The following is a 144179-nucleotide window of genomic DNA, read 5'->3' as shown; positions in this document are numbered from 1 at the left end:
GAGTGCTGAGAAAATAAAAAAGTTATCAAGAGTCAGGTGGATCAGATACTTGAACTCTTACAACACCGAACTAGGAGGGAAAACCATGATAGTGGGATGTGTTTAACTAGATACAGTTGAAGTGGAGAAGAAAGTCCTCACCATTGTGGAACATGAAAGCTTGAGGATTAATTTCCAACTCCAAAGAGAAGCTAGAAAATCTAGTGAAGACATGCACATCATTGAGGAAATTTGTGACTATGTTAAGGTAATTATGAATGAGCTGTTACAGCTCTTGAGAATCATAGAAGAGATTTCTCATCATGAACCAATCAAAGGTAAGTCCTCGCAAAGAGACGTTCAATAAAAGGAAGAGAACTCAACAAAATTTTAGTTTGTGATTCCATCTTGGAGCATCCTTAAAGAGCTGCAAAAGGGACAAAATGAAGTTAGATGTAGGGGTGAGCAAAATTCGATTCGATTCGAAAAAATCGAAAAAAAATTTGAATTTCGAATTATTCGAATCGAGTTAATCGAGTTAATCGAATCAACTCGAATTTTTTTTTCAAATTCTAAGTTCGAGTCGAGTTGAATTTTCGAATTCGAATAACTTGAATAATTCGAATAAACTGAATATAAATTATTTTTTTTATTTTTTTAAAATATTAACCTTTTAATTCTTTAACCATTCCCCTAAGCCCATGCACATCAGCCCAAAATTTTTTCCCCCAAAATCCAAATTAAACCCCCAACCGGTCAACCCCCACCCAAATTCTAAAATTCTGTCGGTATTTTTGAAACCCCAAACCCCACATTCAATTTTTTCTTTCTGTTCTCTCCTCCAAGTCTCCACTCCACTTTCTATTCTCTATTTTTATTTTGAAACCCTAAATCTATCTTTCTCAAAAAGCTTGAAATAAACTCTCTTCTTCTTCTTCTTCTTCTTCTTCTTCTTCTTCTTCTTCTTCTTCTTCTTCTTCTTCACATCAAAATCTTTACCTTCAAAAATTGAGTTGCTATTGTTCTCTTCTATTTTAAACTCCAATTTGTTACATTTTAAGGTAAGATTTATCTTGAAACTTCTTCCTTTGAATTCCTCATCTGCTTGAGTGCTTGACTGCCTCTACTTCTTAGTAATTTATTACACCCATTTTTAGTAATTTTTAAGTTGAATTCTTGTTGTTTATTGGAAGTGTTTAGTAATTTTAATGGAACTATCGTGTTGCTTTGACGATTAATTTGGTACTTTATAACTTGAATATTATAAATTTTAGAATTAGAAAAATCTTAAATATTATAAATTCTGAATTCCAACTTGCTAAACTCTAAAGAACCCAAAGGTTATTCTGCTGCTGCAAGAAATAATCCAATGGTAATAAAAAGTAATTTTAAAGCCTACTGATCCAACATGAAACAGATTTCTAACACCAACATATGCATGCATTTCATAGCTATATCACTTAAGTTGGTAATGCATTTCATAGTAATTTTAAAGATGACTGCCAAGTAGTACTGATTAAGGTCTAGATATTTTATTTTAAGTTTTTCCTGTCGGATGCTTATTTTAACATGGATGCTTATTTTTCATCATTTAACTAACTCATTCAATACTTTTACTAGATGTTTCAAGATTATCAATGCCATTGTCAACGATGTTTGAAGCACAAGAAGAAACTTAAACTATTTTATAATGGTTCTTGAACTGATGTGTTATTGTTATTAGTTTGGTTTGGTTTGTTATTTTTGTTGGTTAATTGGACTTTTGTTGTGTTCGTTTTTTGTTTACTTGTTTGGACTGGTGTAGGTTTCTATTATATTTTGGACTTTTACTTATGTTTTTTTTATTATAATATTGTTGTTTAGTTCGACTCATGTTTTTTACTTGAGTTTTACTTATGTTTTTATTATAATCTTGTTGTATTGTTTTTGTTGTTTATTTGGACTCATGTTGGTTATTTAGGTTGATGTTGTGTTGTTTTTATTTATTCACTTATTTATTTCAATTTCTTGTTGTATGATCATGTTTAGAAATTTTAAAGAAAATTATTTTTTTTGAAAAATTTTAAAGAAAATCATTTTAAAAAAATAACTCGAACAAATATATTCGATTCGATTCTATTCAAATTTCATCTCACTTGACTCGATTCGAGAAAATTTCAAATAAAGTTAGGATGATAAAATTAGATTCGAAAACTCGATTAACTCAAAAAATTTTTATTCGATTCGACTCGATTCGATCGAATGCTCACCCCTAGTTAGATGAAAAAGGGTTTGAAGGGAAAATAGGGAGACAGCACAGGCAAGGCAAGATCAACTTCCAAAGTTGCTGAAAAATGCTCTAATTAACCACTTGATGAACAAATGACGGATTAAGGTTTCCCAAAATTTGTGGAAATTTTATTTCGATGCAATGATGGAGATTCCAAAAATTGGTGGTTTAGACACATGCTTATGAATTTAATTCTCATTTTTTGAATCATCAGTTTTTGGACTCATAACTCACCTTAGTGCTCCTAAACTTTCAAAAAAATCAATACATGAGTCGAAAGATAGTGGAGTCGCAATATCCAAAATAAGATATCGTGATACCACTGATAGTTTAGAAATGGGGGATTTTCAAAACTCTTCTAGGTATCGTGATACCTAATATTAGATTTCACGTTACTCAAGTCGGTTCATGCAAAAAATGGGTCAAGTTTTAGTAACCCGCGTCTTTTTAAAAACTTTTAAAATCCCTTAACCCTCTGAAACCCTAAATCGTCCCACTTAACACTCTATTCACCTATTACATTACCCTTTCAACTCTTTTTCAAAGAGCTTTCAAAGGCTTCTTTCAAACTCAACTTAGGGTTTGAACCTTCCTTTATGATTTCCCTCCTTACTTTAACTCTTTGCTACAGATTTATACTCTAGAATAGCTGAGACAAGAGGTGGCGTTTCCCTTTAAGAGACAACAACAATACATCTCACTACTTCCGGTGTCTCATACTTGCCTATTGCATTGTAAAAGTTCCTATCACACCCTCCTTATTCTACTTTCACAACATAAATTGTTCTCATTTTATATTCAAGAGGGCTAAACATAATGGAATCTTTCGATACATTGATCAGTAGTGATTTGATGTCGCATATTAAACTAGTTTTCACATTTAAGGAGCTTGAATACAAGCATTTTCGTTATGTTTTAATTAAGTTTCTTTAATTTTATTTACATTCAATAAAATGTGCACATTGAGTCTTTTATTAACCTTAAGGGCCGATGAGGCCTAAGGAAGAGCTAATGTACTTCGTGAATGTGCAATAATGGATGTTATGTCACAACATAAGAGATCCGATGTTTCAATATAGAAAGTAGAATTGAGAATGTGAGAAATTACCTTCAATGTCATGACACAGGTTAAGGGTGTCCGACATACCCCTGAAGATGGCTACAGATGAACATACTGGTTGCTACGTCGTGACACAAGTCCTAGTGTGTCGTGACATTGACTCTGTGACGAGAATAAAACACGAAGCAGAGGCGTTCTGGTCTGCACAGTTGAACTTTAAGCTCAGGAACGAAAATTAACCTAGATTTAAGGACGGCGACCACTTAAAGGCTATAAATAGGCCTCTTTAGCACTTGTTAAGGACACCTGAGCTTTAACCTAGTTTCTTTAATTAAATTTAGTCTTGTTTTCTTTCTTTCTTATGTTTTCATAGTTTTAATTATTTGTTTTCTTCAAGAGATTAGATTGTAAAGGAGATTAACTTTTATAGATTCGCATTATTCATCAATATCAGCCAGGCTTTCTTGAACTCTCTATTTCAATCCATTACTTATGATTAATTCTTCCATCCTTTCCGTGTTGTTTATGGAAGCCATAAGGAAATAATCCTTCAATAAGAGATTAGCGAATGGAGGCATGATTTCGTAACTATTTTGTAGGGTTACTCAATGGATCAGCTATTTGAAAAAGGAAGAACGTGAAACAAACCCAAAGCCTGACAACCCTGGGAAGTTATCAAGGTAAGAATTAAACCAAAATTGGTATTGCCCATTCGTGAACACCTTTACCCCAAGCCAGTCTAAACTGTGAGGTCAAAAGATAAGTAGTTCTTGTTTACTATGTTAGTGGAAGATTGGAAGATCCTACAAGGTAGTGACTAGTTGGTTGATAAGGAACATAAAACGACTGTTAATTGGAATTGCCAAAGTAAGCTGATCACCCATCCTCAAATTTGATTCACTTTATTTATATCTATCTCTTGCAGTTTTACTTTCTTTTTATGATATTTTCTTCAATTATTTTACAAACCATAAAAATACTTCTTATTTTACTCTCGTATTATAACTGGCTTAAAGTATTAATTAAATCTTTAATTGTATAGGTTAAGATTGATTTAGTACTCGCCTCTCTTGGGTACAATCTTCGTAGTACTCACCTACTTCGTTATAAAATCTATGTTACAATTCGACTCGTATACTTACGGATACTGCCTCATAACTTTTTATTTTATTACAGTATTTACACTCTGGACGTTAGTATGTCCAGAGGCAGTCAAGCTATTGTCACCGTTGCGGGGGAGGTAATTTCACTAGATTGATTTTAATTTTCACATTCTAAAAGAATAATTAGGAGATTTCTTAACTATAAATACGATTTTATTTTATTTTAGTATTATTAATCTTTTCTTTCTGGGTTTAGTGTATGACTCGTAATAAAAGCATACTTATTGTAGCAGCCACAGATCCAAAAGAATAATCTGAAGGAATCGCTGACAGCAATCGCAGCAAATACAAGATCCACCACTACCAACTGTAGTTAACGTACGCCGTGAAAATCCATTGTTTAGAAACGTTAATGATAACGCTCTAAGTGATCGACTAGCACTATAGTTACCCGCAAACAAGCATATAGCTCGGAATGAGAGAACTTTACAGGACTATGGCCTACCAAGTTTAGATATGGTTTAGAAACGTACAGTGAGACCAACGATATAGCTAATAATTTCGAGATCAAACTGGCACTGATACAAATGATCCAAAATAATCTGTAGTTTAAGGGCACTATGATAGAGGACCGTAATTAACATTTGAAATGGTTTCTTCAACTCTGTGATACTTTTAGCATTCATCTTTGGTTGTTCCCCTTTTCTCAGTTAGACTCGCAGGCTCTAAGATCCATCACGACTTGGGATGAACTTGCTGGAAAATTCTTACAGAAGTTTTTCTCGATTAGTAAAGCAGACCAATTAAGAAGAGAAATTGTTGTCTTTAGACAGATGGAAGGAGAAAGCTTCTATGAGGTGAGGGAACGCTTCAAAATGTTTATTCAAAAATACCCGTAGCATAGATTTCCTAAGTGGATAAGATTGCAGATATTTTGTAATGGATTGGATGCAAACACAAGATTTGGATTAGATAGAGTAGCAACAAGAGCTCTTATGAATAGGATGCTTACGAAATTATTAAAAATATGACACTAAATTCTTGTCAATTTCCAACTAAAAAATTCACATATGGCTAGAAACTCGTTACGGTCAAAGCTATTCAAGAGGATGATAAGTATCAACAACTAGTGGATAGACTTAATCGTATTTAATCTTCTTTTACAGCGTCTATGCATGGAGGAGACAAGCCACTCATTTATTATATCATTAATCTTACTGAGGATATAAATTACATTGGGAATAGGGGTGGAAACCCTTATTTGAGTACATACAATCCCAGCTAGAGGGACCACCTGAACTTGAGATGAGGAGGAAATCAAGGGAGAGGTAACAATTCAAATCTAGTTAAAAATACTAATTATCAACCTCTTTACTTGTAGAAACCCCAAGACAGAGCCAACCCACGTGACCATACTATATGTGGTCAATGTCTAGAAAAAATTAAGGGAGAGATGCATTCAATGAGAATAGATGTCAAGCAAGTGTAGTCTAAGTGCATCAACTCAACAAGAGCATTAACTAAGCTTGAGGATCAAATAAGCCAATTGATGAGCATGATGGGCGACATCAAAAGACAAATTGGTATAGGTATTCTCAGTAACACGGAAAATAATCCACGGAGGGAAGGAAAAGAGCATGTGAAAGCTAAAGCACTCTGATTAGGCAAGGAATTGAGTAGCCCAGAATATGATATGTGAATTGTGCAAGTGTACACGTCGAATCAACTAATAAAATGATAAGTGAGATCGTCTCCACATGGATCGGATTAGGTATAGAAATGATCAATTTATGATAATGATTAATGTTAAGGCAAAACCAAGTTAAGTACACAATGTAAATTAAAATAATAAAGATAAGTGAAAAATGTATACTAACTAATATTGGAAAATGTTAAGGCAAAACAAGAGTAAAAATGCAATGGCAATTATGAGAATAATAATGTGAATAAAATGAGAGCGAATAAATAAATAACTAAGAATGCTATGGCAAAGATAATATGGAAAAGATAAAAGGTTTATGATGTTGATTTGGAAGGTTGGGATTACTAAGAATCTATCTTTACTTTCAGTAAGGCCTCAGCAATATCATACTCAATCTACTGCTTAGAAGAGACCTAAAATAACACGCTTCTTTCGAGAGCAAGATCTCAAGTTACCTGGATTATGTCTATAGGCCTTAGTACGGTACCCTACACTATTTTATCTTCATTATATACAAACACTACTCTATGTCTAGAGTCTACTGTAGGTATTCGGTCAAATACCCACTTGCATCATTCAATTTCAATAAAACTAATCCAACATTTTCAGAATTAGATTCAGTTTATGTGCATACTGCACACTCATCTATGTCTAGGGAATGTACAGATACATTTAGGAAATAAAAGCAATTGAATGAAATAGTTGATTAAATCAAATATACATTTCAACCATTAAAGGAAATAAAAGTTTCATCATGTAATCCTAACCAGATGAGATTTAATTCAAAGGTTGGTGATTTAAATTCAAGTTTAAAATAACAACTAACATTGTTTCGATCAATTCAATTCAAAGGAGAACAAATTAAGAAATAATGGAAGAACTTAGGAAGATGGTTGTCGCCAAACCAATCCGCAATCTAGCAACACTGTATCCTATGGTGGCTGTGAGGGACGACCTTCAACGTCCTTTTTCCATCTTTTACTCAGCCGCTACCCTCTATTGATGCTTCTGGATCTTCACACTTTCTAAGGTTTCCTCCTTTGGCTTTTTATAACAATTTCTTCCTAGGATAGCTCCAATAGCCCACAATATCCTCTTTTATTTTTTAGGCAGATTTTTCTAGTACAAGTAAAGTTGGGCTGAGACTAGTATGCGTTGAGTGTTGACTCGGTCCTCTTCCTAAATTGCCATAGCATACAAGGTGGAAAACTATCCAAACTTTTATCCTGGCAAACCTTCACTCATTTATTTCTTTCTCCACATCCTGCAGCTGCCAAACCACCAAACACAACCCTTCCACACATATTTAAAAGTATCTAACATGTAAACACAGTCCAAACTCCTAATGCAAATGATAAAAATACTAATAAAATTTCCTAGCATGCCACTAAATGTACCCAAGTACAAGCAAGTAGCAAAATCTAAAGGTATGAAATATAACTTTTTTCAAGAGTTGTCATACCCCCAAACCTGAGTTATTTCTTATCCTCAAGCAAAATATGCATAAATGCATGTGTGCAGTAGTATTGTCAGTGCATGTACCTATCTTGTATTGTCAATCTATTTGGAGACCAATATATACATCAGTTCTCAGCCATCTTCTCTCGTTAAAAACTTGTTCGAATTTCAAAGGTTTGATTTAACAAAGGTAGTACTAAAAATTGCTCCCTAAAAACAAGATTTCCTATGTGTCGTGTATATTCTGGCCATAGAAAATATCCCTTAGCTTACTCAGTTCATTTGTTACCTAAACTCAAGTCACTCTTATTCTCATCATACTTTTATAAGCCATTTACATTTAAAAAAATCAAATATAAGTATATTACAGGAATTAGCATGTCACAAAATTTTTTGACTTGATAATCATAATGGAGCATACACTGAATTACCTAGTACTCAATCATGTCACAATTTAAACATAAATCACTCTTGAAGCTAAGGCTTTTAACTTAGAAGATGGATGGAGCAAACAACTACCTCCTTAGCTACTCAATCCGTTACTACAGCGGAGTGCCCCTAATTTATTTACTTTCTATTACACACTTTTACTCAAACTCACCTTTCTAATTAACAACACAATGGAGCAAACAAAGTGGTGCTGTCCTACTTGGAAATTCTAAGCATTGGAGTGCCTATTGTCCTTTATTTAATAATACAAAAGCAAAATGACTAAATTTTTTGCTTCAAAAGTCCCTATGTTCATTAAAAATACCCACTGCAACCCAAAAAAACTGAGTATAGGATATCTCATTTTTAGAAAGTAATTTTCAAGCAACCATTCCTAAGCTAAATTCACCCAATCCATTGTCACATGTTCTAAGTATATGAAGGATCCCAGCTCATCGTCGAACATCATAAGTACAAATTGTACTCCTCATAGGCCAACAGTGCGTAATAGTTGCATTACCATGGCAAAACAGATTTAACTAAACTAGAATGACTATACTAAAATGAGCATACATACTAAATATAACATAAAACCTAAATGTACAAAACACCCCCAAACCTAATAGATACATTGTCCTCAATGCATGATCAGATATATATGAAAACAACCAAAAGAGAAATATTTACAACAAATGTCATAGCAAAAGAAATAAAATGCAAGATGCATGAAAGAAAGAGGAAAAAAAACTTAATTGGCTTAGACTTGCATGTAGATACTTTATTTTGCCTGACGAGTGGATTTTCGGGCGCTGATTTTGTACCGCTATTTTCTCTTTTTAGGGGTCATCTCTTCTCCTTCCTTTTCAGTTTCCATGAGCTCATAAACCAGACAATCGATGTCACGGTCCTGTGCAGATACGGGAGCTGGTCGCGAACGTAGAACAAGGTCTTTCCCTTTGGTGATGGTAGTATCATCATTTTCTCCTTCTTCCTCCTTCTCATCATTTAGGGATGTCGTCTTTTCAAACTCTTCCACATCAGTTTGAGTAGGTGCCTCGGTAGCAGCTTGAGTGGGCTCTTTGGCAGAGTTAGCAAATGGGAGTAAGATGGTTGGGAAGAGAGGAAATTTTGGTATTACTTTTTGAAATTCTTTTGCAGGGATTTCCTTAGAGCCAAATCCCTACTCCTTACATAAGCCCAATATTCAAATTGCTACTGTTAGGCCTATGTCGTCTCCTCAGCCAAGTGAAACTTCTGGATTTCAAGAAGGGTCATCCTCTGCTCTAATTGCTTCAAGGAGTGTGTTATTTTTTGTTCAAGGGAGCTATGAAAAACTCGAGGTGTTGTCGTGGGAGTATGCGCAGTAGAGCAAGTGGTGGCATGGCTATGCTAAGTTGCCCTAGTAGCATCAATGCCTCAGATCTCTGCAAAGATAGTTGGTTTGCCCACCCTTGTTAGGGGTGATATCCTTCTCTGCATTGAAAGGGACTCGAGCGGTTCGACATAGCAGTAATAAGTGAAGGGAAACCCACATTCTTCTCAACACACTAGTGTACTTCTTGAAAAATGATCCTTCCAACATTAATATTTCTCCCTTTTATAATGGAGTGTAGCAAAAGCATTTTTTTTCTTTTGAAACAATTGTATTGTGTGTAGATGACATAAGCCGGCTCCTCAAGAAATGATACCCATGTTTTTCAACTATAGAGGACACAGATTCATTGTATCCTTTATATGGTTCATCTTAAACAAGAACCCTTGCTCGAAACAGAAAGGGAGTTTCATGATGTTGCTATTGTATCTAGTGGTTGCGGCACTGTTAAAGAACATCTTTAGCTGAGTAGCTCTAGCCCTTGATGTTTCAGCAGTTTTAGAGGTAGTTTTGATGCGAGCCATTAGAGAAAACTGGAAAAATCTTGGAGAATGTAGTGGAAGAAAAATAAGAGAGATTGAAGAAAAACAAGTAATAAAAATGAAAACTTTAAAGGAACTTTAGATATTTGAGTAGTTGAGAAGAGAAAAATAAGGGAGATAGTGATAACAGTTAAGCAAAAGTGAAACATGCTATGGAAGTTGTGTGATGTGAAGGAAGAAAGAAGAAAATTAAGAAGATTTTAGGGGGGAAATAAAAAAAATGTGAAGTGCCCTAATCCATAAACAAAAAAAATTTTAACTACTTTACCATAGGCTAGCCAAAAATTGATCTAGCTAACAAAAGAATAAATCTTTCCTTTTAGACTTATCTGCCCGATCATCCTCACATTACCAATTTCCCCGTTTGTTACAATGTTACAGGAAACTTCACTTACTATCGCAACTGCTCAATTCATATTCTTTATTCTGTCTCTGTAAACAACTATTCAAAAATAAAAACAGAAATGGAAACAATATTAAATAGGTATTAAAAATAAAAATAAAGCAATTAAAGAAAAAACAGATAAAAGAAATTGTTAACTCAAACATCCCAAAGATCAATGGAGTGCTTTCTCGATCCACATGGGCACCCTAGTAGGGCTTTAAAGCTACCCATTAACTTTAAATGTGACCCCCGTTTTCAAATCTTTGATATTAACAGCTTTATGAAGATACACAACCAGCAAGACTTTAATTTACCATAAAACAATTTGAGCCTAAAGTTAAATAACAACATCTGTTGTCCTGGTACAAATTGCCGCGGCATGATTCTTTTATCGTGACAGCGCTTGGTCTTTTCCTTGTACAACTTAGCATTCTCATATGCTTTTGCTCAGAACTCCTCCATTTCATTCAATTCTAACAACCTTTTATAGCTAGTAGTGACCCAATCCATGTTCAGCTTTTTAATTGCCCAAAATGTTTTGTGCTCAAACTCAACAGGAAAGTGACATGGCTTACCATAAACAAGCTTAAAAGGTGACATCCCCAATAGATTTTTGTATGCTGTATGATATGCCCACAAAGCTTTATCTAATCTAGTGGACTAATCCTTGCGAGTAGGATTCATCATTTTTTCTAGAATTTTTTTAATTTCTTTGTTAGAAATTTTAGCTTGTCTGTTGGTTTAGGGCTGATATGTTGTGACAATCTTATGTTTCACCCCATAATGGGTGCAATAGTTCATTTGGCTATTGTTGCATAACAAATAGCTCATGAATGCAGTGTTGGAAAATTTGAATTTGAAAAATGCAGCGGAAAATAAGTTTAAAGAAAAAACCAGAGTTTTAAAAACTTTTCCAAATAAAAAAAAAGTACTTGGTTGTTATATCTAAAGTAATAAACAATTAATCAAAATTGTACATTTTCGATTTGTCTATGATGACGCCTTGACCAAGTAGTCTTCTTCGTTATCTTCAAGCTCACGTCTATCAAGTGTGGGCTCATTGCAAATCAGAAAATTTTTCACAAAAAATACCAGCAAGGCAATTTTGCAATTTTTTAAAGCTTTTGGGTCAAGTTGTAAATAAAAAAATATCTCTAGAAATCTTTTGAAATAATTTCTTTAGAGAATTTCCTCTTTACAACTTTCACTTGAATTCAAGTGTGTGTAAAATAATGACCCATAACTTTCTTTATATAAGGAGAGTTTAGAGAGTTCAACTATGATTAAACTCTTTTTCGCAATCCTCTTACAATTTTTTCTACTTGGTTTCTTCCTAGTTTTTGGATTTCACGCTTTATCTAAAGGTTAACTCAGTATTAACTATTTTATGTAAAGTATATAGAAAAAATAGAGTTTTTTTTAAAGAAAAATATGAGGTTAATCAAATATTAACTATTTTGTATATATTGCATCACATATATTTAGGTGAATGTACGACATGTCACTCTATTATAGGGACATGATCAAATTAGTCTATCTACTATTAAACACATAAACTTAGTCCTTGCATTATTAAAAAAAATCAAATAATACCAAATTGGAAAGAGTTAACATTTATTATGTAAAAGATATCATTTACTATTCAACAAAGTTAATATTTTAAAATTTTATAGTTCTGCAAATAAAATATTTTATTTGAAATTGAACTGTAATAAAAATAATAATTTTCAATGCATTTTTTACAATAAATATTAACTTTGTTACAATCTAAATTTATCTTAATTATTTTAATAAAAAACTAAATTAATTCATATAATAATAAAATATTAATTTAAATGCAAACACATACAAAACAGTTTAACCATATATTTGTCATAGGGGTGTGTTTGATTATTAGTATTATTGTCATTATATGAGTTTATGTTTCTAAAAGGTATTTTGAGGAATGTTTCTTAGAAATTATTAATTTATACTTCTTTTAGGCTTACAAAATCTTATTATTACACTAAATTGACATGAATGTTTCCTTGAAAATGTATAGAATAAATAACTTATTATTTTTTTTAATATCCAATTCTTTTATCGATAAAATACTAATTTTGGAAGAAAATTATTTTTCTCGCCCTTATCAACCAGCTTAGCAGGGCACAGCCGCTTTCAACCTCACATGGCCAAAACAAATCATATGCTAAATAGTAATAAATCTGTATTAAGAAATATGGTCAACTACACCTCATTCATCTATTAATATATTTATGTTTTGGTCATTCAACTTTAAAATTTTACAAATTGGTCATCTGACTATTCAAAAGTTTTAATTTATTAAGTCATTGAACTATTAAAATCGTTATTGTTTGGTTTTCCTTGTTTGCATTGCTTACATTGATTGAAATCTCTTTTGCTCCTCTTCCACAGTTCAATTTTTTTTCATGAAATAGTTTTAAATGTTAGAAATTTATGAATCAAAATTTAAACAACTTTCTACTTCGATCTAAAAAATTGACCATTAAATTAGCTTGGATTTATATTATGTTATTTTACTTGTCAATAGATATTGATCCATCATACTAATTGTCAAATCGTTTGAAGCTCATTGGCCATTTAAAAAAATTAACAATTTTTGAATAATTTAATAACTAATTTGTAACTTTCTTTTAAAATTGAATAATTGAATTTGATATAGTTCACTCTAAGAAATAATATTTATTCATTCTTTTCTTAATCAAATCTTTCATTACATCTTTGTTTTCATTAGCCTTTTAAATCAAGGCTTAAATTGTCTCTACCAAAAAAAAAACCCATAAATTATCTTAAGTTATAATGATATGTCATTTATCGTTTATTTTTATGCTACAAATTCATGGTGGTTAGCAATGACAACAAATTTCTATGAAATATTATAATGCATATTATCAATATTAACTACATATATGCCACTTTTACTTTGTTTTTTTTTTTTCCTCTTGTGGTTTCCTCCCTTTTGTCATTGTGTTTTAGGTGAAAGATTCGATTCTCTCGATAAGCATTTATGTTGTTAGATGTATAAAATTATTACATAAACATTATTTGACATTCGCAATTTCGACTTACTAAAATGCCCATTCATTGAATACTGTAAATATCAGATTTGTCTCTATTCAGATCTCGAATTTTTTTAATATTACCAAAGACCCTGCTCCTTTGGTTAGTGCCACGTCCGATCACTGTCCTATTCATCTGGTTGCTAGCTTGTCTTTTCTTGTTTGAAGAACTTGTGGTTTCAAGTTTGAGAATGCTTGGTTGGCAGAGGAAGGTTTTGCTGATGCGATTGCTTCCACTTGGGCTGAGTACCCTTCTATATAAGTGTTCTCTACGAGTTGAGCTATAATTTCTCTCTTGTAGAAGGATGCTACATTATGTACAAGCCATATATTTCATGTAACAACTTTTGATTTCTTATGTATTTATCTTTGGCTTTTAACAAATTAAAGTATACGAAGTCATATATATATATATATATATATATATATATATATATATATATATAATTAAGTCATCTACTTAGGGTTAAAATATGCTACAATATGAATATCACAAGTGAATAAATTTATAAACAGATCTAAAATAAATTTAACTTGAGTCATTTCCAATGTATTGTCTGTCCAAATAATGACATCTTTATCTCTATCTTTTAGAAGTCATTTGTTCCGATACCCAAGACAAGACACTTTTCCAATTTAACATTATTGACGAAATGTCAGTCGATTTACTCATTTTCAATTAGACTACGAATTGTCAAATTATCTACTAATATAAGTTGTCTTCTCATCCAACCACATAATACAACTTAATATTAGTTAAACATTAGATAATCAATGAGATAATATTTACTTAAATTTTACATTGAATACAAAAATCATTGAGAGCAAATATAAATGATATTAATGTATAATGAAATTTTATTCAAACTAATATGTTAGAAAAATTACTAGTACAAAAAGACGAATATACTACACTTAGTGGCACTAAATCCTAACAATCTTCTACTTGCTCTAATAAAATAAATGAGTCATATTTTGCATTCTCATACCCTCGACATGTTTCTCAAAACTCCTAAACATTAGAGGCTTGGCAAATGAATTTACAAGGTTATCTTCATATGCAATTTTGACTACATCAGCTATTCCTTCGGCCATCGCCTCTCAGATAATGTGATATTTTTTTATTAATGTGTTTTGTGCTTTTATGATTCAATGTTTCATTATTATTAGCTACTGTTACTATAATGACTTAGTTTCCAGTGGTGTCAAAAAATGCAATTAGTTTCCAGTGGTGTCAAAAAATGCAATTTCAGTTTCCAGTGGTGTCAAAAAATGCAATTAGTTTCCAGTGGTGTCAAAAAATGCAATTTCAGAACCTTGTTTTCGTAAACTGAGTCTGTAAATATTAAATAAGAATATCTATGTAGTTAGTATATTGATGAATTGAAATTTGGTTAAGCAATTTAGCCAAAAATGTGGTTAATTAAAACTTAGGGACTAATTTGTACAAGTTTAATCGCTATAGAATTTTAATTAGAAAAAAGCTTGGAGACTTGTATAAAAATTATCCAAGGGACTAAAACGGTTAATAAACCAAATTAGAATAACAGTTAGTGGATTTTGATGATGATATCCTTTAAAAAATAAACTATTATTAAATCAAGGTTAATTAAAGGTAGAAACATGTTCAATTAAACTAATTAAGGTTAATTAATGATTAATTGAACTATATAAGTTAAAGGTCAGTGGAAAAACATCATCATCTTCATTTTTCATGTTGTCCTCCATAGAAGAAAGAAAGAAAAGCGTTAAACCCTTGAACATTTGACCAGTAAGTCCCTAAGTCATTTCCTTTGATTATTTTTTTTAGTTACCCCATGTATCAATTTGCTCAATTTTTGAAATGTTAATAAGTTTCCACTATTGAGAAATTGATAAATTAGACTTGAAATTAATAGAAATTAAGCTTAGATTATAAAAAAAGGACTAAATTGTAAGCTTAATAAGCTTAGTCGTTAGCTTTGTTACATAAGGGACAAAATTGAATAAAATGAAAACATTTTATGAAACTATGTTAGGAATAAAAAATATAGAGTCCCTAATGAGAAAATGTGAAATTGGACTTTAGTCCAAAGCTGTATATCAAAAATTATACTTGTCCAAGGTCTAGGAACTAAATTAAATAAATTGAAAAATATGCATGATTTGATATTCGATTGTGAATTGGATGGAAATTGATAGTGTTATATGTTTTGTGATTGTACGTAGCTAACGTCGACGTTGAGCCATCAAGAGGGAAAGGAAAAACGAAAGTTGTCGACGAGTGATGCGAGACTCTGGTTTGTACTCTTATGATTTGAGATTGATTTAATTGTTTGTATATACTCATTAATTGCATAAGTGAATATCGAGGTGAGTATATATTGATCGAATGAATTGAATTGTTGTGATTGATATCGAATATCGGGATTATGAATTGAATTTAATTGTATGATAGTTTTGAATATCGAAACTGTGAATCAGTCTGAGTATGATAAAAATGAGTACGATATGGGATGTTAAATGATATGCAATGTATGAAGTGAATTAGTAAGATATTTTCATTCAAAATAATATCTAAAGAATTATTGGAAAAAATTATATTTTAGCATTATTTAATAGGTTTTGTTCCCATTACAAATATATATATATATATATATATATATGATTTTAATAATATTTGAGATGTTTAGTTATTATTATTTAATTATCCGATAATTTTATTATTATTTGATTTTAATAATATTTAGATAATTATAAATGTTATTTATTACTATATTGTGAAATATTACTTCAAAGATAATGATGTGTACTAGGCCCAAAAATAATAAAAGGGTGAATTAACATTTTAAAATTTTCTACAAACCTTTTAAATGACAAGTTTGGAATGAAAAGTTATTTTAATTTAATATGTTGCTATAGGTTGTTTCTCCCTTTTCTTTTTTTTATTTCCATAACTTTAAAATGTTTTTTTCTCTCTATTATTTTTCAAAATTAATAGAATTTTATTATAAATTCTCATTTAATTAGTAAATATATATTTTAAAAGTAATAAAAATATATTATTTAATAAATTTAAAAACAAACACATAAAGTCATTATTGTTTGAGATAATTAATTATGTCAAAATCATTATTGTTAGTTACTTAAAAATGTATAAAATAAATTTAAAGAATAAGCTTTGGTAAAAAATCTTATTATTTTTATGTAACATATTGAATTTATGGTAAACGTAATTTTTTTTAAGTATAAAAGAGGAATAAAATAAAATTAAAATTTAACTACCAATTTATCGTAGGCATCAGCTTATAGCAATGACTCATCTAAATGCACCACTCTTATACTTAACTCTGATTCTAAGCTCGCTAAGTGATTCACACATTTGTTTTCTCCCCGAAAAATATGTCAAATGCTCACTATCCAGCCTTCAATCATGTCCAACCTATCCTTTATCAGTATGTCCGAAAGGTAATAATGCTGATGAGACCTATTCAAGAATTATACTATCAATAATGCATCAAACGCGAGATGCCAAGAATTTTTGCAAGGTACAAGTCGAGACACAGACACCCCAAAGTTTAGATCAATTTTCATCATAAACCCTCCAATCTAATTAGCATTCTCATTGCACAAAAGACCTCCAGTTGAAGCCATTTTAAAACCCAACTTTACAGCTCCATCCGTATTAAGAATGCGTAACTTAGGAGGTGGTTTGTTCCATTTAACCCATTGGGGCCCTCGAGCTATCCGTGGCTTAGCGAGACTCATACTTTGCTGATATCATTAGTAAATTTTCTAGCATAATCCAAAATTTGCACCTCAAGAGTGGATTGTACTTGGAACACAAATTTGTTCTTGCTCTTCCATGGGTTTTGTTTTTAAAGATCGATAGTAATTTTATCCCTTAACTAAAACAAATAAAGTAAATAGAATAAAAGAGTTTTGTTTTTAAAGAAAACTTGAAACTAAAACTAAGAATTGAAAAAAAAAAAAAACTAAAGTGAAAGTAGCAAAGAAAATAATAATTAAAACTGGGAAAATCAATAAGATGAAACTCTAATCAAAGCAAAATTTTTATTTAATTCAAGGGTTTGATCATTTATTTAAAGATGATTTTCAATGTTAGTTGTCGACGATCGCCTAACAACCTAATTTCTTCTTACTTTTTTGATAATAAAGACAATTGCCATGAATTACTTCCCTTATTGACTAACAAGGCTATAACAATCGCTTAGGATTTAATTGATCAATAGCATTAAGAATGAAAGAGACCCGATTCTAACTAACAAACACACAATTAGAGTTTATTTAAGTTAGATCGCTTACCCACACTACACAAATAAGTATGCAATCGTCACAAATATTAGAACCAATCAATTAATTAAGTTTCTAATTGACCAAGCAATCATTCTAAGCTATTAAATACCGACCGAATATTTAACAAACTTGAACAATTGTAATTAAACTAGAAGACATTAAAATACTAAAGAGAAAAGTAAACATTAAGAATAATTTAATCTCACAAACTTTATAGAATCAAACTTCAAAAATTACTTTGATTAGAAAAGAAATTTAGAAACCCATAAAGAAAATAAAACACAAAATAAAATAAAAAAAACTAAGAGAGGCTATGTCTCCCTCTCTCCCAAGTCTTAACCTAATAATGTATATTTATAGGGTAAATATATTGTAGAAAATAAAAATGTGTCATTAATTAAATAAAGCAAAATTTTTCTAGACTTCTTAGTAATTTTTTGCATCAAACTCCCAAACCGTTTTTGGGCACCTTCCAAGCACTTTTTGAGCTCAAGTCATGAAATAAATGTGGTTGGATTTTTCAATTAACTTTGAATTAATATATTATAGGCTCAAAAAGGAGACTTATAACTCAAGTTAAGGCTAAAATGCTAAACTTGCGCTTATGTTGAAAGTCCAACTCGCAAAAACTTATCAAGACAAACTTTAAGCTTACATTTTTCAAATTATTCCCTAAATCAAATATAAATAAAATATAAGTATAAATAATATAATTAATAAATATAAATAATGTAATTCAAAAAGGAAAATATCACAAATAATTGAAAATTTATGTACTTATCACTCTACAAAGAAGTAATAAAGAGATTCGGCCATGGTAAATTAAAAGTGTATCATATGTGTGACAGCCCAAAATTGACCCTAGTCGGGAAGTGGTTTCGGGACCGCTAAACCGAGTCACCGAAATGTTTGAATGTAATATTTATTGTCTAGAATATGTAATTATGAATGTGTGAAAATTTCAAGTTCCGATTTAGCCGATTGCATGTGAATTCAGTTAGTAGGACTTGTGAGACACTTTTGAAAAGTGAAAGGCTAATCTATAAGGACCTAATAGTGCATGTAGTCAAAGGGGAGGACTTCCATGTCAAATTCCCCCCCCCCCAAGTTGTAGTGGCCGGCCATGACAAGGAATCATGGGCTAAACATGTCATGAAACATGTTTTGTTGGTGCATTAGGGAGAAACAATAAACAAATAAGTATGGGTAATAAAGAAAGAAAAAAAAAATGTGTGTGTGTGAGTGAAACCCCCCCCCATTGCCGTGCATTGTGGAAGAGAAAAGAAAAAAAATTGTTCATCCATCTTTTCATTCTCTCTTGACCGAAAATACTAGAGGAAGGAAGGAATTTTGCTTCATGTTTGTTTTGGAAGAGGATTAGGAAGAGGTTGGCTATACTTGCATCAAGATTAAGCTCAAGAGCAAAGGGGAGCTAAATCCGATAAGGGGAAGGAAAAAGTCGTCGAATAGCGATCGAAATCGTTCGACCACGTTCGAGGTAAGTTCTTGAGTAATAGAGCTTAAATTCTGAATTGATTAGATCATGTTTAAAGCAAATTAAAATCATGCTCTTTGTGTGTGGCTATTGAGCCGAAATTGCAAGTGTAAAAAGTGCCTTGTGTTTGAGTTTTGCTATTGAAAATGAAATACTGAATGTGTCATAATTTATTGATAATTGTGCTCGGTTATTGAATGATGTCGGGCTAAGTCCCGAAGGCTTTGTGCTAAGTGACTATATCCGGACTAGGATCCGAAGGCATTCGTGCGAGTTAATAAATCCGGGCTAAGCCGAAGGCATTGTGCAAGTTACTAAACCCGGGTTAAGTCCCGAAGGCATTCGTGTGAGTCACTATAACCGGGCTTCGTCCCGAAGGCATTTGAGCGAATCGTTATATCCGGTTAAATTCCGAAGGTACGTGATTCTAGAATAAGCGATCTTGCTGTAAAATTTCAGTTAATGCGCTTGAAAAAAATTCTAGCAATGAGGTATGTTCATATGAGCTTGAATTAGTTGATTCCCTTCGAATAATATTCGCTCAGTCGAGTAATGAGTTTCCGGTATTTGACTAAGGTGATCCCTTATGTATGAACATAGGGGTTGGAATGTGAAATGAGTATGATATTGAGAATTTGTGCATATGAAATTATCTGTTAGCTTTATGAATGCTATGCTTTTGTTGTGCTGGAATTTCTTGCTCAAACTTACTAGGCATAAATTGCTTACTCCGTTTTCTCTGTTTCTCTGTTTTATAGATTTTGCTCGTTAGCTATCGGATTCGGGATCATTGAAGTCGAAGTCATCCACACTATCAAAGCCTCCATTTTGGTATAATTTTGGTTGAACTTTGAAATGGCATGTATAGGACTACCCTTTTGTTGAAGGTCATGTACCTTTCGGTTTTGTGTAAACTTGGATAGCCATGCGAAAATGGCTTATATCGTTTTAGTATAGTACTATAATCGTTTGTATGTCGATCATTATGAGGTATGGAATTGTTTTGAAACGATTAGCCATTGGAATGGTTAATCATGATCACACTTTGTGCTATGTATGCAAAAAGGGGCAATTGAATCATGGAAATCATGAAATAGGTAAAGCCTACCTTAAAGACAGATGCTGACTGCAGCAGTGATGTGGATGTGAAAAATCACTAAAAATAGTAGGAATGGTATTAAATAGTGAATAAATTATGTAAATGAACCTTGATGAGTCTACTTTCATATGGAAGAAATGAAATGGTAATAGGAGTTACATGTTAAGAGATATTAAAGTTCTCGTGAAACAGGACCAGAACGGTTTCTGGATCCCCTGTTCCGACTTTGGAAATTCATTGTAAATTAACCAGAGATAATTAGGAGTCATGACATATATGTATAGATTCCTCTCTGAGTCTAGTTTCTATAGAAACAAATGGCATCAGTATTAAAGCCCTGTACAAGGAGATATTCAATTCGTAACGGACAAATGTCAGTGTAGTTGAACCCTGGGATAGGGGAGACTTTAACTAATAAACTGTACCAATTGGATCGACCAAAAATTCTAGAAAAAAATCTGTAAATGGAAATATGAGTCTAGTTTCAGGGAAAAATTACAAAACAAATTTTCGAGCTCTGAAACTCAAGATATGATTTTAAGGCGACAGTGATGCAGTAACCAGCTTGTCTGGAAATTTCTAAATGGATTGTGAAAATAGTTAAGTCATGTGCACCTTGTGTTCGATTCGATAACGGACTCGGTGCAGGGTGTTACAATTTTATTGGTATCAGAGCTATGGTTTAGTCGATTCTAGGACTACCGTAATGCGTTTGGGTCTAGCTATACATGCCATTTTATGTGATTATTTGATAGTGTGGTGATTTACGGCGTTTGAATTTGTGTTTATTATAGTAATGGATCCCGATCCCAACCGAAGCGATAGCTGATGATGTGGAGAGTGTGGCGCTGCTCCTGCACAAGGGACAGTCTTGGCGGACTCTCAACCTGTTGCTAACAATCCGAATGATGAGGCTAGGCAAGCCTTTTATAGCGTGATGAATGATTGGTTCAACCAATACATTCAAACTAATCTGGTGTTCCACAACCTCCATTCCCAACAAACACAGCCCCCATACCTACAATGCCTCCGTGGCCCGACCAAATAAGGTCGAATAAGCCCCAGTTGATAGAATCCGAAAACATGGGCTACTGAATTTAAAGCTACGGATAGCGGCGATGCCGAGCAAGCTGAATTTTCGTTGGACAACACTATCCGGATTTTCGATGAGCTATCTTGTACACCGATGAATGCCTAAAGTGTGCTATCTCCTTGCTACGTGATTACGCCTACTATTGGTGGAGCACTCGACTTCTGTTGTGCCCGAGAGCAAGTAAATTGGGAGTTTTCCAAACCGAGTTTGGAAAAAGTATATCGATCGAGATTTGTTGATCAAAAGCGGAAGGAATTTCTTGAGCTTAAGCAAGATTCTATGTCGATTCACGATTCGAGCGAAGATTTGTTAGACTTAGTAGATACGCTCGGGAATGTGTTTCGTCAGAGGTCATCATGTATAAACGCTTGAGGATGGGCTGAATGAAGACATAAAATGTTCGTTGGCATTCTTGAAATCGAGAGTTCGTAGTACTTGTTGAGCGAGCTTGTAAAGCCAAGAGCTTAGAAAAGAAAAACAAAAAGTTGATGTGGGAACTGGAGAGTTTGAAAAAGATCCTCGGAAAGTCTCTTCAACATGCATCGAAGAAATTTAGAGATGATGTGGGCGGTCTAGAGGCGCTTGGGCCTTTTAGATGAGATCGTGATCGACCCCAATGGGTACGAGGCACTTGATGCCATGGTGTTGGGAATGAGCGTCGAGACGAGCGAGTGTCGACATTGTGGCAAATGGCATTCGGAAGGCTGTGGGTTCCGTGACCGCTCTGTTACAAGTGCGGATCGATCGACCACTTTATTAAAGATTACCCGAGGTTGTGCGAGCAGAATACAAATCGAGTGGGAAGCCGGGTGCTACCAACGCTCGAGGTAGACCATCCGGAAATACGGCAATGCTAGTGGTGGTCGAGAGGATCTAGAGATGTTACGACCAGATCAGAGGCTCGCGCTCCTACTAGGGCTTATGCTATCTGGCGCGTGAGGATGCTTCCTCGCCGGATGTTATTACCGGTACTTTCACTCTCTTTGATACTAATGTGATTGCTTTGATTGACCACGGTTCTACTCATTCTTATATATGCGAAACCTTAGCATCCGATAAGACTTTACCTTTTGAGTCTCTTGAGTTCGTAATTCGAGTGTCAAATCCCTTGGGTGCGTTCGTGTTGGTCGACAAAGTGTGTAAGAAATGTCCCTAGTAATTGAGGTTCTGTTTTCCGGCGGACTTGATGCTTTTGCCATTCGATGAATTTGATGTTATTCTTGGGTTGGATTGGTTGACCGTGCATGATGCGGTTGTGAATTGCAAAAGCAAGACTATTGATTTGAGGTGCGCAAATAACGAGATGATCCGAGTTGAGTCTACGGACTTAAAGGGTTGCCATTGTAATATCATCAATGTTGGCCCAAAATATGTAAGAAAGGGTGCGAAGCATACCTTGCGTGTATGATGATAAGGAGTTAGAAATAAAACCGAATCATGCTTGTGGTTTGTGAATACCGGATGTTTTCCGAAGAATTACGGGTTTGCCACTGTTCGGAGATAAAGTTTGGCATTGAGCTTGTACACAGGACCACACCGATTTCGATAGCTCCGTATCGTATGGCACCAACGGAATTAAAGGAGTTGAAAGCTCGATTGCAAGAGTTGGTGGATAGAGGCTTTGCTCGCCGAGTTTTTCACCTTAGGGTGCACCGGTGTTGTTTGTGAAAAGAAGGACGGAACCATAAGGTTGTGCATCGACTATCGTCGACAATAAAGTGACAATAAAGAACAAGTATCCGTTACCTCGTATCGATGATTTGTTCGATCAAGCTGAAGAACCTCAATGTTCTCAAAAATAGATTTGAGATCGGGCTATTATCGATTCTTGAATCCGAATCGGACATACCCAAAAGCGCCTTGAGCGAGATATGGTCACTACGAGTTCTTAGTGATGCCGTTTGGGCTCACTAATGCCCTGCGGTATTTATGGATTTGATGAATCGGATCTTCGACCATATTTGAATCGGTTCGTAGTTGTGTTCATTGGCGACATCTTGGTCTATTCAAGAGATGAGACCGAACATGCGAGCACACGAGATTAGTGTTGCAAATTTTACGGGATAAGTAGTTATATGCTAAGTTCACAAAGTGTGAGTTACGGTTAAGAGGTTAGCTTCTTGGGTCATGTGGTATCTGCATCGGTATTCGAGTCGACCGAGTAAAATTTCAGCCATACTTAACTGGAAGCCTCAGAAATATTCTTGAGGTTCGAGCTTTTGGGACTTGCTTAGGTTACTCTTGACGGTTTGTAAAAGGATTCTCGATGATAGCCACACCCATGACGAAACCGCTTGAAAGATGTCAAGTTTGAATGGATGGAAAAGTGTCGAAAAAGTTTCGACCAATTGAAAACTCATTTGACGGAAGCTCGATACTAATACTGACCGAATCGGCAAAGAGTTTGTCATCTATAGTGGCGCTTCCCTACTTGGGTTAGGTTGCGTATTGTGCAAGAGGGTCGAGTTGTGGCCTATCGTTGAGACAATTAAAGCCACATGAGAAAAATTATCCGACCCATGATCTCGAATTGGTCGCCATCGTATTCGCCTTAAAGATATGGCGACATTACTTATTTGGTGAGAAGTGCCATGTGTATTCGGATCACAAAAGTCTCAAATATTTGATGACTCAAAGAGACTTAAATCTGCGACAAAGACGTTGGCTCGAGTTGTTAAAAGATTATGAGCTTGTCATTGATTATCACCCGGAAAGGCTAATGTGGTTGCGGACGCCTTAAGCGAAAATCACTGCTTTCTTCTTCTGAGCTATGAATGTACACTTGTCTATTCTACCCGACAATGTGTTAATAGCTGAATTAAAGGCCAACCCATTGTTGACTCATCAAATTCGTGAAGCTCGAAAGGTTGACGATGAGTTGGTTGCAAAAGCGGCTGAGTGTGTTCGAACAAGGAATCGGAGTTTCAAATTGATGATGACGATTGTTTGAGGTTCGAAAGTCGTCTGTGTGTTCCAAAGAATTGAACTTATTTCGATAATTCGAACGAAGCCCATTGTAGCCGGATGGCAATCCACCCGAGTCTGAAGATGTACAACGATTTGAAACGTCGGTTTTGGTGACATGGTATGAAGCGAGACATCTCGACTTTGTTTGAGATGTTTAATATGTCAACAAATGAAAGCGGAACATCAAGTGCCTTCAGGATTACTTCAGCCGATTACGATACCCGAGTGGAAATGGGATCGAGTCACAATGGACTTTGTGTCCGGACTGCCATTGTCAGCAAGTAAGAAGGATGCGATCTGGGTTGTTGTTGATAGGTGACTAAGTCGGCTCACTTTATCCTGTGCGTATGGATTTTTCATTGGATAAACTAGCTGAATTATCGTTTCTCGATTGTGAGATTACACGGGTACCGATTTACATTGTGTCGGATAGAGATCCGAGATTCACTTCAGCGATTTTGGAAGAAATTGCAAGAAGCTTTGGGTACCAAGTTGCATTTCAGCACCGCCTTTCACCCCCAAACCGATGGTCAATCCGGCGGATAATTCAGATACTTGAAGATATGTTGAGATGTTGCATCCTCGAGTTCGATGGTTCATGGGAGCGGTACTTACCTTTGATTGAATTCGCACAACAATAGTTTTCAATCAAGTATTAAGATGGCGCCTTACGAGGCCTTGTGCGGGCGTAAATGCCGTACACCATTGTTTTGGACCGAGCTCGGTGAGAACAAAATTTTGGAGTGGATTTGATTAAAGATCTGAATGAAAGTAAAAGTAATCCGTGAAAATCGAAGATAGCCTCCGATCGTCGAGTAAGTCGCGCGGATCTGAAATGAAAAGACATTGAGTATCAAGTGGGAGATAAAGTGTTTCTTAAAGTTTCGCCTTGGAAAAAGATACTCAGATTTGGCCCTAAAGGCAAATTGAGCCCGAGGTTTATCGGGCCATATGAGATATCCGAACGAGTCGGTCTAGTTGCGTATCGTTTGATTTTACCCCCTGAACTTGAAAAGATTCACGACGTCTTTCATGTTTCGATGCTTCGGCGCTATAGATCTGATCCGTCGCACGTAATTAGTCCATCAGAGGTTGAAATTCAATCCGATATGAGTTATGAAGAAGAACCGATTCGTATCCTAGCTCGTGAAGTGAAGGAGTTGCGAAACAAAAGGGTTCCGTTAGTAAAAGTGTTATGGCTCAAACACGGGATGGAAGAAGCTACTTGGGAACCCGAGAGCTCTATGAAAGAGCGTTACCCAAACCTATTTACGGTAAGATTTTGGGGACGAAAATTTCTTAAGTGGGGAGAGTTGTGACAGCCAAAATTGACCCTAGTCGGAAGTGGTTTCGGACCGCTAAACCGAGTCACCGAAATGTTTGAATGTAATATTTATTGTCTAGAATATGTAATTATGAATGTGTGAAAATTTCAAGTTCGATTTAGCCGATTGCATGTGAATTCAGTTAGTAGGACTTGTGTGACACTTTTGAAAAGTGAAAGGCTAATCTATAAGGACCTAATAGTGCATGTAGTCAAAGGGAAGACTTGCATGTCAAATTCCCCCAAGTTGTAGTGGCCGCCATGACAAGGAATCATGGGCTAAACATGTCATGAAACATGTTTTGTTGGTGCATTAGGGAGAAACAATAAACAAATAAGTATGGGTAATAAAGAAAGAAAAAAAATGTGTGTGTGTGAGTGAAACCCCCCCCCATTGCCGTGCATTGTGGAAGAGAAAAGAAAAAAATTGTTCATCCATCTTTTCATTCTCTCTTGACCGAAAATACTAGAGGAAGGAAGGAATTTTGCTTCATGTTTGTTTTGGAAGAGGATTAGGAAGAGGTTGGCTATACTTGCATCAAGATTAAGCTCAAGAGCAAAGGGGAGCTAAATCCGATAAGGGGAAGGAAAAAGTCGTCGAATAGCCGTCGAAATCGTTCGACCACGTCCGAGGTAAGTTCTTGAGTAATAGAGCTTAAATTCTGAATTGATTAGATCATGTTTAAAGCAAATTAAAATCATGCTCTTTGTGTGTGGCTATTGAGCCGAAATTGCAAGTGTAAAAAGTGCCTTGTGTTTGAGTTTTGCTATTGAAAATGAAATACGAATGTGTCATAATTTATTGATAATTGTGCTCGGTTATTCGAATGATGTCCGGGCTAAGTCCCGAAGGCTTTGTGCTAAGTGACTATATCCGGACTAGGATCCGAAGGCATTCGTGCGAGTTAATAAATCCGGGCTAAGCCCGAAGGCATTGTGCAAGTTACTAAACCCGGGTTAAGTCCCGAAGGCATTCTGCGAAGTCGCTATAACTGGCTTCGTCCGAAGGCATTTGAGCGAGTCGTTATATCCGTTAAATTCAAGGTACGTGATTCTAGAATAAGCGATCTTGCTGTAAAATTTCAGTTAATGCGCTTGAAAAAATTCCAGCAATGAGGTATGTTCATATGAGCTTGAATTAGTTGATTCCTTGAATAATATTCGCTCGATCGAGTAATGAGTTTCCGGTATTTGACTAAGGTGATCCCTTATGTATGAACATAGGGGTTGGAATGTGAAATGAGTATGATATTGAGAATTTGTGCATATGAAATTATCCGTTAGCTTTATGAATGCTATGCTTTTGTTGTGCTGGAATTTCTTGCTCAAACTTACTAGGCATAAATTGCTTACTCCGTTTTCTCTGTTCTCTGTTTTATAGATTTTGCTCGTTAGCTATCGGATTCGGGATCATTGAAGTCGAAGTCATCCACACTATCAAAGCCTCCATTTTGGTATAATTTTGGTTGAACTTTGAAATGGCATGTATAGGACTACCCTTTTGTTGAAGGTCATGTACCTTTCGGTTTTGTGTAAACTTGGATAGCCATGCGAAAATGGCTTATATCGTTTTAGTATAGTACTATAATCGTTTGTATGTCGATCATTATGAGGTATGGAATTGTTTTGAAACGATTAGCCATTGGAATGGTTAATCATGATCACACTTTGTGCTATGTATGCAAAAAGGGGCAATTGAATCATGGAAATCATGAAATAGGTAAAGCCTACCTTAAAGACAGATGCTGACTGCAGCAGTGATGTGGATGTGAAAAATCACTAAAAATAGTAGGAATGGTATTAAATAGTGAATAAATTATGTAAATGAACCTTGATGAGTCTACTTTCATATGGAAGAAACAAAACGGTCATAGGAGTTACATGTTAAGAGATATTAAAGTTCTCGTGAAACAGGGCCAGAACGGTTTCTGGATCCCCTGTTCCGACTTTGTAAATTCATTGTAAATTAACCAGAGATAATTAGGAGCCATGCCATATATTTATAGATTCCTCTCTAAGTCTAGTTTCTATAGAAACAAACGGTATCAGTATTAAAGCCCTGTACAAGGAGATATTCAATTCGTAACGCACAAAGGTCAGTGTAGTCGAACCCTGGGATAGGGGAGACTTTAACTAATAAACTGTACCAATTGGCTCGACCAAAAATTCTAGAAAAAAATCTGTAGATGGACATATGAGTCTAGTTTCAGGGAAAAATTACGAAACAAAATTTTGAGCTCTGAAACTCAAGATATGATTTTTAAGGCGACAGTGATGCAGTAACCAGCTTGTCTGGAAATTTCTAAATGGACTGTGAAAATAGTTAAGTTTGTGTGCACCTTGTGTTCGATTCCGGTAACGGACTCGGGTACGGGGTGTTACAATATGAGTATCCCTGCTAAAAGATAAGGAGAAAAAAAATTGGTTGCCTTTGTATCACACGAAGAGCTAACCATAATTCTTCAATAGCCAAGTATTCTCAGAAGATGTGTCCAATAGGTTCCGAAATAAAATCATAGACTACGCTGGATGCATTATCAGTTATAGACTTTCTCATGCATATCTGAATCATATTCAAGCGATTAAAGCAAGCCAACCAAATGAAGTACCTAATCCGTTTAGGCAAATTTAGGTGTCATATCCATTCTACTCGCATCTCTGCAACTGGTGGTTCCTCAAGACCATTAGCATATTATGGGCCGATCCCATTGAATCTTTGCCACTGCTCTCTAAGCCCCAGTAGCAAGTATCTAGAGTATGCTGGCACTACAACAAATTTCCAAACTAACGCTACTGGACAAGTAATTAAAGATCGAGTCTAAATTCCATTGTCCCTCCCCGCATGTAGTTTGCAACCAAATCATTTCTCCCCACAACAATTTGCATTACACTAGGCTTTCAAGCCCAATTCTCACACACATAACGAAGTTTAACAGTAGAGTGACGACTTCGTAACAAAACGATAACGTAAATGACTAAAATGTAACATTTCAAACATAAGTGACTAAAATGTAATGAAGCAAACAAAAATGACTATTTTTATAGTTTACCCTATATTTTATTGTAATAATTAAAAAAAAGTGTTAATGTTGTTGGTGTTTTGGGACACTTTATCCAGATGAAGTATGGATTTCAGCCTGGAGCTTAAATAACAATGTAATGAATCCGGATGAAGAATGAAGAAAACTTGAAAATTCAAGTGATGTGATTTGAGCTTAAACAGCAGAACAAAATTGAAAGCAAGAAATATTTTTTTGGAGCATATGGAAAGAAAATCTGATGAATTTCATTCAAAAAGAAACTATGGCATAAAGTCATTACATATAAGAGACATAGGTTGATCATTACAAGTCAATTTTACCTAAACATCTACTTAACTCCACTAAAAATATATTGAAACTTGTTAAACTAACTTGTTCATATAAACAAAGCTGATTTTCAACTCAATCACTACCTAAACACATCAAATACATCAACAACAAGTTGAAATCAAACCAAATTACACAACTACTTAGAGTAACAAAATAAATAAAATGAAATAGTTTCTTCAGCTGCATCTGCTAGGCTCGAGTTGGATGGTCTGCTGCTTGCTAGTCTTGGTGCCACATGCTGGCCAACTTCAACAAATGCTATGGTCTACACACTTGTATGTGCTCTAAACAGCAATTCCTAATTACCTTCCCAAGAAATTACATGGCTATTGCTAGTCTAGTCTCCATGGATTGTCTTGGTTAAAACTGCATTTCCTAATCACCTTTCTAAGTCAATTTCATGGCTATTGCTAGTCCAGTCCTCATGAAATTATTGAAAGATCAAATGATAGCAATGCAGGAGCAGACCTGGAAACTTTGATGCATGGAATATAAATACCTATAAGAACGCAGTTTCATTTGAAATTTTACAAACTAAACCTACACTTGAAAGCATGTCAACAATCTTTCCAAATCCCTGTCTTGTTCTTCTCTTTAATGTTGTTTTACTTTCTTTACTTCCATTGAAGACCACATCTTCAACATGAACACCAGCAGAAGTATTCTTCCAATGGAATAGCAGCTTGTCTTTTTCGCTACCTTTTCTCGATTCTTGGTCCTTCTCCAATCTCAACAATCTTTGCAATTGGACTTCCATTACCTGTGATGGTGCCACTAGAGCAGTCTCCCAAATTGACCTCTCCTATGGAAACCTATCTGGTTCCATTGCTTGCTTCAACTTCACTCCATTTACCAATCTCACTCTCTTTAACTTCAACAGCAACAACATTGATGGGTCAATTCCAGTTGCTATTGGTACTCTGTTGAAGCTTGTTGTCTTGGATTTGAGCAACAATTTTTTTAAGGAAAGATGCCGGGGGAGATAGGGAATCTGACTGAGCTTCAATACCTAAGTCTATTCAAAAATAGCCTCAATGGTACCATTCCTCCTCAAGTTAGCAATCTTCAAAAGTTAAGGTACCTTGACCTTGGATTCAACTACTTTGTTGATCCTGATTCATTTGATTTCTAGGCCATACCTTTATTGATACACCTTGGCTTAGCTTATAATGAATTTGAATTGGAATTCCCTCGATTTATACTCAACTGCCATAACCTTACTTTCCTGGACTTGTTAGTGAATAGGTTGAGTGGTTCAATACCAAAATCATTCTACACCAGTCTGAGCCATCTTAGGTATCTCAATGTCTCTGGTAATTTGTTTGAAGGATCATTATCCTCCAACATTTCTAAGCTTTCCAAGTTCATAGTTTTTCAACTAGGAATAATCGGTTCAATGGTTCAATTCCTAATAGTGTAGGAACCATATCTGACCTTGAAACTATTGAATTGCATGAAAATTTGTTGGAAGGGAAAATTCCATCTTCTTTAGGCCAACTAAAAAAGCTCAACAGACTTGATCTTCACTCAAATAGATTAAATTCTACAATCCCACCCGAGCTTGGTTCATGTATTAACCTCACCTTTGTGGCCCTTGCTTTGAATAATCTAAGCGGGGAGTTGCCACTTTCCTTGTCTCAACTAACCAAAATAATTGAATTGGGATTGTCTGATGATTTTTTTTCCGGTGAGATTTCACCATCTCTGATTTCCAATTGGACCAATTTGATCTCTTTACAACTTCAAAGCAATTTCTTCACAAGGAAAATTCCACCCGAAATAAGCTTATTGATTAAGCTGAGGATCCTTTCTCTATGATAATAAACTCTCAGGCTCAATCCCTTCAGAGATTGGAAATTTGAATTCATTGAACACTTTAGACCTTTCAAGAAATCAACTTTTAGGCCCAATTCCTCCAACTATATAGAGTCTTTCAAACTTGGAGGCCTTACAACTTTTCTACAATAATCTCAGCGGTACAATTCCACTAGAGATTGGCAATATGAAATCCCTTAAGTCTCTTGATATCAACACAAATATCTTCCATGGTGAATTTTTCGACACAATCTCTAACCTCACTATCCTGAATGCATTCTCGGCGTTTACCAATAGGTTTTCGGGTAAGATTCCTTAAAATTTTGGTAAGAACAGCCCTCAGTTGGCCACTGTAAGTTTTTCCAACAACAGCTTCTCTGGAGAATTGCCTCCTGAATTGTACAGTGGTTTGGCTCTTGAAAATTTCACTGTAAATGGAAACAACTTCACAGGTTCATTGCCTGCTTGCTTGAAAAATTGCAAACAGCTAAAGAAAGTTCGGTTTGATGGGAATCAATTTACGGGTAACATCACCAATGCATTTGGAGTTCATCCTGTTCTTGACTTCATTTCTCTTACTGGCAATAAATTCATTGGTGAAATCTCACCATATTGGGGACAATGCCGAAATCTCACCAATATACAACTGGAGAGAAACAAAATTTCTAGTAGAATACCTGCTAAGCTTAGTGTAACATCCCGAATTAGGGCCTAGTCGGAACAGTGGTTTCGGGACTACAAATCTGACGAAAGAAAATTTATTTTTATTATATTTTTATGGTCTACAATTTCACGAAATGATTTTGTGAAAATTTCGTTCGAAAATTTTGACTTTTGGGCACTCAATTTGGTCAAAAGGACTAAATTGTAAAAACTACAAAAGTTGCGTTCTACATGTTAGAGGTGTCTAATTGTTATGAAATTTTAAATGGGAGCTCCTTAAATTTTAATTAGACCATTAGTTAATTTTTGGACAAAAATAGACATGAAATGAGTGTAATAAAATATTTTTTAGTTAGGGGCATTTTGGTAAACTAATAATTAAAAGAATTAAAAAGCCAAAATAGCCAAAATTTGGTCATCTTCTCCATGAACCAGCCGAAACCCCCATGGAAGACATGGTTAGGGTTTGGTTCAAGCTTCCAAGCTCATTTGCAAGTGATCCCGAGCCCTGCTTTTAAAGTTCTTTACATTTTTGAAATCCCAGTAACATGTTCTAGCTATTTCTACCATTATTTTGAGCTAATGTTTATGTTTAAAAATTTACTCATGAGTAATATGCATGCATTTTGATGTCTAATGGTAGAAAATGAGTGTTGGGTGTTTAATAAACGACTTTTACTAAGCGGTTTTCAGTGAAAACATCCGAAAGGACCGTTTTGTAAAAGTTATAAAATTGATCATAAATGGGTGATTTAGTGGAAATTGGGGGCTTTCATAGTTATGAAAAATGATCAGCGTGTCATAAAACATAAGAAAATAGGATGAAGTTTAATTTCTGAGCCTTGGGGAAAAAGTGCAAATATGCAAAAGTTTAGGGGTCAAAATGAAAATTTGTAAAATATGATTTTTGGACCCCTATGAATAATGTGACTAATTATTAGGCTAAATTTGATATTATAGATCAAGGAAAACAAAATTCGGACTTAGAACAAGGTTGAATAAGGTTAAACGCAAACTCGAAATAAATAGTCGGACTCGAAACCGAGGTAAGTTCATATGTCAATGATAATGCAATAATATTATTGTTCATACTTGAACTTAAATTGATGTGTTAACATTGTGTAATGGATATTTATTTAGTTTATACGAAGATTATATATTGTAACAAATGCCAAATTATAATTATATGTAATATCATGTTTATTTTATGGACTAATGTCTAAATAAACATGGAAATGTGTTGAATTAGACGTACATGGCATGAGCAACTATGCATAATGAGATACTTGATGAAAAGAGAAAAATCTCGGTTGAATAAATAGAGAACTTCGATGGATAAACCATGGCTTACATGACTTGAGATCTTGCATGTGTTGCAGAAAATGATTTAGCCCGGACGAGTAATTTGTGATCTCAAGTATGAAAAGGATCTAGCCTGGACGGCTGTTTCTTAAGTGATCGAGCCTCCCGAAGAATATGTATACATTAAGGCCTTGTTTGGTTCACATGAATGGCTTAGCCATTCCTCCCTTATTCAACACAACGGTCTTATTCAGGGGTTAGGTTGGCTATAAAGCCTATTCAATGGAATAGCTATTACAGCCTTATTCCTCAAAATTACTGAATAGCAATTCAACGCCATCACTAATGAATAGTTATTCAACGCTTCCAGTAATACACAAAATTATTTTTCTTTCCTTTTCTACCCATCTCATATCTCTTCGAACACCCTACTCCCATCTGAGATTTTTTCAACAAATATAGATTATCGTGCGGTATGAAATTTCTCTATTTTATTTAAACTTGTTCTTCTTACTTTCTCTTTACCCTCACCATTCTCCCAATTAACCTGTATAGAACGTTTGGAGTAAGCAAGAATAGGGGTTTGAAAGAACAATAGCAGCAACCATGGTGAAGAATATTAGCGTAACAAAGAAAGCCTTGATTCCAGGGTTAATCAAACCCTCAAGAATGCCCAAGGGTACCTCTTTCTAATCATTCCAATTTCCCATTACTTTTCTTCCTCTATTTTCTTTCTGGTTTCTCAATGTTGATTTTGGATTGTTCTTTTTCATTGGATTTAGAGAAATACCTTTTGATCTTTCGAATTTCAATTTTGATTCTGAATTCCTGTGGAAGAATTTTTCCTCTTTTAGGAGAAATTTTGATTTCGCAAAAATTTTCAATTAGGTTTATTGGGTTTAATTTGTTGCAGTTTGCACTTAGATTGAAAGTACCTTTTGGGAATTAAAGCCAGATCTCACAAGTTCTACTTAATGGCATAACCTAGTTTTTTTTTTTTCTTTTGGAAGATGATCCTTTCATCTTTGTGCTTAGATCATAGTATTTATCTATTTTTCCCTAAAAAGTCTGATATTTTGGTTTATGTTGTAATTTGATCATAGCATTGTTGTTGAGGAATCATAGGCATCACAGGGGTTCAAAAAGGGTTACTCATTGTCTTTTAGCATGGAGGGAGAGGCCATGGATTTGGCATATTAAATAGTTGTTTCTTCATATTAAGAAGTTAGAGAGGTGGGAGACGGTTAAAGTGGTAAAGGCAAGGAGAAATTTTGTGCTCGTAAGGAAGAATTCGGTAAGCATTCCTTGAAATTTACACACACTTACTCATTTAGTTAATTGTCAAGTCGAATTAAACTAGTTGGTGACTTCAATTAAGTTTTCTGAATTTTATTATTAAATTGTCAATTAGCTGCTGTTGATTTTTGGTTAGGAGCAAATAAATCATGTTGGAAATTTGAAGAAATGGTTGTAAATAAAAAAAAATGGCTGTTGTTGGTTATGGTGTGAGTTGAAGTTATTTCCTGAATGATTTATTGTACTCTAATGATGGTATGTGTGATGAAAATTGAAGGAAAAGTCTTGATGATTGTTAGTTGTTGAGTGAACTGTCGAGGAATGCAAACTCCATGCATGCTGTTAGAATATGACTTTTTGTAATGAAATTAAGGTAACCTACTGCTGGAATTGATTAAATATTAATGTCCTAAGCTGAAATTAGAAGATGTCATAGTTATAATTAAGATTTCCTACTGCTTAATCTTGATTAAAATGTAATTATTTATGCTGTAAGTATTTATGTTGTCTTAAACCATTATCTAAAGTGGATTAATTGTCATAATTTAAACTGTCTTAATAATGAAATTGTGGTATCTTCAAACGACAAATTGGAAGGGGTTATAGTTGTGATTTATAGTGATTTGGTGCTGTGGTTAAAATGTATAACTCTGGAATTGATATTGATGATGTGTCGTTAATGAGTAAATTGTGTTTTATTTGTCGAATGATTTGTTATTTTAGAAGTACAAATTGCGTGTTGCTAATGATGAGTTTTCTTTAAACTCGTTTTGTTATTTTCATGCTTAAAATATATATATTAAATTAGCATTGATGTTTCGGTTTCGATTTAATGGCTAAAAATGTTCTTTAAAATTTCAAGGCTGCTTACTATCTAGCATTAGCTAGATTCGTTTATTGTAAGTTTAAATGCTGCTCGAAAATAGTGTAAAAATTACTGTTATCCAATTTTGTGCCCCTATTATGCTGTCCAAAGTTTGAACAAATTAATGGTTCTATTTTCATGTCGATTGAGGGCTGTAAAGATAGTCCCATTTGTTGCATTATGCTATTCAGTTTTGGGACCAAATAATTGAGTATTACTGGATTAAAAATCATGGATTGTTCTTTGTAATGAACTAATAAATTTTAATACTATTGAGTGTGTTCTTGCGGGATACAAATGCCACGCATGTTGTTTGTCTTGTGCTGTCCAAAATAGGACAAATTGAATGTGCTTGTGAGTGAGTTTTTCAAAGGAAACTTTGCAAAATCTCATGTTTAAATTCTGAAGTTTGCATGCAGGTAAGCAGGGGCGGAGCCAGGGGGCTGGCATGGGCCCCGACCCCCCCTAAAATGTAAAATTATTATTTTAGCCCTTAAACTTTTTTAAAAATTTTAAATTAGTAAAAGTAAAATTGCACTTTGGCCCCCCTAAAATTATAAAAATTCAATTTAATCCTTTACAAATTATAAAGATATAAACTATAAAAAATTAAAATTTCATCTGACCCCCCTAAAAAATTTTCTGGCTTTGCCTCTGCAGGTAAGCTATGGTTGTAGGGGTTTATAAATCGAGTTTAGTAGCTAAAATATTATGTTATTCTTACTAAGATCGGTTGTTAGTAGTGAAGTAAAAATTTGACAATTAAATGCTTAATTGACTACTGGAAACTACAGCTTGAAAGCTCATTATTCCAGCATGTAAATACTTATTTGAATGTGTTGTAATATGTACAGCAATTGGACTGCTGCATGTATGAAATAAAAGAAAAAAATAGTTGTTAAATATTAGTTTTTGTTGCTGATCGAAAGGGTTAAATTCGTTGTTAAAGGGGATGTAAATTGGTGTTAATTAAGCTGTTCAGATAAGGCTAATAAAACAGTTTGAATGTGATGCTATTAAGCTGATTTAATGTAAAGTGAACTTTTTTTTCAGAAACAAGCACATTATGATTGATCTTGGCATCGATAATAACAAGATTAACTGGGCTCTCAAGGACAAACAGGAGTTCATAGATATCATTGGGACTGTATACGTGAGGCAAGGAAAGGTCTTGGTTTGGTAATTGCTCCGAAAGATTACTCGACAAAGTACTGCTATTGAGTATTCTTCCAACATGTAGTTTATCAAAATGTAAATTGTATGTAGATATGTGTGTCATTTGCAATGCTTGGTTGCATGAATGTGGAGGATAATTCAATTTGAGATGAAACTTTGAAATATATATTTTATGTGCTCTTTTGATGCTTGTTTACAGTATAGCACCTTAGCTTGGAGTGACTTTCCTTACAGTTGTTTGATAAGGAACAAGTGTTTTAATTTAACTATATAAAAATATAAATGATATGTTTATAAAGATGATAATATGTTGATTCAGCCATGGTTGTAGATGGATCTTCCAATTAACTCAATTGAAGATTATATAAACTTGATTTTTATTATATAAAAGATAAAAGAAATTTAGTAAAGGAAGAAAAAGAGTGCAAGGAAAAAATAAATGGATAATGGAACATTTATCACATTAAATATGTGTTTAAAAATAACAAATTAGTTATATATTATTTTTATAATATTATATATTATGATTTTATTAATTCATAATTTAAAATATGATTCAATTATTTATTTTTATTTTATTTTATTAAATTATATTTAATAATAATTTTATTAAAATTTAAAAATAATAATCATCTACTAAAAAATTCTACTAAGGGTATTTTAGTCATTTAAGTCTTTTTCCTTATACTGTTACAATATTTATTCCATTCAACCAAACACAAGAATACTACTACAACTCTATTCCATTCCATTCAACCAAACAACTGAATTATTCATTAAAGGTCTATTCTATTACAGCTCTATTCCATTACAGCTCTATTACATTACAGATCTATTCCATTCCCCCCAACCAAACGTGCCCTAAGGATTTAGCCCGGACGGGTAATCCGATTGGGGTCTACATTTAGCCTGGACTGGTAATTCAGATCCGAGCTCATTGAGAGTGCTTGTCGTATAAAGGATTTAGCCTGGACTGGTAATCCCAACATCACTCCATAAGTTTATATTACTGGGGATTTAGCCTGGACTGGTAATCCCGCCGTAAGATGTGAGGTTCGCGGGAGTGCGCATATGAAATGATCACTTGTATGAATTGACGGTGAATGGGATATCCATCGAGATTCTGAGAAATTCAACGAGATTAATATGAGAAATGAAATAAAAGGCTCTTGCCATGATACATAATGTATGTTATATGATAATGTTATGATGCATGTGAGTTGTCATCTTTGGACGAGTGCGGTGCTAAATGATAGCACAGGTAAGTACTCGAAACCCATGAACACGTACTTGACATGAGAAATGAAATGGACTTATGGCAATGGTGCAAATGAATGAATGATATTTATGAGAATAATTTCTACAACAAATTATGATGGTTATTATCTTATTGCACTAGGACAGATTTGGTACAGCAGCATTGGTTACTGAATAAAATATGGAATTAAAGCTTAATAAGTCTAGTTTCACATAAAGGAAACTGCGTAAGAAAAAGAATTTGGTATCATGAGATATTTGAATTCTTGTGAGATAGAGTCGGAGTGATTCCAAACTCACCTGTCTCAAATTTGGAAAATCACTATAAATTGTACGAATATAATTATGAGTTAAAATTCATATGAATGAAATCCTTAATGAGTCTAATTTTAGGATAAAGAGATGGGAACATTATCCGAGTCTCGTACTAGGAGATAAATAAATTTTAGTGAAGAAAGGTCGAAGCTGTTAAACAGCAAAATAGGGGAGACTTTGAATAATAAACTGTACTTATTGGCTAAACCAAAAATTCTAAAAATTTTATGATAAGAAGATATATGAGTCTAGTTTCTAAAAAAATTAATGGATATTAATTTGTAGTTCCGTAGATCAAGTTATAAATAATTTATCGACTATGACTTGAGTAGACAGCTTGACCAGAATATGAATAAAAGCATAATTATAGTTGTTTTACCTAAGGAAACATGTTATTATAATGCTTATTATTTTCATATGGACTTACTAAGCGTAAAGCTTACTCCACCTTTTCCTCTTTTTAGTTTTAACAGGTCAGCTCGGGGTTGGAGATCGTCGGAGGCAGCATCACACTATCGAGCCTTTACCCTTGGAGTATTGACATGTACATGTTAAACGTGTTCAAGTGAGTGACATGTATAGGGACTTAGTTTTTCTATGATCAATGTCGTTGTGATTAGCCAAATGTATTGGCTTATAATGATTTTGGCTTGTAAGCCTATTCATCCATGATATATGTAAATGTCTTGTGATGTGGGCATGTGATTATGCTTGTTCAGTATGTATAAGAAGTATATAACATATGTACATGGTGAATGCCTTAAGACCATTTGAGGTGGTCATGGCTATGGAATAAATGTGTGATATGGTAATAAGTTGATAATACCCCGAACATGGATGTTTAATTTATAAGTTTGTAAACATAGTATAATGGTATAATGAGTAAAAAGAGGTGGCTTAAGGCTTGGAAAATAGCCTATTAAGGTCCACATGGTTGGACACACGGGCATGTGTCTAGGCCGTGTGTGACTCACGGTTCCCTCCCATGGGTGTGTGCCATGGTTGTGTGTCCCCTGCATTTAAAATTTTGAGTTAGTACAGGACACAGGTAGGTCACATGAGAGTGTCCCATAGCCGTGTCCCAAAGTCAGTATTGAACACAGACAGGCAGCATGGGCGTGTGCCATGGCCGTGTTTAAAAGTCAGTTTGCCCACGGGCTAAGGGCATGAGCGTGCCCCAGGCCACACGGGCGTGGGAATCCACACGGCCCACTTACACGGGCGTGTGGCGCTCCAAAGATAGAAATTTATTAAGTCGCCCAAAGTTTACCAAATGTTTTCGATTTTGTCCCGAACCTCCTTAATTAGGTTATAGGCCTCGATAGCCAATTTAAGGGACGATAGCATATGTTCTAAAAGTTTTAATTTTAGGTGAAATTTTGTGACCTGGTTTTATATGTTTATGAATGTTTAAGTCTGGTAATGCCTCGAGCCCTGTCCCGGTGTTGGATACGGGTGAGGGGTGTTACATTTAGTGGTATCAGAGCTATGGTTTAGTCGGTTCTCAGACTAACCTAGCATATGTATAAGAGTTCAGCTATACATGTCACTGATTTGTGATAGTGTGATGTCTCCCGACGTGTATGAGAGCCATTTTGTTTAGACAATGGTGCCCTCCAACCGAGCTATACCGACCATGTTTGATGAAAAGCTAAGACATTCGGGTAAAGTACAGTTATGATGAGCTTAAAATTTGAATAGTATGAATAAAAGTTCATGATATGTACATGATAACATACGATATGAAAGTTTAAACTGTGATGTATTTGTCCATTTTTTTTGGCCTTATTAAAAGGTTATATGACTGATTTGTTAGACAGAATGAATGAGATTAGTAGGCTGTCCAAAATCCATAGAATGCATACCTCAATATACTTGTTTAAATAAGATAACTGAAAAGTTCTTGTCATTTGCCTAAAATGAATGATATGTTTATGAAAATGTTATTTTGATAATGAACTAGTGATATATGTATATGAGTATGAGAAACAAGTTAGGGATCTTACAACCCCACCCCCTTACCAGAGTGGTGTTTTGTGAAGGAATTTCACAAGAATTGTATTGAATAAGTCCACACAAATATGATACCAAAGGGTTCAGCTATTAAATGGTTACGAACACGATCAAAGATCAAATCGGTTGATAAGTAACGACAGGACTAGTAAGGTAAGATGTTGGGAAATGTATTAACTGGAAATTTCTTCAGAATTGAACTTCTTTAATGAGAAGAATAATGTAAGAATTACGATGGAAGAAATAACTGAAGGAATAATGTTGAAAGGTAAGATACCAGATTATTGCAGCCTTTTTCGAGGTATTCTGTATGTTTAACAGTTCTCGGAAATATTTTTTATGGTTACTGCCCTGCTGATAAAATCATTGATTTATGAGAGTGCTTCCTAATCACGATGTATAGATGAAAATACTGATGGTCTGACTGGTACATAATCTGTATTGCTCTATGTCTCTCTGGCATATTATTACATTCCATTTAATGGGACTTTATGAAATAATACGCACGATGACATAAACATGTTTCTCCAAATTGATGCTTTATTCAATATACATATATGGGAAGATAAATTATCCTTATTGCATTTAATCCTAGTGGGTTGGACGGATATAATCTTCTGGACTTCTTTTCTCTGAGGAAGTATTAAGATCTTTCATATCTTTCTTATGAACATTTTTCTGGGTCTTTCATTATGATATGGTATCTTGGATTTCTGTACCTTGGATATATTTATCTTGGATTCCTCAGTAATGGATTTCTTTATTCTGGTTTTCTTGTTATCTTCATCTTATAAAAATTACCAATGATCACTTGTAATCCAAGGTATGTTCTTCAACCTATGATGGTTATGTCAATTATAAACGTGTTCTTAGTTTGATTATAGTAACATGATGATCTCCGTATCTGGATTTCTCTAAATCTTAGTGTAAAGAACTGATATCAATAAAGGCATACATGATGAAAATTTTAGTTTCAGTTTGTATGGTGGGTCCCTTTTCCTCAAGTAAGTTAATCGAAGTTAATGCATTCGATTGAGGCATTTTTGTTATCTTGAACTAATGCAATTGAAATGGACTTTGGTTAGTATGATAAGTGAGTTTGAATAGTTTCATGTCAAACTGTCCTATCAACTGAAAAAGAGGATCTTTTAAAATGTCATATATTGATGATTAATACCGACTCATTGGTTCAAGTGGTATTGATTATTATTGGAAAAGTTAAATAAAGTATCCGTGTCTGGAAACAAGATTTTACCTCTCTTTGGGTAAAGGAGAGATAATCTAAATGAAAGTGTATATATATATCTTAAGAGATCCTGATAGGATTTAAAGCTGTTCTGAATGATAAAGCTTCTGTCTTGTGAAAGTTGAATGGTCTATTACATGTTATTAAAGCTTTGAATGAGCGAGAATGATATTGACCAAAGTCTTTGAACCGATGGGGTAAGTACTAAATAAAAAAAATTCTTGAATTTCAATACTGTGTTATTGAATAAATTGTGATGTGCCCTAAGTCAGTAAAGCAATGGGATGGCTAATGTATCTACTGTCCTAAAGAGAATTGAGTGTGAGATTGTGCAAATGACTTAAGTCTATTATTGCCTAATTTCTGAGAATGGAAGAATATGGTTACAAGTACCTGAAATAAAAATTTCGGGCTTATGCAGAGAGTTTGCAAGAAAAATCACAGGAGTAATATATTAATGATCGAGTTTAGAACTCGACATTTCTAATCTTTGTAATTGACTACATTAAAGGTTATCAGGACTACTGCTGAACATCGGGTGATATCAGAACGATCTTCGTCAGTAGTGATATTAGAATGGAAATGAGGACGAGATGATTATGGATTTCTTGTCAGAATTATTCTTATATTTGAAAAAGAAAAAGGATGTATGGAATTTTTGGTTGACATATGATGAAATATGCAAATCATCTTGGTAAATGTTAAATCTGCCCAACAGGTTAATGGAATCATGTATTGATGAGAGTATCAGATCTCTTGGGAAGCTAGTCCTGGTTAATTAGATTGGGATACAGACATTCATATATCATGAGTTATTAGGAAAGCTAAATAAGACCTTGGATTTTAATAAAGGCTAAAGTAAAAGGTTTTTTAGCACTAATTATTAGATAATAAAGATTATGAGAAACTAAACCACTCTTCTGGTAAGATTTTCGAGGACGAAAATCCTTAAAGGGGGGAGAAATGTAACATCCCACATTAGGGCCTAGTCGGAACAGTAGTTTTGGGACCACAAATCCGACGTAATAAAATTTATTTTTTTTATATTTTTATGGTCTACAATTTCACATAATGATTTCGTGAAAATTTCGTTTGAAAATTTCGACTTTTGGGCACTCAATTTGGTCAAAAGGACTAAATTGTAAAAAGTGAAAAAGTTGAGTTCTACATGTTAGAGGTGTCTAATTGTTATGAAATTTTAAATGGGAGGTCCTTAAATGGTAATTAGACCATTAGTTAATTTCTGGACAAAAATAGACATGAAATGGGTGTAATAAAATATTTTTAAGTAGGGGCATTTTGGTAAACTAATAATTAAAAGAATTAAAAAGCCAAAATAGCCAAAATTTGGTCATCTTCTCCATGTACCAGCCGAAACCCCCATGGAAGCCATGGTTAAGGTTTGGTTCAACCTTCCAAGCTCATTTGTAAGTGATCCCAAGCCCCATTTTTTAAGTTCTTTACATTTTTGAAATCCCGGTAACATGTTCTAGCTATTTCTACCATTATTTTGAGCTAGTGTTTATGTTTAAAAATTTATCCATGAGTAATATGCATGCATTTTGATATATAATGGTAGAAAATGAGTGTTGGGTGTTTAATAAACAACTTTTACTACGCGGTTTTCGGTGAAAACGTCCAAAAGGACCGTTTTGTAAAAGTTGTAAATTTGGCATAAATGGGTGATTTAGTAGAAATTGGGGGCTGTCATAGTTATGAAAAATGATCAGCATGTCAAAAAAACATAAGAAAATAGGATGAAGTTTAATTTCTGAGCCTTGGGGCAAAAGTGCAAATATGCAAAAGTTTAAGGGTCAAAATGAAAATTTGTAAAAAATATGATTTTTGGACCCCTACGAATAATGTGACTAATTAGTAGGCTAAATATGATATTATAGATCAAGGAAAACAAGATTCGGACTTGGAACGAGGTCGAACAAAGTTAAGCGCAAACTCGAAATAAATAGTCGGACTCGAAACCGAGGTAAGTTCATATGTCAATGATAATGCAATAATATTATTGTTCATAGTTGAACTTAAATTGATGTGTTAACATTGTGTGATGGATATTTATTTAGTTTATATGAAGATTATATATTGTAACAAATGCCAAATTATAATTATATGTAATACCATGTTTATCTTATGGACTAATGTCTAAATAAACATGGAAATGTGTTGAATTGGATGTACATGGTATGAGCAGCTATGCATAATGAGATACTTGATGAAAAGAGAAAAATCTTGGTTGAATAAAAAGGGAACTTCGATGGATAAACCATGGCTTACATGACTTGAGATCCTGCATGTGTTACAAAAAATGATTTTGCCCGGACGGGTAATCCGTGATCTCAAGTATGAAAAGGATCTAGCCCAGACGAGTGTTCCTTAAGTGATCAAGCCTCCCAAAGAATATATGTACATTAAGGATTTAGCCCAGACGGGTAATCCGGTTGGGGTCTGAATTTAGCCTGGACTGGTAATTCAGATCCGAGCTCATTGAGAGTGCTTATCGTATAAGGGATTTAGCCTGGACTAGTAATCCCGACATCACTCCATGAGTTTATATTATGGGGGATTTAGCCTGGACTGGTAATCCCGCCGTAAGATGTGAGGTTTGCGAGAGTGCGTATATGAAATTATCACTTGTATGAATTGACGGTGAATGGGATATCCATCGAGATTTCGAGAAATTCAACGAGATTAATATGAGAAATGAAATAAAAGGCTCTTGCCATGATACATAATGTATGTTATATGATAATATTATGATGCATATGAGTTGTCATGTTTGGACGAGTGCGGTGCTAAATGATAGCACAGGTAAGTACTCGAAACCCATGAACACGTACTTGACATGAGAAATGAAATGGACTTATGACAATGGTGCAAATGAATGAATGATATTTATGAGAATAGTTTCTACGACAAATTATGATGGTTATTATCTTGTTGCACTAGGACTGATTTGGTACAGCAGCATTGGTTCGACTTTGAAAATCCACTAAAAATTGTGAAAATTGAATTAGAGACTGAATAAAATATGGAACTAAATATTAATGAGTCTAGTTTCACATAAAGGAAACATCATAAGCAAAAGAATTCTTTATCATGAGATATTTGAATTCTTGTGAGATAGAGTCGGAGTGATTCTATTCTCCCCTGTCTCAAATTTGGAAAATCACTATAAATTATACGAAAATAATTATGAGTTAAAATTCATTGAATGAAATCCTTAATGAGTCTAATTTCAGTAGAAAGAGACGGAACATTATCCGAGTCTCATACTAGGAGATAAATAAATTTTAGTGAAGAAAGGTCGAAGCTGTTAAATAGCAAAACAAGGGAGACTTTGAATAATAAACTGTACTTATTGGCTGGACCAAAAATTCTAAAAATTTTATGTTAAGAAGATATTTGAGTCTAGTTTCTCAGAAAATTAACGGATATTAATTTTTAGTTTCGTAGATCAAGTTATAAATAATTTATTGACTATGACTCGAGTAGATAGCTTGACCAGAATATGAATAAAAGCATAATTATAGTTGTTTTACCTAAGGAAACATGCTATTATAATGCTTATTATTTTCATATGGACTTACTAAGTGTAAAGCTTACTCCCCCTTTTCCTCTTTTTAGTTTTGACAGGTCAGCTCGGGGTTGGAGATCATCGGAGACAGCGTCACACTATCGAGCCTTTACCCTTGGAGTATTGACATGTACATGTTAAACGTGTTCAAGTGAGTGACATGTATAGGGACTTAGTTTTTCTATGATCGATGTCGTTGTGATTATCCAACTGTATTAGCTTATAATGATTTTGGCTTGTATGCCTATTCATCCATGATATATGTAAATGTCTTGTGATGTAGGCATGTGATTATGCTTGTTCACTATGTATAAGAAGTATATAACATATGTACATGGTGAATGCCTTAGGACCATTTGAGGTGGTCATGGCTATGGAATAAATGTGTGATATGGTAATAAGTTGATAATACCCTAAACATGGATGTTTAATTTATAGGTTTGTAAACATAGTATAATGGTATAATGAGTAAAAAGGGGTGACTTAAGGCTTAGAAAATAGCCTATTAAGGTCCACATGGTTGGACACACGGGCATGTGTCTAGGCCGTGTGTGACACACGGTTCCCTCCCATGGGTGTATGCCATGGTCGTGTGTCCCCTGCATTTAAAATTTTGAGTTAGTATAGGACACGGGTAGGTCACACGGGCGTGTCCCATAGCCGTGTCCCAAAGTCAGTATTGAACACGGACAGGCAGCATGGACGTGTGTCATGGCCGTGTTTAAAAGTCAGTTTGCCCACGGGCTAAGGGCATGAGCGTGCCCCAAGCCACACGGGAGTGGGAATCCACACAGCCCACTTACACGAGTGTGTGGCATTCTAAAGATAGAAATTTATTAAGTTTCCCAAAGTTTACCAAATGTTTTCAGTTTTGTCTCGAACCGCCTTAATGTAGGTTATAGGCCTCGATGGTCTGTTTAAGGGACGATAGCATGTAACTTCTCGAAATAGGGCCAAAATGGAATAGTGGTTGCGAAACCACAAATCTGAGATAGAAAAGTTTCTTTCGATTAATTTTTATGACTTACCAAGTGATTAGATGCATGTGTTAGAGTATTGATAAGAAATTTTATAGATTGCATGTTTAATTTGCCTATTAGGGCTTATTTGCAGAAGTTGCTATAACAGCCTGATTTAGGGCCTAAACGGAACGATGGTTTTAGAACCACGTGTTTGAAGTCGAAAAATTTATTCCAATTAAGTTTTAAGGTTTATTTATTGATTAAAATATTGTGTAAAAATGTCGTTAAGTAATTTTACTGATAAAGTGGTTAATTGGACTTTTAGGACTAAATTGCAAAAGTTGCAAAATATGTGTTCTAATTCATAAGTACTTGACTGAAATGGGGGTTTAAAGAGGAGGTCATTAAATGGTAATTAGACAATTATATTTTGTTTGGACAAAAATGGGCATGAATAGGACAATTTTAAAGAAAGGCCTTAAGGGCATTTTAGTCATTTGGTAATTAAAAGAAATAGAAAGGGAAAATAAGTCCAAAATTGACTCATCTTTTTCATGGAGGCCAAAATTAGCACGGGGGAAGCCATGGCTAGGGTTTTCAAGCTTTCCAAGCTTAATAGTAAGTCCGTTCTAGCCCCGTTTTTCAAGTTCTTTACGATTTTGGAATCCCGGTAACTTGATTAAGCTTATTCTAGCAAAAATTTAAGCTAGGGTTCATATTTGGAAAAATACCCATAGGTGAAATGTGTTTATTTTGATTTTTTATGGTAGAATATGAAGGCTGAAATTATGTTAAACAACTTTTGCTAAGCGGTTTTAAGCAAAAATGAGTAAAACGGCTTAATCGGTAAAAGTTGTTATTATTCATAACTATGTGTTAGAGTAAGAATTTGATGTTTCCATAGAGGGGAAAAATGATCAGCATTTCATAAAACATAAGAATAAGGGATGAAGTTTAATTCCCGAGCCTAGGGGCAAAAGTGTAAATATGCAAAAGTTTAGGGGCAAAATTGTAATTTTTCCAAAGTTTGAGTTAAGGACTGTTTTGAATAGTAAATTAATTAAATAAGTAAAATATGATGTTTTAGATCCCAGAAAATGAGATTTGAATCTAGAATTGGAGAAAAATCAAAAATCAGGAAAGTTGGTAAAATGATCGTTTTAGTATCGAGGTAAGTTCATATGTATAATAAGCATTAATTTATGCATGTTTCAATGTCAAATTGATATATTTACTATGATTGCTGAGGTGTTGAAAGTAAGTATAATTATGATGATTTAAATGTTCAATATTAATTCGACATGGAAATGAGAAAGTGTGTAAGTTTGTATGTAAATAATACATTATCTTTATTATGTTTTTGTATTTCAGCATATTTTATGTATTGTAGCTGATTTTTGAATCATAATTGACTATTGGAAGTATGGAATCAAGTATTAGAAAGAGAGCAAAATCCCGGTTGAACCTTGGAAAGATTGGATGATCTGATGGTATGTAGCTAGGTCACATGTATGGTCTTGAGTGCACATCATGTGTACAAAACTACGAGACATTATGATGTAGCTAGGTGCATGGGTGATGCTATGTGTACACCATGTAGACAAGAGAGCTACGGGATATATGTAGCTAGGTCGCATGCGTGGTTCCAGGTGAAGGACACCATGTAGACAAGAGAGCTACTAGATAAACTGGCTAGGTTACATGGATGGTACTAAGTGTTCACCATGTGTACAAAAGAGCCAAAAATATGTGTACAATCGAGCTAGGTCACATGAGTGGTGCTAAGTGAAGGCCACTATGTGTGCAAGAGAGCTTCGATTTTAAAGGTGGGCTGTGTGCGATACCATTGAGTATCTGTTATTATTCCGAAGCGTTCAACTGGGAAATTGATTAAATAAAATTGTGTATGACTTTGTGATGATAAGTGTAAGTATATACGTGTGTAACTTATGAGAAATATGCTCGATATGTGATTGGAAATTGGAAAGATTGTTAAGGGAAAGTGATGAATACAATTGAAGGGTGAAAGATCAAAATTGACAATAAAATTGTTCTAGATAGTTGCAGTGACGTGAATCTAAAAATTTACCAAAAGTAGTAGAAATTGAATTAGAGACTAAATGAGATATCAAATTATAGCTTAATGAGTCTATTTTCATATAAAAAAAACATAGCAAGCAAAGGAATTCTATATTATGAGATATTTAAGTTTTTGAGAGACTGGTTCAGAATGAGTCTAGTTTCAAATGAAATAAACGAGAACATCCTTTTAATTCTGTAGAGGAGAAAATTTATTCGTAGTAAAGAGTGGTCAGAACAGTTGAGTAGTGAAACAGGGGTAACTTCAATGAATAAACTATACTAATTGGCTAGACCAAAAATTTTAAAAATTTTATACCAAAAATTTTAAAAATTTTATGGTAAGAATATATGTGAATATAGTTTCAAGTAAAATTAACGATTTGTAATTTTGAGTTCTGTATCTTCAGAAATAAATAATTTAGTTGCTGGTACTCTGCTAGACAGCTTATTTTGAACTTGTTTATGATTGTAATAGTGAAAGTATGTGTGTTTGTGATGGTAATATTCCGGGAACATGTTGTGACTTTGTTTAAAGTATGATAATGTATTGTTTATTAATATTTACATACTTACTTACTAAGCTATAATGCTTACTCCCTTCCTTTCCTTTTTCCTATAGTGTCATGAGATGTTAGCTCGAGTTGGAGGTCGCTTTGAGGTTAAATCACACTATCAAACTATTGATCGATATATAAAGGTTTTAAAGTATTTTAAGTCTTTGGCATGTATGGAGACTTGTTTAATTGTTATTAAGTTGCTAGGAATTGACTTAAAATACTGACCTATGTTATTTGAAGGTCTCTATTGTATAAAGTCATTTAATGTAGATAGTCTTGATTATGTTATTAATTATGAATCGATTTTTATACGATGATTAGTGATTAAGTCCGGTAATGCCTCGTACCCTGTTCTGGCATCAAACACGGGTAAGGGGTGTTACATAGCATATGTTCTAAAAGTTTTAATTTTGGGCAAAATTTGGTGACCCGGTTTTATATGTTTATGAATGTTTAAGTCTGGTAATGCCTCGAGCTCTGTCCCGGTGTTGGATACGGGTAAGGGGTGTTACATTGGGAAGTTGGCTTAGTTACGTGTTTTAAACCTGGGAGCCAATGAGCTGACTGGAGATATTCCTTTGGAATTGGGGGGTTTGAGCTTGTTGTTCAATCTCAATTTGAGCCAGAACCATCTTAGAGGTCGCATCCCTCAGACTGTGGGCAATTTAGTGATGCTAGAGTATCTTGATCTATCTAGGAACAAATTTATAGGACGAATATTAGAGAAACTCGAGAATTGAAAAAAACTATTGAGCTTGAACTTGAGTCAAAACAAGTTATCTGGTGAAATTCCACGTGAACTAGGTAGCTTATCAGTTTTGCAGTACTCATTGGATCTCAGAAGCAATTCACTCTCTGGCTCAATCCTTCAAGACTTAGAGAAGCTTGTATCACTGAAGATTCTAAACATTTTACATTAACGATCTCTCAGAAAGCCATCTTTATTTTCCTTCATGATCAGTCTTAGTTCATTTGATTTCTCCTACAATGAGTTAACATGCTCGATTTTAAGTAGTGGAGTATTCAATAATGCTACTTGGAATGCTTTTGTTGGAAATTTAGGCTTATGTGGAGATGTTGAAGGATTAACTCCTTGTAATTCAAGTGCTACAAAGAGAAAGTCCAATAGCAAAAAGGTTTTTAATCCAATTATTTTTCCTATCCGTGGTATACTAATTCTAGCAGCAATTGTTGTTAGAGTGTTTCTATATACAAACAAAGAAATATTCTTGATGAACAGAGTAAAAAGTCCAAAATTTAATCCACCATTTAGGGAAGAGATGGAAAATTCACATTTGGTGACATTGAAAAAAGTACAGAAGGGTTTGCCGATAAGTATTGCATTGGTAAAGGAGGATTCAGATGTGTTTACCGAGCAATATTAGCCTTGGGTCAAGTAGTTGCAATTAAGAAACTCAATTTGTCAGGTTCCGATGATATTCAAGAAACAAATCAAAGGAGCTTTGAGAATGAGATTCATATGTTAACCGAAGCTAGGCATCGAAATATCATAAAGTTGTATGGATATTGTTCTAGAGGAGGGCGCATCTACTTGGTTTATGAGTGTGTTGAAAGGGGTAGCTTGGGAAGTGTATTGTATGGAGCACAAAGGGAAACAAAGCTAGGATGGGGTACAAGGGTGAAAATAGTGCAAGGGTTGGCGCATGCAGTTGCTTACTTGCATCATGATTACTCTCCACCTATCATTGAAAAACATTTTACTTGAGGAAGAGTATGAGCCAAGACTTTCAGATTTTGGCACTGCTAGGTTGTTGAATCTGAATTCATCTCACTGGACCAAGGTTGTTGGCTCTTATGGGTACATGGCAGCTGGTTAGTAAACAATTTACTTACTTCTATGTTGCAGAATTAAATGTTGCTTTTATTTTTTTATTACAATGGTTGAGTTGCTTTAACTTCTTGTCCTCCAGAGCTTGCGCTCACAATGCGAGTGACCACGAAATGCGATGTTTTTAGCTTTGGAGTGGTGGCATTAGAGATCATGATGGGAAAGTACCCAGGGGAGCTTTTGAACTCCCTGTCATCAATAACATTGTTATCAAACAACACTGAATTGCTTCTCAAGGATCTACTAGACCAATGACTTCCACCTCCTACTAACCAAGTAGCAGGGGAAGTTGTATATGTTATCACCATAGGCTTATCCTGCATAAGATCCCTGCCGGAGTCACAACCCACCATGTGATTCGTGGCACAAGAACTGTCAACAAGAACACTAGCTTGCTTGGATCAGCCATTGGGAACAATAACCATTGACAAGCTAATTAGTTTCCAAAAATAAAACAAGATTGAAACAGTACGTAAGATTTCAATCCGGTCTAGTCATATAAAAGAATACTTGCATTTGCTTTGTATCATATATGAAATATGTATATTGTATAATAGCCCATACAACCAATAAGAAGATTGGATTTTTGCGGATGCAAAGGTAATTTGCCATTGCGTAGTCCTGGATTGACCTCATTTTGGGGACCAAATGTTCACTGGTTCTACTTTTCTCCTTCCTCAAATATCACTTACCATTGAAAGTGCAATATTCAACGTTTCTGTTCAAAACTCTATTTTTTAGTAAAAGTACATATGTTAGATCAAAGAGCAAAACAAATTTTATCCATTTTTACTGTTTAAAGTTTATTATTGTATGTCAACGTGAGTTATTGGTTATTCTATCAATCACACTAGTTTACTCATTTTTTAAATAGAGGCAAACTACAATTTAATTCTTAATAAAAATATCTCCATGATACTTTTACCTTCTATTCATCACCTTTATTACTATTTGCTTTTCTGTGGTGATAAATTGACTTTTGACTTCCGTTTGAACCTTCTCCTACTACACATAATGTCCACTAGACTTTAATAACTTGTGTTAAACTTTGAATTTGATTGACTGACCAAACTAAGGAAGATGTCAGGATGGTGCAAATATTTTGACCTTTTTTTTCAAAAATGACCTAAAATGTTTGATTAAATATGAAAATGATCCACTTACAAAATCATGTACGAAAATGACTCGTTTTGAACAGTAAAGCTCAATGCTACCATTGTCATTGGCGGCACCACCCTTCATAATGGGCTAATCATTGGTTGGTCTAATAAAAAACAATTTTTTTGGGTGTCGTCGTTATCATTAACGACACCAGTATGTGTATTTGTGCAGTCACTTAAAAATATTGGTATTTTGCGGGAAAAAAACAATATTTTAATAGGTGACGTTATTGTCATTGGCAACACCTATGTTTTCTTTTTTTTAAAAAAGATTTTGTGTCAAAAAATGTGGAGGCAGGTAAAAAAAATTGGTGCTGCCATTACCTTCAATGGCACCCGTCTGATTTTTCTTTTTAAGGCGAAGATGAATTAGAAAAAAATTGGGATCAAGAGATAGGGTTTGTAGTGAATGCAACGATGACAAAGATAATCGTTAATCGAGTGAAACAAAGAAAGGAGACCGGAAAGCAATGGATCAATCAAATCATATGAAGGGACCTTGACTTGCTCGCAAAATGAGATCTATAGTTGGGTTATTAAATCTTTAAAGAAGAAAAAAGAGAAAAAAGGAGAAAAGAATATGAAAGGAAACTATAAAAAAGAGAACGAAATCAGAAAGAAATGAAGGTGAAAAAATTTAATGATAGGGGGATGAGAGAGGGGTAATGATGTTAGAGAAGTGAGGAAGAAGCTAAAAAGTTAGGGAAAAAATTAATTAATAAAAAAATTATAATTACTAACAACTGACAAGTAATTAAGGCATTTACTTCTCCATTTTCTTTTCTTCACAAGGTACATCTATTTTCCTCCCCTTTCTTTAACTTCTTTTCTCTTTACTTTTTCTTCTTCTTCTTCTTTCTGTGTTGCATTCATCCCCTCTTTTTCTCCCTTGTTTCAATTTCCTTTTTTTTTTCGGTTCTAGGTTTTTTTTTTCACTTTTTCTGACTTTTTTTCATTATTTCATGGAAGATCAAGCTAGTTCAAGTTTCAGAGAAGTTACAGTATTCAACGTGTCTTTCACTCTTGGAACCTTCATTCTTCATTCATTGTTTCTGCTTCCCTTCTACTCTTCTCTTCAGTTTTGCTTCTTTCTTGTAATTGAAGCTATATTGGATTTGTAGGCTTTAAACAACTAATTTTTTTTATTAAGTTAACTGATACTGTCAATGAAAACGTAGCAAAAAAAAATTCAAATTATTTTTTAAAAAATATTATTTGAGCAACGATGACACCAAAAATACTACTTAGAAAAAACATTGGCGGCACCTATTAAAAAAATTCTTTCTTTTTTAAGGAATATAAGTATTTTAAATAGGTGGATACGTGTATTTATATTGGTGTCACAAATGTCAACGATGGCACCCAAAGAAATTATTTTTTAATTCCATGGGCTAATCATTGAATGATTGTGATGGATGGTGCCGTCAATGATAACGATAACATCAAAATTTACTGTTCAAAATGGGTCATTTACATACATGATTTTTAAAGTAGGTTATTTTCATAAATAATCAAAAAATTTTGGTCATTTTTATGGAAAATTCAAATATCTTTGTTAACACAATTTTTTTTTTTTTTGTAAAAAAAGTAGCAGTAGAAATAAACTACAACATAGCTCTAAAGAAAACTTTCCATGGTTCCAAGTAGCTGAAGACCAACCAACAATAATGCTCAAATACTCGATAGATGCTCTTTAAAAGTGCAAACCGTATTTAAATCTCCAGTAGTCATCTTAACAAAGTAATTTGCAACATTATTTTGTTCCCTTGGAATATGTCGAAATCTAACTTATCAACCTTGCACAAGTAGAGAATGGATAAGTTCGTATTTCTGAAAAGCTATTATCCATTACATAATTAATAGTTACTAATAATATCAATCAGAATGGCATTATTACTTTACACTTCAATCTGTCTGAAACCTTCCTTTCATGCAATAGTAAGTCGCCCTTGCCTCAGTTTGAAAAACTCCCGATTTGTCAACAATCATTGTAAAGCCAAGTAACTAGGCTTTCGAAACGCCCCTTATTGCAACATAGGATTTATGAGAGAAACTTCCGTCAGTGTTAAGTTTCATCCAACCTACTAATGGTATTTGCTAAACAATTTTGTGCACTTTTTAAAAATTTAAAAAATTATAAACAAAATTTATAAAACATTTAAAATTATAATTTTTTATTAAAAAATAACAATTCCTACCTATCGTGGGCTTGGCAGCAAGCTCTTGGCAATTACCAGATGATCGATGGGATTTGGTTTAGAAATACAAGGGGCGCAGAGAGTTGGCCAATTTCGCCTTTTGACAAATTTGGAAGGTGTAGAAGGGGTATGAGTCGTGTAGCATATGTGGGCACTATGTAAAGTCAATTTCGCATGCTTACATGACTGCTGTGCAACTAAGGCAGTGTGGTTGAGAGTCACTCCTATCCTCACAAAATTATCACAGGTTTTTCTCTACAACGCCTGAGGCTGAGGGGGTGGAAGTTAGACAATTTTCAGAAGGCTTTTAACATTCAGTTTCCTGATTTTGAGTGGCCTTCTCTGTTGGAGAATATGGAAGAAGCGCAATGAAGTTATTTTCCAGCAAAGATCACTCTTCCTGCTTCGATGTAGTCTCATAGCTGGTCTTAGGCAACAACAATCTAAGCTTCTATGGCCAACCTGCCGTCCGTGGGAAGTTCTGTAGTGAAGAATACGGGTTGGCAACCCCCACCACCAGGGTGGGTCAAGGAGAAGTCATGGCACTACCTCGTTGGCATCTGCAGGATGTGCTATCACAGATTGTGAAGGAAGTTGGATAATAGGCTTTTGTCATAACATTGGGATTTGTTCTAGTCTGACAATAGCTTGGAGAAATGGACTGCACTTAGTTATTACGGAATCTTTGGCCACAAAAAAAGAGTTATTGTGGAAACTGAATGCATCAAGGCTATAAAGATTTTGATCTCAGGCAGTAAGGATGCTTACCCGTTGGCTTTACTTGAATTTACACATATTTATCGACAGGGGAACATAGTTGCGTATATCCTTGCAAAGTCGCTACAACTTTGGATAGAACATAAGACACTGTATTTTATTGCCGGCCATTTCTGCTTCTCTATAGATTGAACAGGCAGAGTTTATCGTTCTGAAGTAGCTCTTATTCACCAGGCTTCGATGTTGATTGATTGAAAGTTGGGGAATTTTCTATTAAGCTCTAAATGTCTCTTCTTCCAATGTTCTTTTTTTGGTTTCATCTGTACGCTTATAAAATCCAGTATCTGACCAACTATTAGAAGATAAATATAGATATTTTTACTGATATTTTAAATTGGATTTCTGGAAACAACCGCAAGCAAATACAAAAGCACATGAGGTGGGAAAATGGGTGCATAAAAATTTATTCAGATGAAGTTAAGACATGTAGTAAATGGAATTTGGCAGCTTGAATGTTCTCTTTGCTTCTGGCAAGCCCTTCAAGCTGCTCCATTGATCTCCAACGATTCCCCATATGCGGTACCCTTGATCCATTAATGTTTTCCTCACTTGGGACTTGTATTGTTCCACATGCATGTATTCATCTTCGAAACCCCTTTATTCATTCAATTCAAAAAAAAAAATCAATCAAAGAGAAATGTGCAGAGAAAAAACCCATGAAAACTCAGGTAAGTTGCATTGCATACCTTAAGAAGAGCCTAGACCATCCATGGTATCCAACATTAATGAGGTTATCAACTGTAGGAGATCTAAGGGTTTCTTTCCTTGAAGAGACTAGAAAGATTTTCATCCCTCTATCTTTAATGTCATGGAAGAGCTTGAATGTGTGGTCGAGAGCTGGTGCCTTGCTCTCTTCCATCCATGCCTCCAAAGAAGATGAGTTCACCTTCTCTCCCCTGGTTTTTTAGTTTCAAATCAACCAGATTCATATGTAACCAAAACTTGAAGGAATGGAAAATTTAAGACTTACCCAAAACCATGTTTCTTGAAGTAAGGAATGGTGGAGATGAGTGTATCATCAACATCGAAAATCCATGCATCTTTGCCATCACCTTTCAAAGAGCAACAGCGGCTTAAGTATAGTGTCACTTCCTCGATAGCTCTCTGGCAGTCGGCATCGTACTGTGATGAAGTCATGTACTTCTTGATGTGAGCAACGCATTCTTGGGGCACTACATCGAACTCCCTTATGTTGTTGAGCTCCACATTGATCCTCCAGCTTTCACAGTAGTTTTTCAAGCTATCCTGTCTTGCATTGATATTCCATATTGGGTTCAAGATGTTCCAGTCAGCAGCTGCTAGCCCAATGCAGAGGCATGTCAGTGCCAGAATGAGCACAATTTTCCTTGCCATTTTTGCAGAGAGTAGGCGAGGAATGAAGAGTGATATGAAATTGGAACGTTGATGGTGGGTAATAAAAGGAAAGAGATCACATGGGGAGGTGGGGACTTACTCTAGGCTGGAACCATGATCCTGTCATGTAGTTATGGAATATCACATGGAATGATGATTTATTAAAATGGAAGATAGTAAATTAGTTGAGGGTTAATGGATATAGGGACAAACCCAATGCGATTATGGGAGTCAAATTATGGTGCCTAAGTCACGTTGTTACCACGTCATGCCATTTAATTCTCAGCTGGCATGGATCAGTTTAGAAGGCACATCCATCCTCACTGTTTTCTTGGATGCCCCGTATGATTGCTGGTCTCTCAATTATTTCAGGGCCAGAAGAATAAAAATACGCCGCCCGCAATTCTTGCCATAAAGCACGGTGATGTTTTTAGTAATAATAGTGACACTACACTTTTATGCTTCACGAGGTGGAACTTTTTTGAAACTTTGAATATCAACATCTGATGTCTGGGGGCTAACCCAATATAAGATCAAAGACAATGAACCTTTTTAAAATTTGCGAGGCATGTAAATTTGGATTCTAGCTCAAGCTCCACATATAACAAAAAGTAGAATTATGTCTCGATAAAAAGAGGAAAAGCACGGGATGGTGGAGACGGCCAAATGCCCATCTCTTTTATCCTTTTTGACAGTAAAACAGATGGTTGGCCAGTAAATAATGCATGTTTCTAAACGGCATGTTTTTCCACTTCTTTTTCCCCTTTTCCTATTTTCCTTCTCGTTTAAAATTACAGTTGAGGGGAAAATGTCGGTACATTTTTTGAAGATAATGCCATCACAGATTCTAAAACTAGTTATCACTGTTATATCATAGAAAAATTCAGTGGGAGTGACAGCAGACAACAGTTGAGACCAACAGGAAACCCAATAAACACAATATGGCAAAACCTTTATCTACACATCAAGTTGCCCCTCAAACGACCGAAGATTTATTTGGAGATCAGAACCGAAAGTTCATGGTGCTGAACTCAGTGTATTACACGTTCTCGAGGAAACCCATCATCAAAGTTGAGAGAATAGCTGTGGAAGTCATAGCTGAACTGCATGCTGCCTCTTCGCAACCTCATAGCTTTCCTCCACTGGGACTTGAGCTTCAAAACAAACTGCTTCAATGCATATAATTTTGGGCAGCAACACAAAGTCGGCCTTCTTTCTACCTCGATAAGTTTGACTGCATGCTCATCGTTTGCTATTTTCTTTTCCCACTTCAAGATCTGAATCCTCTTCACGATCTGCATTCTCAGAATTTTCAGTTCTAGGCTTTTAAAGCTAACTTATCACTTTATATCCACTCAAAGTTGAGAGCCTGCAAATCTAAAAGCAACAAGAACAGTAAGATATATAGTTTCAAAGAAAGCATGAACTGAGCCTTTCATGCATCTAATTCCCTACCAAGAGATGTCACCGTCTAAGATGTTAGATGGCACTTAGCCATTTGTCTGACATTAGAACCACTATCACCTAATGTTCTTTCCACTTTGCTTTGCCATCATTCCTAGGTCATCCATTGTCTCAACTTGGAGAAAGAACTAGTGATATGATGTCTGAGATGGGCACTTTCTGGATTAAGTGATTAACCTTCCAAAAAGTTGCTAGCGTTTATCATTTGTGATTTTTCTCTTGGTTTACGCATGAGAACTTGCTGCAAATAATCTAAGAAATTAGAAAACAAGAGAGATTAAGAGTAGGTTGGACATGACTAAAAAGTTTATGCCGTCCATGGCAAAGTCTGACCCTTCTAGTGCTGAAAGGAGGAAACGAGAGAGAAGCAGCGCCCTTCTAGTGCCTAAGTTTGACCCTATTATTTGCCCCACGAAAATACTTTTGACTTTATATGGAGAGTTAGGAAGGCCCACAAAGATGTGACAATATCTTCATTGGGCAGATAATAGATGGTCAGATGCTTGGTGATAATAATTAGTAACAAAAACAGCCACCGATATTACTGTACACGACAATAAGTTTCACCAACATTTCTGCGAAAAAGAGAAAATGATAACTTCCTGCTATGAGAATATAGCGATTTTCAATACCAAGTTTGGTATTTTACATCATTTTTTCAAAAAATTTCTCCCTAGGTGAAATTTCACATCCTTTGTTTCACAGATTAAAATGGACCTTTTCAAAACCTTTAATCTCACATAGTGGACCACTAACATCTATGTATTGTTGATTTTGAAGACTGATTTTTCTTGATTGCACTTTTAAGATCCTAGCTAAGGTCCACATACAGTTAGTGCTGAACATGATCTTTAACAACAAAAATTTAGATCAAAATAGCTCTTACTACAAGTACACAAAATGAAAATGCCACTTTCAGCAATAGATATAGAAAAGAAAACGAACCTTATTGAAGAACAGCACAACAAATTTCAGCTATCAAGCACCACATGCACCATTAATTATTTGAGAGCGACAAACATGAAAGATGTAGAGACACCAAATTCTCTCAGCAAGTTCACCTGGGAATACATCACATTATCTACTTAAATATTTTATACAAATCTTCATTTTTAAAATTAAAGTTCTTTAAATTATCAGAGAAAGAAAAGTTCATCTATTTGATATCCCAGATACAAACAAAGATTAGAGTGAACTATTTCAGTTGACATAAAGCATAGAATCTCAATAGAGAAGAAACAGAGAGCTATAAGTAAAAATCAGGGGTAGGTTCCCTGTTGTCCCCATATGATTGACTAGGCGTCACATGGAAAGCTTGTTTGGATCCAGAATTTCGCTCTATTTAGCTAACATGCCTATGCCAATTGTGGATGTTATACCTATGGCTTTCATCTCATAAACATGATTCAAGTGTGGGTAGCCATAGGTATTAATATCTATTAAAGTGATCTACATAAATGCAACCACATTATGCCAGCAGACAGAAGAGAATGGGTATTAAAGTAGCAAAAGCCAGCCTCCTTTTAAATCAATCAATAAGTGGTCATGTCAAAACTACCAGGTAGGCAGATTCTAAGCAAAAATGGTAATTGCTTATTGTCTTAATTTACACCTGCAGGGTACAAGCAAAGCAATTATAATTGGGAGATCATATTTGACGGTGAGGGCTGATTGACAGCATTGACAAAATTGTATGTAAACCATGCATTTGCTGGGAGTGATTCTATTCTAAGTTTTAGGCTGGTATTTCAACAAGGCTTTCTCAAGCTCCGCCTGGAATAATACCATAAGGCAAATAGTTGACAGCCAAAGTTAATCTTGTGGCATTTCGTATTTAGCCATTTTAAGGTTCCTGACTCAGCAAGGAATGTAAACTTTACATCTATATAAAAGCGTCCATAAGGAGTATATGGATATGAGAACCAATATACTCACAGTCTTTATGCTCATTCCTGTCTTGAATACAACTGCAGCATCTGCAAGACAATATAGAGAGAGAGAGAGACGAATTGAGATGTAAATGCTTTCATTTGATTTACAAATTTGAGACATATTATAATGATCAATTAAAATTTGATTTACAAATGCCAAACCTTATCATAGAAGGCTTTCCCTTGAATTGAATCTCAATTTCACTCAGGTAAAGTCTAAATAAGGTAGGCCTGCAATACCAGTTACAACCATCTTGAACCATGAAGCAGGTAAACTACAAGCACTCTCAGAAATATCCAATTACCCAATGGAAATGGACTCATTCGGTAATGAGGAGACATTCAATGATCCCAATATTCTCAATACCAACAAGCGTTCATACTTACTATATGATTTCTGCCATTAATGTTCAGTAGGTATATACAATAGGCATTATATTTAAAATGATGTAAATTTGTGCGATCTCCAAAATTTTAGACATGCATAAAAGAAGTGTTATTGCTCACAGTGTAACATACAAATTGTCCTAATTATCCGGTCCAACAGAGACAATTCATATTTTCCAAAGCCACACAGATTAATAGTACCAGAATGGAAGCGAAACTGCTGCCAGAGCAGGAGATGATTTCCACAATAGGTGAATTTGACCACCCAACAGTCCCATCAGATAATCAAGAATACCTCCTTCCTAATTTAGACAACCAGAATAAACAATAAATAGTGGCACAAACTAGAAGGTTAGAAGCAAGAAAAAGATGGATTTGGAGCTATAATCGTAAACAACTATAACATGATACTTCCCATATAACTTCAAAACAGATTTGCACTACAATTGAAGATGTAAAATGCACTCTTTGAGGGGCAAAATACATTCATTTGACTCATTCTCAGTGTTTTGTTATAGATATTGCACAAATTGCATAGAAATAGCATATTCAAAATAGCCACTAAAAATGTCCAATACTTGACAGACTACGAACTAAAAAGATTTGATCCTTCCCAGAGCAACAGTTTTTATCCTATAGCTAACTACGACAATTAGGCTAACAGGAGCTTTCTTTTCAGCATCAATCAAACAAATCTTTTTGAAATGTTTTTGTGCATTTATCCAGATGAAAAAATGGCATGAAGAAATGCAGTTAAACTATACATAAAGCTGCAGTATCATTCTAAGGAAAATCAAGGGGAACTCTGGGTATATTGAAGGTCTATTCAGATTCTGAGATCAGTAACTGCAAGCACAGAATCAATGACTTCTGCTTCTGCAGCATCAGGGGCTTAACATAGAACTGTGGCCTGTAAATCATTCAACTCCTTATGATACAATCGTAGAAGAATAAAACCACCTTTACTATTTTAAGGAGAAGCCCACATAAAAAAGAATGCTGAAAAAAGACCAAACCCAAACTAAGTTCCTCCATTACATGTGTGCATAAATAAATAAAAAATACATTAGCACAAAGCTCATAAACACAAGTAAACCAAAATGGTTGTACACAAAGAAAATAGACATATGCAACAATCACTGATGTTAATCCTCAAGAAATACCTTCGATTTTTTTATTTCCTCTATTTGATGACTACTTTGAGATATTTCAAAGACAGAGTTAGCAAGCACATGATATTGCTTTGAGATGGTAACAGAATCATAAGATGCTGACATCAAGTGTTCAATTATGCAATTCCATCTGCTTGCAATGCTTCCTAGTAACAAGAGCTCCTGTTTTTCATGATATAAGGAGGAGAAAACAAGGAATTATAAGTAAATTAATGCTTAAGGAGACAAACACCTCCAAATAGAGGCTCATATAAGATAACAAGTATATCTTGAACAGACACCACATCTACCACTACCAATCTCAGGTAAGCAAAGATAAAGAAATATGAAATTAATTAATCACAATCAGTCCAGAAATGAAAACTGAAACTATGCACTTGTAAGAAAGAAGAAAGAAAATTTCTGTTGCAACCAAATTGCAGTTTGTCTCAAATAATTGACAGTTTTAGAACAAGACCATATTTTTCCCAACAGTTAAACAAGTTTTCAAGTCCCATTACATCTACCATAAACATAAAACAGTAAAAGGAAGAAACAAAGTATCCTTTTCTTATCCTGATAAATCATATACAAAAGTTACCAGAAATGTACATTCAAAGTCCAAATAAACAAAAGGAAAATAATGCAAACCATAGCATACCAAAACTTCATACTTCCCAGACTTTAAAATCTATCATAGCTATATTAGATGGACACATGACATGACGCTGTGGGATGTAAAAATGCATCGGTAGGGGAGCGTTCCGCCTTAGGGGGAAGCACCCGCGTGAGCGGGAGTAGACGAAGCGGAAGCGAGAATGTCGGCTTGAGTAACGCAAACATTGGTGAGAATCAATGCCCGAAAACCAAGGGTTCCTCCGCAAGGTTCGTCCACGAAGGGTGAGCCAGGGCCTAAGATCAGGCCGAAAGGCGTGGTCGATGGACAACAGTGAATATTCCTCTACTACCCCTTGTTGGTCCCAAGGACGGAGGAGGCTAGGTTAGCGAAAGATGGTTATCGGTTCAAAGACGCAAGGTGCCCTGCTTTTCGAGGTAAGAAAGGGTAGAGAAATGCCCCGAGCCAATGTTCAGCGTACAGGTATTGCTGTACTGAAGTAACCCATGCTATACTCCCGGAAAAGCTCGAACGACCTTCAACAAAAGGGTACCTGCACAAAACCGACACAAATGGGTAGGTAGAGAATACCTAGGGGCACGAGACAACTCTCTCTAAGGAACTCGGCAAAATAGCCCGTAACTTAGGGAGAAGAGGTGCCTCCTCACAAAGGGATCGCAGTGACCAGGCCCGGCATTGTTTACAAAAACACAGTCTCCATAAAGTCGTAAGACCATGTATGAAATGGCCTTTGCCAGATCTTAGGAAGGTCAAGGAAGTTGGTGACCTAATGACAGAGAGCCGTGATCGAAGCCCCGTGAACAACGGCCGTAACTTATAACGGTCCTAAGGTAGCGAAATTCCTTGCGGGTAAGTTCAGACCCGCATACGAAAGGCGTAACGATCTGGGCACTATTTCGGAGAGAGGCTCGGTGAAATAGACATGTCTGTGAAGATGCGGACTACCCGCACTGGACGAAAAAGACCTTATGAAGCTTCACTGTTCCTCAGGATTAGCTTTGGGCTTTACCTGCAGCTTAGGTGGAAGGCGAAGAAGGCCTCCTTCCGGGGCCCGAGCCATCGGTGAGATACCACTGGAAGAGCTAGAATTCTAACCTTGTGTCGGGACCTACGGGCCAAGGGACAATCTCGGTAGACAGTTTCTATGGTGCGTAGGCCTCCCAAAAGGTAACGAGGCGTGCAAAGGTTTCCTCGGGCCGGACGGAGATTGGCCTCAAATGCAAAGCGGCGAGGAGCTTGATTGCAAGACCCACCCGTCGGCGAGGGGACGAAAGTCGGCCTTAGTGATCTGACGGTGCCGAGTGGAACGGCCGTCGCTCAGCGGATAAAAGTTACTCTAGGGATAACAGGTGATCTTCCCAAGAGCTCACATCGACGGAAGGTTTGGCACCTCGATGTCGGCTCTTCGCCACCGGGATGTAGTATGTTCCAAGGGTTGGGCTGTTCGCTCATTAAAGCGATGCGTGAGTTGGGTTCGAACGTCGTGAGACGATTCGGTCCATATCCGTGTGGGCGTTAGAGCATTGAGAGGACATTTTCCTAGTACGAGAGGACCGGAAGGACGCACCTCTGGTGTACCGTTATTGTGCCCACAAGATGTATTGGTAGCCAAGTGCGGAGCGGATAATCTTGAAAAGCATCTAAGTAGTAAGCCCACCCCAAGATGAGTGCTCTCCTATTCCGACTTCCCAGAGCCTCCGTGCTTACGTAGGGAGCGGCAGGGGTTCTCTGTCCTCGCGGGATCGAGTGATGAAGTTTTGAGAATTCAAGAGAAGGTCACGGCGAGACGAGCCGTTTATCATTACGATAGGTGTCAAGTGGAAGTGCGATGATGTATGCAAATGAGGCATCCTAACAAACCAAGAGACTTGAACCTTGTTCCTACATGACCCGATCAATTTGATCGGGCACTCGCCATCTATTTTCATTGTTCAACTCTTTGACAACACGAAAAATCCATTGTTCAACTCTTTGACAACATGAAAAACCAAAAGCTCGCCTCCCTCTCGATCTATCCATGGGATGGAAGGCGGAGACCTTTGGTGTCCCCTCGATCAAGAATTGGGGCCTCATAATCACTAGCCAATATGCTTTTCCTTTTCTCACACGCCTTTCTTTGTTCATGGTTCGATATTCTGGTGTCCTAGGCGTAGAGGAACAACACCAATCCATCCCGAACTTGGTGGTTAAACTCTACTGCGGTGACGATACTGTAGGAGAGGTCCTGCGGCAAAATAGCTCGACGCCAGGATGATAAAAAGCTTAACACCTCTCATTCTTATTACTTTGTCAATATGAAAAAGTAATAAGAATGAAAAATGAAAAGGTCAGTCTTATTCAAAACCCCAATTATGAAATCCCCTCTCGGCCAAAAAACATAGAACAAATAAAGAGCAAGAACTAGACAAGTAATTGCCATGAACAACCATGGTACACTCACTGCTAGGATACACATCAACCATGGTAAAGCAAGCTTCCATCATTACTATTTATATCAAGTAGAACGAACTTACAATTGCCTGGTGCAGATCATTTTTGCTACTTTTTTCAGAAATGTGCAGCTGCCCAAACACTTTTTGCCATTGTGCATTGGCGTCTGAAAATATTAAGCTTGCACCAGACACCATCCTAATGGTTCTCTTATCAAGAAAATATGACAAAGCCCTTGATTTCCAACGGTTCCAAGTGACAACATCAACTAATGCATCTGCACTTCTATGTACAGAAACAAAGTACATTGGCTCAGACCTTTATGGAAAGTGATAAAGAGTAAACATTTGATCTGTTGAAGAATCTTGCAGACTGTAAACACAACATCAGAAAATTGCTAGTTGAAATATAAAAAAGGGAGATCCATGAGTTACAAAGAGAACAATAGGATGGCCTTTTTAGACTCTAAAAGGGTAATTTTAAGAACTTAAACAGATTCCATCACCTTTTACAAACTATGATTCGCCATTCATATTTCTCTACTTCCATGATTTCCAACAAGGAATTACTAGCAATAAATATTGTTACCTACCGCAACAAAGCTGGAACTGTTTCATGATTCATTTGCTCCCTAAATAGGCTAGAGACAGAGTCAGTCCGGCTGCTATGTCTCATGGCATTAGAAAGAACATCCAATCCTTCCTCAATAACTGAAACGCATGACACAGAAGATTGTCTCCTGAAGAGTTCATGAAGAGCAATTTTAGTAAAATTATCAGTACCAGACTTTTCGGTTTGAACAGTAGGAGTTAAATCTGGAGATGATGTACTGGTATCCCTCATACAAATCCTGCTTTGCAGTGTCAAATTATTCAAATATGCATTGAGACAGTCATGCTCTGGCTGTGAAAGGTCACTAAGATCCATCTCCACTATTGCTGTAATAACAGCTCTTAGATGTAAATCCCTCAATGGAAAATTATGGAGCAAGTGTTCCGACAAAAAACTTCTTGCCCTTCTAAGAGTAACAGATGACAAATCTGCAAGACCCTGGCACCATTTAAGAAAAAAGAAAGATATTAATAACAATACAATCTCATTGAATTTCAAGTAGTAAATAAGAAAGCAGCATATATAAAGACCAGAACCTGAGGAAAGGACGGATGCGATGTCATTTCGGACAGAGCTGCATCAAGCTCCTGAATAGACTCTTGATAAACATCCAAGCTGCTTAAACGCCTAAAAACCTAAACAATAGGGTAAAAGAAATTTCAATTAATATAGTTTGCATAGCCTACTCCAGATGGAGGGGGGGGAGAGTTCTTTCTTTTCTTTTCTTTTCTTTTTTTTCTAAATGGAAAGATCTCAAATTTCTTGAACAATCACTATCGTACATAGCAAGCCAATCGACGAGCTAGTAGAGAAAAGAGAAAGAGGGTACAGACTACTGACATTTTCAAAGAAAAGGGCCCATTGAAAGGCTCGCTTGATGTTATCAGAGTCCCAGTGAGCGAGAAGACCAGAGGATTGATACCCAGAAGCCAAAACCAGGATATCAACAAACCCTTCTATCAGTTTCATCATTTCTTCCAGCGATATGTCTGGGTGATTCCATCCCATCTTCTGGTTTTCTTCCTTGAAGTCTGTTGTGAACGACGTCGATTTAACAATGAGACAGGAGATAAGGAAGAGGTGTGAACCCAAGCAGGGTTTGGATAGCAAGAGAGCGGGGTGCAGAAGATTGCTACGTTATCAATAGGGGAGTTTTCCCGCCACAGCTTATAGTTTCAAGAAAGGCTAAAAATGAGAAAGAAGATGAAACTAAGTTCTACTTTCCGGTTTGTTGTCACTTTGTTTAATTGAGGTCATTTTATCAAAATGACTCTAAAAAAATAAATAATTATAAAAATATCTAAGTTCAAAAACAATCACTCAAATTATTTGAAATGAAGAGTAAAATAGGATTGGAGTCTTAATGGCTGGTATATGGGTATTTTTTTTCATAATCCCACATCGGTATACATTTATACCAATGTTTGAAAAAAAAATTGGTTGGGGGACAAGTGGTCGGCACCACTTTATAATATTAAATATATATATTTTTTAGTGATGATATATTGATGGCTGGCACCCACTTTATCTATCAGATAAAAAAATTCAAAAAAAAATTGAGTTAGGGGTACTAGATGGAGAAAAAATCTGGTGATCAGCAATGGTTGACAGTAAAACTTGCGGTGGTGGGATAGTTGGGGTTTAAATAGGGGTTTTATAATTGGGGACCATTAGGGGTGAGGAGAAGGAAAAAGGAAAAAAGAAAAAAAATACCTGAGAGCACCGTGACTCATGCCTGTTGGTTACGTCAGTGCAGGCCTGAAGCCGGCCACCAAAAGACTGGAGCCCCATTGACAGGGCTGACGCTGGCCATCTCATGCATGGCTTGACACAGCAAGCCTGCCTAGTCCTTACACCGGCCATCTCAAGGCCACACTAGGCCAGCGTTACATGGCCAGTTGGGCATTTAGTATCCCTAACCGAATTTTTTTTTTTGATAAAGTGGATGTCGGCCATCAATGTACTAGCATCAATTTTTTTAAAAATATTATAAAATGGCGTCAACCATTTATCCCTTCAACCAAATTTTTTTTCAAATACTGATATAAATGTATACCAATATGATATTGTTTAAAAAAAACCCCAAGTGCCAGTCATTAAGACTCCCCAACCTCAAAAATTAAATTTTTTTTTATGCCTGACACAATCATCAAGCAATGGTTGAGTCCAAAATCAAGGTAGTGCTTGCCATTAAATCTCCTCAACCACATTTTACTGTTCATTTTAGGTCATTTCGATAATTATTTTTGAACCTAAGTCATTTTTATAATTATTTATATTATTTGGGTCATTTTGATAAAATAACCTTTAAATTGAGGGCCGCAACATATATGGACTTGCTACTATTACCAGTCGGGTCTTTGTCGCAAGGATCGGGTGTTACGTTTGTCCGCTCCGAGGAGGCCTCACAAAACAAGCCTCTGAGAAGGTTCCTTACTCGACTGCAAGCAAACCCACCTCTCATTTCTAGGTAGCATACCTCAAAACTTCATTTCTCTTAAAAACGGGCTTTATTTTTTCTAATCAAAATCAATTATTACAAACATTAACTCAAATTTTCAAATCCTCAATTTTAACAGCACAATCAAAACCTAAAAAGCATCAGGCGATATTTATATTATATCACAAACTTTTATTGGGTGCCATTTTTTTAAAGAAAATAATAATAATAATAACAACGTGAATAATTGTAATCTTTAATATTGATTTAAATGTATCAATTCATTATTTTATATATGGATGATATTGACAATTTATGAAAATTAAATCAAAAAAATTCAATTTTAAAATTGTACAAATAAAAATTCATAACATTTAACATTAGATCACGTACAATATCAAGATTTATCCTCAGTAACATCCTGATCCAGGATGTTATTAAAGTTATTGTTTCACAGTCGGCAACAATAAGCACATCAATTTGCATGTATTCAAGGTCTGGCTGTTTGGTAGATTCTATTGAATATTTCCCTGGGAATGTGAAGAAGCTGGTAATGTGTTATAACTGAAGTTCGATGAGCTTCCCATAGGGTATCATGCAGTCACAATGGGTGAGTTCTTTTTACCATGGACTGCAACAAGATCAACGTGGCTAGATATCATTGAGAGGGATCAGTCGCCTTGCTTACGCTTAAAAACATAAATAAAGCATGTACAGAAAATAATTAAAAATGAGTTTTTAGACAACTAGATATAAGAAAATAAGTTTACAGGGTCACTACCGTTTCGCCAAAACCTCTCAGAAACATGTTATAAGTAATAGAAAGATGACATTAAAACTACAATGTCAAACAAAAACCGTGAAAATCTTTCAAACAATAGCATTGGCAGCACTTGCAATTCTAGGCCACAGATCAGCACATTCCTTTCCAATGGGGCCAGTGATAGCAGATCCTGAAAACACCAAATCAATGTGCACCAGTAAGTTCCAAATACCAATCCAACAAAGTAACACTTTCTGCCACTTAGCTACAGATGAATAGCGTAACAAGCCAACAAAAGACAACTGATTTTTCTTAAGTATTGCACTAACCTATGTTTCTTCCCACTATCAATATTGGACACATGCCTTTATACATCACTCTCAACCACACCCAGATGTAACATAATTTTTACTAAGGGCAGAAATTAGAATAGCCACAAAGGCGTGTTCGTTTCAGAATTATGGTATTACCAATAACAAAATTTCAGGAATCTTCACTTGATCTCAATTCTAACATGGCAAGAGCAATAGAACCATAGCAAACAGGAAAAGGAACATTTAAAAAGCGATAAGAACAAGATAAACATCTGAAGTTTAGAGCCCCACAAGTACTCGTTGAAAACTTGTAATTTATAACTAGATATAATGAACACGATGAAGTGAGTTGGTTTACCTTTCATTTCCCCTTTGGGGTTGACAATGACACCAGCATTATCTGTAAACAGATAATAAACCCAAATTACATTTTGAAAGGTAAGGCAAATAAATAATAGTAATATGTAATAAGTAATAACTATATCAAATATACCAGCAGACAGGTAACACAATGCAATAGATAAACAACATCATGCTGTTTAGAACTGGCAAATTCCCATAATTCTATGCTTCTCATTAAGAGTAACCAACGATTGAAACCAGCTACCCCATTATCAAACGAAGCAACAAAGATGAAGAAATGTTTGGACCTTCGAAGTACATGTAGACGCCATCCTTTCTACGCCAAGGCTTCCGCTGTCGGACGATGACAGCTGGCAACACCTTCTTCCTCAAATCTGGCTTTCCTTTCTTGACGGTAGCCATGACCATGTCGCCGACACAAGCCGATGGAAGCCTGTTGAGACGACCTTTGATTCCTTTCACAGAAATGATGTAGAGGTTCTTCGCTCCCGTGTTGTCTGCGCAGTTCACCGTCGCTGCCACCGGCAAACCCAGTGACATCCTGAACTTGTTCCCCGCACTACCTCCCCTTCCTGTTGCAAATGAAAAGAAAAATAAACGTCAAGACCAGCGAGGGTGTTGGTTGGAGAATCGGAAAGTGAGAGAAAATGAAGGAAAAATGTTTACCTCGCTTTGACATTCTTGAACGGCTCTGATCCGCTCCGCCGTTTGCAAATATCTGTTTTCTTGAGAAAGGGCTGCTGCTTCATTATATACGCTGGCCTAGGGCTTTACTTGAGATTTTTGGACTATTTGGCTACACTGATTCAGGTTTTCACTTTCTTAAACCAAAACGCAGCGTTTTATTTAAAGGAGATCGAGCCGAGAATGATATCCTCTCCTCCGTTCTTCCTCTAAAAAGATAATTATAAATAAAAATAAAAATAATGAAAACAGTTGCAGAACTTAATAAAGAAACAAAGCAATGAATTGCATTTCGCTGCCCAGCTCTCACCTGCTGTTGCACTCTCCACCCAAAACTACCTTAAAATTGGCATCCCACGTCAGCCCTAGAATGTTCTTCAACGACAGCGCTACTAATAACAACAGCGGTAGCACAAATGGTTTCAGTCTAATAAAAAACGTCTCCCAGCTGCTCTGGGGCGCATCCCTCCCTCCTGGAATTCTAATCTCAACCGTCCGTACAGCATGGACTTCAACGTGGCAGATCATGATGTCCCAACTGGCTCCCTCCGATCCCTCCGGCGCTTACACCAGGCCTCCCTCAAAATTCCGCCTCAACCCAACCGCCGCAACCACCAAACTTCACCTCTACGTGGGCCTCCCCTGTCCATGGGCCCACCGGACCCTAATCGTCCGTGCCCTCAAGGGCCTCGAAGAAGCCGTCCCCGTCTCCGTCGCAGGCCACGGTCTCGACGGCTCTTGGGAATTCAAAGATGTCCCCGACAAGGACAATGATATCCTGGTTCCTACCATGGATAGGGTAAATAGGTGCCGGAATTTGAAGGAAGTTTATAGGCTAAGAAAAGGCGGGTATGATGGGCGGGCCACGGTGCCAATGCTGTGGGATGTAGAGAAGAAAGAAGTAGTTTGCAATGAGAGCTATGATATTATTGAGTTCTTCAATTCGGGTCTAAACGAGTTGGCCCAGCACCCTGGTTTGGATCTCTCCCCTTTGGAGCTGAAAGAGGAGATTGAAGAGTGGAATCGGGTGATTTACCCCAATGTTAACAATGGAGTTTACAGGTAAAAAGAAATTTTGAAAACTTTGCTTGATAAAATTACTTTTAACGTTTAAAACTTCTATGGTTGCATAAATTACCCTAGTTTGTTTGAGTATGATTTGGATGATGTTGTAGATGTGGATTTGCTCAAAGCCAAGAGGCATATGATGTTGCGGTGAGTGGTTTGTTTAGTACATTGGCTAGGATCGATGATCACTTGGGTAGTTCACGCTACTTGTGTGGAGACAGATTGACTCTTGCGGATATTTGCTTGTTTACTACATTGATTAGGTTTGATCTTGTCTATAATGTTTTGTTCAAATGTACGAAGAAAAAGCTGCTCGAGTATACCAACCTTCACGCTTACATGCGCGATGTTTATCAGGTACCGCATGGTTAAATGTTATGAAATTGTTCAGATCATAGCTGTAAACAATCATATGCATATATGTCTAAATTTTCGAACCCACTGCACTTTAACCACTCCAACTAAGCTCAAGCCGCAAGTTAATGTGAAAGAATAAGGTGATTTTAGGTTGCTTGGCAGTTCAAAAAAATCCTCAGTTATGAAATGTAGATCATTTTCATTTCTACTTCTGCTTTAGCTTAACTTGGCCTAGAAGACCTTGTTGTTTCTCCATATTTGGGCAGTGAATTTAGTTGGTAATGCTTGTGTAGAGCATCTTGTATCACTCACTATAAGTCTGTTTAGGGGCGAAGAATAGCATCGATTAGGATTCTGTTTTTGTTAAGGTTTTCTGATTTAAAATCTGCAGTACGTAGAACTGTAATGTTGTGCTTCTTATCAGATTCCGAAGGTAGCCGCCACTTGCAACTTTCTGGAAATTATGGATGGGTATTACCGGATGCTTTTTCCGTTAAACCCCGGCAGCATTCGACCAGTTATGCCCTCAGTGTGTGAGCATGAATTCCTCTGTAGACCCTCCGAGAGGGAAGCAATGTCTTCTGTAGGTAAAAGAGTGCAACATGTTTTGTAAGTACCTCCTTAAGTCTAAACTCTTGTACATCTGTTTAATTTTGGTATATAATGTTAAATTGTTAAAATATATTATTTTATGAAATTATGTTAAATTCTGTCACTGTTCATTTCTTTCTTTTGCATTTTGAAAAGCAGAAAAAAAGGTATAAAAAATGAACTGCTTTTACATGCAAAACTTATTCCTCTTCACATTCCAACTATATATATTTTCATTTACCACCATAAACAATAAGAATACAAACACATGATACATAATACAAATGATGAATAAGACACTATGAATTGATGCTCAGATGTTATGGCCGCAGAATAATCTTAAAAAAGGTGAAAGATAAACTGGCAATAACCACAACACTGGAAGATTTTAAAAATAAATTAAAGATGCATCACTTTGATCAAACTGTTAAAAAATTGTATTGTAGCATTGTTATCATCAAATCAACCTGAGGATGATCTCTAATAAACTAAGAAACCACTTCCAAGAGACCTGCCACATTAATGATACAGAAAAAGTTAAGTTATAGGCCATCTCTAATAAACTGTTCATCATCTCGAATTCCAATCTTACATACACTATCACTGTGTTCTATTATAATAAGGCTCTCTAAGAATGATAAACTGTTATAGAATGAGACTTTTGTAGACAGAAATCATAATATTGTGAATTAAACTTAAAACAAAATAAAATTCAAATAATAATATTAAAGAAATGCAAATATAAAAAAAAAAAAAAGAAGAAGAAGAAAGCACAATATTTTTATTTTTTATGAAATAAAGTGGACACATACTTACATGTATATAGACCACCATTTCTAAGTCAGTCTTGTACATGGAAAGCATAAGCAAATGATACGTACTTAAATATAAACACGTTTATATATTTTTAAAATGCCTTAAGAAACACTAGAATTTATTCACACCGGGAGGATGAAAATATTTTTTATAAAATAATTATATTTAAAATTATATAAAATAATTTCTATTTAAATAATTATTAGTTAAGTTTTTTACAATTTTGATTTATTTTATATCACTTAATGTCACTTTAAAAGAAAAACATAATTTGAAATATTTATTGAAATATTTATTGAAAGAAATTAAAATTGATGAAACTGTGGAGCCATAATGAGGAAAAACTGTACATAACTACTTGTTTTTATTCAAAAAAAATTGAATTGTTATTTAGGCTCCGTTTGTTTGCTAATAAAATATTTTCTGGAGAATGATTTCTGAAAAATGATTTACTTTTCTGGAAATGATTTACTTTTCTAGTGTTTGGATGAATCTGTGTAAAATATTTTCTGTTGTTTGGCAGATTACCTGAAAATATTTTTTGGAAAAGCTATTTTTACATATATTAATAAATTTATATTTTGAATTATTTTATATATATTACAATGATTTATTTATAAATAAATAAATTAAATTAAATATATAATAATACTCAATTATTAAGCTAGAATATACATTAGAAAATAAAAGGAGAAGAACAATGCAAAAGTGAAATATTTAAACCTTTGCTATCAAAGCAACAAAACTATTATCTTGACTTGATGCGTGTCTCAGAAGATGAGCTTTGAAAATTCCATAAACCATAAATTTACAATCTTGGACTAGCTTTAATTTATGAATTCGACAAATAGATCCATAATGTCAAATACATGAAGAGAAAAAAGCATGTATAAATAAGTTTGACATAAGTACGAACTATCCATTCTTCTTTCAAATCTCTTTAATGAAATATTTACAATACTGCTTTCTCAATGTCTGTGCGTCTTAATGCATGTTATTTCAAATGCTTGTCATCAAGAACTCAATGCAAGCATTGCTAGCACCAAATAACTTTAAAACTAAAACCATTGTTGGCTAGTAATCAAATAGCCTATGGCCACCATGTAGAACGTGCAATGTCGAACCTTGAGTGGTCATCAATGCTAAAGGAAGAGCAAATCACATCTGTTGGGGTGTTGACAAGAGAGGAAGGGGGACGATGCTATACTGAACGACCTTATCAACTGTGCTATAAAGATATAGTTATGACGAAGCAAATGGGCCTCCAAAGTTGCATCAACCACCGCTCTAAACTTTCTGCGAAGAGGAACCACAAGTTGTTTATCACAAACACAAGATTTGATTGCATTCGAGAGACCAAATAGCATGGTATGTATGTGTTCATTTAACATTTATGTGGACTCATAAGTGAATTATAGCGAAATCAATGTAATTGCGAAAAAAAAATTATAATTCTCGACATGAAAGTGAATACGCACTATCTTGACAGATCGATCGGCACCGAGATCCGATATACCGGACACATAGCCATATCCGACACTCACAATAGAGTCCAAGTAACATATTATCTACCTAAATCATAGTCTAATATTGTGATTTAACTCTTAATTTTTATAAAATTTTAACTCTTAATATTTATAAAATTTTCTTTCCCTTTTTGCGTACTGATTTGCTTTATTTGAACAATGTCAAGTATCACATTTTCTTTTAAATTACAATGAAAAAGAAAAGGGTGAAAAATTAGAAAACTGATGAAGAAATCCAAGTACCTGAAAGAAAGAGTTCTACAAAATTCGATACCACCAAGAACAAGAAGAAAAGAACTATCAAAACATGTAACTTATTTTTTTTTTCTTTTGTCGTTGTTGTTAGACAAAAAAATTTCAATTTCAACATCTCAAGTTTCCCAACCAGCGTAAATAACAAAGTCCAAAGCTGAATGTGTCTTTGAACGCCATTGCCAAGGTATCAAAAAAAAAAAGTCCTTTTGGGTGTTCTTTTTTTTTTTCTTCCTGGATCTTTCATTTCAATGAAAATATCAATTCCAATTGATGATACCCTTTTTTTCCCCAGCTGTTCTTCAATCATCAAAACAGTTTCATTTGAAAATGGGAGTAACCAAGCATATAATGCGCACTCTAAAGTCTTTTCTACACTAATAAAACAAAGCATATTTTTCAGTAAAGTATTAAAATTGATTTAATTCAAAATTACAATGACTAAAATTGATCAAATTAAAGTATAAAGATTAAATCCACCATTTTCGTAAAATACAGAGACTAATTGCGAATTTAACCTAAAATTTAATATAAATAAAATCCAAAGTAGAATATATTTTGATAACTACATAATACATTTATGAGCAAGGAAAAAGAAGACTTATAAAAGATAAACACAAGAAACCGAAAAAAACTATGGAGATAATTTACATTCCTTCAAAACCATAGCTTTTGGAAGTAAAATTTAATCAAAAGAAGAATGAAAGCTCAGTTTGGGGGTAAATGATAACATACTCTCACCAAAAGTTCAAATAATGATGCTAACAAGTTCCCAGGTCTGTCTTCCTTCCAAGCTCGAGCTAGAACAGTTGATGTCTTTGAAACTCGACCCCGACCTCCCTTAGTAGCATGTTATCGTTTGATAACAGCCGTGACATTGATGATACACCAATATTGGAACCTCCTACGGTGGTAGAAAAGCCGCTAACTGCCCCTTGTAAATCAATTTGCATGGAATTTATTGGCATCATACCTATTGCACTCTCAGTTGCTATTTTCTTGGCAGGTGGTTGCTACTGCATCAAGGTGTCCGTGCTTGCTTTTCGTTTATCTTGATTGATCAGAAAATGGAATATCGTAAAAGGGGAGAAGAGACTTGTGGATTAACTGTAAATATGATGGTTTGAAGAAATCATACTTGTCGCAACTTTGTTGTTGCTTTTCCAGACGGAACGAGTTCGGGGTGCTAGCAAACTAGGGAACATTTTAAGCCGACCATACATGCACAGTCCAGCTACACGCTGTTAGTGGAAATTTTATGCAGTGTTGTTAATTCTACAGCAAATAAATGAACCGATGCTCATAAACTGGTACCAAATTTGATGTTAAACTTACCAGCAGGGCCCGATAAACACACCAGGTCTCGTGTCTTTTTATTTCAGGTTCAAGAAGCTACAAATACGCTTCAAGAATAGATCTAAGTTTATAACTAAAAACTCAAACACTTGAAATTCATAAAATAAAATATGCATGTATAAGTCCAAAAGAAAAGAAATCTTCACCTTTTGCATATTGATGCCACTAGCTTTGCTGCGAAGTTTCTAAGTTCCCAATGATTGTCGGTGAATTTATTTCCTAACCTTTTTGCGATGAGGCAGGTAATAATAGATGGCATCAACTGGTGTAACTGAAGAACATTAAAAAAAATCAGATAGGTGGAAAATAAACCACTAGCATATTTGCATTAGTTCATGTACTTCTAAACAATTGAAATAATAAACTCACATAAGATTCTATGTGTAAGTGTTCATTTTGGAGAAGACTCCGGGCAACACGCATCAAAGCAAACATGAGAGGACAATTATTCAAATTCTGTGCAACCTGAGATAAATGTGGCAAAAATGTAAGCTTGAGATAACCAACCAAAATTTTTTTGCAACACACAGATAATGAGGTATGAAAGATCTTTAAGACAACCTCATCAGCAATGAAACATGCAAAATAAGGAACTAAAGGATGTAATCCCGAGTCTGTTGCCAAACTCAGTAATGCTTGTTTAAAGAGAATCGAGACTGATTTTTTCATGGTAATGTCCACGATCTTGTCAAAGTAAAGCTGCATAACAACCAAATTAGTCTTTTAATATCATTCTAACATAAAAATGTTCCTGAAGATGTACAACATACTTGAAGTTCTCTAGATAATACATGCTTAATAGGTAATTTGACATCAACGGAAAGCCCATCTTCTTTGTATTCACCATTTTTACCATCAGAGGGTGCTGCATGGAAAGAAAAATACCAATTCCATGTAGAAATGAAGATAAGTCGTATTAGATTAAAGAGATGAAACCTGAAAAGAACATGAACTATAAGAGTCTTCAACACAAATAGCTTCCAGATAATATTTAGGTTAGCTAAGATGGTACCTTCAATTGAAGCATTTTCTGGAATTGCTGGTTGAATGCCTTCAATCGCAAGCCAGTGGGATGTAACAGATGTATCAGTGGTGCTTTTGGCAAAAGTGACTCAAGAACCTACATACATAAGGCAACATAGAAGAATTTAAGTAAAGATTTCTTTAATAAGGCAACATACAACAAAACCTCGAATATTGTTGATAAGTTCTTACTTCTTTAAACTCCACATCTTTGTCATCAATATAGAACAAATCTTTATGCCCGGCAGGTTTCTTGAATCGTAGTACATCACAAGAGGCAAATCCACAGATTGGCTGATGCCAGAAAAAACACATAACACAAGCCAATTAACCAAAATGCAAAATCTAAAGCAGGAGGTTAAACTTAATATTCAAACTTCCAAAACTAAGTTTTCAAAATTCCACTTTTGATAAATTTTATGGATTAATACACATGAAGTGAAAATTATCACATTAGTCTAACAAATCAAGATATAGTACATCATTAAAAATTCATAAGATTCTAACAAAATTATACTAACAAATAACATTAATTAGCACTATTTTCAACTAAAAAGGAAAAAAATAATGCCATAATTTACTTTTTCATGTGCAAAATTCCAAAATCAAAGACCTTTAGTTATACCAGAAAAAGAAAAAAAATGAACTTACACAAGCTAGCCAGTGCTGCTAAAAGTATGGAAAATAAATCACCTTTCGTGACCATCGTCCTTTTTCTCTGAACTCCAGAGCCTTAGCTTGTCCACCACCATCAATCTCAATCTCCAGAGCTTTGTTCCAACCCAAATACGTGTCGTTGGCAGTTGACTCGATGAATGCGTTGGAAGAAGAAGAAACGGAGGAAAAAGAAAAAAGCAAAGGAATTAGCCGACAATCTAAAAAGGGATTGTTTTAGAAGCTCTGAGGGAGTTTAAGAAAAAAGGTTCTTGCGAATCAAGTTGGACATGGTTGTGCTGATATTCTTTTTGTAATGATGGATGGAAAATTGGGAGTGTTGAAGGAAGCAGCTTTCATGGCGGAAACTTCGAGATGAGGATTTAAAACAGGGAGAGGTTCATGTAATGGCTTCTTCAACATTGAAAATGGCTTCGGTTCTCCCTTGACCAAACTGATTTGCAACCCAAGGGGAAGGGGAAAGGGAAAGGGGAGAAGAAGCATCAATTTCCGAAAAATGTCTTACTGATTTCAAAAGAGTAAGACATTTTCCTTAAAAAAGCCATCATTTTCCCGTGTTTTGTAAAATATTTTACTCTGGAAAATCATTTTCAACCAACCAAACATCAAAAAAGCCTGAAAAGCTTTTACGGAAAAGCTTTTACAGGTTACCAGACAGACCCTTAAAAGAAAACTTAATGCACACTTTGGGTACTAAAGTATATTATTTTTTTCATTTTGGTTTTTAAAGTTTTATTTTACTCACTTCAGTTTAGGATTAAACTTCATTCTATGGTGTTTATATGAGATTCCTCTTTCTTATTCTTAAACAAGTCCTCGAGAGGACTTAGTTGATCCATAATTTATGTTTCAGTTTTCGTTTCCTTTTCGTTTGTTTCAAGAGATATATCGATCAATTCTGATTTTTTTTTTATCGAGATGTATGGATCCATGAATTTATGTGTCTATATTGATCTTGTTCGTGGATTAACGAAAATGTGCAAAAACTCTATTTGCCTCTGCCATTCTATGAGTATCTTCCTTTTTGCGTATGGCATCTCTGTAGCGACGTAAAAATTTCTCTTTCGGTCACTAATTGAGGCGATTATTTGAAAATTTAAAAATCGACTTTCGATTTTATTAAAAAAGGGAGTCGCCACCGATCTTTTTTCTAGGCGTGACCGGACACCTAATAAATCATCCTTTTTTAGAAAAGAAAACTTATTCTTGCACAAAAATGAAGTCCGAATTTAGGTCTACATCAAAAGCCAGAGTAACGTTGGGTTCGGGAGTCGGTTACGCGCGAGGAAGGTATTAGCACCCTCGCGACGCCCAAAATTGGTATCTTATTAAACACGTGTTGTCTTGATTTTCAAAAATACTAATTCAATTTGACATTTAAGTGTGATCCGATTGAAGGAAATGAGAAGTTGTAAGTTTATGGTTTTTTAGAAGAATATCCCGTTTTTAACACGAGCCGACTAACTTCACCCAACATAACGATGAAATCAATGACTTAATGTTAAAATCGGTACATTGCCTTATTCTTAAAATTAAAATGTAAAAAGTTTCTAAAATGATAGTAAAAAAAATCTAAGAATATTATTGTAAAAAATGCGAATAGTGATGTGAATAATATAAAATATTAAAATATCAAAATATTAGAATAATAATAATTAATATTGACAAATAAAAAATAAAATAGAAATAAAAATGTGTACATAATATATATATTAGAAATAACAATGATGTTTAAAAATAATACTATTAATAATACTACATAAATATGTACATATATAAAAATAAATACGTGATAATATTAAAATATGTACATAATATAGTGTAAAAATACATACATAATATAATTAAAATATATACATAAGATAAAATGTAAATATATATATATATATAAATAATATAGTATTAAAGATATATACATAAAATAGTATAATATATATATACGTAATATAGAATTTAGAATATACCTAATATATTAAAAGAATATATATAATATAATATTAAGAAATATAATAATAACAAAAAAAGAGAGAGGAGAGAGGGTGATTTCGACCACAAGACCCAACCACCGGATCGCTGGTCGGCCTCCATCTACCCCCACAAGACACGGCAAATGGACCTCAAAAAAACTTTTTCGGTAAAATGGATAAGCTTCCTCCTTTTATTTTTACTTTGGATAAAAGAAACAAAATAAGATTGAAAGAAAAATGATAAGCAAACAAAGAACTTAAAACGAGAATAGACGAAGAAACCTCTTTTACTTTGATCTTTGATTAATCTCCAAAAAAACTACTCTCTCCAAAAATTAGCCTTTACAATAACTCTTCTCCTTGATTACTCTCAAAAGACCTCTCAAAAATCCTTTACAATAACTTTCTCCCTCAAAACTTCTTCAAAAAAAATCCCTCCATATACAAAATATGAGAAGGCTTATATAGCCATTTACAAAATATTTTTTTATTGTTTATGTCTTCATTTGTAGGTACAAGTGGTGGTGGAGCAAGTGTGGTTAGTGGAGTAGGTAATAGAGCAAGTGTGGCTAGTGGATTTGGTGGTGGAGAAGGTGTGGCTAATGGAGTTGGTGGTGGAAAAGGAGTGGCTAGTGGAGTTGGTGGTGGAAAAGGTGTGGCTAGTGGAGTTGGTGGTGGAAAAGGTGTGGCTAGTTGAGAAAAGTTTAAGTTGTGGGCTAGATTTTTTTATTTTGATTTGGGCTTAGGGTTTGGGCCATTGGGGTTTTGATGTAAATTGGGCTTTGGGTAGTTAAGATTTTGGGTTTTGGGTTTAATTTTGGTGGGTTAGGTAAGGCTAAATTGGGTTTTGATGTAAATGGGCTAAAATTGGCCTCTAACAATGCCCTCTTTGCTTATTATCGTAACGAGAATAGAGCAAAGATATAAAGAAAGGCCAATTTTGCCTGGTCTTACTAAATATGGACTTCTTTGGTGCTCTTCTCATCCAGGTAGTCTCTTTCCAGTCCATCGCATCTTGTAGCTTTGGTTCAATCCACTGCAAATTCGGAGATATGCCTTGTAGCTTCAATCTGTTCCAATGTAATTCAACATGCTCTTCTATCGCTTCAGTGAGATAAGGTTTTGGGTCTTCTCTTCTGCCACTTTAGAAAGGCAAGATCTGATATCCTCGATCAACTCCATTGCAACTTTAGGGAGACAAAATCTGGTGTCTTCAATCAGCTCTAATATTAATTCTTTACTCGGCATGTGATCCTGAGCTCAACTCATTTCTCGCAATATGAATTGACTCAGTAAAACTAGACATTAAAATAGAAATTGAAAATAGCTCAAAGACGTGAGCCAAGGCTCAACTCACCTCTCGCAAAAGTAGATTTTGAAAATACCTCGATATGTGAACCCAAGGCTCAACTCACATCTCGCAATATGAGTTGATTTTTGAAAAATATAAATTGAAAAAAGCAAAATTGAAAAGCGTAAATTAAAAAATGAATTTGAAAAGACCTCATTGTGTGGTTCGAGACTCAACTCACCTCTCGCAATATGAGTTGATTTTGAAAAGCAGAATTGAAAACGCCTCGGCGTGTGACCCGAGGCTCAACTCACCTCTCGCAATATGAGTTGATTCTTTGAAAAGCAGAATTGAAAATAGCTCAAAGACGTGAGCAAAGGCTCAACTCACCTCTCACAATATGAGTTGATTCTTTTGAAAAACAGAAATTGAAAATAGCTCAGCACGTGAGCAAAGGCTCAACTCACTTCTCGCAATATGAGTTGATTTTTGAAAAACAGAAATTAAAAGGCTCAACTCACCTCTCTCAATATGAGTTGATTTTTGAAAAGTAAAAATTAAAAGCAGAGTTTGAAAGACAGAATTTGAAAATACCTCGGCATGTGACTCGAGGCTCAACTCACCTCTCGCAATATAAGTTGATATTTTGAAAAGCAGAAATTGGAAAAAAACAGAAATTGAAAATACCTCAGCATGTCCTGAGGCTCAATTCACCTCTCGCAATATGAGTTGGTTTTTTTTGAAACATAAATTAAAAAAACGAAAATTGAAAATACCTCAGCGTGCCTTGAGGCTCAACTCACTTCTCGCAATATGAGTTGATTTGAAAAGCAGAATTTGTAAGGCAAAAATTGAAAAACAGAAATTGAAAATACCTCAGCGTGCCTTGAGGCTCAACTCACTTCTCGCAATATGAGTTGATTTTTGAAAAACAGAAATTAAAAGCAGAAATTAAAAAATAGAAATTAAAAATACCTCGGCGTGCCCCAAGGCTCAGCTCACCTCTCGCAATATGAGTTGATTTTTGAAAAGCATAAATTAAAATTACCTCAGCGTGTCCTGAGGCTCAACTCACCTCTCGCAATATGAGTTGATTTTTTGAAAAGCATAAATTGAAAAAACGAAAATTGAAAATACCTCAGCGTGTGACCTGAGGCCCAACTCACCTCTCGCAATATGAGTTGATTTTTTTGAAAGACAGAAATAAAAACATCAAAATACCAAAAGATGTCATCTGGTGGAACTCAGGTGTCATTTCCTTTGATTCAGTACAGCTATCATCGAAACCTCTTGTTCTGCTGAAATACATGTATATGTCATGCATGATGTTATCATGATATGCACATGTTTACCTTAAATGCCTTTATGCCTACATGATCATGCTATGCGCCTTGGGCTTGCTTGTCATATGTCCCTTTCCGTCATGATTTTTTATGATCTGCGTTCATTGCTTTGACTCTTGACTTTCTCTTCAGGCCCTGTACCCGTCCTCTAGCTTCACGACTAATCTGCGTTTCTCAGATATCGCTCTTTTGCCCCTTGTTGAACTTTGTCCTTGCTTTGAGGCTCTTATACTTATCAAATTCTTATCTGGGTAATGCTTAGCACTTCTTTTGTTTAGAGTATGTCATTTCACTATTTATCATGTAAATGAACCACATAATGAGATGCATGAAAATGGTCAGGTAGGGGACAAAAGGATACCTCACATTTATTCATTTCAAATGTAGCAAACAAAGAAAGTTAATCAATGATAGTAAAAAAAAGTGTCATAAAGAGCAAGGGGATCGCATTTCAACAAATACAAATGCTCTAGATATTCAACACATGAACTCTTCCACGTTCCTCAATCAAGAATCTTTTTGAACATGGCTTTCTTGCGTAAGAGATTTCGAGTTTTCAAAAATGCTTCAAATACTGTAATCTCTCTGTTTGACCCACCGTTCAAAACGCCTTGCTTTTTAAGCCAGTGCTTGCTTCATTAGAACGCCCTTTCGGGTTTTCATCCTAATCTTTTGTGTTAATCAAGACGCCTTTTTCGGGTTTTCACCTTGATCCCTCTCTCTTTTTCTTTTTTCTTTTCTTTTCTCTTTTTTTTTAAGATGCCTTTTTTCGGGTTTTCATCTTGATTTTCCTTTTTTTAAGCATAATATTTCTTCACAGCATCTGAATGCACTGAATTTGGTAACTCCTTCCCATCCATCTCAGTGAGAATCAAAGCTCCACCCGAGAATGCTTTCTTTACGGCGTATGGTCCTTCCCAATTTGGGGCCCATTTTCCTCGAAAATCCTTTTGTATTGGGAGAATCTTTCTCAGCACAAGTTCTCCTTCGTGGAATTCTCTTGGCCGTACTTTCTTGTCATGGGCCGCGATCATTCTCTTCTAGTACATCTGCCCGTGACAAATTGCCTTTAGACGTTTTTCTTCGATGAGGTTTAATTGATCATATCGAGCTCGAACCCATTCTGCTTCTTCTAGTTTCGATTCTATTAAGACTTGTAGAGAGGGGATTTCAACCTCGATAGGTAGCACAACTTCTATTCCATATACCAGAGAGAAAAGGGTTGCTCCCGTAGATGTCCGCACAGATGTACGATATGCATACAAAGCAAGTGGTAGCTTCTCGTGCCAATCTTTATATGTCTCAGTCATTTTCCCAATAATCTTCTTAATATTCTTGTTGGCCGCTTCAACAGCTCCATTCATTTTCGGGCGATAGGGTGATGAATTATGATGCTTTATTTGAAATTGTTCACACACCTCCTTCATCATCTTGTTGTTCAGATTCATGGCATTATCTGAAATGATTCTTTCAGGCAAACCATATCGACAAATGATTTCCTTTTTCAAAACTCGCAAACTGCAATCTTCGTCACGTTATAAACGGCGACTTCTATCCATTTTGTGAAATAATCAATGACCACAAAAATGAATCGGTGTCCATTAGAAGCTTTTGGGAAATTAGCCCTATAACATCCATGCCCCACATAGAAAAAGGCCATGGAGAAGTCATGACGTGAAGGGGCGAAGGGGCAGCATGAATTTTATCACTATAAATTTGACATTTGTAGCATTTTCGTGCAAAACTAATGCAGTCACTTTCCATCGTCAGCCAGTAATTACCGAGTCTCATAATCTTCCTGGCCATAGTGAAACCATTAGCATGTGTCCCACAAATTCCCTCAGGGACATCTTCAAGTATTTTTCGGGCTTCAACAAAGATTCACGTATCTCAAGAGGACCTGATCTTTTCCTCTTTTGTACAGGATGTCCCCATCAAGAACGAATCCCGCTGCCATTCTTCTGATTGTTCTTTTATCGTTCTCATTTGCTTGTTCGGGGTACTTTTGATTCTTTACGTATTCTAAGATATCATGGAACCATGGCCGTCCATCTGGCTCTTTCTCAATGCTGAAACAATGTGTAGGGACTTCATATATGCTCATTTGAAGGGGCATTATTTTTGTTTCTCTGTTTGCTTTGAACATTGAAGCCAAAGTGGCCAGAGCATCAGCCAATTGGTTTTCTTCTCGTGGGAAGTAATTAAAAGTTATTTCTTCGAATTCTTTAATCACTCGCCACTAGATCATCAGATTTAACCAATTTCGGATCCCTCACTTCCCAATCTCCACGGATTTGGTAAATCACCAACGCTGAGTCTCCATATACCTCTAAAGTTTTGACGTTTCGTTCAATAGCTGCACGAAGTCCCATGATACAGGCCTCATGTTCTGCTATGTTATTGATACAGAAGAAATTTAGCCTGGCAGTGAACGGATAATGATTCCCATCTGGTGAGACTATTATTGCTCCAATTCCATGCCCCAAGGCATTCGACGCACCATCAAAACTCATCTTCTATGGCTTCTCTTTTGATGACTCGGATTCCTTTTCTGTAATGCAAATTAAGTCTTCATTTGGGAAATCGAATCTCAAGGGCTCATATTCCTCTGTCGTTCGAGTCGCTAAGAAATCAGCTATTGCGCTCTCTTTTATTGACTTCTGACTTACATAGGCAATGTCGTATTCCGATAGGAGGATCTGCCATCGTGTCATTCTTCCTGAGAATTTCAGTGACTCCATCATGTATTTTATTGGGTCCAGCTTTGAAATTTGACATGTTGTATAATACAACATATATTGCTTGAGTCTCCGAGCTACCCAAATTAGAGGGCAACAGTATTTTTCAATGGACGGATACTTTGCTCATATTCAGTGAACTTTTTGCTGAGGTAGTAGATCGCCTTTTCTTTCTTTCCTTACTCGTCGTGTTGCCCCAGTATGCAACCCATTGAATTTTCAAACACAGTCAAATACAATATCAATGGTCTTCCCGGAGTTGGCGGTACTAGCACTGGAGGATTAGACGAATATTGTTTTATCTTATCAAAGGCCACCTGGCATTCCTCATTCCATTCTCCCGGGTTATGTTTTCGAAGAAGCCGAAAAATTGGGTCGCATTGGTTGGTAAGTTGAGCGATGAATCGGGCGATGTAGTTTAATCTCCCTAAAAATCCTCTGACTTCCTTTTGTGTGCGCGGAGGTGGTAACTCTTGAATGGCTTTTATTTTATCTAGATCAACCTCGATACCTCTTTCACTGACAATGAAGCCTAACAACTTTCCCGAGGTAGCCCCAAACGTACATTTGGCTGGATTAAGTTTTAGCTGAAACTTTCTTAGCCTTTCGAACAACTTCTTGAGGTTCACTACATGCTCTTCTTCCCCTTGGGATTTAGCAATCATATCGTCGTCGTAGACCTCTATTTCTTTATGCATCATGTCATAGAATAACGTCACCATAGCCCTTTGATATGTTGCCCCAGCATTCTTTAACCCGAATGGCATCACCTTGTAACAGAATGTTCCCCACATTGTTACGAAGGTAGTTTTCTCCATATCCTCAGGGGTCATCTTAATCTGATTATACCCCGAGAATCCATCCATGAAAGAAAACAATGAATGTTTTGTTGTGTTATCCACCAACGTATCAATGTGTGGTAAGGGAAAATTATCTTTAGGACTTGCTCGATTCAGGTCACGGTAATCTACGCACATTCGTACTTTGCCGTCTTTTTTTGGTACAGGGACTATGTTAGCCACCCATTCTGGGTATTTGGAAGCTTGTAAGAAACCCGCGTCAAATTGCTTTTTGACCTCTTATTTTATCTTTAACAGCATTTCAGGTCTCATCCATCTTAGCTTTTGCTGAATGGGTTTGCATTCTGGTTTCAGTGGGAGTCTATGGACTGCTACATCTCCATCCAATCCTGGCATGTCTTGATATGACCATGCGAATACATTTTTGTACTCGCGGAGCAATGCAATCAAATTATGCCTGGTGTCCTCTGAAATAGAGGTCCCAATTTTTACTTCTTGCTTCTTTTCTTCAGTTCCCAAGTTTATTGTTTCAACAGATTCTTGATGAGGCAAAATCTGTTTATCCTCTTGTTCCACCATTCGTAGCAAGTCAGGAGACGAGACATAGTCTTCAGCATTTTCTTCGGCTTCGAATTCTCCTAAACAAACAGCCTTCTCAAAATCGATTTCAGGACTCGTAATGAGTTTGTTCATGCAATTGATATCTGAGCACCTGAAAGTTGAATGGAAAAGGAAAAGGAAACTATAGAGGGGCATCTAAGTATTGAAACCAACAAACTGAATGTTATGGTATGGCATGAGGCAAATGTAAAGATAGGCTATGAAATGATTATGGAATTAGTGATAATGCAAAAAATTGTGACAAAATGCATCTTCATTGATATTCATTTAAATGATAAAGAGTGAATGCAAGCTCTTACAAAAGAATTCTATTATATCTAAGGACATAACAGAATGTTAACGTTTGAGCATTACTCTGAAGACTTATAAACTACAAGAAGATCATAGGCAGTCCAATTGTTCAACATGAAACCCGGGGGACAAGGGTGTATCTTTGAGACGTCTTTACTCGCGTCAGCTCCTTTGTCAATGACATTTATACTGATATTCTGAAAACCCTCTTCGATCATTAACATTTTGCTTTGTGCACTATACTGCCCTGGGTATATCATTCCCGCAGACGTAAATGTTTTTGCAAATGAGGGTACGTTATAGGCTCCCATTCTAATTCTCGGCCTCAGGCTCTTACAATCCACCTTTCTCAATCTTTCTGTAACTATTTTCTTCTTTATTGCATGTCTAGTTGGAACCCCAAACCGTATCGGGCCTTGTGGTGCACTGGCTTTAGAGCCCTGACTATTCCTTGCAGATACCTTCCCAAACCTTTCCTTACTCGGGCTCCTTTTCCTTTGACCAAAGCAGTCATCATCTCCATCATTTTAGCCATTTGATCCCTTTGTTCGAGCGATTCCTCTCGAGATCTCACCATTAAGTCTCTTGTTTCTTGCTGTGACTTAGCCAGTTATTCTTGTAATTCCCTTTGGACTCTTTCCATTCTTTCGATTCTTTCATTGAACTCAGCCTCAATTGTTCTAGCTTGTCGACGCGTTCTATACGAATGGCGCGATTCCAGATTTGAAGTGTTGTGTCTGCGAATTATATGATTCTAACCTTAGCGAATGATCATGGGATAGATATATGCAATGAATGAATGAGTGCATAAATAAATGTCAATCATGAAAGATATGCAAGAAATAGGTGTTGATTTCAAGATAGCCCCTATTTAGGCATTTCATTCATCAAAAGAGTATTACACAATGCTTCGGTCACTCGTATAATTGACTCCTCCATTAGAAACCCGTTTTTGGCAACCATTCTCTAATCAACACATTCCTAACAAGATGCCTATAATACATGATGAAAATAAAGCAAAGACGAACAACCCTGGTTTGTAGTCAAATATAGGCAAAAAAAATCATGGAAAATTTATCAAATTACGCTACCCAATCTAGTTTATTAAACCAACCCAATCCCCTTGCATACAAAGTGAAAGTGCAAAAGGTAAGAGGCGTTTCTCCCGTGTACTTATTTTGGTGACTATGGAACAAGCGGAGGTTCGGCATGGCTCTAATTAGGGGGCTCGTACGGTTCACTATATGCGGTTTTGGTTCTAGATAGGTATTTCAATTGTTCGTACTATCGCCTACTAAGACTAGTACTAAGTCTCGGTCATGGCCCATCATAGGGTTACGAGATCAATTTGAGGATTACATTTACTTATGCCTATGCGAGGGACAAGTTAACTCACGAAAGCATAAGTCATATGTAACCCGAAAGTATTCACTAGCCTGTGCGGAGGGACGAGTTAACTCACGAAGGCGTAGCGTTTACTTTCACTTAAACGGACGAGGCCTAGGTAGAGAGCTCATGTTATGTAAAGATGCTCGTGCACCGTGTGTGGGGAGGAACTCACAAACCTTTACGTTTTATTTAAAAAACTAAACCAAAACTAAAATCACAAAATTTTAAAGCTGAAAAACAACCGGATAAAACAAATTAGAATATATACAACACGATGCAAATACATGATTTTTTTGAAAACAAAAAATTTGAGGATCACGACTAAATGTTAATTTGAACAAGGAACTTTGAAAATTTTGACAACGTGAGTTTAATTCGACTCGACTCTTAAAAAGGGTCCCCAATGGAGTCGCCAGCTGTAGCGACGTAAAAATTTCTCTTTCGGTCACTAATTGAGGCGATTATTTGAAAATTTAAAAATCGACTTTCGATTTTATTAAAAAAGGGAGTCGCCACCGATCTTTTTTCTAGGCGTGACCGGACACCTAATAAATCATCCTTTTTTAGAAAAGAAAACTTATTCTTGCACAAAAATGAAGTCCGAATTTAGGTCTACATCAAAAGCCAGAGTAACGTTGGGTTCGGGAGTCGGTTACGCGCGAGGAAGGTATTAGCACCCTCGCGACGCCCAAAATTGGTATCTTATTAAACACGTGTTGTCTTGATTTTCAAAAATACGAATTCAATTTGACATTTAAGTGTGATCCGATTGAAGGAAATGAGAAGTTGTAAGTTTATGGTTTTTTAGAAGAATATCCCGTTTTTAACACGAGCCGACTAACTTCACCCAACATAACGATGAAATCAATGACTTATAAAATCGGTACATTGCCTTATTCTTAAAATTAAAATGTAAAAAGTTTCTAAAATGATAGTAAAAAATCTAAGAATATTATTGTAAAAATGCGAATAGTGAAGTGAATCATATAAAATATTAAAATATCAAAATATTAGAATAATAATAATTAATATTGAAAAATAAAAAATAAAATAGAAATAAAAATGTGTACATAATATATATATTAGAAATAACAATGATGTTTAAAATAATACTATTAATAATACTACATAAATATGTACATATATAAAAATAAATACGTGATAATATTAAAATATGTACATAATATAGTGTAAAAATACATACATAATATAATTAAAATATATACATAAGATAACATGTAAATATATATATATATAAATAATATAGTATTAAAGATATATACATAAAATAGTATAATATATATATATGTAATATAGAATTTAGAATATACCTAATATATTAAAAGAATATATATAATATAATATTAAGAAATATAATAATAACAAAAAAGAGAGAGGAGAGAGGGTGATTTCCCACAAGGTCGGCCACCGGACCATTGTCACCACCATCTACCCCACCGCACACCACAATGGACCTTAAAAAAACTTTTTGGTAAAATAGATAAGCTTCCTCCTTTTATTTTTACTTTCGGATAAAAGAAACAAAATAAGATTGAAAGAAAAAATGATAAGCAAACAAAGAACTTAAAACGAGAATAGACGAAGAAACCTCTTTTGCTTTGATCTTTGATTAATCTCCAAAAAAACTACTCTCTCCAAAAATTAGCCTTTACAATAACTCTTCTCCTTGATTACTCTCAAAAGACCTCTCAAAAATCCTTTACAATAACTTTCTCCCCCAAAACTTCTTCAAAAAAATCCCTCCATATACAAAATATGAGAAGGCTTATATAGCCATTTACAAAATATTTTATTATTGTTTATGTCTTCATTTGTAGGTACAAGTGGTGGTGGAGCAAGTGTGGTTAGTGGAGTAGATAATGGAGAAAGTGTGGCTAGTGGATTTGGTGGTGGAGAAGGTGTGGCTAATGGAGTTGGTGGTGGAAAAGGAGTGGCTAGTGGAGTTGGTGGTGGAAAAGGTGTGGCTAGTTGAGAAAAGTTTAAGTTGTGGGCTAGGTTTTTTTATTTTGATTTGGGCTTAGTGTAACACCCCGTACCCGAGTCCGTTACCGGAGTCGAATACAAGGTGCACACCGACTTAACTTAATTGTTTTCACAGTCCATAAAAAAAATTTCCAGACAAGCTGGTTACTGCATCACTATCGCCTTAAAAATCATATCTGGAGTTTCAAAACTCGAAAATCAGTTTTGTAATTTTTCCCTGAAACTAGACTCATATGTCCATCTACAGATTTTTTTCTAGAATTTTTGGTCGAGCCAATTAGTACAGTTTATTAGTTAAAGTCTCCCATGTTACAGGGGTCGACTATACTGACCTTCGTGCGTTACAACTTGAATATCTCCCTGTGCAGGGCTTTAATACTGATGCCGTTTATTTCTTTAGAAACTAGACTCAAAGAGAAATCTATACATATATGGTATGACTCCTAATTATCTCTGGTTAATTTATAATGAATTTCCAAAGTCGGAATAGGGAATCCAGGAACCGTTCTGGCCCTGTTTCACGAATACTTAAATATCTCTCAATATACAGCTCGTATGACCGTTTCGTTTCTTCCATATGAAAGTAGATTAATCAAGGCTCATTTACATAATTTATTCACTATTTAATTCCACTCCTGTTATTTTTAGTGATTTTTCACATCCACACCACTGCTGCTGTCAGCATCTATTACTACAACAAACTATGCCTATTTCATGACTTTTCCTTGATTTAACTAATAATTCATCATGCATGTCCCAAATTATAACCATGATTTGTGTCCAAACATCACAAAACAAATTCCAACCGAACATTTACGCCATTTTCGCATGGCTAAAAGTTTACATACCAAATTTCAACAAAGCATAACAGCCTATACATGCCGAAATGTACTCCTAGACCAACTACGAAGAAAATACCAAAAGTTGTTAGCCGGTGTGATGACTTCAATGACGGTCCCGAATACGCAAAAAGTCGAGTCCAAGAAACCTAAAATAGGTGACAAGCAAACACCGAATGAGTATATAACTCAGAAGTCATAAGCAATGCACTACCAACCATTAATAACATTATCGCAAGAGGAAACAAAATGGAACGAGGCTAATTACTCCATTCAAACCGAACTATACCATAGTTCCTTAGACCTTCGATTCAATCTCATACCAAGTTACACATTCACATTCCATATACTAATCAATAGGATATTTGAAGCATTTTATACACCATTTTGTTTTCTTACATTCATACATCTACATGACTTTTCACTTATTCCACGATAATTCTTGTGTACGTGACTTCAATTTAAATTGTCACATAGGTTCAAACTTACCAAGCTCAACTCCAAATATAAACATAGCGCCTATTAGCCATGAACTCAAGGTACTACCCGATCCGCTGTCCGTGATCGACTCAATAATGTCGCACACTCAAGGTGTCAATAGTGATTCAAAAGCATATAGTGAGTCCGCACACTTAGTGCTATATAATCAACTCGCACACTTAGTGCTATATGATCAAACTCGCACACTTAGTGCTGTACAAATTTTAAACCCGCACACTTAGTGCCATTCTCATGATCACAAATGTTTATACCCGCACACTTAGTGCCGAAATCAACAACTCAATACATCTCACCTCTTTTCTTTTCATTCAATACTTTCATCACCACATACATACATGTATATAAATTTATCATTCCTTTCGGCATAATTATATAGACATTATGTCTATTTAAATCAATACAAAATATATGCTTAGTGACCTACCTTGTGTGGTGTAAAATAATTCTAAGTCGGCTACTCGATGACCTTCGATTTCCCCTTGTTGAACGCCTCTCCTTTAGGATCTTGAGCTTAATCTAGACACAAGTATGGCCAAACCTCCTCCTAATCCTCTTCCAAACCAAGCATGAAGCAAGAACCCCTTCCTTCTTCCTTAGAATTTCAGCTCAAAGAAATGAAAAAAAAGATGAACAACAAATTTTTTCTTCTCTTTTCTTCAACTCACGGCAAAGGGGGGGAACACTCACCATTCTCTTTTTTTTTTTGTTCCCTTTCATTATTAAATTCCCATGCTCATTATTTAATTTTTTTCTTACATACACCATTGTCCCAACATGTTTTATGACATGTTTTTACCCATAATCCTTGTCATGGCGGCCACTAGCTATTAGGGGGAAATTTGACATGCAAGTCCCCCTTTTGATTACATGCACTATTAGGTCCTTATAGATTAGCCTATCACATTTCAAAAGTGTCACACAAGTCCTAATAACTGAATTCACATGCAATCGACTAAATCAAGCTTGAAATTTTCACACATTCATAAATACATATTCTAGACAATAAATATTACGTTCAAACAGTTCGGTGACTCGGTTTAGCGGTCCCAAACCACTTCCCGACTAGGGTCAATTTTGGCTGTCACAACTCTCCCCACTTAAGAAATTTTCGTCCCGAAAATCTTACCGTAAATAGGTTTGGGTATCGCTCTTTTATAGAATTCTCGGTTCCCAAGTAGCTTCTTCCATCCCGTGTTTGAGCCATAACACTTTTACTAACGGAACCCTTTTGTTTCGCAACTCCTTCACTTCACGAGCTAGGATATGAATCGATTCTTCTTCATAACTCATATCGGCTTGAATTTCAACCTCTGATGGACTAATTACGTGTGACGGATCAGATCTATAACGTCAAGCATCGAAACATGGAAGACGCTAGAATCTTTTCAAGTTCGGGGGCAAAATCAAACGACACGCGCTGGGACCGACTCGTTCGGATATCTCATATGGCCCGATGAACCTCGGACTCAATTTGCCTTTACGGCCAAATCTGAGTATCTTTTCCAAGGTGAAACTTTAAAAACACTTTGTCTCCCACCGATACTCAATGTCTTTTCGTTTCAGATCCGCGATTTATTTCGACGATCTGTGGCGCCTTCAGACTTTCACGGATTACCTTTACTTTCTGCTCAGCATCTTTAATCAAATCAACTCCGAAAATTTTACTTTCACGAGCTCGGTCCAAAACAATGGTGTACAAGATTTACGACCGTACAAAGCCTCGTAAGGTGCCATCTTAATACTTGATTGAAAACTATTGTTGTGCGAATTCAATCAAAGGTAAGTACTGCTCCCATGAACCATCGAACTCAAGGATGCAACATCTCAACATATCCTCAAGTATCTCGAATTATCCGCCGGATTGACCATCGGTTTGGGGGTGAAAGGCGGTGTTGAAATGCAACTTGGTACCCAAAGCTTCTTGCAATTTCTTCCAAAATCGCGAGGTGAATCTTGGATCTCTATCTGACACAACAGAAATCGGTACCCCGTGTAATCTCACAATCTGAGAAACGTACAATTCAGCTAGTTTATCCAATGAAAAATCCGTACGCACGGGGATAAAGTGAGCCGACTTAGTCAGTCTATCAACAACAACCCAAATCGCATCCTTCTTACTTGCGGACAATGGCAGTCCGGACACAAAGTCCATTGTGACTCGATCCTATTTCCACTCAGGTATCTTGATCTGCTGAAGTAATCCTGAAGGCACTTGATGTTCCGCTTTCACTTGTTGACATATTAAACATCTCAAACAAAGTCGGAGATGTCTCGCTTCATACCATGCCACCAAAACCGACGTTTCAAATCGTTGTACATCTTCGTACTCCGGGTGAATTGACATTCGGCTACAATGAGCTTCGCTCGTAATCATCGAAATGAGTTCGAATTTCTTGAACACACAAACGATTTTTGAACCTCAAACAATCGTCATCATCAACTTGAAACTCGATTCCACATTCGAACACATTCAGCCCGTTTTGCAACCAATTCATCATCGACTTTCGAGCTTCACGAATTTGACGAATCAACAAGGGTTTGGCCTTTAATTCCGCCACTAGTACATTGTCGGATAGAATGCATAAGTGTACATTCATCGCCGCAAGGCAAACAAAGGATTTACGACTTAAGGCATCCGCAACCACATTAGCCTTTCCCGGTGATAGTCAATGACAAGCTCATAATCTTTCAACAACTCGAGCCAACGCTTTTGTCGCAGATTCAAGTCTCTTTGAGTCATCAAATATTTGAGACTTTTGTGATCCGAATACACATGGCACTTCTCCCCAAATAGGTAGTGTCGCCATATTTTCAAAGCGAATACGATGGCGCTAGTTCGAGATCATGGGTCGGATAATTTTTCTCATGTGGCTTTAATTGTCTCGACGCATAGGCCACAACTCGACCTTCTTGCATCAATACGCAACCCAACCCAAGTAGGGAGGCGCCACTATTGATGACAAACTCTTTGCCCGATTCGGCAGCACTAAAATTGAGCTTCCACAAATAAGTTTTCAGTTGATCAAAACTTTTCGACATTTTTCCGTCCATTCAACTTAACATCTTTTGAAGTAGCTTCGTCATGGGTGTGGCTATCATCGAGAAACCTTTCACAAACCGTCGGTAGTAACCAAAGAAGTCCCAAAAAGCTCGAACCTCAAGAATATTTCTGAGGCTTCCAGTTAAGTATGGCTAAAATTTTGCTCAGTCGACTCGAATACCCGATGCAGATACCACATGACCCAAGAAGCTAACCTCTCTAACCGTAACTCACACTTGCTGAACTTAGCATATAACCGCTTATCCCGTAAAATTTGCAACACTAATCTCGTGTGCTCCACATGTTCGGCCTCATCTCTTGAATAGACCATGATGTCGTCAATGAACACAACTACGAACCGATCCAAATATGGTCTGAAGATCCGATTCATCAAATCCATAAATACCGCAGGGGCATTAGTGAGCCCAAACAGCATCACTAAGAACTCGTAGTGGCCATATCTCGTTCTGAAGGCAGTTTTGGGTATGTCCGAATCTCGAATTCGCAACTGATAATAGCCCGATCTCAAATCTATTTTTGAGAACACTGAGGCTCTCTTCAGTTGATCGAACAAATCATCGATACGCGGTAACGGATATTTGTTCTTTATTCTCACTTTATTAAGCTGACGATAGTCAATGCACAACCTCATGGTTCCGTCCTTCTTTTTCACAAACAACACAGGTGCACCCCAAGGTGAAAAACTTGGTCGAGCAAAACCTCTATCCGTCAACTCTTGCAACTGAGCTTTCAACTCCTTCAACTAGGTTGGTGCCATACGATACGGAGCTATCGAAATTGGCGTAGTCCCAGGTACAAGCTCAATACCAAACTCTACTTCCCGAACAGGTGGTAAACCCGATAATTCTTCGGGAAAAACATCCGGGTATTCACAAACCACCGGCACAGATTCGGGTTTCTTTTCTAACTCTTTGTCATCAAGTACATATGCAAGGTATGCTTCGCACCCTTTCTTACATATTTCGAGTCAACATTGATGATATTACACCGGCAACCCTTTAAGTCCGTAGACTCAACTCGGATTATCTCGTTATTTGCGCACCTTAAATCAATGGTTTTTCTTTTGCAACTCACCATCTGCGTCATATACGGTCAACCAGTCCATACCAAGAATAACATCAAATTCATCAAATGGTAAAAGCATCAAATCGGCCGAAAAACAGGATTCTCGGATCATTAGAGGGCATCTATTACATACTTTGTCAACAAGCGCATATTGACCCAAGGGATTTGACACTCGAATTACGAATTCAGTAGACTCAACAGGTAGAGTCTTACTGGATGCTAAGGTTTCACATACATATGAATGAGTAGAGCTGTGGTCAATCAATGCAATCACACTAGTATCAAAGAGAGTGAAAGTACCGTGATAACATCGGGGAGGATGCCTCCTCTCGTCGCGAATGGCGTATGCTCTAGCAGAGTACGGGTCTCGGACCGAACAGCCGTATCGAGGCCCTCTCGACTACCACCCCTACCTCCCGAAATTCTCGGTGGTCTACCTCTAGTTGTCATTCCACTAGGTCTTGCACCTTGCATCCTATTCTTCTCATCAAGCTCAGTATAATCTCTAATGAAGTGGTCCTTCGAACCGCATCCGTAATAAAGCCCTGTTGGTAGACTTACCCCAACATTCACCTATGTGTCTTCTCCCACATTGGGGGCATTCAGTTTCTCTTGACGGTTATTGCCCACACTAGCTACCAAGTAGCTCGGAGTCCGTCGATGGTCGTGTTTCTAATGGAAATTCCCGCATCGTCCTCGATTTATTAGTGTCCTCCCTGAACTTCTTTACAGCCGAGAACGGAGCTTTACCCGTCAATCTTTTGCGATAGTCTCTAGCTTCAAATTCAGCCTTCTTCTTCTCCTTCCCAAGTTCCTCCACCTTGCAGGCTCGTTCAACTAGTGTTACGAATTCTTTTATCTCCAAAATACCCACTAGTAGCTTTAAATCTTCATTCAATCCTTCTTCAAATCTCTTGCACATAGTAACCTCATCAGCCACACACTCCCGGGCATACCGACTGAGTCTTACGAACTCATGTTCGTATTCAGATACTGTCATACGGCCTTGCTTGAGTTCCAAGAATTCCTTACGCTTTTGATCGATGAACCGTTGACTAATATATTTCTTTCGAAATTCTATTTGGAAGAAATCCCAAGTAACTCGTTCGTTTGGGACTATGGAAATCAAAGTCCTCCACCAATAGTAAGCTGAGTCTCGCAACAAGGATATAACACACTTTAGACATTCATCGGGTGTGCATGACAGTTCATCAAACACCGAATGGTGTTATCAAGCGAACTCACCCTTTAGGCATCATCATAAACGATGGCCTTGAACTCCTCAGCCAGCGCTTCCTAATCAAGTCTATGGTGGCTTACTCACCTCACGTGGTCGATGAATCGATGGCATTCCGGCTCTTGGGGTAGATTATTCAAATTCGGGAATTGTTGGACAGCCGGATTGGTTAGGGCATATTATGCGACCCACTCATTCATCATGGTAAAGAAGGCTTGTTTAGCCCTTCACCTTGATTATTCGCAGATGATTGAGGTTCAACAGTGGCGTCCTTGTGCGAGAGCAGCCGCTACACTTTCAACGTCATCCGCCAAGGTTCTCTCTACACCGGATCCATTTACTAATCAAAACAAAATTTTTAACCGTCGAAGTCATCACACATTTAAACATTAACATTAAGGCATGTATAGCTAGACTCATACGTGCTATGGTAGTCCTAGAACCGACTAAACCATAGCTCTGATACCAATAAAATTGTAACACCCCGTACCCGAGTCCGTTACCGGAGTCGAATACAAGGTGCACACCGACTTAACTTAATTGTTTACACAATCCATAAAAAAAATTTCCAGACAAGCTGGTTACTGCGTCACTGTCGCCTTAAAAATCATATCTGGAGTTTCAAAACTAGAAAATCAGTTTCATAATTTTTCGCTGAAACTAGACTCATATGTTCATCTACATATTTTTTTCTAGAATTTTTGGTCGAGCCAATTAGTACAGTTTATTAGTTAAAGTCTTCCATGTTACAGGGGTCGACTACAATGACCTTCGTGCGTTACAACTTGAATATCTACCTTTGCAGGGCTTCAATACTGATTCCGTTTATTTCTATAGAAACTAGACTCAAAGAGGAATCTATACATATATGGTATGACTCCTAATTATCTCTGGTTAATTTATAATGAATTTCCAAAGTCAGAACAGGGAATACAGGAACCGTTCTGGCCCTGTTTCACGAATACTTAAATATCTCTCAATATTCAACTCATATGACCATTTCGTTTCTTCCATATGAAATTAGATTCATCAAGGCTCATTTACATAATTTATTCACTATTTAATTCCACTCCTGTTATTTTTAGTGATTTTTCACATCCACACCACTGCTGCTGTCAGCATCTATTACTACAACAAACTATGCCTATTTCATGACTTTTCCTTGATTTAACTAATAATTCATCATGCATGTCCCAAATTATAACCATGATTTGTGTCCAAACATCACAAAACCAATTCCAACCGAACATTTACGCCATTTTCGCATGGCTAAAAGTTTACATACCAAATTTCAACAAAGCATAACAGCCTATACATGCCGAAATGTACTCCTAGACCAACTACGAAGAAAATACCAAAAGTTGTTAGCGGTGTGATGACTTCGATGACGGTCCCGAATACGCAAAAAGTCGAGTCCAAGAAACCTAAAATAGGTGACAAGCAAACACCGAATGAGTATATAACTCAAGAAGTCATAAGCAATGCACTACCAACCATTAATAACATTATCGCAAGAGGAAACAAAATGGAACGAGGCTAATTACTCCATTCAAACCGAACTATACCATAGTTCCTTAGACCTTTCGATTCAATCTCATACCAAGTTACACATTCACATTCCATATACTAATCAATAGGATATTTGAAGCATTTTTATACACCATTTTGTTTTCGTTACATTCATACATCTACATGACTTTTCACTTATTCCACGATAATTCTTGTGTACGTGACTTCAATTTAAATTGTCACATAGGTTCGAAACTTACCAAGCTCAACTCCAAATATAAACATAGCGCCTATTAGCCATGAACTCAAGGTACTTACCCGATCCGCTGTCCGTGATCGACTCAATAATGTCGCACACTCAAGGTCAATAGTGATTCAAAAGCATATAGTGAGTCCGCACACTTAGTGCTATATAATTAACTCGCACACTTAGTGCTATATGATCAAACTCGCACACTTAGTGCTGTACAAATTTTAAACCCGCACACTTAGTGCCATTCTCATGATCACAAATGTTTATACCCGCACACTTAGTGCCAAATCAACAACTCAATACATCTCACCTCTTTTCTTTTCATTCAATACTTTCATCACCACATACATACATGTATATAAATTTATCATTCCTTTCGGCATAATTACATAGACATTATGTCTATTTAAATCAATACAAAATATATGCTTAGTGACCTACCTTGTGTGGTGTAAAATAATTCCAAGTCGGCTACTCGATGACCTTCGATTTCCCCTTGTTGGACGCCTCTCCTTTAGGATCTTGAGCTTAATCTAGACACAAGTATGGCCAAACCTCCTCCTAATCCTCTTCCAAACCAAGCATGAAGCAAGAACCCCTTCCTTCTTCCTTAGAATTTCAGCTCAAAGAAATGAAAAAAAAGATGAACAACAAATTTTTTCTTCTCTTTTCTTCAACTCACGGCAAAGGGGGGGGAACACTCACTATTCTCTTTTTTTTTTTTGTTCCCTTTCATTATTAAATTCCCATGCTCATTATTTAATTTTTTTCTTACATACACCATTGTCCCAACATGTTTTATGACATGTTTTTACCCATAATCCCTTGTCATGGCTGGCCACTAGCGATTAGGGGGGGAAATTTGACATGCAAGTCCCCCCTTTTGATTACATGCACTATTAGGTCCTTATAGATTAGCCTATCACATTTCAAAAGTGTCACATAAGTCCTAATAACTGAATTCACATGCAATCGACTAAATCGAAGCTTGAAATTTTCACACATTCATAAATACATATTCTAGACAATAAATATTACGTTCAAACATTTCGGTGACTCGGTTTAGCGGTCCCGAAACCACTTCCCGACTAGGGTCAATTTTGGGCTGTCATACTTAGGGTTTGGGCCATTGGGGTTTTGATGTAAATTGGGCTTTGGGTAGTTAAGATTTTGGGTTTTGGGTTTAATTTTGGTGGGTTAGGTAAGGCTAAATTGGGTTTTGATGTAAATGGGCTAAAATTGGCCTACAACAATCTCCACTCCCTTTGGCAGCATCCACTAATTCAAAACTTAATTTGAAAGTCATATTTTGACCCGAACATTTTCGAGATGCCCCTAATAACCAACGAATAGCAAGTGCTTTTCCTTGTATGAATCCTATTTTAATGGGAACTTAATGAGTCGATCCGCCTACACGTCTTGCTTTTACTACTATATCGAGATTTACTCTACGTATTGCTTAACGTAAAACAGATAGTGGATTTTTTTCTATTTTTTGATGAATCTTTTTCAAGGCTCAGTTAACCAACATGTTAACTAATCGATTATGATAAATTGGATCGAATTTTGTAATTTTTTCTTCTGCAATACCTCTACATGACATGAGCGTGAAGGGGTTCAAGAATCCATTTTCATTTTATAAGGGCTAAAATAATTTATTTTGACTTTTTGACCCTATATTGTAGGGTGGATCTTGAAAAATATGAAAGATCTTCCTCCAAGACATACATATGACTTTCATCGAATACGGTTTTCCGCAAAATTCCATATGTATCTATGAGATCAAGTATGGAATTCCGTTTGCTCACTTTAAATTGAGAATCCATTTCCTCCATTCCCTGTTAGGATTGAAAATCCTGTATTTAATATATCCATATGATCGAGTCATTGGGTTTCCAAAATAGTATAAAAAGAAGTGTTTCAAATCATTGCAATTTGACTCGAACTTGTTTTAAAAGAGTCGAGGCATTTCGAAATTGTTTGTTGACACAGACAAAGTCAAGGAAAACCTTTAAAATTATTTCAATATTGGACCTTGGACATATAATATTTCCAAATCGAATCTTTTTAGAAAGAAGATCTTTTGTCTCATGGTAGCCTACTCCAGTCCCCTTACAAAACTTTCATTATTGGGATAGACATACACTTCACATGTTTCTAGCGATTCACATAATATCATCAAATGATACAAGTCTTGGATAAGAATCTAGAACGCACTAGAACGCCCTTGTCGACTATCTTTTACTCCGATAACATTACCAAACTTTCTCAATTTGGTCTTTTAGATATTAAAAACTAATAGCTGAGATATTCGACCAACCATATGCTATCACGTGTCATGCAATGATACCATTAAGACACCATCCTTCGAAAAACCTTAAAACATCTTAAAAAATGGAAAAAAAATTATAAAAAATGAAATCATAAACATTATTATAATAATACTTTTTTGGCTTTAAATAATGTGAAATATAGAAAAACAAGCTCGATAGATTTCAAACAAAAAGAAATTCATAATTTTAAAGTATTTTACCACTTCAATTAAAGCTTCATTTAATCCTTAAATCAGTTTTTCTTTTATAAATTTATTGGTTACATAATTTTTTAATCAATAATTTTTGTGTTATAAGCCTCAATTATAACTGTTCATATAACTACTCTGCTATTACTTGCAAATATCGACTTTTCATTCTAAACTTAAAATTTGATTGAATTTTATTATATATTATGTCCAGCTTTTAAATGGTATTAATTAACTACCATGTGATTTTATTTATTTTTATTTTAGGTAAATTACACAAACAGTCCTTAAAATTTATTTTAAATTTTATTTTGATCACTCAATTTTTAAAAGTTACATTATAATCGCTAACGCTATCGAGTTCTTACGTGTTGATTACTTATTCATTAACTTTGGTTAAGAGGATAACATGACTTGTTAATTTAAAGGGATAATAGTTAATTTGACCCTTGAGCTATATCTAAAATGTCATTTTTGGTAGTTTTAAAATTTCTTAATAATAATTCTTAAAAATAGAAAAAAACTTAAACTAATTAGAAAATCTATAAAAAATAATTAAAAATCATAAATTTTTTAAAATTCATAAAAATCTTTAAGGGTAAAGTACAAGAATAGTCACTCAACTATTCAGTTCGTTCTATTTTGGTCACCCAACTATTAATTTTTTTTTTAGTTACTTAACTTTTTTAAAATTAAATAATTAGTTACTCTTCTATTAGTTGTCTAACGAAAGTCCAATGTGGGCTTTTTTTTATTGGCCTAATATTTAAAAAATCAACAAATTTAGCTCTTAATATTTATAAGATTTGTCATTTTAGTCCTAATTATATGTAACACCCCTCACTCGTATTCAACGTCGGAATAGGGTTACGGAGTATTACCAGATTTACAATACATATTTTTCTCATACATTAAATCATTACATACAATCATCATTCAATCTCAAACAATTTATCCCTTATACGAGCCTACAAGGCCCTAAACATGCTTTGGGAGTTGTTCGGGACTAAACCGATAACTCAAGAAACTTTCATGAAACTTTAAAAAATTTTCTCAAAATAGGGGACGCACGCCCGTGTGGCCAGGCTGTGTGTCTCACACGGCCACCAGACATGCCCGTGTCACAGGCCGTGTGGACATTCGAAATGGGAGCACCTGGCCGTGTCCCAACCCGTGTCCGACCCGTGTAACTCTCTGACTTGGGTCACACGGCCAACACTCATGCTTGTGTGGCTAGCCTGTGTGCCCTAAAAATGGTCATACATGCCCGTGTGCCAGGCCGTGTGCTAGGTCGTGCCAAACCTGTAGGGTATACTAACTTATGCCACACGGCCAAGTCACACGCCAGTGTGTGAGGCTGTGTGGAGCATACTGACTTGATTTCAAATTCAACACTAGGGGACACACGGCCGTGTAACATGACTGTGTGTCACACACGGCTGAGACACATGCCCGTGTCTCTGCCCATGTGGACAAAAAGAGGCTATTTACCAAGCCATTTTGCCACCCATTTTTCACACACCTATACAAGCTCAAATGGTACCATTTCAAGACTTAAATAAGCAGCCAAATATCATCAACCAATATTCAATTCATACCATTTCATTATCAACAATACAAGTCACAAATATGCCACAAATTGCCATCTAATTACCTACCTAATTTACATATACAATTCAATTAACTAAACCATTCCAAACATACATTATCATTCACCAATTCACAAGCACATAGCTTCCCAAATTGTCAACCCTTTTAGCAATCAAATTACCTAATATCATTAAGCATTATAAATTCAACCTTAATCACACAATATAGGTCAATTATCAAACTCAAAATAGAGCCATTTGTACATTTATAAACATCATCAAATTCATTATCACAAGCCAACTCAAATGGCCAAAATACATTTTCATCAAACATACCAAAATGACTCAAGCCTATACATGCTATATACCATATATACACAACTTCAACAGTACCAAAATAGATGTCCAATAGTGCGATGAAGTCTCTAATGATCTCTGAATCCGAGCTAGCTTCGAAATACTATAAAACATGGAAAAATAAACAAAGTAAGCTATAAAGCTTAGTAAGTTCGTATGTAAATATGAAATAATCTCATCATTCATTAACATTTCTAAATAGATAACATAAATTACATTTCTAAATAGTTCTCAACTTCCATTAGCTCGTTATTCGAATAGTTTTTCAAACATACCTATACCGATACGTATCTATTTCTCACCAATTCACTTATCAAATCACTCCGAGTTTATAAATGCTTACGGTATGAGTACATGGATTTTCCAATGCCATAGTCCAACTATGGTCTTACACATACATTGCCATGGCCTTGCCATGGTCTTACATTCACATGCCATAACCCGGTTATGGTCTTATTATCTGATTGCCATAGTCCAATTATGGTCTTATTTGGCAACTCGCCTTACTTAAATCGTACATCTAATTCGAAATCTTCCAAATTTTACCAATAAGATAAATACTATTACAATACATCCATCAATTAAATAAATACACATTTAAGTTCAATTATACGAACTTACCTCGTGTACGGAAATGACGAAACAGACTGACTATTCAATTACTTTGCTTTTTCCCCGATCTAAGTCTGAATTCCTCTTTTCTTGATCTATAAGTAGTCAAAATCAACTTATTTATTCTTCTAATTATTCAATTCAATCCAAAATATGCATTTGAGATATTTTACACATTAGCCCCCGAACTTTCACATTTTTTACAATCTAGTCCTTATTATACAAAATCACAAATTCATGAAATTTAAGACTAACCCATGTTAGCCGAATTACCATTATACCCCTAGCAGCCCATATTTTTCATATATTTCACATTTTAACCAAAAAGTTCAACATTTCTCAATTTAATCCCTATTTTGCATTTTCACTAAAAATCACTTAAGAAAACTAGTATATCTATCAACAAGTATTCATAATCTATCAAGAAAATTCAAAATACACATGTATTCATCAATGGAATCATTCAAAATCTTTAACAGTTTTGCAAAATAGTCCCTGGGCTAGCTAGACCTAGTTGTAACGATCTCAAAAATGTAGAAATCATTAAAAACGGGACAAAAATCGTACCTAATTGAGCATAGATAGCATGGCCGAATATTGGAGCTAAGAAAATGGATTTTTCCCTTTGTAAAATCGGCTAGATGAAGATGATAATGAATAAAAATGGCTTTTATTTTATTAAATTATCATTTAATAACCAATTTACCAAACTAACCTTAAAATTATTTCAAAATTTCAATAACACCAAGCCATTAACATTCACTATCTAATTAATGGTCTAATTATCACTTAAGGACCTTAACTTTAAGGTTCTATAACTATTTGACACCTTTAACTAATAGAACATCACTTTTGCACTTTACGTGATTTTGTCTTTTTTACCAAATTGACTAATCAAACGATAAAATTTCTTAACGAAACTTTCACACAATCATTCAATCATGTTGTAAATATTAAAATATTAATAAAATAAATATTTTGACTTTGGATTTGTGGTTCCAAAACTACTGTTTCGATTTGAACAAAAACGAGCTGTTATTATAAAAATTATAAAAAAATTCAAAAAATCTTTTTTAAGATTTTTGTACCCAAAATGTCTTTTCAATGGTATCTTCCACTTTTTTCTTTCTTTCAGTCAATTGAAAAAGTTGAAAATATCAAATGTCATGGCCTTAACTTAAGTTGGAAATATCAAATGCCATGACATTGACTTGCAATCTCTCTAATGCTTGAGCTAGATATGATAAAGACACAAGAACACTAGAACCTGGAATTGGTACTATCTCTATAGTAAAGAGTAAGGCAAGTTGGTGTCATCAACCCAACCATTTTTCTGGTTTTTAAATTTGTTAAGTTTGAGCTTCTTTCAGGGTTTTAATTAGGCATTTGAGATGAACAACGTAGCAAAAGAAAAGAGGGGACTAAATAAAAAGAGATTGAATCAAAAAATAAATTTAATTTCTAGGTTTTTTACATGTTTGGTTGATGAGAAAATGAGCATGGTCGATGAGAAAAAATAAATATAAATTATAAAAAAGTAAATATAAAATTATTTTAAATATTTTTAAATATATTTTATAATTTTAGAATTATAATTAAAATGAATTTTTTTTCTAAAATTGAGGCTAAATTTGTTGAAGATTTTAGAATTAGGACCAATTTAATAGAATGTGTAAATATTAAAGGGCTAAATTTGTTATTAGGTCAATAGAAAATGCCCATGTTAGACTTCCGTTACTAAGTTATTGACAAGAGTGACTAAAATATTTAATTTTAAAAAGTTGAATGACTAAATTTAAAAATTAATAGTTGAGTGACCAAAATAGTACAAATTGAATAGTTGAATAACTATTCTTGTACTTTACCTAATTTTTAAATATGTATAAATCTAAAAATATTCTTAAAATTAAAACTAAAAAAAAATTAAACTAACATTTCTTGCAAATTTTATTATAAAAAACTTAAAATTTTTAAATTAAATTCCATATGTTTTCCGACGTTGATGAGCGTCTTCAACCTCGTCAATAACTTCATGTTGTTTTACCTAGAAATTGCTCTACAAATTTTATTTTGTTTTATTTTTTTTCTCAAAGCACTAAAAGTCCTGACAAAATATATCACAATACAATATTCGGTTTCCACTATTAGGCCGATTGTCGCTTCTTGAGTTTTCAAGGAACGAAATATGGGCTTACAATACTCATTTCATTCTTGAGAATCATAAAAACTTTAATCATCAATGGTTTATCTGTAGAATTTTTCTAATAATTATGAAGAAAAAAAGAGAAAAAATTAAGGAAGAAGAGAGCAAGAGAAGAGCAAAATGTTTTATTATATTATCTGCGTTCTTTGGTAAGTTTCAATTTTTGAAGATTTGAAATTTTTTTATTCTTTTTAATTTATAATACAAAGTACCCTTCTTCGTTTCAAAACCAATCATTTCGTTTTTTAATTTTGCATTTTTTAATTTATAATAAAAAATACTCTTCTTCCTCTCTAAACCCACCAATTTTGTCTTAAATTACAAGTTAAGATTCTACTTTTGACTATAAATAAAACATAATTATTTTTATTTTAATGATTTAGGAAGAGCAGAGCTGTTGTTGATTTGCATGAAAAATGAGGAAAAAAAAAGTAAAGAAAATAATAATGAAGAGAGCTTAAAACAACGAAGTAAAAAAAAAAAAATCAAAGTGAATGTGTAGAGTTCAAAGATTAAATTTTTATGAGATTGGATATGAAAAATTAACTCCAAAATTCTTGGTTGATTTTTATGAATGAAAATCTTTTAGATTATATAATTTTTATTTATTCTTTAATATATGTTTTCTTAAAGTTAGATGATGCATATACAATGTTAAACAAAATTTAAGAATTTTAGTATAATTTCTCCTTTTATTTTTAATAATAATAATAATGATAATTATTATTATTAAATATGACTTTTTAATGGCACATGTGAAATTAAAAAAGAAATTCTCCACCTCTAATATATCCAACAATACCTTTTACTTACTTACTTTTTTTTTTAATATAATATGGGACTTTGCATTAAAGAATGGGCCTTGGCCAACAGTTTGTACAAAAACAAAAAAAGGTAAACTAAGGCTACAATAAAAAAACTCCAACTAACAGAAACTTTTCTTAACCTAACCCAAAACCTAAATAAACTTTCCTAAAACCCACCAGGCCCCATTTCCATACAACCAATGCCCAACATTTAACCTGACAAAAATCTTAATTACCCGATTCAATTCCCAATATTTTCTCATTGATCATACTACCCCTTTTCCAGTTACCATTTCCAGATCCTTCTTTTCGTCCTTTCGTTGGCTAATGACTCTCATTTTCCTTTTGTCAGACACGATTTTTAAATCTCTCTTCTCCTCCCATTGCTGTTTAGTAGGGATGTAAATAGCGGTCGGATACTAAAATAGCGGCCACTATATAGTGGTAACGGCGCTGTCCGAAACAGCTATTACTGAAAATAGCGGTGTGAAACGGGGCTACACCAATAGTGGTGGACCAATAGTGGTGGATCGCAGCTGTAATTTAACAAATAACGGCGGCAATAACGATTTGTTATTCCTGTTATTTTCTATTACAGTAAAATTAAAAAAAAATCCTATTTCTTTAAAAAAAAATCAATAGAGATAAAAGAGAATATATTCCTCACCTGTAAAATCAGATAGTTTTCAATAAAAAAAGTAAAAGAAGTCCAAATACAACAGAAAAAAGCAATCAAAAGCAATGGAAAAATATGAAATTCTCATATTTCAGTTTAGACTTTAGACTCTAAACTCCAAATGAAACAAAATCACAACACAACAAAGCTACCGTTGAACCCGAGAAGCAAACCCTGATCACTTGCACATTCGGAGATTCATAATTTCAAGTAAGTAAAGTACCTGAAATTTTGTATCTTGATTCTTGCTTGTTTTTGCTGTAAAATGCAAATATTGTTGTAACTTGTATCATGCCCGAAAAGCAGTTGATAGATTAGTGAATAGATAACAAACAAGTCTTGAAAGTTGAATCTGTAAATATATTCTTTAGGTTTGATGAGAGAAGGGGAAAGGTTTTGGAAGGATGGATGCCTTGTATGGGACCAATGGGTTTTGAAAAAATTTTGTGGGTTCCAATGGTTTTGTTGTTTTTGAATTTTTTAGTGACTGACGGTTGAGAGACTTGAGAGTTGATGACCTTGATTTTTTTTTTAATCCATTTGTTTTTTTATATAATAAGATTTTTCTTTTATTTTTTTAGTCTTTTTGGGCTTGTGGATTTCTATTTGATTTTTGTTAGATTTGGTGTCTATTTTAATTTTTGTTTGGTCTCTTAGTGTGCTGCCCATTCTCTATATCCAACCCAACAATTAACTTCTAAAAGCCCTTAAACCATCCTACACTACAACTAAAAATATTAATTTAAAATTAAGTTATACATTTTATTAGAGTTAAAATGTGATTTTGTATTGGTTTGTATCTTGATAGTACTCATAAGGATTAAATTGAAATTTTGACATTTTTAGGAAGAAATTATAATTTTACCGTATAATAACTTAAGATTTTATAAGATTTTACCAATTGAAGTTAATTGGAAATAAAATAAAGTAATTGATTATGAAATTGATAGAGACAATAGGTCAACCAAATGAATTATTTTTTTTCATATTAAATTATAAAACATTCAAAATGTAGTTATGACACATAAATAAGATTTATATAAAATATATATATTTATTAAAATTTTATATGAAAATAAAATCAAATGAAATTGAAGTTTTAAAATTATAATGTTTATGGTGATATCAAGTAGCATCTAAAACAATCACTAAAAAATTGGAGATTAATAAGTTAGAATTGTTTGGAGAGATCTTACTAAAAATGAAAATTACTTTGATGAAGATGATATTATTATATTTTTAATATGAAAGCTTTAATCTTATCGATTTATAATTTTACTTTATAAGTTATTTTTTAATTAATATTGTAATTATAATTTATAATTTATAATGATAATTATTTATTATTTGTTATTATTATTTTAAAATTTTATAACTTTTATTACTCGTGGTTTGTTTAGGGTTACACACAAAATTAATGAAAAATTATAACCTCTGTTGTTTGCGGTTTGCTTAAGGTTACACACAAAATTAATGAAAATAATTATAGCCTCCATCACTTATAACTTGTATTATAAAAAGTAAAAATTCAAGACAAATTAATTCATCGTGTTTTCTTCATCAAATCGATAGATGACTTCAATTCAATATTAGATAAATCTCTATTGATTTTAGTTTGGATAATATGAAAAACTTTAATTTTAAATTTGATCCAATTTGAATTTAAATTTTATTAAGATGGAACAAAACAAACTATTTATACAAAAACTTTGGAACCAAATAATAATGGGTTATGGTGTATTGTTGTTTTTAAAAATATAAATAAGTTATGAATTATGCAATAAATTTAATTTTTCCATGTTAATGATGTTTACTTATTTTTTGTATTATATTGTTGATAATATAAGTAATGAGTTGCTTATATTTCTAAATATAATTTTATGTTTCTTATATATAAATAAAAATAAAGCATGCCACCACATGAAGAGTTGCCGGCTAAAGGATTGAAGGGTGCACCAAGTAATGATATAGGTTGGCACTTTGGAACTTCAATGCCAAATACGAAAAGAAATGTCGTATGTAAACTTTTTGGTAAAGTTGTGAAATGAGAAATAACATGATTTAAAGAGCACATTGCTCATAAAATCGACAATGTTGCACCATGCCCTAATGTTACCGGTATGTGATACTTTATTATTATTTTTAAATGTTATTGTAAATTTATCAATAAAGATTATATATAATTGATAACAATATAAAGTGTGAATTATTTTTATTTTATTAACAGGTGTCATTAGAGAAAGTATGATGAATATACTGAAAGAAAGCAACATAAAGAAAATAGACAAAAAGAGGAGAACAGATGAATTCTTATCACAATTAAGAGGAGAGGAGGATGTACACGAGGAATTCTGTAACACCCCTTACCCGTACCCGAGGTCGGGATAAGGTACGAGGCGTTACCGGACAAACGTACAAACATTAAACTAAAATACGGGCCATAAAATTTCATTCATATTTCTAAACGTTCATTTACTTACACATAGTCCCTTATTTGAGTCTACGGAGCCCAAAACATACTTTAGAAAGGGTTCGGGACTAAACCGAGAACTTACGAAAATCTTGGAAATTTCATACTTTAAGGCTCCACACGCCCGTGTCCCAAAGTCGTATTCCATACACGGCTGAGACACATGGTCGTGTCTCTGCCTGTGTAGAATACACCTAGGCTATTTTCCAAGCTTTGGTCAACCTTAATCTCTTACACATTTATACAAAATCAAAAGCATATAACATGGTATTCATTTAATGATTAAACATTCTCAATCAAACCACAAACATAGCATTTGTATGTCATCATACATGTGTCTCTCATACTCATTTTACCTTGTCTATTATAGTACCACTTATACATTTATACCAAGATTATCATCTTACCAAGTATCTTCAGTTTAATCATCAAGCATTCATATTTAAAGCTAGATCATATCTTTATAAAAATACCACAATTTAGATGTGCAGAATAACATGTTTGCCTGAAACATTTCAATTTAACTCCATACCCAACTAGCATTACATTGAGACTAGTCATATATATATATACATGTCTTGATATATATTATTCTCTTTCTGTTTTCTTATAAACACATATCATTTATTTCATTATATCAATATTTCATAAACCATTGTTTCCATGTATTCCACATATATTTATTTTCCTCCTCCTCCCCTCCATTCCACATCCTTAATGTATATAGCATTATTGTAAGTACGATTTCACAATTTACTAATAAATGCTCACATCAAACTGTCCACACGAGTCATAGTCACTTACTTATTTATAATTCGAGCTAAAGAGCTCCAAATTAAGATCCATAAATTTCCCCTGAAACTAGACTCACATATCTTTCCACCATAAAATTTTCATAATTTTTAGTTTATCCAATTAGTACAGTTTATTCATTAAAATTTCCCCTGTTTCACTTTCTGACAGTTCTGACCTCTCTTCACTAAAAATTAATTATCTCACAGTACAGAACTTGGATAATGTTCTTGTTGATTTATCTCGAAAATAGACTCATTAGGGATTTTAAAAATATAAGTGTGAGCCTCTAATTATTTTTACCCAAATTTTTGTGATTTTCCAAATTCAGAACAGGGGATCACGTAATCATTCTGAACCAGTCTCACAAAAACATAAATATCTCAAAATATATAACTCCTTTTCTTTCTCTGTTTCTTTTATATGAAAATAGACTCATTAAGATTTAATTTGATATCTCATTCAGTCTCTGATTCAATTTCTACTATTTTTTGTGATTTTTAAAATCACGTCACTGCTACTGTCCAAAACAGTTTTATTGCTAAATTCACTCTTTCACATTTTCTTTGTATTAACCTCATTTTAACATACATATCACAAATCATTTTCACCACATTTCATACATCACAAGTATAGACCCATGATCACAAGATCACCATAAAATCATCCTAATGTATAACTTACTTGTTTATAATCTTACCACATCCTGGTCACTTAATGAACACATCATTCACATAACCAAGTTCCTGCACTTATTCATCACAACACTCACAAAGTAATACATAGAGAGTCTCCCGTTGAACACTTCGGAATATAATTCGGATACATGGAAAGTTTGCACATAAGTGCCACATATGTAGCCAAAATATCTGGTACGCATAGTAGCCTGCACTTAGTACTACACATGCGACCAATTATCCGGTACACGTAGTAGCCTGCACTTAGTACTACACACGTGATCGAAGTTATCGGGTACGCATAGTAGCCTACACTTAGTACTACACATGTGACCTAGCTACATATATCCCGTAGCTCTCTTGTCTACATGGTGTACACATAGTATCACCCATGCGACCTAGCTACATCATAATGTCTTGTAGCTCTCTTGTACACATGATGTGCACTTAGCACCATACATGTGACCTAGCTAAATACTATCTGTATCATCCAATCTTTCCAAAGGTTCAACTGGGATTTCTCTTTCTTTTCCAACAATTTCACCAATCAAGTAATTATCCACAAACATATTTCCAATATTATTATAAAATATCATAATACAAGTAATATTGATGTATTACTTACATATAAACTTACATCTTATTTAATATCAAGGCAATAACATTAAATTACACATTGCCTTATTCAAAATCATATGAACTTACAATTTCCTATAATATCTATAATCATAGAAATCACATTTATGTATGATAATTCAATGCACTTCATGTACCATAGACATATTTTTAAATCAATTCATAAACTTGGCACCATAATCATTTAATTTAACATAATTCAATTAATTCACTAAATTTAACTTTCAAATTAAATTACAACATTATTGTTGTATTATTATCATACCAACTTACATACTTTCAACACCTCAAAATTATAATAAATATATCAATTTTACATTGAAACATGCATAAATTAATGCTTATTATACATATGAACTTACCTCGATACTAAAACGGCCATTTAACCAAATTTACCATTTTTCGATTTTTCTCTCATTCTAGTTTCAAATCTCGTTTTCTGGGATCTGAAACATGATATTTTACTTATTTAATTAATTTACTATTCAAAACAGTCCTTAACTCGAACTTTGGCAAATTTACAATTTTGCCCCTAAACTTTTGCATATTTACACTTTTGCCCCTAGGCTCGGGAATTAAACTTCATCCATTATTCTTATATTTTATGACATGCTGATCACTTTTCTATTCTATGGCAATATCAAATTCTCACTCTAACATATACTTATGACTATTAGGTATTTTTACCGATTAAGCCCTTTTACTCGTTTTCACTTAAAACCAAGTAGCACAAGTTGTCTAACATAATTTAAAACCTCATCTTCTATCATAAAACATCAAAATAAACACATTTCACCTATGGATATTTTTCCAAATATGAACCCTAGCTTAAATTATTGTTAGAATAAGCTTAATCAAATTACCGAGATTCCAAAAACGTAAAAATTATTGCTAGAATAAGCTTAATTAAATTACCGGGATTCCAAAACGTAAAGAACTTGAAAAACAGGGTTAGAACGGACTTACTATTGAGCTTGGAAAGCTTGAAAGCCCTAGCCATGGTTTCCCCCATGCTAATTTCGGCCTCCATGAAAAAGATGAGTAAATTTTGGCTTTATTTTCCCTTTTTATTTCTTTTAATTACCAAATGACCAAAATGCCCTTCCTTACTAAACTTTCAAAAATTCCATCAATGTCCAATTTTTGTCCATCACTTAGAAATTGGTCAAATTTCTATTTAAGACCTCCTAATTAATATTTCAAAGCAATTTCATACTAGAAACTTCTAGAATGCAAGTTTTGCAACTTATTCAATTTAGTCCCTAACTTCAAATTGAGCACTTTATGCATAGAATTTCTTCACGAAATTTTCACACAATCATGCAATCATATCATTGACCTCAAAATAATCATAAAATAATTATTTTTATCTCAGATTTTGTGGTCTCGAAACCTCTGTTCCAACTAGACCCAATTTTGGGCTATTACAAATTCATTGATGAGGTTTCTGCTATAAGGCAAGCAACTCAAGAAAGTATCCAATCACAATATGAGTGGCATAGAAGGAAAGAATTCAGACGAAGTACTGGTGGTTGGAATAACATTTACGAAGAAGGGCGATCTTCTCATGGATCAACTAGAGAATATCATAGAAAAAGATTAAGGAAATCCATCCCAAGTGAGTCTAAGTTTACCTTAAGGGGAGCTATACTTGAATTGGCTAGAAGCAAAATTTCAAAGCAACCAAAGATCAGTAACACTTTTTTAAAGACTTTTCGAAGGAAGATAGGTGAAGCGGTATCTAAATTTTTAATATATGAAAGACTTCCTTTTCAATTAGAAAGCTCTCCATGGTTGTATAACTTAATTCAAGTGTCAATAGAAGTTGGAAAAAGTGTAAAGCTCCCAACACCTTATGAGGTTTCAGATGTGTATTTGGAGTCAGAGTATCAACAAGTTCGTGATTGGGTAAATGGATTAAAGACTCATTGGAAAGAATTGGGTGCAACTCTAATGTGTGATGGTTGTTTGAATCAAATGCACATCATTAATTTCCTTGTTTATTACAGTAAAGGAACCATTTTTTGAAAATCGATAGATGTCTCAAGTGTTCGTAGTAGAGATGCTGCATTCTATTATAGTTTGTTAGATTCAATTGTAGAAGAAATTGGAGAAAATCACATTTCCAAATAGTGATTCATAATGAGGCAGCAATAAAAGCTGCTGGAAAAAAATTAATGTTGAAAAGAAAATATCTATACTGGACCTAATGTGCAGTTCACTATTTAGATTTATGCCTTGAAGATATTGGGAAAAAGCCCAGTGTAACAAAAGTTTCAGATGAGGCAAAGAAAGTGACTTGCTTTATATACAATCACATTTGGACTGTTAATTTGATGAAGAAGTATACACAAGGGAAGCAAATACTTCGACCCGCTCTTACTCGATTTGTAACTCATTTCATTCAACTTGAAGAGATAACAAGACAAAGCAAGGTCTGAGACAAATGTTTAATTCAAAGGTCAGTATTTTACAATTAGTTAATATAATTACTGAAATATAGCAACCTTTAATGATTTTATTAGTTCCAAATAATTTAAATTATATTATTTTAAAATTTTTCTTATGAATATATAGAATTTAAAGAATCAAAATGGGGACAGCAAAAGTTAGGGTCTGTTTATGAAGCCAAAAAAATTGTTTTGGGAAAAGAGTTTTGGAAAAAAGCCAATGACATCATAAAAATTTACAAGCCCCTAGTAAAAGTATTGAGACTTGTGGATAGCGATGAAAAGCCAACAATGGGCTTTATTTATGAGGCTGTTGATAGAGTTAAAAGAGCAATTCAACAAGATTGTTGATATTTCACTGAGTACGAAAATATTATTGACAATAAATTGAATTTTATGCATTCCGACTTGCATTCAGCTGGTAAGATAAAATGTTTCATATAATTAAGAACTATTTTTATATTTTATTATTTTAAGCTTTAGATTATTATTATTTGATGATATTTTTATAAATTATACTTAAGTTATTTTCTCAATCCTCAATTTCAATTTGGGGTGGAGCATTCTGAGAATGTACTAATAGAAACATTAGAAGGTACATGATTAGTAATTGAAAGATTAAAACCTTCTCTTGATACTCAAGTCAGAATGGTTAATCAGGTTAGATTCAAGTACTATTATTTGTAACTTAGTTACATACTTTGAAATAGATTTTTATTTTTATTTTTACTTTATTTTTTATTTATGCAGTTGTTACTATTTAGAGATAAACACGAGACATTCGGTACTCCATAAACACAAAGAGCTTGGAAGCAACTGAATCTGGGTAAACAGTTAATTAAATTATTTAATTTAATTTATATTATTTAATTATATTATACATTTTGAAGTTATTTTGAAATTTAAATAATATTATGCAGCTGAGTAGTGGATAATATACGGCACATGTGTTCCCGAATTACAAAAATTAGCAATTAAAGTGCTTAGTCAAACAACTTCTGCATCAAATTGCGAACGAATTGGAGCACATTTAGTTATATTCACACCAAGGCAAGAAATAGGTTAAAGTATAAAAAACTTGAGAAACTAGAGTTTACCTATTATAATATGAGGCTTCAGATAAGACATCAAAAAAGAATGAGCATTGATGATATAAACTCTACTTTTAATCCTGTCAGCCTTGATCATATCTTTGAAGATGTTGATCCACTATCAGAATGGCTTCATGAGAAAGAGAATCCATTGTTAGATGGTGAAAATGCTGGTGTGTTGCTTATGGATACCTCTGATGATGAAATGGATGTTGATCAATCTCAACAACAAAATTTGTCTCATTCAAGTTCTATTTCAATGCCAAGTCAGAGTGGCAATGGACCTGATGGTGGTGGTTTAAGTCCAATTGATGAGGATGATGGACATAGTGGTGATGGAGGTGAAATTAGGTCTTTTAGTCGGTATGGAGGAGAATATGGGGTTGGTACCACTAGTGGAAATTTTCGTGATAGATTAGAGTTTGATGGAAATATGTTTCTTGAACCTAGGAGAGATAGAAGTGAACCTAGAGCTCTATCAAAAAGAAAAGACAAGAAGCATACTTCTATAAGCTCTTCATTTGGTAGGAGATCAAGTTCTAGTAACCTTGGGTATAGTGATTCATCTACTAGCACTGAAGGTTTTTATCCACCAGAAGAACCTTCATATTTTCAACCTTCACATTATTATTCACAACCATATGGTTATTATCCACCATTTCCTAATTATGGTGCACCATACCAGCCTCAAATGCATCCTCCACCACCAATGTATGACCTACCTCCACCTCTCATGTATCTTCCGCCTCAAATATATCCTCCATATCAATTATATGAAAACCAAGGTGAAAATGTTACTTTTTTGGATATATTTTTGGACAAAGGCCAGGAGAATCAAGTCAAGAACGCTCTCAAAGTGAAGGTGAAAGATCTGATCCTTCTCGTTATTCCACTAATTGGTGAAAACTAAATCGTACCACTACCATTATTTGTAAGGTATGTTTTTTTTTAAAGAAAACTTTTGTTAATGTTCTTAATTTTGATGATATTAAAACATTTAAAATATATCGTTAGATAAATGAATGGAGTATATTTTATGAAAAGATAATTAAGAATCGAAGCATGTTAAACTATATATGAAAGTAGAATGAGAGTGAGAATAAGTGGTAGGAAATAGAAATAATAAATGTGAATCTATATATTTATCTATTCCTTTTTCCTTTTGCAATATAGTATGTTTATATCTTCACCATCTTCAAAGTCATCGGTCAAGAAATATTGAAGACATTTCTCGGTATGAATTTTCAATTATTTTATTTATAAAACTTTCAAACTTATTAAATATGATAAATGTTTAATATTTCCTTTTTTTACTTTATTATTAGTTAATTTATCATTCTTAGAAAATTAGTAAATAAATATAAGAATAATTAATGGTTATAAAAGTTGTGTTCTCATATTATATTAATAAAAGTTCATAAGTGTTAGAAAACCACTTTATTCATAGTTAGGGATTTAAATTGCGGTTATGATCGCGATTTGATTCTTGTAACATAATGGATGCTATTGTGGTCATTTTGGTATCGCGATCGTGAATTTTTAAAACTCGCACAACTTATTGTAAAACATAATAATTATAATTATAATTATAAAAATAACTTTTAGAGTGTTTTCTAAAACTTATGAACTTTTATTAATATGATATAAGAACATAACTTTTATAATAATTAATTATTCTTATATTTATTTACTTAATTTTCTAAGAATGTTATATTAACTAATAAAAAGTAAAAAATAAGAAATATTAAACATTTATTGCATTTAATAAGTTTGAAAGTTTTATAGATAAAATAATTGAAAATTTATACCGAGAGATGTCCTCAATATTTCTTGATCGACACTTTTAAAGATAATGAAGATATCAACATTTTATGTCAGCAAAAGGAAGAAAGGAATAGATAAATGTATAGATTCTCATTAATTATTCCTATTTCCTACCACTTATTCTCACTCTCATTCTACTTTCATATATAGTTTAACATGGTTCGATTTTGAATTATCTTTTCATAAAATATACTCTATTCATTTATCTCAAGATATAATTTAAATGTTTTAAAATCATTAAATTTAAAAACATTAACAGAAGTTTTCTTTAAAAAAAACATACCTTACAAATAGTGGTAGTGGTTTGATTTAGTTTTCATCAATTAGTGGAATGACGAAGAGGATCAGATCTTTCACCTTCACTTTGAGAGCATTCTTAACTTGATTCTCTTGGCCTTTGTCCAACAATATATCCAAAAATAGTAACATTTTCAGCTTGATTTTCATATAATTAATATGGAGGATATATTTGAGAAGAAGGATACATAAGAGGTGGAGGTGGGTGATACACTGGTGGTGGAGGATGCAGTTGAGGCTAGTATGGCACACCATAATTAGAAAATGGTGGATAATAACCATATGGTTGTAGATAACCGTGTGAAGGTTGAAAATATGAATGTTATTCTGGTGGATAAAAACCTTGAGTGTTAGTAGATGAATCACTATAACCAAAGTTACTAGAATCTCCTACCAGATGAAGAGCCTATAGAAGTATGCTTATTGCCTTTTCCTTTTGATGGAGCTCTAGGTTCACTTCTATCTTTCCTATGTTTAGGAAACATATTTCCATTAAACTCTGATCTATCACGGAAATGTCCACTAGTGGTACCAACCCCATATTCTCCTTCATACCGAATAGAAGACTTAATTTCACCTTTATTACCACTATGTCCATCATTCTCATCAATTGGACTTAAACTACCACCATCGGGTCCATTGCCACTCTAACTTGGCATTGCACTAGAACTTGAATGAGACAAATTTTGTTATTGAGATTGACCACCATCCATTTCATCATCAAAGGTATCCATGGGAAACACATTGACATTTTCACCATCTAACAATGGATTCTCTTTCTCATGAAGCCATTCTGATAGTGGATCAACATCTTCAAAGATATGATTAAGGCTGATAGGATTAAAACTAGTGTTTATATCATCAATGCTCATTCTTTTTTGATGCCTCATCTTATGCCTCATATTATAATAGGTAAACACTAGTTTCTCAAGTTTTTTATACTTCAACCTATTTATTGCCTTGGTGTTAATATATAACTAAATGTGCTCCAATTTCGTTCGCAATTTGATGCAGAAGTTGTTTGATAAGCACTTTAATTGCTAATTTTTGTAATTCGGGAACACATGTGCCGTATATTATCCACCACTCAGCTGTATAATATCGTTTAAATTTCAAAATAACTTCAAAATCTACAATATAATTAAATAATATAAATTAAATTAAATAATTTAATTAACTGTTTACCCAGATTCATTTGCTTCCAAGCTCTTTGTGCTTGTGGAGTATAGAATGTCTCATGTTTATCTCTAAATAGTAACAACTACATAAATAAAAGATAGAGTAAAAATAAAAAAAAAATTATCTCAAATTATGTAACTATGTTACAAATAACAGTACTTGAATCTAACTTGATTAACCATTCTGACTTGAGTATCAAGAGAATGTTCTAATCTTTCAATTACTGATTGTGTACCTTCTAATGTTTCTATTAGTACATTCTCAGAATGCTCCACCCCAAATTGAAATTGAGGATTGAGAAAATAACTTAAGCATAATTTATAAGAATATAATCAAATAATAATAATCTAAAGCTTAAAATAATAAAATATAAAAATAATTCTTAATTGGATAAAACATTTTATCTTACCAGCTGAATGCAAGTCGGAATGCATAAAATTCCATCTATTGTCAATAATCTTGTAACGCCCTGAATTTTGGGCCTAGAAGTTTTGGGATTTGAGCATAGGGACAGTGAGGAGGTTGCATGTATGAGTTTGGCTGCGCATTTAAGTGGCAGAATAGTCCTGCTGGTCTGGTGGTTGAGTGAGTGTTAGCATACCTCAAGGTTCTGAGTTCGAGTCTGTGTATGGGCATTTTGGAATTTTTTTTTTTGTTTTTAGGTTAAATAATTATTTTTTTATGAGTTTATTATTATATGTTTTTCTTTTTATTTTGCATTTTTCTGTTTTTTTCACGTTCTTTTCTTTTTTGTTCTTCTTCTTCGGTTTTCTCTTTTTGGCTCTCTTTGTTTTCTATAAAATCGGTTGCTGACTGATTGTGGAATTTCGCTCCTCTATCATCATCTTCGATCACATATCAAGTGTGGGATTTGAACCCTTGTTTACAGTTTCCTTTTCTGTTTATTTTGTTTGCAAATATTTATTTTCGGCTTTTCTTGATTGAATGCTAACCCATTGATTTTGGGTTTTTAGTCGATGAAAGTGATGAGAAATCGTCAATTTTTGGTGGTTTTTTATAAAGCAAAGGTTAGGGACAAGTTTGGTGGCTAAAACGGTGGTTTCGGGGCTGTTTTGGGTTGGTTTCGTGACCTCCCCGACAGCCATAATAACGACCATAATAACATTCATGCTTTCATAACAATCAATAAACATATAACTAATAATTACAATAAATCATTTATCACATTATATTAAAGCATTTAAAACATACTACCATACCACATTATTTGCATATGTACTTACCTCGAAACAAAACGGTGGTAATCGAGCCTAGTCGGCGTATACTTTATTCTTTCCTCGATCAAGTCCCGATTCACGTTTTTCTTGATCTATAATACCAAATTTAACTTATTTATTATTCACATTATTCAAACGAGTCCATAAATCATATTTTTCAAATTTACATTTTGACCCTTAAACTTTCACATATTTACGATTTAGCCCCTAAGCTCGTAAAATGAAATGCATGCATCTTCTTGATTACCCAAGCTTGGCCGAACCTTTTCTATGCTCATATCAGCTCATATTTTCTTTTATTTTACATTATTACTACTCACTTTTTCACTTTTACAGACAAGTCCTTTGTTTAGGTGTTTTCACTAAAAATCACCAAATAAAAGATGTTCATCATGCATCAAACATTCATATTCCACCATTAATCATCAAAATACAAGCATGTCATGCATGGGTCAAGTTTCATACATGAACCCTAGCTCAAAATATAGCTAGAAATGGTAGACCATGTGATCGGGACTTCAAAAATATAAAGAACATTAAAAACGGGGCTAGGGAACACTTACTACTGAGCTTGGAAATGTTGAACAAAACCCTAGCTTTAGTGTTTTGTGATTTTCAGCAGCGAAAGAGGAAGATGGACACATTTTTGGTTTGATTTTCTCTTTTTATTCTTTTAATTACCTAATGACCAAAATGCCCTTAGGGTTTCTGTTTCCAATTTTTTCTATGCATGTCCGTTTTTGTCCAAAATTATATAAATTGGTAAAATTGCTAATTAGGACCCCTTAATTCATAATCTAAAGCAATTTCATGCTAAAAGCTTCTAGAATGCAAGTTTTGCACTTTATTCAATTTGGTCCCGAAAATGAAATTGAACATTTTATGCTTAGAATTTCTTCATGAAACTTTCACACAAGCATGCATTCATAACATAAACCTCATAAAAATCATATAATAATTATTTCTATCTTGAATTTGTGATCTCGAAACCACTGTTCCGACTAGGTCCTAATTCGGGATGTTACAACTCTCCCCCCTTTAGGATTTTTGTCCCCGAAAATCTTACCGGTAAAAAGGTTTGGATATTGTTTCCTCCTGGCCTCCTCTAGCTCCCATGTAGCCTCTTCAACCCTATGTCTTTGCCATAAAACTTTCACAAGAGCAACACTTTTGTTTCGCAATTGCTTGACTTCCTGAGCCAAGATTATAACATGTTCCTCACCATAAGTCATATCCGGTCTGATTTCAACCTCTGTTGGTATAATCACATGTGAAGGGTCGGATCTATGGTATAACATGGACATATGAAACACATCATGAATTTTTTCTAATTCAGTTGGCAAAGCCAATCGATAAGCAACAGGCCCTATCCTCTCAGTAACTTCATATGGTCTTATAAAACGAGGACTTAACTTGCCTTTTCTACCGAATCTCAAAACCTTCTTCCATGGGGATACTTTCAAGAATACCTTATCACCAATCTGATATTCAATCTCTTTCCTTTTCAAATCTGCATACGACTTTTGCCTATCCGACTCCGCTTTCAAACAATCACGAATTACTTTCACTTTTTCCTCAGTTTCCTTAGTCAAATCTATCCCATGAATCTTATTCTCCTTAAGCTCAATCCAATACAATGGTGTCCGACATTTATGGCTATTATTATAGGCAAATTCAACCAAAGGTAGGTACTTTTCCCAACTACCTTGAATTTCAAGGACACAACATCTAAGCATATCTTCAAGTGTCTGAATTACTCTCTCGGATTGTCCATCAGTCTGTGGATGAAAAGCAGTACTAAAATTCAGCTTTGTACCCAAAGCTTCTTGTAACTTCTTCTAAAACCACAAAGTAAACCTTGGGCCCCTATTCGAAATAATCGATAAAGGTACTCCATGAAGCCTCACAATCTCAGAAATATACAGTTCGGCTAACTTATCAAGTGAATAATCAATGCGTACCGGTACAAAATGAGCTGACTTAGTATATCTATCAACCACTACCCATACGACATCTTTTTTTCTTGGTGTCAACGACAAGCCTGCCACAGAGGCCATAGTAATTCTGTCCCATTTCCATTCAGGAACTAAGATAGGCTGAAGTAAACCTGAAGGTACCTGGTGTTCGGCCTTACTTGTTGGCATATCAAGCATCTCAATACAAATTTAGATATATCTCTTTTCATGCCATTCCACCATTACATTTTCTTTAAATCATTTTACATCTTTGTGCTACCTGGGTGAACTGACATACTTTCATTATGAGCCTTATGCAAAATATCCCTAATCAACTCAGCATTATTCAAAACACAAAATCCTTCCACGAAACCTCAGACAACCATCAGGATCTCTCTGGAAATCTGATTCACTGCTCGACTCACACTGAACTTTCTTAACTTGTAACTCTTTATTAGCTTTCTAAGCATCACAAATCCATTGAAGAAAAGTCGGTCTAGCTTTTAACTCTGCTAGAATAGTACCATCATGAGATAAGACCAGCTGTATGTTCATAGCTCTCAAAGTAAATAAAGACTTTTTACTCAAAACATCAGCAACGACATTTGCCTTCCCGGAGTGATAATCTATCACAAGCTCATAATTTTTTAACAATTCAAGTCGCCTTTGTTGCCTCAAGTTCAAGTACCTTTGAATCATCAAAATATTTAAGACTTTTATGGTCTCAATAGATATGACATTTCTCCCCGAATAGATAATGCCACCAAATCTTCAAAGCAAATACAATAACTGCTAATTCTAAATCATGCGTGGGATAGTTCTTCTCATGGGGCTTCAGTTGCCTCGAAGCATAAGCTACTACCTTACCTTCTTGCATAAGGACACAACCCAATCCATTCAAGGATGCATCACTATAAATCAAAAATTCTTTCCCTAATTCCGATTGTACTAACACTGGTGCCTCGGTTAACAACGCTTTCAGTTTCTCAAAGCTTTGTTGACACTTCTCTGTCCATTTGAACTTAACATCTTTTGTAATAACCTCGTCATTGGGGTTGCTATCATCGAAAATCCTTTCACAAATCATCTGTAATAATCGGCTAAACCTAAAAAGCTCCTAACTTCGGTTACGTTCCTCGGTGATTTCTATTCGACAATAGTAGAAATCTTATTGGTATCAACTCGTATACCATATCCTGAAACAATATGACCTAAAAATTCAACCTCTCGAAGCCAAAACTCGCTTTTACTAAACTTGGCATATAGCTATTTATCCCTCAGAGTCTGTAAAACAGTTCTCAAATGCTCGACATGCTTTGCCTCATCTCTAGAATAAATCATAATATCATCGATAAACACCACAAAAAACTTATCTAAATATGGCCGAAAAATCCGGTTCATTAAATCCGTAAACACGACAGGAGCATTCGTTAGTCCAAATGGCATAACAAGGAACTCAGAGTGGCCGTACCTAGTTCTAAAGGCAGTCTTAGGCATATCAGACTCTTTCACTCGTAGCTGGTAGTATCCAGACCTCAAGTCTATATTAGAGAACCACGTTGCTCCCTTCAGCTAATCAAACAAGTCATCAATCCTTGGAAGAGGATACTTATTTTTTATTGTCACCTTATTGAGTTTCCGGTAATCAATGCATAATCTCATAGAGCCATTCTTCTTTTTCACGAACAGTACAGGAGCACCCCACGGTGAAAAGCTTGGTCTCGCAAAACCCTTGCCGGTCAGCTCTTGCAACTGTGACTTCAATTCTTTCAGTTCAGTTAGGGCATCCTATACGGGTTAATAGAGATAGCTGCCGTTCCTGGTATTAGCTCAATACTAAATTCAACTTTTCTAACTAGAGGTAAACCCGGCAATTCCTCCGAAAATACGTTCGCATACTCGCACACAACTGGAATTGATTCGATTTTAAATTCGGATTCCTTAGTATTCAATATGTATGCCAAAAAAGATTCATACCCTTTTCTCATATATCTCTGAGCAACCATCAAAGATATCATCATTAGCGACTTATCCGCATCATTTGATTCAACCCGAAGAATTTCACCGTTTTCACATTTCAATTCCATAATTTCTGTTTACAATTCACTATAGCCTCATGTAGTGTCAACCAATCGATACCCAGTATGAAATCAAATTCGTCAAACGGCAACAACATCAAGTCGGCGGGAAAAAAATAATCTTTAATCATCAAAGGACATTTCTTACATACTTTATCAACTATCACATGCTTTCTTAACGGGTTAGACACCTTAATTACAAATTCTGTAGACTCGACAGGTATATTCATACTAGATGCCAATTTCATACACACATATGAATGAGTGGAGCCAAGGTCTGTCAAAGCAATAACATTAGTATCATAGAAAGAAAATTTACCAGTGATCACATTAGGGGAAGTTGTATCTTCGAGTGCACGTGTGGCATAGGCTCTAGCCGACGCCCTAGCTTCAGACCTCACTGCCGTATCTCGCGTCGCATTCTTACTACTGGACTCATTCTCGACGTTTCTCAAGGGTCTTCCCCTAGAAGCTACGCCACTCAGTCTTAGACTCTGAATTTTTTCTTTCTCCATTCTCTCAGGACAATCTTTAATAAAGTGGTCTTGAGAACCACATTTAAAACAAAATCCTTCACTCGCTCTACAGTTGCCAGAATGACTCCTGCCACACTGCGGACATTCAGCTTTGGAAGGTTTAGCGTTACCCACGCTTGCCGCAGACATAGCCTGAGATCTAAAACTCGAATTCTACTTTCTACGATTCCCGTATGAATGTCCAGCTGACACATGTGAACGAGAATACATCTCTCTAGATTTCTTTGACTGGGATGGCAATGACTTACTTATGTATCTCTTTCTTGTATCTCTTGCATCAGACTCGGACTTCTTCCTCTCTTTAACCAAGTCTTCAACTTTACAAGCCCGTTCAACAAGTACCACAAATTCTTTCAACTCAAGAATACCCGCTAATGTTTTAATATCCTCATTGAGCCCATCTTCAAATCTTCTACACATCTTAGCTTCAGAGGGTACACACTCCTGAGCATATTTGTTCAGTTTGACGAATTACCTCTCATATTCACTGACTGTCATATGACTCTGTTTCAATTCCAAGAATTCCTTACGCTTCTATTTGATGAATCTTTCACTAATGTATTTCTTTCGAAATTCCTCTTGAAAAAATTCCCAAGTAACCTCTCTGGTGGTACTACAGATATCAACGTTCTCCACCATTGATACGCTGCATCTCTCAACAAGGATATGGTGCATTTTAAACACTCCTCGGGTGTACAAGATAATTCATCAAATACCCGCATCGAGTTCTCTAACCAACTCATCTCTTTTGGGGTCATCATTGGCATTTATCCTAAATTCTTCGGCACCTTGTTTCTGAATTCTATCAATAGGTGTTCTAGCGAGTCTCATGAAATCCATATGTTATGGCATTACAGGTGCGGGTTGAGGATTTGGGAGAGGTGGGAGAGGTTGAGCATTCGGGTTCGTTCGAACGAACTCTGTATACCATGCATTCATCATGTGGAGGAAGGCCTCTCTGCCTCCCTCTCCTCTACTGACAGTTTCGAGTCTACTTTCAGATGGCACCGCTCCTTCAACTGGAGCAGGCGCGTTACTTTCTACGTCATCTGCTACTACTTTTTCGAGATCTATTTGCTATATGAAAACATATTTTAATATTGTTAGGAGTTGTCACACTATCATTACTTATATATATATGTATGACATGTATAGCTAGACTCAAATACTCTAGGTTAGTCCCAGAATCAACTAAACCATAGCTCTGATATTACTAAATGTAACACCCCTTACCCGTACACGAGACCGGGACAAGGTACGAGGCATTACAGAATATATACAGGGTATTTTCAGAAAATACGGGTTATAAAATTTCATTCCAAATTAAAAAAGATCAAACAAAATCATTTTGTCCTTATCATGGACATACGAGGTCCAAAACATACATTAAAAGAAACCCAAAACTAAACTGAGAACTTAAGAAAATTCTAAGAAAGTTTCTAGGTTTAAGCCTCACACGCCTGTGTGGAGGCCATGCACACGCCCGTGTGCTTCGGGACACGTCCGTCTCCCTTACCCGTGTGGAATTTTTAGAATTTATTTTTAATTTTGAACCTACAGGGGTTTTCATATGGTCGAGCACATGCCCGTGTCCACACACGATCTAAACACGCCCGTGTCATCGCCTCTGTCCAAAAACTTGGACATTCTATTTATGACATCATCATTAATTTAGGGGCACACGCCCAAGGCACACGCCCGTGCGCTAGGCCGTGTGGAGACACACAGCCGTGTCTTTACCTGTGTGTTTACTACCATGCATACTGACTTAGAAATTTTTGGTGCAGGAGACACATGGCCATTCAGCACACCCATAGGGCAGACCATGTGTCACACACGGCTTAGACACATACCCGTGTGTCTACCTATGTGGACCTTTTTGGAGGCTATTTTCCAAGCCAATGGTCACCCTCAATCACTCATACATTCAAACACACTTTATAACATACAACATGACATATTTGTGCACTCAAACATTCTACACCAATTTCATGCTTTATTAAACTTGTTATCATGACTTCAATTTATGCATTCATACTTATGGTCATTTTAAGCCATTAGGTCATATCTTATCCTTTAGCACTAGATTTATACTTTACTATACATTCATCGATCAACCACACATCACATCATTATCATGCACTCACCAAGCAATAACATGTCCTACCATCAAAACACTAGCACATGCATGCGTGGGTAATTAGATTACAACCCAAATGATCAAGTATGAGCCATATCACATGACCATTACAAAATAAATCATCATTCTCATAGGCCTTCACAATTTGGCCAAATAGCATGACACATATCACAAAATGACCAAGTTTCCTATACATGTCATACTAAAAATAATAATTTCACTATACCTAATAGTCTTTTGATAGTGTGATCGAATACTCCGACAACTTCCGATGCCTGAGCTAGCTTGGCGGAACTAAAAAGGATGGAAAAAGAGAGGGGAGTAAGCATTGAAGCTTAGTAAATCCACATGCAAATAACATGCAATAGTGGTAAACAATTAACATGCAAAAACATGATAATATATACATAAAGATTATTCTTTATTCAAACCTCTTTGCTTACTCATCATATGCACATATATATACTTGCTCATCGTAAATCGATCTTTATTAAGGCATTACTCATAGGCTTAGCATACATATTGTACTCATCGTAAAGTATCCATAATCGTGCCTCTTTCATATGTCCTTCTCAGGATTTTCTTTACATTCATTACAATACCCGTTGAACATTTGGAATACTATTGGATACGCGAAAACCTTGCACATAAGTGCCTCATATACAAACATAGCCGAAGCTACCACATAACATGTAACACATCCATAATGAACTCGGACCTCTCAACGAGCTCGGATGCCTCATATCTCATGAACCCGGACCACTCAATGAGTTCGGACTTCTTAGTTCCTAGTGACATGTCACTTGTATCCTAAACTATTCCTAAGGTTCAAACGGGATTTTTCCTCACTTGCATATAGTATCTCCGTTGTACTTGCTCGTAACATCGTAAATCACGACCATAATAACATTCATGCTTTCATAACAATCAATAAGCATATAACTCATAATTACAATAAATCATTTATCACATTATATTAAAGCATTTAAAACATACTACCATACCACATTATTTTCATATGTACTTACCTCGGTACAAAATGGTGGTAATCGAGCCTAGTCGTTGTATACTTTATTCTTTTCTCGATCAGGTCCCGATTCACATTTTTATTAATCTATAATGCCAAATTTAACTTATTTATTATTCACATTATTCAAATGGGTCCATAAATCACACTTTTGCAAATTTACATTTTGACCCCTAAATTTTCTCATATTTACAATTTAGCCCCTAGGCTCGTAAAATGAAATGCATGCATCTTCTTGATTACCCAAGCTTGGCCGAACCTTTTCTATGCTCATATCAGCCCATATTTTCTTTTATTTCATATTATTACTACTCACTTTTTCACTTTTGCAAACAATTCCTTTGTTTAGGTGTTTTCACTAAAAATCACCTAATAAAAGATGTTCATCATGCATCAAACATTCATATTCCTCCATTAATCATCAAAATACAAACATGTCATGCATGGGTCAATTTTCATACATGAACCTTAGCTCAAAATATAGCTAGAAAGGGGTAGACCATGTGACCAGGACTTCAAAAATATAAATAGCATTAAAAATGGGGCTAGGGAACACTTACTATTGAGCTTGAAAATGTTGAACAAAACCCTAGCTATGGTATTTTGTGATTTTCAGCAGCCAAGGAGGAAGATGGACACATTTTTGGTTTGATTTTCCCTTTTTATTTTTTTAATTACCTAATGACCAAAATGCCTTTAGGGTTTCTCTTTCCAATTTTTTCTTATGCATGTTCATTTTTGTCCAAAATTATAGAAATTGGTCAAATTACTAATTAGGACCCCCTAATTCATAATCTAAAGCAATTTCATGCTAAAAGCTTCTAGAATGCAAGTTTTGCACTTTATTCAATTTTGAAATGAAATTGAACATTTTATGCTTAGAATTTCTTCATGAAACTTTCACACAAGCATGCATTCATAACATAAACCTCATAAGAATCATATAATAATTATTTCTATCTCGGATTTATGGTCTCGAAACCCCTGTTCCGATTAGGTCCTAGTTCGGGATGTTACAGTAATTTTCTCCAATTTCTTCTACATTTGAATCTAACAAGCTGTAGTAGAATTAGGCATCTCTACTATGAAGACTTGAGACATCTACCGATTTCTAAAAAATGGTTCCTTTACTGCAATAAACAAGGAAATTAATGATGTGCATTTGATTCGAACTGTTGGTTCCACCATCACACATTAGAGTTGCACCCAATTCTTTTCAATGGGTTTGTAGGCCATTTACCCAATCACGAACTCGTTGATACTCTGACTCCAAATACACGTTTGAAGCCTCATAAGGTGTTGGGAGCTTTAGACCTTGTCCAACTTCTATTGACTCTTGAATTAATTTATACAACCATGGAGAGCTTGCTAATTGAAAAGGAAGTCGTTCATATATTAAAAATTTAGATACCGCTTCACCTATCTTCCTTCGTAAAGTCTTTAAAAAAGAGTCACTGATCTTTGATTGCTTTGAACTTTTTCTTCTTGCCAATTCAGGTATAGCTTCCTTTTAGGTAAACTCAGACTCACTTGGGATGGATTTACTGATTCTTTCTCTATGATATTATCTAGCTGATTCATGAGAATATCGCCTTCTTTATAAATATTATTCCAACCACTAGTACATCATCTAAATTCTTCTCTTCTTTGCCACTCATGTTGTGATTGGATACTTTCTCGAGTTACTTACCTTATAGCATAAACCTCATCAATGAATTCCTCATGTTCATCCTCATCTCCTCTTAATTGAGATAAAAATCCATCTGTTCTCCTCTTTTTGTCTATTTTCTTTGTGTTGCTGTCTATTTTCTTTGTGTTGCTTTCTTTCAGTATATTCATCATACTTTCTCTAATTGCACTTGTTAATAAATAAAAATAATTCACACTTTAAATTATTATCAATTATATATAATCTTTATTGATAAACTTACAATAACATTTAAAAATAATAATAAAGTTTCACATAGCAGTAACATTAGGGCATGGTGCAACATTGCCAGTTTTATGAGCAATGTGCTCTTTAAATCGTGTTATTCCTCCTTTCACAACTTTACCAAAAAGTTTACATACGACATTTCCTTTCGTATTTGGCACTGGAGTTCCAAAGTACCAACCTATATCATTACTTGGTGCACCCTCCAATCCTTTAGTCGGGAACTCTTCACGTGGTGGCATGCTTTATTTTTATTTATATATAAGAAACATAAAATTGTTTTTAAAAATTTAAGCAACTCATTATTTATATTATCAATAATATAATACAAAAAAAAGTAAACATCATTAACATGGAAAAATAAATTTATTGCATAATCCATAATTTATTTATTTTTTTAAAAAACAACGACACACCGTAACCCATTATTACCCGATCACCCAATAAAAAAGTGATTAAAATAATGATTATTTCAGATAATATAGAAAAAATTCTAACTACGCATCATCTCTGGTTCAATAATTATTTTCTATTTTGGGTGCCGGAAAAAGTATCCTCAAATAGCATATTGGAGCCACAATTCACAGCTGATTGACAACATAAATTTCAGGCCTTGAGAATGATATTGAATTTGTATTTTTAAAATTTTATGCTAATATTATATTTATGATTATTTGATTTTTTTAAGAAATTTGTTAATTTCAAACTTAATTAATTTACCATTTCGTTTTTACAATTTATATAATAAATGAAATTCAAATTTATATTCTCAAAAATATATATTTGAAGTTCAAATTCAAGTGAGAGTTTAAAGGTGCAAAAGGGCATTGCCCCTTTAAATTTTCAAAACTCAAAAAAGAGAACTCACACATAGTAAGATTTAAACCAAAACAAATATGAAGACAAATCACATAGTGGGGATCAAATTTGAGCAATTATCAATAGAAGGTGAAAAGAGAGAGTCAACTAGTGCCCTAACCTCTAAAAAAAATGAAAAATTACTACTTTAGTCTCCCAAGATTTATAAAATCTTAAGTTAATATATGGTAAAATTAAAATTTCTTCCTAAAAAATGTCAAAATTTCAATTTAATTCTTTTGAGAACTATCAAGATACAACCAATACAAAATCACATTTTAACTCTAATAAATATATATAACATAATTTTAAATTTATATTTTTAGTTGTAGGATGGTTTGAAGGGCTTTTAGAAATTAATTGTTGGATTGGATATGGAGAATGGATAGTAGTGATGTAATGCCCCAAAATTTTAATTTTGGCTTTTGATAAATTTGACATAAAATATGTATCTGCTTCAGTGGTTAAGTGTTATGGGTGTGTGTGGGAGCTCCTAAGTTCAAGCCATACCTTTGGCAAATTTTGAAAATTTTCTGAATAAAGCCCTAACCCTGCTCAGTAGGGTTAAGTTTAATTGTTGGAAAAAATATATTAGAATGGGTCTGTTGGTTAATGGAGTGTTAATATGCTGGTGGTTTTGATTTTGAATCCTTGTGCGTGCAAGGGAGTTATTTTTGCTATTGGTGCTGTGTAGGAGTTTTAAACTAAAATGTCGAGTAGTGGATGTGTAGTGGGAAGAGTGGGGAGCGAATTAAGGGATTTTAGTGGGTTATCAAATTATCTTGATATTATTTTTTTCTTCCAAATTTCGGGTTTCTCCTTCTTGCAAAAAAAAAAAATTGGCGTTTGCTTTTCTTTTCCCCCTGTTGCCGAATTTTTGCTCTTTCTTCACCTTCTCTGCTCGTTTCCTTTCATTTTCTTTTGTTTACTGATCATTCTTTTTTTCAAACTTCTCTTCTGTGTAACATTGGGTGCATGCTCGGTAAGTTTTCGTCTCTGTTAAATCTTAACATTTCTGGCTAAGTAGTTAAAAAGGGGTTTTATGCTTGGTGTTTAGGAGTTAATCAAGGGGTTGCTGATCGTCCATCGATGTCTTAAGCGTGCGGAGTTCCTATTCTCAATCGAGGGTAAGATTTCTGAAGACTAAAGGTTATATAACTCGTGGTAACTTCATTTTAGTTTTGTTAGTATCATTAAATCGGGCTTTGGTATGGCGATATTTAAGTCTTGGAACGTTCGGAGGTGTTTTTACAGCAAATCAGTAATAGGTGTGTTCCCGAAACGTAAAAAATAGGATTTGGCGAAAAGGCGAAATTGCTTTCTGTCAAGAAATAAGAAAAATAAGAGAAAATGGTGCGAAAAATTGTAGAGAAAGGAAATAAGGGTGTTATAAACTTAGAAATCAACATTTTCACTAAAATAGTTTTGGACAACAGCGGTATTCTAGCTTTGAAAAATCATAAAAAATAGTGGAAATTGAGTTAGAGGCTGAATAAAAATGAAATTAAAGGTATTTGAGTCTAGTTTGAAAAACATCAAGTGGATCTTAATTTGGAATTATGCAGCTCAAGATATAAATAATTTAGTGACAATGACTCAAGTAGACAGCTTTGAATGAACATATAAGTAAATAGTGAAAATATATTTTTATTAAGAATGTGGAATGGAGAGGAGGAAAAACATATATGAATAATTAGCGAGCATGGGTTACATTAAAAATGGATCACATGGCCAAGGCCAAATGGGCCGTGTGGGCCACACGGGCAGGCCACATGTGAGCCCATTTTACTGAAGTGTATTTTAAGGTTGCACGGATCATCCAAAACGACTGTGAACCTACTGTAGGGTCGGTAAGCACTACTTAAACTGCTAAATGTGTGAACTGAATGTAAAATGTATGCCTGTTTACTGACATATTTATGTATGATTACAGTTTGTTGCATATAAGCATGCCATTTACAGTATGTTGCATTGCATCGGGTTGGGATATGGATATTTAGAGGAAGTGTACTGAAAGGCTTGTAAGTCTAATATCTGACAGCTCAGTTGCAAACTACTGCTTATGTGCCGCATTCAGTGCTATTTGGAGTGTAGGGATAGGTAGGTGTTTTGAACCCCACATGGAGTGTAGGGATGGAGGGAGATGGTGTGTAGAGGCTGGTTGCGTAGGAATTTGATTTTGTATACTATATATCTATTACTAATACTGTGATGGGCTAAGGCCTTCATGCATTACTGATACTGATATTGAATTGGGCTAAGGACAAATTGCTCGATCTTGAAAGGGCTTAGGCCTGATCGCTTTAATCGTAATTGTGTTTACGGTTGCTTGTTTTCTGTGGGATTACACACGAGATTTAGGTAAACTCACCCCCTCTTCTTAATGTGCATAGGTAATCCCTAGACCTAAAAGGTCGAAGCGGCGGAGGACACGGCGGTGACCACGATTTTGGACTTTCATGGTTTTAATATATGAGTATTGGTTTTATTTTTTTATTTTATTTTTATTTTATTTGGTTAAGTTTTTGGTTGTAATTTGGACTTACGAAATTTTAGATTTGTTTTGGCTTTTATTTTCCTTACTTCATGGATTAGTAACTGCTAGTCGTAGGAAATCCCGATTTTCAAAAGAACAAATGGTTTCTCTAAAATGCACGATTACTTAAACTGTTTTTTTTAAAGCTTCCGAAATGAATTACGTTTTGAATCAACTAATTAAATAAGTAAAAGGTTTTTGGAACTAATAAGAGGTAAATAATAGTAAACAAACGGAAATGGTTTTATCGCGACAACTCAATTTTTCAAACACCCTATCATGTGACATCGCCAAATTCAGCCATAATGTCTAGACCGGGTTTGGGGTGTTACAAGTGAAAATTCTAGATATCAAACAAAAATTAAAATATACCCAAAATCCAAAAAAAAAAATCTAATAGGAATCCAGAAGCCCAAAAATAAAAAAAATCTTATAATATAAAAAACAAATGGATGGTAGAAAAAAATGCCATCAACCCTCTCAACCGTCAACAATAAATGCAAAAAACAACAAAAACATTGGGAACCCCCAAAATTTTATCAAAACCCATTGAAAGTATCCTTCCAAAACCTTTCCCCTTCTCCCTAACTATTTCTCATCCCTAACCTAGAGAACATATTTGCAGATTCAAGACTTGTATGTTATCTATTCTATCCACTAATCTATCAACTGCTTCTCGGTACACTACATGTTACAAGTTAGAACAATATTTGCATTTTACAACAAAAAGAAGCAAGAATAAGGACAAAAAAATTCAGGTACTTACTTGAAAATTATGAATTTACGAAAGTGCAAGTCAGATTTTGTTTTTGAGATTTTTGTGTTTGTGTTGTGATTTTGTTTGGTTTGGAGTTTGGATAGTGAAATATGAGAATTTCATATTTTTCTATTGCTTTTGATTACTTTTTTCTATTGTATTTGGACTTCTTTTACTTTTTTTATTTATTGAAAACTATCTGATTTTACATGTGAAGAATATATTCCCTTTTGTCTCATTGTATTTCAGTTGATTTTTTTAGAGGAGTTGGATTTTTTTTTAATTTTACTATAACGGAAAAATAACGGGAATAACAACACATTATTGCCACAATTGACCGTTACTCGTTAAATTGTAGCTGCAATCCACCACAATTGGTGTGGCTCCGCTTCACAACACTATTTGCAGCAGTAGTGGTTTTAGACGACGCCGCTACCGCTATATAGTGGTTGCTATTCCGCTACCCGACCCGTTGTTTACATCCCTGATTCACACTATTGTTCCTTACTGACTCCTGTATTCTTTTCTTTTCCAATTTAGGGACCCAAGGATCTTGCCAAATTGAAATGCAATTACCATTACCAACTACCCAAGTCATCCCATCCTGCAGCAACCAATTACCATTACCATTACCAATTACCCAAGTATATGAAAGGTAATTTCCTAACTCTGCCCGCATGAAATCGGTGTTTGGATAGTATTTTGCCTTCAAGGTCTTTGCTAATAACGAATATGAGAATTCCATTAGTCAACAACCCTGTTTTGCAAGAAGGGCTACGTTAAATTCAAGCAAACTTCGGAAAACCCATCCTACCATCCTTCTTTAATCTGCATAACTTATTCCAACTGCACTAATGCATTCCCTTCTTACCGTTCTTGTTTTTGCCACCAAAACCTACTAATTATCTGTTCCATTTCTCTACATAATGTATTTGGTAACAAGAAACATGACATAGCATAAGTTGGAATTTATTGTAATACACTATTTATAAAGACCACTTTTCCACCTTGCGATAAGGTTTTAACACACCAACTGTTCACACGTTCTGCCATTTTGTCTTTTAAGCCCTGAAAGCTTCTACACTTTTGTCTTCCTACAACATTTGGCAAACCCAAGTATTTTTATAGGTCCTCCAAACATCTTACTGTCAATACCTGCAAGATCAAATCTTTTTCCCACCTCGAACTATTAGAACTAAAAAATAAAGTTGATTTATCTAAACTAACTTTCTGCCCTGACATGCTTTCATATTTTTCCAACATATATGTAACACCCCAAACCCGACCTAGACGTTATGGCTAAATCTAGCGATGTCACATGGAATGGATTTTGAAATGGAACTTGTCAAGTTAAAACCGTCCCAGTTAAATAGCTTTTATTTAATTTGAAAGAAACACGCACTAGATGATTTGCCTCAAAACTGGTCTTTTAAGCGGAAGATTTTGTAGCCAATTAATTTAGGGAAAACCTTAGTTTTTTAAAAAAAAAATCATGTTCTGTTGAGTTGCAGTTTAAAGATCCATAAAAACAGTATAAAGTCCCAAATTTAAAACCAAACAGTCCAAGACCAAAATTTACATAACCAATTCCCATAATAATAGAAGGGAAATCATATAAAATAAAATAAAAATGGAATAAGGCAGTCCAACACAGTGGTGGTAACCATTGAGTCCTCCGCTGCAACGATCTGCCTAAGTCTGGGGATTATCTGAACAGATTAAACAGAAATAGGTGAGTTTTCGCAAACTTAGTGTGTAATCCCCACAAAAAATCATGCGTATAGATATACATCAAAATACAGTCATTTATAGTTCGAGCCTGAACCCATTACAAAATCAATTTGGGTCTTAGCCCATTCAGATACAATCTTAGAATTATATTAGGGCATTGGCCTTGGCCAATATCAGATACATAATGCAAATACAGTAAATCAGAATCCTACCCAATAGCCTCTACACACCATCTCCATCCAGCCCTACACATCTTGTGGGGATTAAATCAACCCACCCATCCCTACACACCGTGCGGTACCAAAATGCGACACATAATCAAAAGTTAGCAGCTGAGCTGCCAAATATCAAGCTTAAGAGCCTTTCAGATACTTCCTCCGAATATCATCAACCCACCTCGATGTAATGCAGCATACCATAAATGACATGCAAATATACTAATAACAGAACATACATTCAGTTCAGTACAAATATCATGCTCAGTCAGACACCATACAAACAAATCACATAATTAGGGGTATAAGTAAAGCTTACTAACCCTACAGTAGGTCCATGGTCAACTTTGGCAACCTGTGCAACCTTACAGAATATTTCAGAAAAATGGGATCACACGCCCATGTGCCTTGCTCGTGTGGGCCCATACGCCCGTGTGGATCATACAGCCTGGTCTAGAATCCCACATGCTCATGTAGACTATCCATATAGGACCACACACTCATGTGGTCCATACAGCCCAATTGTTTGAGCCCGTGTGTCACATACAGCCTCATCTGGCCATCGCAAGGCCATGTCGTGCGCGCAGCCTAACTTGTCGATCATACGGCCGTGTCCTCCCCTACATGACCTACTACACGGGGGACCACACGCTCGTGTGGCGTCAATAGTTTGCTTTTTCGGCTTTCACCGAATCCTATTTTTTGTATTTTCATGCATACATCTGTTACGATTTGATGCTGAAATGAACCCCGAACACTTCAGAACCTAAATTCGACCAAAATACCATTCATTTAATCACTTAATTCATGATTTTAAAAGCTACCATCAGAAGGAACACCCCCTTTAATCTATCGAAGTCCTTGTCTTGAGAAAGTAGTGGTAATTTTGCAACATTCAAACCCTGATTGGCTGACCACCGCCTCTTATGTTCCACCTAAATACCAAAAATCAGCCCCTTATTAACAGAATATTCATTACCAATACGAAATGCACTTAAACAACTTATTAACAAAGCTTAAAAGCGCGAAAACTATGGTCCTTGAGCACTTGCTTGCAGAAAGAATGAATAAAAATAAAAATAAAAGAAACGGTAATGATAGTGAAGTAGAGAGGAGAATTTCGGCAGAGAGAATGGAAGAGGGAAACCGTACAGATTTTTAGAAAAGGAAAAGACTGATAGAATATACGATAACCAACCTTAATCCCTTATTTTTCTCTTAAAAATTGTCCAGCACACTCCCACTATCGCTAAACAACCAAATTCAAACTTCACTAAACCACTACAGTACTTTACCCCCTTCAAACTCCCACACGGCACAAGTAACAAAAATAAAGCTCCTACCTAGACTCGAACACAGGACCTTGAGCACATTAACACACCACATAACCACCAGACCAGCAGGCTCATTCTATCATAAACTTACAGATATTTTCGACCATACAGTGCCTCTTAAGGCGCCATCCGGATGTTAGACTAAAAACTGTTATTATAGGCAAACTCTACCAACAACAAGTACTCCTCCCAACTGCCTCGGAAATCAATCACACAGTTCCTCAACATATCTTCCAGTATCTGAATCACCCTCTTAGATTGGCCATCTGTCTGAGGATGGAAAGCAGTATTGAAATCCAACCTTGAACCCAGAGCTTCATGTAGCTTTTTTTAGAACCTAGACGTGAAGTGAAGATTCCTATTAGAAATGATCGAAACAGGTACCCATGCAATCTCACTATTTCTGATATGTAGAGCTTAGCCAATTTTTAAAGAGAAAAGTCTGTTCTAGTCGGGATGAAGTGAGCAGACTTGGTCAATCGATCCACGACGATCCAGATAGAACCCTTCTTAGTGGGTGAGAGAGGCAACCCACTAACAAAGTCCGTTGTTAGTCGCTCTCATTTCCACAACAGAATCTTAACCGGCTACAACAAACCCGAAGGTAACTGATGCTCAACTTTAACCTGCTGGCAAGTCAAATAGCGAACAACGAAGTCAGTAACCTCAAGCATTAACCCTGGCCACCAGTACAACTCTCGAAGATCTCAGTACATCTTATTCCCGCCTAGATGCATAGCATAGGGACTACTATGCGCCTCCCTCAGAATCGACTGTCTCAAATCCTCATCATTCGGTACACAAATCAGACAGCGGAAACAAAGGACCTCATCACTGTTTACCCTAAAATTAGTAGTGCCACCATTCTCAACCTAACGAAAGTACAACTTAAGAGACTTATCCCCCAACTGTTTACCTCGAATCTGTTCGATCAATGTCAGTATAGCCTGAAGCTCCGCCAACAGACTTCCATCGTCGAATAGGCTAAGTCGAGCGAACATAGCTTTCAAATCAGTCATAGCCCTACGACTCAACTCATTGGCCACCACATTAGCCTTTCCAGGATGGTACTCGATTGTACAGCCATAATACTTAAGCAGCTCAATCCATCTATACTGCCTAAGATTCAACTCCTTCTGAGTGAGGAGATATTTGAGGCTTTTGTGATCAGTGTAGATAATACACTTCCCACCCTACAGATAATGTCTCTAGATTTTCAGTGCGAATACCACAGCGGCCAACTCCAAGTCATGCGTCAGATAATTTGCCTCATGGTTCTTGATTTGATGAGACGCATAAGCTACCACCTTACCATTTTGCATCAGAACGCAACCCAGACCCACAGACGACGCATCATAATATACTACGGACTTCTTCCCAGATTCAGGCCGTCTTAGAATAGGAGCCTGAGTTAAAACAGACTTAAGCTTCTTGAACCTCTCTTGTTGCACATCAGTTCAGACAAACGGAACTCCTTTATGCAGAAGCTTAGTCAACGATGTTGCGATCAAGGAAAACCCTTCTACAAAACGCCGATAATAACCTGCCAACCCCATGAAGCTGCGAATTTTAGATACATTCTTCGGCCCTTTCCAATCCAACACCGCATCAATCTTACGAGGATCGACTCGAATCCCTCAGCAGAAATTACATGTCCCAAAAAGGTTACTTCCCAAAGCCAGGACTCACACTTGCTAAACATCACATACGGCTGTTTCTCATGAAGAGTCTATAGTACGACTTTAAGATGCTCATCGTGCTCATCTTCAGTCCTAGAGTATATCAAGATATCATCGATGAACACCACTACAAACTAATCTAGATAGGGCTGGAAAGTCCATAAATGCTGCTGGTGCATTAGTCAAACCAAAAGGTATAACTAGGAACTTACAATGTCCATATCGAGTCCTAAATGCTTTCTTATGCACATTCACCTCCTTAACCCTCAATTGATGATAACCCGAACGTAGATCAATCTTGGAAAACACAGAAGCCCCTTTGAACTAGTGGAATAAATCATCAATCCTCGAAAGTGGTTACTTATTCTTAATCATTAGCTTGTTCAACTGTCGGTAGTCAATACACATCCTCATCATCCTATCTTTCTTTTTCACAAACAAAACAAGTGCCCCCCACGAAGACATACTGGAATAAATGGACCCACGATCCAACAACCCCTGAATCTGAGCCTTAAGCTCTATAAGCTCCTTCGGTGCTATTCAGTAGGGGGCAATAGACACCAGAGATGTACCCCGAAGAAGTTCGATCCCAAATTCCACTTCTCAACTCATAGACAAACCCGGTAGTTCCTCAGGAAAGACATCTGAAAAATCCTTCACAGTTCTGATGTCTTTAACCGAAGAGTCCCTAAAATTTGAAACACTTATGTAAGCCAAGAATGTCTCACATCCCTTCTGAACCAACTTTTATGCCGCCAACACAGAAATCACATTAGTAAGATAGTATCGATGTTCCCCAATCATAACTACCTCATTGTCCTCATCGGTTCTCAAAACAACCCTTTTTGTCGTATAGTCCAGACTCACTCGGTGCTTGACTAACTAGTCCATTCCCAGAATCAGGTCAAACTCTCCAAACAGAAGCTCCATTAGATTAGCCAGAAACACTGTCCCTTGAGCCTCTAATGGGACGTCTCTATACAATTTGCTAACTCAGATAGATTGCCCCAAAGGACTCACAACAGTCACCTCACCAGAAGTATTCTCAACGGAAATCCCTAAAGCTTCAGACATAGTGCTAGCTACATAGGAATGTGTAGAGCCTATGTCTATCAGTGCAAGATAAGGCACATTGTAAATTAAAAATGTACCCGTGATGATGTCTGGAGCATCTCAGTCCTCTCATCATCGAGCAGCATAAACAAGAGCAGGCTGCCTCGCCTCAATTTGCCCAGTACCTCGACCCGGTGCTCTCTGTCCATGACCCATACCGTTACCACCCTTAACATGACCACGACTTTTAGGTGGCTGCTGAACTACCCTCGGTAATTGCAAGAAGATTTGAACCCGAGCTTACACCTGATCAGCCCTCAACGGATACTCTCCAACACGGTGCTCAGTAGACCCACATTTAAACATGCCTCAGTCATCCTCAAACATTCGCTCAGATGGCGTCTACCATAATACCTACAAGGTAAAATCCTAGTAGGGGCAACAAGGGGCCTAACTCTAACTGGCTCATCAGATCTGGCCTTTCTCTTAGGCCTCAGTGCAAAACTCGAGGGCTCTGAATCCCTCCAATTCTTATCTCTCTCCTTATCCTGATTTTAGCGCTCAGCGCGCTTCACCTCTTTGGCGATCTTCGCCTTCTCTACTAGTGCTGAAAAGTCATGCTCCTTCTGTGGAGTTATCAAAACTCGTAAACTGTCCCTGAGTCCATCCTCGAAGTGAACACAACACTTATATTCAGTTGCCACCATGCCTCACAAATAGCAGTTCAATCTCAGAAACTCGGTCTCATATTCAGCCACTTAACGATTCCCTTGTATGAGATTCAGAAACTCACGTCTCCTAGCGTCGACGTAGCTTGCCCCTACATATTTACCTTGCAAAGCAGACTTATAGAAATCCCATGTCAGTTGTTCGGGCTGAGTGCCCTCCTTAAAGGTCAGCCACCATTGGTACGCTTCATCATGAAGCAATGAAACAGCCCTTTCAATTTCTATTTCGAGGTAAAATCCAAATCATCCATACTTCGTTGGGTGGCCTCCACCCAATACTGAGCCACGTTAGGGGCGACTCCAGTGACACCCCTAAATGACTAAGCTCTGTTGGACCGTAGTCGTTCCGTAACTGACCCTCGACCCCCAGATCCAATATTGGTCCTAGTGAACCTCTCTAAAATTCTTAACATGGCTTGGGATAGTGCGTCGTCCCCAGTTGCACGGTCTTGAGACCCAGTCTCGGCAACAAGTGACATTGGCGTCTCGCTAGTGTCCAAATTCGGCATGCTGCCCAAGAGGAAGACTCAGCTCGAGCCTCTCTACGGCCTCTGCCTCGGCCTCTAGTACCAAGTTCATGGATACCTCGTGCACTCATGTCTAGTCAGATTTATCTCTATTACGAATTTTATGAATCAGTTACAATTTTAGTATTTATTAATAGATGTTTTATGAAAAGTTTCAGTAATTTAGAGTGATTTTTTCGTAAATCACAATTTTTATCAGTTTTACTACAGTCTCAGTATAAACTAACTAGTGTGTTTTCATATCATACTAAGAGTATTTTCAGATAAAACTTATCAAAGCTTCAAAATACTTACAGGATCAGCGCTAGAAACTCGGTGTAACACATATTTAGTCAAACCATTTAAAATCATTTATAAATCAATTCTTTGAAATTAAACTTTTAAACCCAAAATCCACAGTTGAGTTTTGTAACCTGGCTTTGATACCGTTAAATGTAACACCCCAAACCCGGCCTAGACGTTATGACCGAATTTGGCAATGTCATATGAAACGGATTTTGAAATCGAACTTGTCAAGTTAAAACCGTCCCTGTTAAATAGCTTTTATTTAATTTGAAAGAAATGCACACTAGATGATTTACCTCAAAACTGGTCTTTTAAGCTGAAGCTTTTGAAACCAATTAATTAGGGAAAACCGTTTTTATTTACGAAAACCTTAGTTTTTAGAAAAAAAATCATGTTTTGTTGAGTTGCAGTTTAAAGATCCATAAAAATAGTAGAAAGTCCCAAATTTAAAACCGAGCAGTCCAAGTCCAAAATTTACATAACCAATACCCATAATAATAGAAAAAAAATCATATAAATGAAAAAAAACGGAATAAGGCAGTCCAACACTGTGGTGGTCACCGTTGAGTCCTCGCTGCACCGATCCGCCTAAGTCTGGGGATTACCTGAAGGATTAAACAAAAATGGGTGAGTTTTTGCAAACTCAATGTGTAATCCCCACAAAAAGTCATGTATACAAATAAACAATAGAATACAGTCATTTACAGTTCGGGCCTGAGCCCATTACAGAATCAATTTGGGCCTTAGCCCATTCAGATACAATCTCATATTATATTAGGGCCTTGGCCCATATCAGATATAGAATGCATATCCAATAAATCAGAATCCTACCCACCAGCCTATATACATCATCTCTGTCCAGCCCTACACACCTTGTGGGGATTACATCAACCCACCCATCCTTACACACCATGCGGTACCGGAATGTAGCACATAATTAGAAGTTTACAGCTGAGCTGCCAGATATCAGGCTTAAGAGCCTTTCAGATACTTCCTCTAAATATCATCAACCCACCCCGATGCAATGCAACATACCATAAATGACATGCAAATATGCTAATAACAAAACATACATTTAGTTCAGTACAGATATCATGCTCAGTTAGACAACATACAAACAGATCACATAATTAGAGGTCTAAGTAAAGCTTACCGACCCTATAGTAGGTCCACAGTCAACTTGGGTGACCCGTGCAACCTTACAGAATATTTCAGAAAAATGGGCTCACATGCCCATGTGGCCTGCCCGTATGGGCCCTTATGCCCGTGTGACATACACAACCTAAATTGGCCTTGGCCGTGTGGATCACAACGCCTGGCCCAGAATCCCACATGCCCTCTTAATCCTGGGCAGATGCAAAAAGTTTTTTTTTTTTAAGGAATAAGCACTGTCTCTAGGCAGTAGGCTTTTAAATAAAAATGGGTAAAACATGATAGAAAGGGCCTGCTGGTTTAAGGGATAAATGGCGTGCTATGGTTACTTGAAGCCTGAGGTTCGAATCTTACTTTGAGTAGTGGAGTGTTTTATTTTACTACACTTGCCATGTGGGTAGTAGAGGTTGACTAAAACACTACTGAGTGGAGTGGAGTTTGAATTGGTCATAGAGGGAATGTTGGGATGTGGATAGTGATCAGTTGAAGAGATATTGATGGAGGAATTTTAGGAGGGATTTGGGGAGGAAATCGGGGGGAGTTGAGGGGAGAGGTAGAGTTGTGCCAAAATTAAACTGTGGGCACACATGAATTCGGGTTTGGTTGCTCCCTCTCCTCATTTTCTAATTTTATCAGTTGTTTTGGGGTTCCTTTCACTCTTGGTTTTGGATGGCCAAATATTGTTATTGACAATTTGGGATCTTTTTGTGTTGGCCTATCTTGGTTCTTATCTTTTTCTTTGGAGGCCGATAGTGCTAGGGTGTTGGGCAGTAGTTTTCGTCCTTGCTTATTCTTTCAGGTTTTCACTTCTCTAGCTGAATGCTCTCTGCTCCTCTCTCTTTTCTTTTAGGACTAAACAACTGTCTTTCTTTTGTATTCTAGTACCCTGGCCGAATAGTGCTTTTCTCTCCCTTACAGTCTTTCAGTTTTAGGCAATTCCTCTTATCTCTTTGCTTGTTCTCTACTGATTTTCCTCCTCTATTCTTTCTTTTTCCATCCAACAGGCATGTGTTGGCTGAATACTGATGGTTCAATCCTCCTTTTCGATTATTTGCCGAATCCATTCTTCCTTTGCGCTCAACTCCTGTTTCCTGTGTTTTGCATCAAATCACATCGGACTTGGTTTACCTGCGGATTTGAAGGCTACAACGGTTGAAGTAGAGGAAGTGTGAGTTATCTCAGGAGCATTTGTATCTGGAATTGTAACAGGTGTGTAACCACACTGCCATCCTCGCAAATCAACAAAAGCCGAAATAAGTGACCGTCAGTACCCCACAAGCGTGCGCTCGCTCGTGTGGTAATTTGAATGCCTAAACGTGGGCGTAAGATCATAGAGGCCACTATGAACGACTTTATGGTCTAAGGCTGATTTGGGCCATGATGGGCTGAAATGGGCCGTGTGGGCCCTACGGGTTCATGGACCCCATACGGGCAAACCACACGGACATGTGGAAAATATTGGGCCAAGCTATGTAGGTCACACAATCAAGGCCATTTTTGGGCTTTGTGGGCTACACGAGCGTGTGGGCCCACATGGGCCCACAATATGAGCCTTAGACCCATTTTCACTGTTCGACTGTTGTGGTTTGCACGGGTCGCCCGAGATGACTGTGGACCTACTATGGGGTCGGTAAGTATACTAGACCCCCTTATGTGATAAAATAACTATTTTGCCCTTATATAGTAAAATGACTGTTTTGCCTTCATGTGGTAAAATGACTGTTTTACCCTTATATGGTAAAATGACTGTTTTGCCCTCATGTGGTAAAATGACTATTTTGCCCTTATATGGTAAAATGACTATTTTGCCCCTATGTGATATATGTTTATATTTTAGCATGCTATTGTAACTGTGTTGAGTACATGTATGATATTATGACATGACATGTGGCATGATGCATTACATAGGAGTGAGTTTTATATGATTGGAGGAACTGTATTATACTGGCAGCTCTACTGCAAAAACTGTTTAATGCCACAACCGGTACTAATTCTGGAGTGTAGGGATGAGTGGGTTGATTATATCCCCACATGGAGTGTAGGGTTGGACAAAGATGGAGTGTAGAGGCTGGATGGGTAGGACTTGCATACTGTTTACTATTACTACAATATGCCAATGCCCAAACACATGACTGATTCTGTATTCAGATGGGCTAAAGCCCAAACTAATATTGTCACTGTTACTGATATGGGCTTAGGCCCAGTCTGTACTTGTTTCTGACTGTTTGGTTTAAGGGATTACACATTGAGTTTTCGTAAACTCACCCTTCTGCTTATCTGCGCAGGTAATTCTTAGGAGGATCGCGGCTGCGAGGGACTCGAAGGTGGCCACACAACAGCTTACGCTTCCATATTTATCTTTTAATTTATAAGTAGTTTAATTTGGGTATTTCTATGTAATAAGGCCTCTCTAGATTTTATTTTTAATTTGGGGATTTATATTTCTCTTGTTTTAATACTGCTAGCAGTAGGAAAAATACGTGGGTTTTCAAAAAGATAACTTTTTTTCAAAACACCCCGTTTCACGCAACATGTTTTAAGAGCTTCTGTTACTAACGAGATTTTGGAATTGAAAACGTTTTAAAGGAAATACTTTTGATAGCGATGCAAGTTTTAAAATGATCTTTAGATCACAAAAAGAGGCTTAATAAAGATTGGGCTTTTCAAACATTATCACGCTTTACAAAACACTTCAATGTGACATCGCCAAATTCGGCCATAACGTCTAGGCCGCGTTTGGGGTGTTACAGTACAATTATTTTCCACTTGGTTTCATCAAATTTTCCTTCTTTTCAAAGGAACCCTCACATCCACCAGCACATGTACTCTTATATAATTTTGGTAGCCGTTTCCAATTTGTTTCGTGTCATATTTAACAAAGGATCCAATAAAATCTCCAAATTGTTTAGCCACTGCTTCAGACATCATTCCAAGCAACAAATCGTGAATTTGTACCTAGAAAAAGGAATAGGTCAATGGTACCTCTATC

At 35.3% G+C, this 144179-nt stretch overlaps 4 protein-coding genes, 2 long non-coding RNA genes, 2 other non-coding genes and 2 pseudogenes across 8 annotated transcripts; 3 read left to right on the top strand and 7 right to left on the bottom strand.

The window, feature by feature from the left end:
* Nucleotides 1-5212: 5212 nt before the first annotated feature.
* On the bottom strand, nucleotides 5213-5318 carry LOC128296089 (small nucleolar RNA R71). Its single transcript, XR_008286637.1, has one exon. It is a non-coding gene; the product is annotated as a small nucleolar RNA R71 (small nucleolar RNA).
* Nucleotides 5319-29578: 24260 nt separating this feature from the next.
* LOC108474103 (probable leucine-rich repeat receptor-like protein kinase At1g35710) lies at nucleotides 29579-50464 on the top strand (annotated as a pseudogene).
* Nucleotides 50465-54441: 3977 nt separating this feature from the next.
* LOC108470871 (acid phosphatase 1) lies at nucleotides 54442-55820 on the bottom strand. Its single transcript, XM_017772373.2, has 3 exons — nucleotides 55117-55820; nucleotides 54833-55042; nucleotides 54442-54741 (listed from the first exon to the last, which is right to left on the bottom strand). Exons 1-3 carry the CDS (start codon nucleotides 55497-55499, stop codon nucleotides 54564-54566), a joined length of 771 nt encoding a protein of 256 aa, XP_017627862.1. The 5' UTR covers nucleotides 55500-55820; the 3' UTR covers nucleotides 54442-54563.
* Nucleotides 55821-56344: 524 nt separating this feature from the next.
* LOC108457204 (uncharacterized) lies at nucleotides 56345-65360 on the bottom strand. The gene is made up of 10 exons (XM_017756125.2): nucleotides 64952-65360; nucleotides 64648-64746; nucleotides 64092-64549; nucleotides 63583-63784; nucleotides 60445-60615; nucleotides 59483-59583; nucleotides 59057-59125; nucleotides 58899-58939; nucleotides 57909-58024; nucleotides 56345-56876 (listed from the first exon to the last, which is right to left on the bottom strand). Exons 1-9 carry the CDS (start codon nucleotides 65117-65119, stop codon nucleotides 57942-57944), a joined length of 1392 nt encoding a protein of 463 aa, XP_017611614.1. The 5' UTR covers nucleotides 65120-65360; the 3' UTR covers nucleotides 56345-56876; nucleotides 57909-57941.
* Nucleotides 65361-67272: 1912 nt separating this feature from the next.
* Nucleotides 67273-68786, bottom strand: LOC108456258 (60S ribosomal protein L23). The gene is made up of 4 exons (XM_017754859.2): nucleotides 68658-68786; nucleotides 68279-68563; nucleotides 67987-68028; nucleotides 67273-67504 (listed from the first exon to the last, which is right to left on the bottom strand). Exons 1-4 carry the CDS (start codon nucleotides 68668-68670, stop codon nucleotides 67422-67424), a joined length of 423 nt encoding a protein of 140 aa, XP_017610348.1. The 5' UTR covers nucleotides 68671-68786; the 3' UTR covers nucleotides 67273-67421.
* LOC128295751 (small nucleolar RNA snoR137) lies at nucleotides 68114-68256 on the bottom strand. Its single transcript, XR_008286309.1, has one exon. It is a non-coding gene; the product is annotated as a small nucleolar RNA snoR137 (small nucleolar RNA).
* A 35-nt stretch (nucleotides 68787-68821) lies between the features above and the next one.
* On the top strand, nucleotides 68822-70797 carry LOC108456248 (uncharacterized). The gene is made up of 3 exons (XM_053030798.1): nucleotides 68822-69737; nucleotides 69851-70100; nucleotides 70525-70797. The coding sequence occupies exons 1-3, from the start codon at nucleotides 68956-68958 to the stop codon at nucleotides 70711-70713; spliced, it is 1221 nt and encodes a 406-aa protein (XP_052886758.1). The 5' UTR covers nucleotides 68822-68955; the 3' UTR covers nucleotides 70714-70797.
* Nucleotides 70798-73970: 3173 nt separating this feature from the next.
* LOC108474095 (transcription initiation factor TFIID subunit 6-like) lies at nucleotides 73971-85967 on the bottom strand (annotated as a pseudogene).
* Nucleotides 85968-105291: 19324 nt separating this feature from the next.
* On the bottom strand, nucleotides 105292-106528 carry LOC128295467 (uncharacterized). Its single transcript, XR_008285885.1, has 2 exons — nucleotides 106236-106528; nucleotides 105292-105872 (listed from the first exon to the last, which is right to left on the bottom strand). It is a non-coding gene; the product is annotated as an uncharacterized LOC128295467 (long non-coding RNA).
* Nucleotides 105867-108293, top strand: LOC128295468 (uncharacterized). Its single transcript, XR_008285886.1, has 3 exons — nucleotides 105867-106222; nucleotides 107922-108130; nucleotides 108240-108293. It is a non-coding gene; the product is annotated as an uncharacterized LOC128295468 (long non-coding RNA).
* Nucleotides 108294-144179: the final 35886 nt, after the last annotated feature.

Source organism: Gossypium arboreum, chromosome 7 (genome assembly GCF_025698485.1).
Source record: "Gossypium arboreum isolate Shixiya-1 chromosome 7, ASM2569848v2, whole genome shotgun sequence".
Classification (NCBI taxonomy): Eukaryota; Viridiplantae; Streptophyta; class Magnoliopsida; order Malvales; family Malvaceae; genus Gossypium; species Gossypium arboreum.
Note: the sequence above shows the minus strand (reverse complement) of the source record. Positions and strands in the feature narration are given on the sequence as shown.

Coding starts and splice junctions, on each gene's coding strand:
- LOC108456248 (XM_053030798.1), top strand. CDS start 68,956: ATGAATTGCATTTCGCTGCCCAGCTCTCACCTGCTGTTGCACTCTCCA. Junction 69,738..69,850: donor GTTAACAATGGAGTTTACAG/GTAAAAAGAAAT, acceptor ATGATGTTGTAG/ATGTGGATTTGCTCAAAGCC. Junction 70,101..70,524: donor ACATGCGCGATGTTTATCAG/GTACCGCATGGT, acceptor GCTTCTTATCAG/ATTCCGAAGGTAGCCGCCAC.
- LOC108470871 (XM_017772373.2), bottom strand. CDS start 55,499: ATGGCAAGGAAAATTGTGCTCATTCTGGCACTGACATGCCTCTGCATT. Junction 55,043..55,116: donor TTCAAGAAACATGGTTTTGG/GTAAGTCTTAAA, acceptor CTAAAAAACCAG/GGGAGAGAAGGTGAACTCAT. Junction 54,742..54,832: donor TGGTCTAGGCTCTTCTTAAG/GTATGCAATGCA, acceptor GAATGAATAAAG/GGGTTTCGAAGATGAATACA.
- LOC108457204 (XM_017756125.2), bottom strand. CDS start 65,119: ATGGGATGGAATCACCCAGACATATCGCTGGAAGAAATGATGAAACTG. Junction 59,126..59,482: donor GCAGTTTCGCTTCCATTCTG/GTACTATTAATC, acceptor CTGGTATTGCAG/GCCTACCTTATTTAGACTTT. Junction 58,940..59,056: donor GGAAAGCCTTCTATGATAAG/GTTTGGCATTTG, acceptor ATTGTCTTGCAG/ATGCTGCAGTTGTATTCAAG.
- LOC108456258 (XM_017754859.2), bottom strand. Junction 68,029..68,278: donor CGTCTACATGTACTTCGAAG/GTCCAAACATTT, acceptor ATCTGTTTACAG/ATAATGCTGGTGTCATTGTC. Junction 67,505..67,986: donor CCCCAAAGGGGAAATGAAAG/GTAAACCAACTC, acceptor TGGTGTTTTCAG/GATCTGCTATCACTGGCCCC.